This window comes from Anoplopoma fimbria, chromosome 7 (assembly GCF_027596085.1).
Source record: "Anoplopoma fimbria isolate UVic2021 breed Golden Eagle Sablefish chromosome 7, Afim_UVic_2022, whole genome shotgun sequence".
Classification (NCBI taxonomy): Eukaryota; Metazoa; Chordata; class Actinopteri; order Perciformes; family Anoplopomatidae; genus Anoplopoma; species Anoplopoma fimbria.
This window is the reverse complement of record NC_072455.1, coordinates 14,078,345-14,222,523: the sequence shown is the minus strand read 5'-3', so window position 1 is coordinate 14,222,523 and position 144,179 is coordinate 14,078,345. Positions and strand designations below refer to the sequence as shown.

At 40.7% G+C, this 144,179-nt stretch overlaps 2 protein-coding genes across 6 annotated transcripts; one reads left to right on the top strand and one right to left on the bottom strand.

Annotated features, from left to right (window-relative positions):
* The first annotated feature begins 767 nt into the window (after window positions 1–767).
* Window positions 768–9,319, top strand: si:dkey-85k7.12 (interferon-induced very large GTPase 1). The gene is made up of 6 exons (XM_054601832.1): window positions 768–884; window positions 1,151–1,228; window positions 1,371–1,452; window positions 1,547–1,612; window positions 1,902–2,159; window positions 4,437–9,319. Exons 2-6 carry the CDS (start codon window positions 1,187–1,189, stop codon window positions 9,116–9,118), a joined length of 5,130 nt encoding a protein of 1,709 aa, XP_054457807.1. The 5' UTR covers window positions 768–884; window positions 1,151–1,186; the 3' UTR covers window positions 9,119–9,319.
* Window positions 9,320–29,156: 19,837 nt separating this feature from the next.
* On the bottom strand, window positions 29,157–138,641 carry nlgn2a (neuroligin 2a). Of its 5 annotated transcripts, XM_054601838.1 has the most exons (9): window positions 138,134–138,254; window positions 122,928–122,934; window positions 92,133–92,148; window positions 90,115–90,244; window positions 37,172–37,357; window positions 33,570–33,835; window positions 32,232–32,385; window positions 30,823–31,189; window positions 29,157–30,493 (listed from the first exon to the last, which is right to left on the bottom strand). In XM_054601838.1, exons 1-9 carry the CDS (start codon window positions 138,237–138,239, stop codon window positions 29,674–29,676), a joined length of 2,052 nt encoding a protein of 683 aa, XP_054457813.1. In that variant the 5' UTR covers window positions 138,240–138,254; the 3' UTR covers window positions 29,157–29,673. The 5 variants fall into 5 exon arrangements, with proteins under 5 accessions (XP_054457813.1, XP_054457809.1, XP_054457811.1 ...); XM_054601834.1 differs by lacking the exons at window positions 92,133–92,148; window positions 122,928–122,934 and adding an exon at window positions 112,907–112,960 and having other exon boundaries at window positions 90,115–90,264; window positions 138,134–138,641; XM_054601836.1 differs by lacking the exons at window positions 92,133–92,148; window positions 122,928–122,934 and adding an exon at window positions 98,461–98,483 and having other exon boundaries at window positions 138,134–138,503.
* Window positions 138,642–144,179: the final 5,538 nt, after the last annotated feature.

Below are 144,179 nucleotides of genomic sequence, written 5' to 3'. Positions count from 1 at the left end.
TATCACTGCTGATACAGTAAACCCACAGTAAGGTTGAAGAAAAAAAAGTAGAGGCAAGAGAGTCCAAGACTACCTTGTATCAGCAGAGAATATCAAGCAACTGTACTGATAATTATTCAGTCCAATACTGCATGCAATACAGGATAAGAATCAACAGTGTGGCCTTACCAAGACTGCTCTTGCAAAGTTATTCTGAAAATGAAGATCTAGGTGTGCCGACACACCTGGCACTGTGAACTGACAAATCCAAACATTTGACCTGGTGAAAACGCTAGAGGTAAGGTCAATGACGTGAATGTCTGAACCACAAATTAATGGCAATCTGTCTAACAGTTGTTGTGACGTTTCACCCAAAAATCATGGCGCAACAGGAAAAGTCAGGAGGTCACCAAATTACTTTAGTGACCTCTTGGTGAACTCTTCATCTGGTTACCATGGATATCTGCACCAAATTTTATGACAATGCATCCTTAGTTGCTGAGATTTGTTGGCAAAAAATATACATATATAAAAACTCTTAAACATTTATATATATATATATATATATATATATATATATATATATATATATATATATATATATATACACACACACCTCCAACCCTGCTCTACCGAGCTACCTGCAGACCAGCTCCCCCTTCAGCAGAGGGAGACAATAGGTTTCACTTTACTGGAAACCAGACAATCTATTTCCCAGAAACAAAACAGAAAGTGACTTCACAAGGCACAATAAAAGGAGATGCCAGACAGGCTATGGCATTGCAGGGTGTGCTGAGCTTTATCCTCACGACGAATACTAAACCTATATTGCATATAGGCTGCAGTAGATACAACCTCCTGGATTAAAGGACAGATACAACTTTTACGATGGCCAATCTGCAAAGGTAGGCAACAATTTATTTCTAAGTGGTTGTGTTTCCCTCTTTTAAAAAGTGTTCAAATGTAAGCTTCTCATAGCCTGAAACACAAACATGACTCAGCATATTCTATCTGTCCTCATGGCTCATTCTGTGAATTGATTACAGTAATTTTGTTTTTGTTTTAGTCTATATTCTAGTCTAGCAAGTTGCAAAGTACACTTAGCTGTGTGTTTTTTGTGAAATATTAATAGTTATTGGCGGATTTAATAGTTCTCTTCTATTACTTTCAGTGAAAAGCTGTTTGAATAATCTGGATCAAGTGTGGGATGGCTGAGAGAGTACCCACGATGGATAGCTCAGATGAGGAGGTATAAATCTGATTTGCACAACTCTAAACTTAATCAACAGTACAATTACCAGCCAAATATGTGTCGTCCTTCCAGCTTTTGTGAATGGATAAGTTAATTTATTCATTACACTCTAAACTACAAATTTGTATCCATTACCAAGGAGTTCTATGATGCGCCGAATTCCATCCTGGAGCTATACTGTGAGGAAGGAGAGAAAACTTCACCAACATCAAAGTCTTGTTGTAAGTTAGACCGTCAATAACTGATCCAATTTAATGACTAAATATATACTGCAATGTGGAAAAACTGAGCTGTACCTCTCTTCTCTTATGACAGATGTTCCTCCTCCAGGAGAAGTAGCAGTTCTTAATGCTGAAAGCAAAGCCTCGCATTCTGTCACAGGTAACCTGAATAATAAATCAATTAAAAATTAAATTAAAAAAGAACATGTAGGAAAGTATTGTCTGCATGGTTCTCATTCTGAGGTATGCTCTGAATATATGTTGTAAAGGTGTGTTTCAAACTCAAGAAGTGGTAAATTGTATTCTTGCAAATCAAGTGGCATGATTATATATGGGTTTGTCTTTTACCATACCTCTTGCACTTGGAAGTCAATCAACACTTTAAAATACAGAAAAACATTGACAGCTTGCATTTCCAGCTAAGTGAAACCATTATATTGTTCCCACAGAGCCAAACCCTCCTGTGCAGATTATAATCTGTAAGGTCAGCAGTGAGTCACTCTCTCTGCGTTGGGACACCCCTGCTGGTGAAGCTGAGAGTTACATTGTAACTTGTTGCCATGAAGGAGACATTGTGCAAGAGTCAACAGACACAAACAGACTCACTCTTAGCAACCTGAAGCCAGGGGTGTGTTACTCTCTTCTGGTTTCTACACAATGTAGGAATGGAAGAACAAGCAAGCCAGCTGTGACATCTGCCACAACAAGTAAGTAAAATAGAATTATTATTGCAATTAATGTTCAAATAATGTCACTGATTTAGGGGCAATCTACAATTTTTTTTTTTAATCAGATCCCTGTAGAGGTTTCCAAAAGAATAATCAAATAAAAGAGGAATGAATCAGATGCAAGCAAATGCATCTCTATCTCATAACTATTTATTGTAGGGACTAAAAATTGTAATACTATAGAAACCATAAAACCATTACACCTTACTAAATATAGTTACTGTGCAGTTTTAGTCCCTGTATTAAAATATGTCAATGAATGTGTGAAAGCCCACTCAACGCAAATGCAAAAACTTTGGGATATCACACTCACACAAGCACACATAATGAAAGATAAAGGTTGAGAATAAGCTCAAATCAGTGAAATTTCTGTATTATGTTTGCACCCAGGCAGATTCACACATAGCACGCACAAACAGACACATTAGCGTGTGGCCATGATTATCGCGTAGTGAAAATCTGATATTGTGACAGCCCTCATGGAAAACCTGTCTTTTGAAACAATATTTTTTAGTACTTTTATCTCTCTGAAAGAAGTTGCACTTTTCCATTTTGGCTTCAATCCCTCCTGTCCAAATCTACTCAAGACTGCATCCAGACACTCTTATAGCGTGTTCACACCAAACAGGAAGTGAACTCTTCGATTACATGAAAAAGTCAATGCAAATGATGCAAAAGAGGCAATTTCATTCCGGGCCTGCCATTCAGAAAACAAGAAACTCAAAAGTTGATTGCTAGTTGCCTTGTAGTCAGACCTGAAGAAAGCATGAAAACAGACATTTACAAATTGTCATCATGATGTAGTTTGGGCACCTTTTTGATTTGTCTATTGCAATTAAATCATTGTAAAATCTGCTAGATACAGTTAATATAGCTCAGTGAAGAGCCTTGGCATGATGTTATGAACTCAGACACGATAACGTTTGGTTTTCTGACCCATGTGGGACTTCCACAACATGCACAAAGCAAGAGTGTTTATTTCAGCCATTGTTGATGAAGGCATGTCAGCCGCAGCAAGACTGAAGTTATTCCATAAAGTGTTGATTAAACAAGGTCTCAGTAACGGTAGAGACCATTGACCCTGTGTCAATAAGCTATGCTCCTGCTACACCCCCAATTTATCAGTTACCCAAACTAACAGAGGGACCTTGATTTAACTGACCTGCAGTGATCTGAGCTCTTGGGCTTCTCTCATAAGACATAGCACTTCCTGAGGAAATGGGTTGCAGCTTCTTCTGATGTCCATAGGGTAGCCTCCGTCTGTGCAGGAGCCCAGATCTGAGGGGAGATTCTCTCTTTGTCCCACTGGCTAGCAAAATGACCTGGATATTGACAGCAGAAACATTGTAGTGGTTATTGGTGTTAAAGCTGAATCACCTAGGGGATTTTATCAATGCTTATTGCAGTCTGCCAGCTGACAAGTCCCTTTTGTCTGTTTATCATTTCCTTAAACCATACTGACTTACAGATATTGAGGGTTACAGAAGAGTCTTTAGGAAGGTTGAAATGGCAAGAGGGAAGAAACAGAATAGCTTCTTGCCCAAGACGAGTCAAGTTGAGATGAGTATTCTGGTTTGCAGTACGAATTGCAAAGCTGTGGCTATTGTATGGAGGCAACACGTACCAATGTAGTTGCAGTACGAATCAAACTTGCAAAAGATTCATACATTCAGTTTTTCCCAATACTAGTACTGGTACACGAATGCCTAATGATGAATCTTAAGTCCAACACTTTCTTTTGATAGTTTGATAGATAGTTCACCTTTTGATTTCTGAATTTATAAAAATTAAATGAAATTAAAAAACAGAACACTTTAGACACCTCTTTCAAGTCCTTTAGCTGACAATTCCATGGCAGGCTGCCTATTAGATTTTAACATCTCTTGGTCAAAAATCGAAATTTAAGGCTAAGAGCAAAACTAGAGAAAATATCAGTAGGTTGGCAAAACATAAGGTTTCTCTTTCTAGCTGCTTACCAACAAACAACACAAGGCACAGATCTTCTTGGTTGGGAACCATCAAAGCAAGCCCTGCAGTATAGATGCTCTAAAAAGAGTGGCAACTAAGTTGGGTGGACAGATTACTGACTGCCTGATCAACATCAACATAGGACTTAGTTTTAGTGAGGTGTTCCTTAAAAACTGTGTTTCAGCAAAACACATTTAAATGTTACAACTTTGATCAGTGCCTAAGAATATTAAAATAACAAATAATGTTAAATAAAGTTTAACATATTCATTGTTTTTATGTCTTCAGAGACGCATCTAGAGAGCTTAATGGAAGATCTGGGGTTGGAGCAGCTCTACCCTGAGAAGCTATCCCTGAGCATAATACTTCAGATTGACCAGAAGACCATTACTGATGAACCTGCCAAGTGTAACTCAGATCTCCCATGGTACTTCCTAAAGAAACTGATGATGGTTAATGTGACAGCAAGGAATGTGAAATGTACAGCTGCATGTGAGTCAAACTTTGGTGCTGCATCAGGAAAGACAGAGTTAGATTTTGATAATCTGTTTGAAAGTCTAAATTCAGGTGACATGCTAAACCCCCTTGACATAATCACTGCTCTCTTTTTGTGTTCTGATGGTTTTGTACGGCAGGAAATGGCACTCAAAATGTCTATGTGTCAGTTTTCTGTTCCTCTGTTGCTTCCTAATTGTGACACAAAGCAGTGCACACTCATGCTTTGGGCCATGAGAGACATTGTTAAAAAGTACAGACCTCAGTCACTTTCAGAATCCAAGGGGTTTATTGAAGACAGAATTGTTCTCTCTGACCTTCCAATGATATCTTTTGTGAGACTGGGTGAGTGCTCCTTGTCCAAGTCAGAGATCCTCAATAAGCTTCTGAGCAATTCTCAGCAGTACCATGATACCTTTGTTCATCATGATATGGAGTGTGGTGACAGTCCAAGGAGAATATCCAATGGACTGGTTGAAATCACTTGGTATCTTCCTTGTGGGAACAAAAACATGGATGTCTTCAGTGAGCCAGTAGCTGTAGCTAACCTTCGTGGGGACATTGCTTCATTTGAAACACAATATTCTTTTTTGTGTCAGACATCTGCAGCAGTTTTTGTGTTCTTTGACACTTTGGACTCTGAGTGTGAGCTGCTTACCAACAAACAACACAAGGCACAGATCTTCTTGGTTGGGAACCATCAAAGCAAGCCCTGCAGTATAGATGCTCTAAAAAGAGTGGCAACTAAGTTGGGCTTGACAAACAGCAACATCCTTTTGAAGACTAAACAAATGAATGATGCAGACTTTGCCAAAAAATTGCAGAAAACAGTCATCAATGTTGTTGAGGACTCAAAGATGAAGATGGGGATTGAGCAGATGGCTGACATTGCGCATGAACTGGGAATCCGGGTTGATGAAGATTCTTCAGAGTGCCAGGCCGCCAAGCAAAATGCAGATGCCATTACTGCTGAAATTCAAGATATCCTTGAATACAAAGAAGCTCAGCTGCCCTTGCAAGGCCAAATATGGAAGGAACTGACTCGCTTAGAGAAGGAAGAATTTCGGCTTCGAAATGTTGGGTCTGAAAAAATAGAAGACTACAAAAGTGATCTTCAGATGCAGAAAACAGAACTTCGGCAAAAACAAAACTCTTATGACATATCAAATGCAATGACATATTTCATCAACGCAATATCAAGCCCAGGGATAGAGAGATGCTATTTCCTGAAATGGCTGCGAATGAACCTCGATAACGTGTCTCGAGAGAAATTGTCTGATCTCAGGGAGCAGTACAAAGAAAAATGCAAAGATTCTGAAAAAAAAGAAGAAATCAAAGACATTGACAGACAACTTTCCAACAGCTCATTGGGGACTGAACACTTCTTCCGTGAAATGGGTCAGATCTATGAAGCTTCACTATCCCTTCCAGAAACGAACCTATCACGTCAACAATTACAGCATCTGCCCAAACTATGTGCACAATTGTTACTTGATGGATTTCCCCTTGAGCTTGTAGATGGAGATGCATCCAACATACCTCTCAGATGGGTGAGTGACGTTCTTTCTCAGCTCAATGACTTGATGTCTCCTAAGAGCAAGATACTGGTTGTCACAGTTCTTGGAGTTCAGAGCACAGGGAAGTCCACTCTCCTCAACACCATGTTTGGAGTGCAGTTTGCAGTCAGCAGTGGTCGATGCACTCGAGGTGCCTTTATGTTGCTCATCAAAATCAATGAAGATGTCAAAAAAGAACTAAACTGTGATTTCATGGTGATCATTGACACTGAGGGCCTAAAGTCACCAGAACTTGCACAACTGGACAATAGCCATGAGCACGACAATGAGCTTGCAACACTTGTTGTGGGGTTGAGTGATATCACCATCATCAATGTGGCAATGGAGAATTCAACAGAAATGAAGGACATCCTACAGATAGTTGTGCATGCTTTCCTCAGGATGAAAGAGGTGGGCAAAATGCCCAAATGTCAGTTTGTTCACCAGAATGTGTCAGACGTTTCAGCCCATGAGAATAACTTACGAGACAGGAAACTGCTCTTGCAACAGTTAAACGAGATGACCCAGGCAGCAGCTAAAATGGAAAAGAAAGAGGAGAACATGAGCTTCACCGATGTGATGGAGTACAATCCAGACACTGGGAACTGGTACATTCCTGGACTCTGGAATGGAAACCCACCAATGGCACCAGTCAATGCAGGGTACAGCGAAGCTGTGTATGAGCTCAAGAAGAACATTATCCAAATTTTGGGAAGTTGTGAATCATCTGCTAATGATATATTGGAGTTTACAGAGTGGATGAAAAGTTTGTGGAATGCAGTAAAGCATGAAAACTTCATCTTCAGCTTCAGAAACAGCCTGGTGGCTGATGCATACATGAGGCTGTGCACAGAATTCAACAAATGGGAATGGGAATTCAGAAAAGAAATGTACACGTGGGTTACAAATGCAGAAACAAGGATTTACAACTTTGGTACAGTTGCTGGGAAATCTGAGATATCTGACATGTCAGAATGTCTCACACAGTTGAAAAGTGGAGCTTGCACAGTGCTGTCTAAATGGGAGACAAAGCTTCTTGAAAATCTGGCACAGTACTTCAAGCAAACCGAGGGTCATGTCTATCTAGTTGAAGGATACAGAGAGGACTTTGCAAGCAGTGCAAAGAGTCTTCGACGTGAAATGGAGAGCTCCGTGTTCAATCAGCTCACAGCAGCAGCTGACATCAGACAGGGAATGACAGAACTTGACAGAATCAAGGAGAACCACACAAAACAATTAGAAGAGAGAGTGTGTGCATTGATTGAAAAGTGTCAGAAGAAAAAAGTCCAAATGACAGAAAAAGAGCTGGATGAAGAATTTGATAAGATGTGGAAAGAAACAGTGAATGAACTCTCCTTTCAAAAACAAAAGACCACAAATATCATCACATATGTGTCCCACTGCCTGAGAGACAATCTATCACGCAAGGGAAGTCATGTATGTGAATTGTTAAGTCAAAAAGAGCTGAAAGATTGTGGACTGAGGCCTTTTAAACATACTGTGGATGGATTTGGTGTTTGGTTAAAACACCAATTTAGCAAGCTCTTGAACATTGAAGATCACTTAATGGCTTTACAAAACCTAGCCGACTGTATCATTGCAATTTGCACACAGTTTGTGACTGAAAAAATGGATAAAAAAATCAATTACCATGACACTTACATCCAGGAGATCCTTCACATGATTGACGAAAGGCTGCAAAACAATCAGAGTGTTAAGATAGAGATCGAGTTTGAAGTTTCCCTGAAACAGCACATCTGTGGAATTGCGGCCAGACAGTTTCAGAAAATGCATGAGGATTTCATACATGCAAATGATCCCTACAGATGTCTGAATCAAAACAAGAAAAAGTTTTGCACTGATTTTAAAGATGTGTTCCATGAACGAGACCAGTGTCAAAAGAAGGCAGAAGAATTCACGGATCGCTGCTTGAGGCCTGCAGTCGAAGACTTTGTCAACCGTTCCTTGGGTCCTGATATCATTGGTGAAATGCTGACAAGTGAGCAGTTCAGCACACGAATGTTCCTCCAGTATTCAATTTTACTGGAGTTGCTGGCAAAGGATGACTTTGAAAACTATCTGAGTTACTTTAGCTCTTATGAGGAGTATGTAAAGAAACGGATACTCCACCAAATAGTGGAGCGCTTCTCAAATGCGTCTACAACATTTGAGTTTGAGGAAAAACACGTTATATCAAGCATCAAGAGCATAAATGATGCTGTCAACAAAGCTAAAACAGAAAAGTGTGGCAACTTGAAGTCATTCGTTAAAAATGTCTGTCAGGAACTTGGTGGTAAACTGGTCATTTCCCAAGATGCTCTTGGTGCTTTCATGATTCTGAACAACGCCGACCAGGAACAGTTTGCTGACTGGCTCACCAAGTGCCTGAAGGACATGGCACAAGTCCTTCGAGTGAAGTTTAAAGAAACAAACATCCAAATGAAGCTAAATAAACTAAATGTAAATCCTCAGAACGAGCTTTTCACCAAACTGATTGGATGTGGTCAACAGTGTCCATTCTGCGCAGCGCCTTGTGAGGCAGGAGAAAAAGTCCACACTGAGCACTGGACTTCACTACATCGGCCACAGGCTCTGGGTAGATACAGATGTAGTCTCTCGAAAATACTTGTCACTGCCGTATGCTCTAGTGATGTGGTCAGTGAAAAGACTTTTCAATGTGATGCGACAAACTGGGAAATTCACCCTTACAAAAATTACAAAGAAATTTTCCCTGACTGGAAAATCCAACCAGATGTAAGCCTTGAGGCATCAGACTACTGGAAATATGTATTGACAAAGTTCAACAAGAAGATCGCCAAAGCGTTCAATGCAAAGCCTGCTGACATCCCTGCAACGTGGAAAATGATCAAATGCAAGCAAGCAGAGGAAAGCCTCAAAGAGTCATTTCACATCAAGTGAGAGAACTTCATGCTTTGTGGTTTTTGAGGTGCACATCCTCATATATATTCATTATCCTCTCATGGATATTTAGATCTTACTTGTTTGATATGATTCAGAGGAGAATCACAAATACGAACATGACATAACAAGATGACAAGGTTGAAGATATTGTAAGTACACAAATATATTTCACCACAATAGCTTACAATAGGAAAATATTTTTAAAAATCCCTGCAATGCTCAGAACACATTTAACATGTTTAATAAAAATGATCCGCTTCAACTTTGTTTATTTTGATCAGAAATTTTTTAAATATATATATGATATATAGGTATATTAAGTCAATATACATGTTAGGGGCACATGTTAGAAACATACTAAATGTTTTCAGTTTGATCAGACTTTGAATTAAATGTTTTGTGGAAGATGATTGTCATTATATTGTCACTATAAAGATGTCAACGTGAATTAAATGTAATACCTTTTTTATCAAGTGTTTTTTCTGTTAATTATCCAATCTCAAGTACTAACATTTCTTTTTACTTTTTTTAAAACACCACTCAGTTTTTGTGTCGTAATATCATAAAAGATAAGGTTTTTATCTGATTAAGTAGGATACACAGCTGTTTCTTTCTATGAAGTATCTGAATGAAAACATTTACATATTCAATCTATTAAAAGATCACAGGTGTAAGTTTTTTTTTTTATCTAATTGAGTATAATATGTTTTTAAGTCTTTTTTTATTTAATTTAAGAATTTGGCTCCAAATATTACATTTTAAGGTCATGTTATGTCTTTCACAACATATTTACAATGTTTCTTTTTTTGTTTGTTTCTGCCACATATTTACGTATTTGAATCATTTGGTTCTTATGTGGGGTTTTTTAACATTTATACGTGACAGAAAGATTTTCATTGATAAAGTTTTGTGTGATATGTAATTATTTTTACTCTGAATTTAAAATATCTTTGTTTTTGTAAATTATCTGTTGAAAAATGCAAACACCCGTTTAAAAAAAGCGGGTGTTTTCGTTTGGGGTCCCTTCATGTGGACAGAACATTTTTTTTTTTGTGAAGTTATGTATGATATGTAAATCTTTTACTAATTAAAAATTGCTTTGTTTACGGGTTTTTTAAGTATCTGATTGCCCATATTTACATTATAAAATAATTCAAAATATCATTCTTTCTTTCTTTCTTGTTAACATGTATACTTAATTACTCCTGTTTACTGTTTCAATAAAGAGACATAACCGTCAGACTGGCTATGAATGTCTTTAATGTTTCCCAGTTCAGAATCACAGCATACAGTGTATAATAACTTCTAACGTAAACAGAAATATCATCACCGCATTTATTTATATAGTTTTACTATACTTTTTTTTAATAATCATCTTTTTTTAAATTCCTTTATTTAACATTTTCCTACAACAAATTAAATATGCAACTTGAAAACTTCAAAAAATACAAAAAAGTCTCAGACATCACTAGTTGTGTGTCAGAATAGCCAGAAAAGCATGCTGGCTTGCATACTACGAAATGCGACCAGATGCAGTACAGCCTAGTATTTTTGCATACTGAATTTGAAATACTATGTATTGAGACATACTCAATATTTTTCAGGCATAGTAATAGAATGGTGGTATGGGTATTGCAACACACAGAATAAAAAGCTTAATTTAACCACTAAACAGATCCTGTCTTCCTGTTTTGTTTGTATTTGGGTCCGACACAGTTTTTCTTGAGAAGTGAGAGCGTCAGTGTTTTGGAAAAAATGCAACATAAATGCTTTTGTGTTGGTGGTTTTGTAGTTGACCAAAAAGTTTATTAAGAGAACCAAAGTTAAGCAAACCTTAAGGCTGCAGTTTTATCATTATGGAGGTATAAAGTAGAGGTCAAAGAGACTGTGTCATACTGATAGAGCTGATCTGATCAGGTCTATTGATTCCAATCGAGGATTACACAAAAGTTTGGCAATTGATATCATCTCATGTTTACTTAATCTCTCTCTCTCCCTCTCTCTTTCTCTCTCTCTCCCAAATGTCCAATTCGGATTTGTTGTATTAGAATGAGTATTGCAGAGACAGGTTGTGTAAAGTTTACAACTCATAGCTGAACTGAATGGAAACAAATCACGGAAAAATAAAAATAATTTAGTATAAATCAAATAAAACATATATTTGACCAATATTAGAAAATATTTAATATTTCTCTCTTTACGTTTTGCTCAAAAACACGCATTCACGCACGCGCGTCAGTAAACGCCATGGAAACAGAACGATGACCCGACCGAGGTCACCTGTGACCTGCAGAACATTCTGATCACTCACTTTGCATTTGGACATGAACACGAGCTGAAAACCTCTTGTGAACCCAAACTGTGGAGAACGAGCTCTTTGAGTTTTTAACTGCAAGACAAAATCTACTGCAACGAATCTTTTTGGAGAACAAAACTACTGGATCACTACTATCTTGGGCAACAGAAGAGCCTGAAAAAGGCCCTGAGTCATCTGACTGTCAGGAGAAGCACCTGCTGAGAGAAGTGGGCTGTGAGCTGGACGATAACCGTGCAGGTAAGAAAACTTTTTGATTTAATTTAGCATTTTTCTTCTTGATTCATCCCCTAAAATCCTTAAAAGTGTTCTCAGGTTAGAAATCAGTGAAACTTTTTGAGTTTAAAGGTGAACAGTTCACACTAAGTTATTGGGCCTGCTGGAAAAACAGGTTTGGGGCAAAGGGACACTCATTCGACGTTTTCGTCGTGTAAAATGATTATTTGAGGGACATAATGTCTTAAATATGGCGGGACATCTGTGGAATGTAATAACAACTAGTGTAGAGCTTTGAAAACACTGTTATTTTGGTTTGGAGGCATCAAAACTTCCAAATTTAACATTGAAATTTGTGAAAAAAGATGGCGCCTGGGCCATATTTCATAAAATGCTAAATATGTGCTTAAGTTGTGCACCATGGAAACCAAATGGAACGATCAGGGGCGAACGTCATGACGCACAGGTGGAATCAAACCAGGGCACGAGGCCACCCTGCGCTGGTTTGTTTTGATTGTTGAACGTTGACTTATTGTATAAACATCTGCTCCTTTGACTTTATCATATTAAATATACGATTTATTTACCATTTTACATTGAAATGCACTTTGCTCGTTGTTGAGGTATTTTGTTTTCGAGTTAAAGGAGAGCGATATGTAAAGTAACTGTATGGGGCTGCATGTGCGCGTGCTGTCCAGCATGACACCATCTCCTCCACGCGCTGTGATATGCAACTCATAAACTTTTAAAATGTAAATCCTTGAGTTATAAACTAAAGATGTAACTGTGTTCATGTTGGATTAATGTCGCCATGTTTCACTGTGCGTCATGAGGCACGTAGTGCAATGCTTATTAAATACGTTCACGCTGTTTATTGCAAACTATTGATAGTTTTTTTAACACAAACACTGGAGTCCTTACAATTGTTTGGTGCAGAATAAATGTCTTTGACTCACGAGAAACGCAACTATCTGTAAAAAAACGTGCGTAAAAGCGCGTAGCCGGCGCATCTACTCCCAGTACAACAATTATGAAGCGCTCTTTGTGTGCAACTAATGATGAAAAACTTTTTTATTCAGAACCCTACACAGTTGCTTCTGACGTATACAAATAAAAGTAGTAATACTGAAAGAATAATAATATGTATTGTGACTGTTATTGTTATTACTATCGACAACATTATTGACGTTATATTTAATCTGCAGTATGACACTCTACCAAATATTTGAATATACTTATGATATATATCGTCAAAATATCCATCTTTGTGAAATAAAATTCCCCAACATGAACAAATAATAATGATTATGTTTATCATTAAGTGTCTCATGAGAGCAAGATTAATTGATTATCATTCCCTTATCTGTTCAAACATACAGAGGCAGAACTGCACTGTGTTTTATATTACTGTTGAAAGGCCTCTTGTGTGTTGGTGACTCGTGTAGTGCAGTCATAGTTAGTTTATCAATAAGGTGTCGTTTATTTTCTTTAATCAAGCTTTAATGTAATCCAGGAATATTTAATGTTGTTAGAAATCCTTACGGTTTTTATTTTTCCCGCTCAGCTGGTGTGAACTACATCATGGAACGTCCTGCACAAGATGGCCTCCCTGAAGTCATCAGGATCCTCAACATGGATGAAGGTAATCTCCCGATCTACAACTCTTCTGATGAGGAAGAGGAAGGTGAGGTTGAGATTGTTGATGTTTTGGGTGAAGGTCAGGTCTGGCTTGGCTTGGCGTTATGGGTGGAGGTGCAGGTGAGTTGATTCCCCCGCTCTTCTCTGATGAGGAGGAGGACCTGTTGGATGACGATGAAGAGGATGAAGAGGTCTTTTCTGACTGGGAGAGCGAAGATTCCGGGTACGACTCCATGTTCTCCGATGAAGAGGTGGAAGAGGACTTTGAAGACTATGAAGATGGCTTCAGACCTCGCTCCCCTTTCACCCAGCGGTTCCCTCCTCTGAGTTTCTGGCAGGAGCTGCGATGAGGGTTTACTCCTCCTCGCCCAGCTGGCCTTCCTCTCTACCTCCCTACCTCCCTTTTGGTGTGGAATGTCCTCATGAAGCTCCGCCCCCAGTTCATCCAAGGCCCCTCCGCAAAGAAGAGCCGGGAAGAGGACTACAGATGGTCACCACCATCCACTTCAGGCCCCGGCTTCCCCACAGTCAGAAGATACTGGCAGTGGAATGAAGACAGCGACTCGGATTGAGACCGACAGCCTGTTTGCTGCAGGATTGTAAAACCTTTACGTCTGGCAGGACTGATAAAGCCCCAGACAGCTTCCCTCGCATCTGGCGAGGTTGGCAATAGGTAGCATCTTGAAGCAGAGCTTTAAATATTTCTTTTTTATGGATTATCCTTTTGAATAACAGTTGATGATGCTAGATGCAGATACCAGAGGTAAGTTTATTATGAATGGTGGTTGCTTTGTTGTGTATTTTTCTTCATAAAGTATAGATTTCTACACCAGACAAAGGTAAATCAGCACTTAATGACAGCATTAACTCAAGTCTCCTGAAAGTCTCACTGAACAGTAATTCAAAGATTGTTCATTTAACTCACTCTCTATCTTTTTTCATAGTTAGGTGTAGGTAGCTGTACCAGACAGAGGTGAAGTAATAATTACTAACATTAAGAAAAGTCTCCAAGTCTCTTTTACTTAGGTATCGACGGCTGTAACAGACCTTCAGGATTATACACACAGCACCAACCTCCTCACAAGAAGCAACATGGAAGACTCTACATCCAGGATCTCCTTAACAACAAAGAAGATGTGTTTACTCCGGACCAGATGAGAGGGATGGAGGACTACATGACCAGATGAGAAGGATGGAGGACTACAGGACCAGATGAGAAGGATGGAGGACTACAGGACCAGATGAAGAGCGGCGGACGCCTTTCTTTCAGAGGGCTAAGTAAGTAATCCCTCTCTAGGACTACAGAAGTATCAGTAATAAGATTCCATCATTGAAGGCCAGATTCAACACAACAATGTAAAGGTTGTATAGTTGAGTTCAAAGTATTCATCTCTTGTGTTTGTGTCTCACAGGGCAGGACTCAGTCCTGGAGCAGCTGAGAGTGGACGTCAACCAGCCCATCATCCTAGGAAGACCCAGACCCACTGCAGACCACTAAACCATCTCAGCACCCCAGAGAGTCTGAGACCCAGTGAGTACGGTGAGACCCCCGACACCACCCGCCCCACCCACCAGCCGAGAGGACGAGGAGCGTCCCGTCCCCACCAGCACAGAGGACCCCTCCATCTGCTTCTTCTGTGCTGGTGGGTTTGGGAAGCCCTCACTCACACTGTCAGCAGCTCTTTGCATCTGCTCAGAAATCAAGAAGGAGACAGACCGTTCAGGCTGAACGAGAAATAATAATTCTAAAAGCTTTAAAGTATTTAATTTGTCACATAGAACACAGATTATATGATATCCAATAAATATTGTGCAATTCATGAAAGGCATTACTGTTATTACTATTTAGTATTGATACTCATAATATAACATTTTGATATGAATAAAATGTGAAAAGCTTTAGATTATCATAATTCTTCCCAATTTGATCATGTGTAAACTGCATTATAAAACTTAAGCACCACCTGAGACTGCTTCAGGCACATCTTGTCTCACTGAAATCTGCATGATAAAAAAATGGTATGTGGAAAATGTGTAAACATGGTGATTCTCATGGACTCACCATTTATTTCCTTACAAAGTGTCCATTGTGCAGCAGAGCAGGGAAAACAACGATGTGCCTGAAGCAGTCTCAGGTGGTGCTTAAGTTTTATAATGCAGTTTACACATGATCATGACACTATATTTCTGGAAAAACTCAGTCAAGTTAGGCCCCACGTTGTTTTGCGGTACGCACATATACTAGGCATTACGGTAAGAGCGTGTAAAAACTGGCTTCAAAATAAGAGCAACGTTCCGGTGAAGGTGATAGGACATTTCACAGTTATTCAATTAGTCAGTCAATAAGTCTGACAATAATAATACAATTGATAGATACTTAAAAACACAAAAAATAAATACATAAATGAATGAAACAAAATGAATAGGTGAAAAAAATATACATTTAAGTTATGATAACTTAATAAAACAATAATAATTACCGCATGCAAACTGTATTTCAAGGAAAAATGTTATTCTAAGTGTGAATACTCAAACATATTAATAAAGAATACATTTATAAAGACCACTATGACTTCAAAATGACAGTACACTACATCGAACTAAGCAATTTCAAAGTTACATTTGTAATTGATAGCCTTCCAATTGAGAGAATATCAGGACATTCTTACGTAGAATTTCAGAATAAAAGCCCTTCAAAATCTCATTCATGAGCTAGTTTCAATCACATAAATGAGCCAATTTATCTCTAATTTCAAATCAAATCAATATTTACAATCTAATTTTAACTGAGAATGATATTAGACCACTTTGGAAGGAACCTTTTGCAACACCAGCACATTCTGATGTAGTTTTTCCAAATCAAAGCCCTTGAAATCTCATTAGTTAGCCAATTTACCTCTAGTGTTAGTTTAGATTTAAAAGGAAGTTGTCCATAATTACAAACTAATTTCCCTTCAGATTAATAGCATACCAACTCATAATGTCACTCAAGGAGAATCGGGACATTCTGATGCTGAATTTCAGAATTAAAGGCCTCTACAATGTCATGAATGAGCTATGTTTCATCCAAATTCTAATATGCAACTATTTTAACTTTTAAGCTTTTTTTCAGATTTATTTAACTTCAAAATTAGAGGCAGAGGAGCTGAAAGTCTAGTGCAGTTTAAATAAATTGTGCTGATTGTGCAAAAGGCAGTGGAGATCACAGTGGACTTAAGGAGGAATCCCAGCAGTAAAAGCAATGTGCCTACTGGATGAATGCTATCTATTGTTAAAAATAAAATTGCATGAGCGATGCAGACAGATTGTGTTATTTAATAATGCATAATCTTCAAATGGTTTTATTAAAAAAAACTCAACCATATATGCAAATTTCCTTTTCATTCTAGAGTTCAGAGGTTAATTAGCTCATGATTGCGTAAAAAGGGCTTTAATTTTGAAATCCTACATCAGAATGTCATAATATTCTCTGGGTGACATTCTGAGGTGGTCTGATATAGATCTGAAATGGAATCAGTCCATGACTTTGGGTGGTTTCCTTTTAAATCAAAAGGTTCAAATTAGAGGTTTTTGGCTCATGAATGAGATTTTAAAAGGGCTATAATTTTGAAATTCAACATCAGAATGTCCCGATTCTTTCTGAGGGATTCTGCTATTAATCTGAAGGGAAATCAGTTTATAACTATAGACCATTTCTTTTTAAATTACACCTGAAATTAGATGGAAGTTGGCTCATGATTGAGATTTTAAACAGCTTTATTTTTAAAAATCAAAATCAGGATGTCCTGATAGTATCTCTGTGAAACTCTGAGGTGGTCTGCTATCAATCCCAAGGAAAACTATTCACTCAGTGTAACCTTGAATTTCCTAAATTTGATGTAGTGTACTGTCATTTTCAAGTCATATTGGTCTTTGGAAAAGTATCCTTTATTAATATGTTTGAATAAGTTGTCACACAATTGGAATTACATATCTGAAAATCAGTTCGCAGGAGGTAATTATTCATCTTTTTGAGTTATCATTCATTAAATGTATTATTTTCTATTCATTAATTTTGTTTTATTTATCTATGTATTTATTTATTTATTTCTGTTTTTACCTATCTAATTATCCATTATTATTGTATTATTGAAAGATTTATTGACTGACTTACTGAATAAATGTTAAAAGCCCTATCTCATTCCCAGGATGTTTGCTCTTATTTGAAGTCACTTATTTGATGTCAGCTTTTATTATCATTATTGTAGTAATATTTTAAGTGCATATATCCACATGCCATCAACCAATAACGAGGAAGTGAGACACAAAGGATGCTTTTCATTATGCCAACGCCTCTTTTATACGTCATGGGTGCCAAAGACTTCTGCAAAGATCACGCTGGTGTAACCTCACCTATTGCTCCTCCGGTTAGCTAATAATGCAGATTAACCACTAAAGAGCCTTAAATAAAAAAATAAAGAGTTGCCATTTGAATGCATGCAGTAAAGTTAACTGCTTACTATCTCCATTCATCTCATGGTATCTGTTGTATAAACGAGAAAACAACAGCATACATCCAAGGACAATACAGTATATCAAACTATCCATAGATGAGATAGTTATGTTATCAAATGTATGGTAACAGCTTTTATCACACAATGTAGTTCACAGAAAGAGACTTACATTGTCAGTAACTCATTATGGAAGCAATCTCCACCTGTGTATACCTGAGCACACCTGGAGTCACTTACTCCAATCAGGAGGGCCATGTAAGGAATGGAATTCACAGCAGGTTTTATGATGAAGCCACACTTCTGAAGTTGCTGTAGGTTGAAAACTGCATTTGAACTCAACCTGGAGAGGCTCTCCAAACCGTCCTTTCAGAACAGACCAACACAGACAGAACACTTTGGGACACTATACAAAATATCACGGAAAACCATGAAGAAATCTCACAGCAGGAACTAACATGATCTATCCAGTTAAAAAAGGCCCAGTTGTGATTGAAAAAACTTAAAAACTACTATTTTTGACGTTATTGAAACAGTTAATTGAATAAAAAGTAAAACCAAAGAACAAGTCTTTCTGTTGTTTTGTTTTGTAATGTTTCTCTGGTGTACATGTACGCTCACATGCACTAAAAGTATGTTTGGTCGCCCAGGCTATAAAACAAAGCAAGGAGAGATCAGATTACAACACACACAGAGGGAGAGTGACTTCACTCTCTGCACAGGTAGACATTACTCCACTATATCTTTACATAGCTAATACTTTTTTTCTGCTATGTTAATGCTCTGCATATCGTATATTTCTCCTTTTATACCTGTAAAATAAATTCTGCATGACTTGGTGAGAGAGTATAGTAACCCACCCTGGATGCTTTTCTAGAGCCTAAGAACTTTTGGTGAACCGGTTCTATTTGTGACCCTTACCATCACTAGTCAGCACCATGACCACAAACAAATCCACACTGCAAGGGATTATGTAAATTACCCAACGTCGTAGTTGTCTGTACAGGGATTATTTAAAGTAGGAAGTCTTCTGGAAGTGAGAAAATATTGGGAGTTAGTAAATACTAAACTAAATGTCACCACAAACAAACATCACACACACAAAGGCAACAAACACCTGATTAACTTTTCCAATGTATTTTTCTCAAATTCCTTCATATTTACCTTACTATTCATTGGCACTGAGGAGAAATATTACAAAACAAAATAACAGAAAAAAGAATAAAGACAAAAACAAGAAATCACAGCATCAAAAAAAAAATTCATGGCCTACAAAACCAGAAAAAAAAATCGTAATTATGAAGTTTTAAAGTTTTTCAGATTTTTGTTTTCTGGATTTAATTAAATGATTGAATGATCAGACGATACATGGACCTTCTTTGTAGCCTGCGCTGACCGTCACTTTTACCAGTTAAAATATCAAACTGTCTGTCGGCAATTTTTACCAGTTTCCACTAATTTAACACAGATTCTCTGAGTAACTTAATATCAGGCCGAAAATCAACTTGGCTGATGTCCGGTTTGTGTGCGCTCCGGAGGCAAATGTTTGTATTCAGCCAACAAATGAGATGAAAGAAGCATCACTCTAAAGCACCAATGTTCAATCAACTCCAACAGAGTGATAAGTCTTCTCTCAAGAGGATCGGGACATCCGTAGTATTTTTTGCAAATTACGCAAGCTATATGTGCAATTTGATTTCGATAGATAATGGCAGGTTTTGACCTGTACATATTGCTTAAAACAAAATAAATTCTATAGTGCTGACGAAAATGAGGTGGAATGGAAATTTAAGATGATTATGGGTTGTTCAGAGTAACAGTTTGCACAACCTTTGAATAAAAACTTTTCCAACCCAATAAACTACAATGATTGGTGACATAAATGTTCATCACAACTTTTAAAAGACTGTCAAAATAGCAACGTTTCTACACAAAAAACTATTTTCTCTGAAAATCTATTTTTTTTACATCCAATAAAAAGTTCCTTTGAATGAATAGCTGTATTGACGTGATATGAAAAAAATGAAATATTGATATTTTATAAATAATCCACGTGACACAAACGTCGAAATAATCTATTGCTCCTAAAAAGTAACCAGCGTCGTCCAATAGAGTGTACAGTAACTAGTCACCATAAGCAAAATACAGCTGGAGTCAAAAAACTACAAAACACCCAATGATTAAAACTATAATCTACTAACTACTCGGTCCAGCACCAGGCAGGCAGGCCCGCTATCTGTCTTGCTTGTGGCTCGACCGCTCACATTATACTTGACTTATGTCAACATACTGAAAGGGCCACAAGGAGAATATACACTCCGGATCACTGCTACACGCCATTCAAACACGGCTACAGAGAAGCATACCTACCCGTGTTCAGGAAGAGCAACCATGTGAAGTCAAGGTCAAGGTTTTTTTCCGCATTGACCCCCAAAAATGCTGTATCAGTCAGGCTGTACTCTTAAATTACGCTTTTGCACAGTAATGGTTACTGATTCTCTTTCCAGCTCCCCACACTATTTCAAGTGCAATTAATTTGCCAAATAAAGAGCCAAAATACATAAAAGAACTAAGGTGACACCAGACACTGGGAACTGGTACATTCCTGGACTCTGGAATGGAAACTCAACAATGGCACCAGTCAATGCAGGGTACACCGAAGCTGTGTATGAGCTCAAGAAGAACATTATCCCAATGTTGGGAAGTTGTGAATCATCGGCTAATGATATCTTGGAGTTTACAGAGGGTTTGAAAAGTCTTTGGAATGCAGTAAAGCATGAAAACTTCATCTTCAGCTTCAGAAACAGCCTGGTGGCTGATGCATACATGAGGCTGTGCACAGAATTCAACAAGTGGGAATGGGAATTCAGAAAAGAAATGTACACGTAGGTTACAAATGCAGAAACAAGGATTTACCAAAGTTGTAAATCCTTGTTTCTGCATTTGTATTCCCATTCCCACTTGTACATTTGCTGTGAAATCTGAGATATCTGACATGAGAAAACTTCTCACATAGTTGAAAGGGTAAGCGTGTACAGTGTTAGGAGACAAAGCTTCTTGAAAATCTTGAAAATGACTTCGAGCAAACAGAGGGTCATGTCTTCGACGTGAAATGGAGAGCTTCTTGTTTAATCAGCTCACAGCAGCAGCTGACATCAGACAGGGAATGACAGAACTTGACAGAATGAAGGAGAACCACACAAAACAATTAGAAGAGAGTGTGTGCATTGATAGTCGAATGTCGGAAAAAAAAAAAGTCAAGATGGCAGACAAAGAACTAGACACAGAATTTGATAAGATATGGAAAAAAACAGTGAATTAACTCTCCTTTCAAAAACAAAAGACCACAAATATCATCACATACAGTGGGGCAAAAAAGTATTTAGTCAGCCACCAATTGTGCAAGTTCTCCCACTTAAAAAGATGAGAGACGCCTGTAATTTTCATCATAGGTACACCTCAACTATGAGAGACAGAATGGGGGGAAAGAATCCAGGAAATCACATTGTAGGATTTTTAATGAATTAATTGGTAAATTCCTCGGTAAAATAAGTATTTGGTCACCTACAAACAAGTAAGATTTCTGGCTCTCACAGACCTGTAACTTCTTCTTTAAGAGGCTCCTCTGTCCTCCACTCGTTACCTGTATTAATGGCACCTGTTTGAACTTGTTATCAGTATAAAAGACACCTGTCCACAACCTCAAACAGTCACACTCCAAACTCCACTATGGCCAAGACCAAAGAGCTGTCAAAGGACACCAGAAACAAAATTGTAGACCTGCACCAGGCTGGGAAGACTGAATCTGCAATAGGTAAGCAGCTTGGTGTGAAGAAATCAACTGTGGGAGCAATTATTAGAAAATGGAAGACATACAAGACCACTGATAATCTCCCTCGATCTGGGGCTCCACGCAAGATCTCACCCCGTGGGGCCAAAATGATCACAAGAACGGTGAACAAAAATCCCAGAACCACACGGGGGGACCTAGTGAATGACCTGCAGAGAGCTGGGACCAAAGTAACAAAGGCTACCATCAGTAACACACTACGCCGCCAGGGACTCAAATCCTGCAGTGCCAGACGTGTCCCCCTGCTTAAGCCAGTACATGTCCAGGCCCGTCTGAAGTTTGCTAGAGAGCATTTGGATGATCCATTTTTTTTCTTTTTTTTTCGATTTCATTTATTTATTTCAGACATATCAAAATACGAATCAAACATCGCAAATAACACCAAACAAAATAAAAAACATGACACTACAATAAACAAAAGCGATGTGCCAATTATTTCACTAAAGAAAAAAAATTACATACATTCAATTGATATGTCTGAAAAGGAGTAGGAAGAAGTGTAACACTTATTTAATCCTACCCCTTTTCCACAATTCAATAATTAATATTTATTTAATTAATATATACTTCCTGTATTCCTCATAATCTCTCTTTATACTATATTTGATATATTATTTCATATATATATTAATATTATTATTTATTTATCCAGAAGAGGATTGGGAGAATGTCATATGGTCAGATGAAACCAAAATAGAACTTTTTGGTAAAAACTCAACTCGTCGTGTTTGGAGGAGAAAGAATGCCGAGTTGCATCCAAAGAACACCATGTGAAGCATGGGGGTGGAAACATCATGCTTTGGGGCTGTTTTTCTGCAAGGGGACCAGGACGACTGATCCGTGTAAAGGAAAGAATGAATGGGGCCATGTATCGTGAGATTTTGAGTGAAAACCTCCTTCCATCAGCAAGGGCATTGAAGATGAAACGTGGCTGGGTCTTTCAGCACGACAATGATCCCAAACACACCGCCCGGGCAACGAAGGAGTGGCTTCGCAAGAAGCATTTCAAGGTCCTGGAGTGGCCTAGCCAGTCTCCAGATCTCAACCCCATAGAAAATCTGTGGAGGGAGTTGAAAGTCCGTGTTGCCCAGCGACAGCCCCAAAACATCACTGCTCTAGAGGAGATCTGCATGGAGGAATGGGCCAAAATACCAGCAACAGTGTGTGAAAAGCTTGTGAAGACTTACAGAAAACGTTTGACCTCTGTCATTGCCAACAAAGGGTATATAACAAAGTATTGAGATGAACTTTTGTTATTGACCAAATACTTATTTTCCACCATAATTTGCAAATATATTCTTTAAAAATCAGACAATGTGATTTTCAGGAATTTTCTTTTCTCATTTTGTCTCATAGTTTAGGTATACCTATGATGAAAATTACAGGCCTCTCTCATCTTTTTAAGTGGGAGAACTTGCACAATTGGTGGCTGACTAAATACTTTTTTGCCCCACTGTATGTGTCCCACTGCCTGAGAGACAATCTATCACACAAGGGAAGTCATGCATGTGAATTGTTAAATCAAAAAGAGCTGAAAGATTGTGGACTGAGGCCTTTTAAACATACTGTGGATGGATTTGGTGTTTGGTTAAAACACCAATTTAGCAAGCTCTTGAACATTGAAGATCACTTAATGGCTTTACAAAACCTAGCCGACTGTATCATTGCAATTTGCACACAGTTTGTGACTGAAAAATGGATAGAAAAAACAATTACCATGACACTTACATGCAGGAGATCCTTCACATGATTGACGATAGGCTGCAAAACAATCAGAGTGTTAAGATAGAGATCGAGTTTGAAGTCTTTCTGAAACAGCACATCTGTGGAATTGCGGCCAGACAGTTTCAGAAAATGCATGAGGATTTCATACATGCAAATGATCCCTACAGATGTCTGAATCAAAACAAGGAAAAGTTTCGCACTGATTTTAAAGATGTGTTCCATGAACGAGACCAGTGTCAAAAGAAGGCAGAAGAATTCACGAATCGCTGCCTGAGGCCTGCAGTCGAAGAGTTTGTCAACCGTTCCTTGGGTCCTGATATCATTGGTGAAATGCTGACAAGTGAGCAGTTCAGCACACGAATGTTCTTCCAGTATTCAATTTTACTGGATTTGCTATCAAATGATGACTTTGAAAACTATCTGAGTTACGTTTGCTCTTATGAGGAGTATGTAAAGAAATGGATACTCCACCAAATAGTGAAACGCTTCTCAAATGGGTCTACAACATTTGAGTTTGAGGAAAAACATGTTCTGTCAAGCATCAAGAACATAAATGATGCTGTCAACAAAGCTAAAACAGAAAAAAGCAGCAACTTGAAGTAATTTGTTAAAAATGTCTGTCAGGAACTTGGTGATAAACTGGTCATTTCCCAAGATGCTCTTGGTGCTTTCATGATCCTGAACAACGCCGACCAGGAACAGTTTGCTCACTGGCTGACTGAGTGTGTGAAGGACATGGCACAAGTCCTTCAAGTGAAGTTTAAAGAAACAAACATCCAAATGAAACTAAAAAAACTAAATGTAAATCCTCAGAACGAGCTTTTCACCAAACTGATTGGATGTGGTCAACAGTGTCCATTCTGCGCAGCGCCTTGTGAGGCAGGAGGAAAATTCCACACTCAGCACTGGACTTCACTACATAGGCCAGAGGCTCTGGGTAGATGCAGATGGGATGGGACGGAAAAACTTATCACTGACGTATGCTCTTCCTCTGTGATCAGTGACAGACGTTTTTGCTGCATTGCTACAAAAGGTGAATGGTACCCCTACAAGAGTTACACAGACATTTACCCAGACTGGAAAATTGTTCCAGATATTAGCCTTCAGGCATCAGACTACTGGAAATATGTATTGGCAAAGTTCAACAAGCATTTTGCCGAAGCATTCAATGCAAAGCCTGCTGACATTCCTGAAACGTGGGAAGATATCACATGTAAGCAAGCAGAAGAAAGCATCAAAGTCTCTTTTAACATCAAGTGAGAGAACTTCATGCTTTGTGGTTTTAGAGGTGCACATACTCATACATATTCATTATCCTCTCATGGATATTTAGATCTTACTTGTTTGATATGATTTAGAGGAGAATCACAAACACGTAGAGGACATAACAAGATGACAAGGTTGAAGATATTGTAAGTACACAAATATATTTCACCACAATAGCTTACAATAGGAAAATATAAGACACATTTAACATGTTTGATAAAAATGATCTGCTTCAATTTTAAATACTTTGTGATATATAGGTATATTAAGTCAATATACATGTTACGGACATGTTAGAAACATACTAAATGTTTTCAGTTTGATCAGACTTTGAATTAAATGTTTTTGTGGAAGATGATTGTCATTATATTGTCACTATAAAGATGTCAACGTGAATTAAATGTAATACCTTTTTTATCAAGTGTTTTTTTCTGTTAATTATCCAATCTCAAGAACTAACATTTCTTTTACTTTTTTTAAAACACCACTCAGTTTTTGTGTCGTAATATCATTAAAAAAAAGAGGTTTTATCTGATTAACATGTATACTGAATTACTCCTCTTTACTGTTTCAATAAAGAGACATAACCGTCAGACTGGCTATGAATGTCTTTAATGTTTCCCAGTTCAGAATCACAGCATACAGTGTATAATAACTTCTAAAGTAAACAGAAATATCATCACCGCATTTATTTATATAGTTTTACTATACTCTTTTTTTAATAATCATCTTTTTTTAAATTCCTTTATTTAACATTGTTCTTTGTCTCAAGTCTTGGGTTTCTGAATCCAACAAAGAATGAAAAAACAAGACAACAGGTGCAACTTGATGCAATCGAGACCAAGCTGGAGATTTATGTGAGTGTGTGTCACTGTCCTCACTATTGTGAGGTGTTAACCATGTGTGGTCCTTCCACCACTGACATGAAACAGGATCTCTCAATAATCTCAGTGATATGAAGCCATTTTGTTTGCTTGGCTAACTGCAGTTTTCAAGCATGTTGAAATCAGAATAAACCAAAATCCAACCCCATCTGTGTGAACCACAGGGCTGCAGCGAGTCACTTCAAATCACAGAAGAGGCTAAGTGTGTGTTCACATACATCCAGTCTGATCAACTGTTAAACAGACCTTCAGACTCTTAAAGTGCACTGGACTTATCAGATTTGCTTAACATTTTACCAATCTCTCAACTGTTTAGAGCATGAAGCTCTTCACTGCTACATCACATCACTGTAAGGTCAACACAACCTCCATAACCACAATGCAACACAGTGTGCGGAGGGAAAAGGTCAGACCACCTGTGTGATCTCATTTCTCTATGAGGCATGTATGGTATCAAAGCCCTCATGTCTGTCCCACATGTGATTAAGTAGCTACATGTAAACACTGCTACATGTGAGGTGGCTGAATATTTAATTGGCTGCACTTTGTTTAGTGTCTCAGTTTAGATTCCTGACCATGAATCACAGGCCGAGTCCCTACACCATTACATCAGTCAGCTGGTCAAAGCTGACTTTATCAGGGCTCCTAGCCTCTCATCCGCAGTATTGTTGGATCACAAGATATATTTCAAAAGAAAAGGGAAAAAAAGAAGGGAAAAAGAAACAGAGAAGTTGTTCCATCCACTGCAACCCCAAAACAACGAGCAATAAAGCCACAGACTTAAATTATAATATTTAAATTGTAATACCTAATATTCATTGGAAACAAGTAAAAGTTAACTCCATAATTTTAGGCTCTCTGTTGTGTGGGGTGTGCAGTGAAGACGTATTTCTGCTACAGTGACTTTCCTGGTTAGGAATCATGGTGCTACAGGATGCCCACATGATCATGGGCAATGTGAGATAAAGTAGTGAAAAACAAAGTCATTTTGTAATGGCATGAAAAATAATCAGTGGCAAGAAGTTTTTACTCACCAATCAATTTGAAACCTTGAGCTAGCGGCCATTTTTTTTTGCAAACTGCACCTGTTGTCTTTTGTTGTCACAAAATAGGCATTTCATTCATTCACTCAAAAACAAACAAAAAAACAAACAAGAAACTTAATATTTACAAATATTTTGTCTGTTTGATTCTTACACTTAAAAATGTACAGTTTTGATCCTCTTCCAGATGTTGTGTGTCTTTCTCTGTCTTGCCACCAAGTTTGGTATTTTTGTTCACACATCCAGTTTCCTCAGAGTGGGCAGACTGCAGTGAGGCAACCACAATGGCGCCCTCTAGTGTTAGCTTATAAAATAGACAGGGGAAAAAAAGAACAGACCAAACTAAATACCTTGTTTCTGTTTTCACCTCTGGTGGTTTAATTGTTGCTGTGTTGTGGCGAGGTTTACCTCACAACCCTTCACTGCCTCCTTTTCCACAGGAGTGAGTACAAAAGGGTTAATATGGGTCTGATCGGACATGTTTGATCCTCCGTAGGTCAGATAAGCAAGGTATCCTCCTGGCAAACATTGTGGGTAGAAAGACGGCCATGCCTTTGAATGTCCTCATTTGCTCGTGATTAGTTCATCCTCTCTTTTGATTCTGATTTCTACATTTAAGGCTGTGAGTCTTTTTCCATTGTCCTCCCAAAGTCTCTTTCCCACAGCGTGCACCTTTCCTCGGCATACTGTCCATCTTCTGTTCCACAGCATTTATCCTCCTGCAGAACGCCCAAATCAGTTGTTTTGTGTTTTACATTGTGCACATTTCCCTTTCAGCGGGCTTACAAAATCTCTCACAGAAGCAGCCAGGTATATTTCTCTCCCTTCTGTCTCTCCCCCTCCACCCAGTTAAGCAGTAATGAAATATTAAACAAACAAACAAACAGGCTAAAGCTAGAGCACAAGCAAAGACGGCACCAGTGACTAACTTCTCCCATACCTGACGTAGGCTATCATGTGTTACTGTGGGCTCAAACAACACCATTTCCCATGATCCATGTTTAAAATCCGTAGCAGAGAATCGCAGTGAGGAGGAGTGGGGCATTGCTGAGCTGTAGTCCTGCACATTCTCCCAGAAGGAAAAATGTTGAATCAGAAACAGCTGTTGTCAACTGTTGTGGCTTTTACCCTGTTTGGGAGATCCGAGCCCTCTTTCCATCTTGCAGCTCCGCGCCGCAGGCCGTGAAGGCCCACCGGTTACCCTCAGTGTGCTTAGAGTTTAATTTACAACTGATGAGCTCACAAAATAGTTACTAGCTTAGTGAACTAACCCTTGAATGTGAGGATAATAGCAGAGCTGAACTGAGGTCAGAAATTGTGTAGAACGCAGCTGACAATGTCAAGTCAGGTGTTTTGGAGTTTTGTGGTCACAGCAAGGAGTTGATCACCGCAATATGGGCGTCGATCTCGAATACAAAGCTAGTGTACTGACGGAGACAAGAAAAGGGAGGGAGTAAGTGAGGTTGATATGGAGGGGGGTGTTTTTGTACGCAGCCGGGAGGAGCTAATTTTGAAGTTGTTACGATGGGGGGGTGATCCTGCCTGTCTGCCTCGCTATCCCTTTGTAATCAGGGCCCACCTATGCCCATGTAAAGCGCTTCTGACGTGTCACACACACACACACACACACACACACACACACACACACACACACACACACACACACACACACACACACACACACACACACACACACACACACACCAAATAGAATATGCATGTGCTAGTAGAAATAGGGGCGCAGACAGGAGAAGGAAGGTGTATGTAAAAGACCAAAGGCTGCCCTTCTCTGCTTTGTTTCTTACCCTTACTGAAATACAAAAATAATTTTGTACAGGTAAGCTACAACAACAGATTTGGTACTTCACGTACCCTAAAAAGCAATCATCTCCTATCAAGGAAAAGTAGCTACAGTAGGATGATGGGCTTGCGATCGGTGTGATGTATCACCTGGTTGGAGAAAAAACTCTAATTAACGCCACGTACATGAGAATGAATGGAAGAATACGTTCACAGTTGATCAACATCTTCTGAGATTGATGGAAATTACTCTTTTTTTAATAAATGGGTGTTGGGAGGTAAAGAGGATTTTGGGGGATTTTCCGGTATGTTCTTGTTCTGTGAGGTATAACAAAAACCAAAATATCCAGAGCCGATATGATTTGATTAGATTTGGGAAACGTGCATTGACAGATACAGTGTCCTTTCCCCGTCATCATCTTGAAAAATAATTCATGCATAGATCCCCACTGAGAAAAACCCTTTATATACTTTCTCCTTTGTACACATTTATATATAACTATATATAATATCATTTCTCTATGTCTATATTTTCAGCAAAAGTTCTTTCCACAAAAAACAACAACTAAACAAATGCTTGAAGCGAAAATTAAACTGAAGATGAAAGAAAGAAAAAAATCACAATCGAGGGCCAGTTTGGCACTTTGTCATGAGAACACACAGCATCTGTTAATTGACAGTAAATAGGAATACTCTAAAATTTTCTTTTGCTTTTTTTCTCCCTCGATGAGAAAGCAAACACAGTAGAACATACTTGGCACCAAGAATGCTGGTAGAATGAAAGTATCAGATATCAATGATTTCCTAGCTATATGATGACTGTTGGTAATCTATGCTCCCTTCTATAGGCTCAGTAGTTTGTGAGTCCTTGGAGCAAAGGAGTGCTGGGGAAAGGGAGAGAATCCCATGAACGAGGGGAACAAAGCAGGGAAAAGACACAGATGTAGAAAAGGGAGTGATAAAAGCACGTAACACGCCAAAAAAGAAGAAGAAGATGAAAACTGCAAGGGCCAAAATGTATTTGTCCTTTTGACTAGTGTCAGGGGGCTTTAGTCTGGAAACGGCATACCTTTGAAAACAGTTTCTTCAAACAATTTGAATAACCCCCAAACTGATCATCTGCTGCCGTGCAGTTCAGTTGCTTCTCCACACGCCACCAGTTGAGCTGCTGAGTTTGACAGCATACGATGGAGGAGGTGGAGTTGTTTTTGGAGAAAGAGAATAGGAGAACAGAACAAAGGCCCACCTCCAGTGGCCTCCCTTCTATATTAGTGGCAGAGCCAGTCTTCCTGGTCCTTAGGTGGCGCTGTGTCGTGCTAGTCCCTACTATACCCTGGTGGTGGAGTGGGGATGGGGCAGGGTGTTGTTGTGGCCGGTGGACGGGAAAGTGTTGAAGGCGTGAAGAGGCTGCATGCTGGTGATGGTACTGGGGATCATGGTGATGGTGTTGGGTGTCATCAGCGGCACATCGTCAGGGGCACGGCGCAGCGCCAGTGTGTAGTCAGGCGGGCAGGCGGGCCGTAGGATGTCGTGGGGCCGGAGTGGCTCCATGTCGTGGTGAGAGTCGTGCTCCGAGTGCTTCATCTGCAGGGACATGATCTCCTCCTCTTGGCTGTGAGCCAGGTCGTTGGCAGGTCCGCCCCGTTGAGGAGACAGCCGGTGGCGTCGCATCTCGTGCCGCTTGTCACGCTTGTAGTAAAGGGCGGCAAATGCCAGGATGTTGAGGAAGAGGAGCGACGCCCCCACAGCAACTGTCACACTCAGCTCTGTGGAGTAGTCCCGGGTGTCTCCAGGAAAGAGGTTCTGGTGCGGACGCTCCGAACCCTCGAGCTCCGGATCAGAGGGGAAGGTAGGGTAAGGGTGACGAGTTGGGCGATTGCCCGGTCTGTGGATGCCGAGGCCAGGGCCTGCTGGTGAGCGGGTCGTGGTGGGGAAGAGCTCCTCATGTAGACTATGGAGGTGAGGGACTAATTCCAACCAGAAGGCCACCTTGTTGGCCCTGTAGTTGTCTCTAACACGAGGTTTTAATCCAATGTGGAGGTACTGCTTGTCCTTCGAGTTGAACTTGGTCCAGATGACCTCCTCAAAGCGGTTTGGTTTGGTGTGAATGAACTTGGTGTCTTGAGGGACTGGCAGGTTGGGGTCCCTAGTGGAGGACAGAGGGGACATCTCAGTAAAGGTTTTTATCATCTGGCTCAAAGATTTCTTCAATGCATCGACATCTAAACATTGAATACACCCTTGTGTTTTAAGTTTTATTTAGGAACTTGCAGCACATGAGACAGGACACTAAACTTTTAACAATTCTACCAAAATCCGGTTAGTGAGATCAGCCCTTCACCAAAGACAAAGAGATTTCAACTCTACTACTAAAGAGGCATTATACTAGCTAGTTTATCCTGTAGTTGCACCACAGAGCAAAAAAAACCAAAAGAACATTCATCATTATGAAGTGATATCATCAAAAAGGCTTACCCAGTCTTGGCGAAGTTGGTCCAGTAAGTCATGACGACAGCGCTCAACATCACATCATTCTTCGAGAAGTTGCATGGGAACAGATCTGTAGCACCGATCATGGGAACGCCAAACACGTACGGTATCTCATCTCCATGGGCGGCATCGGCCCATTCGGGTCGCGTCTCCGTCTGGCAGTGGTGGTAGAACGTGTAAAAGTAAACCGGCGACTGAAACTCTGCGTGGAGTTTGGCGGTGGCCACTGCCGGCGCCACCCACTGGTGGTCTGTAAACAGAGCTAGGAGGGTCTTCCTTCGCATGTCGCCATTGTCCCTGTCTGCCCAGTCTGTGTACATGAATTTAATGGTCTCCCTCAGGATGTCTTTGCCTGGAGGATAAGACCCGGGAGGGGAAAAGGGACAGGGATAAAAAGGGCAAAGGGAAAAAAAGAGAAAAATTGTGATACTTTAAGCGGAGAGTAAAGATTGAGTTTGAACATATTTGAGAGATAAGAGTGGTCAAGAGATGTGAAACAGAGGGGGGTGGAAGATGGAAGCACACATTTCTAAAATGAACAGGAATGACGGGAATAGGAAGAAAATAAAGAGGCGTCTGCGTTTGTATATACGTGTGAGAGATAAACGGATATAGCTGAGAGAGAGAAACTGAAAGAACAGACTGAGCAACACAAAGGGCAAAAGAGAGAAATATGCCCCTCAGAGTGAAGAATGAGTGACAGGCACTTGAGAGGAAGCGTGACTGCGTTATCCAAATGTGTCTGTATTTTGACTGTGGCCTGCTGTGAGAGGTTTGCAGGCTGATCTGTTAGGAACAGCAGCGCTGTGATTGGGAGCTGGCTGCCTGGGGGTTGATGAGAGACAGCATTAGTGCCCACGGAGCCTCAAAGGCCAAAGCACAGGCCCACTGTGGTGAAAGATAATCTCAATGATAGGCGTTTTCTTTAGTATGCCTGTCTTGGTTGATTCATTTGGGCTGGGCTCACATTTAAGTTTGCTCATTCTGTGCCCACGTTATGTTGCAAACACTTGCTTTTTCATTGAACTGAAGTAGACACGTTGCTGTTGATGTGTTTTTTTTCTCCAGAAAACACGATAATGACAAATAACAAAAAAAAACAATTCTGTAGTGTGCACATCTAGATCAAGTATCAGTGAACATATTTATCTTATAACATGTTTCGGCCATTATTGTATGGTAATAATGATTTATGCTGTTTATTTTTAATTTTGTATGCATCCTTTAATTTCAGTTTAATGTGTGTAGACCCCAGGAAGATTTCCCCCACTGGGACTTCTAATAAGCATAGAAAAACAATGACACTGCAAAGTTCTGTCATCTGAGAGGCGGTAGATGACATAATATGAAGGACATTAAAGCCTGAAAGGAGTATACAAGTTGACAATCCTCACCCTCAGGGTAGCCGTAGAGGTTGTCAACAAAGTTGGAGATGGTGTAGTCAAATGCTGCCGCTGAGATGCCGTCGTTGTCCTCACTATCGTCCACAAACTTCAGTCCCTCTCCTTGGTTCACTCCTATCAGGATGTCATAGTTGAGGAACTCCCCCTGGTGGCGCATTAGGGGAAAAACATGTTGAGTGCAGAATTTGTTGGTTTTCAGTCTCAAAGTCAAATCATCTTAATTTATATTTTGTATGTGGTATTTAAGCCATGAAATGTAAATCTGCATCTTTGTACTGATGTATAGCGTGTGTTGTGGGACCACCAGTACAAGCTCAGCAGGAGCAGAGACAAGAAATCTAGTTTCATACTAGTACTGCCATTTGTTAACATCAAATACATAAGATGTGATCCATCATAAGAAAACAAATAAGATAAGCTCTATGAAAACAGTGCTGAACAACCTATAAGCGGCAATCTAGTGGAGTTTAAAGTCTTCAAAGCCACAGTATTTCACATTAAAGGCTTTGGGATGTAGATACTTTTCCCCTTCTGTTGAACCTTTTGATGCTCTGATCATTTCTTACAAAATATAAATTATTTTGGGGATCTAATAGATGATAGGAAAAAGTAACACTTGTATTCTTCAGCATCTGTAATATTCAGAAAATCATTGGATAAATTGCAATTATTTTGTGATGATGTTTTTTTTAACCTACTTAACCTCTTAGGTCTTGTTTTATTTATTTTATGTGAGGCATTTAAACATACTGAAAGATAAGTGATTGAAAAGTGAAAGCAATATTAGGACAGAGATTGTCATGTGCATGTACATTATGATATTGTGACTGCAATGTGTTGTGCACAGGGATGGAAAAATAGGATTTATTATACATATATATGTATAATGATGTTTATTCTTTGGAATATTCATCATCTTTTCTTTGCTCTTATACAACACAGTGTGATTTTACCTCTTCGGGCCTCATAGGCTGACGAGAGAATATTAGTCTCTTATTAAACTGCTCGCAACCCAGACGTGCAAACTGTGCAAAAGGTTTGTATGTATGACATCAGAAGCAAAAAAACTTGTGAGCCATGGGTCCAGACTACACCACCAAGGGAATGTGTTACAGCGTTTTAGGATGTGAGTTCCCACCAGCTTTTAAATGTCACCGCCAGACCCCCACCCTGTGGAAAGGTCACACTCACACCAACTGCAACAAGTTTTTCATGTTCTCACTGTCTGGTTTGTCATCACAGCTCAGCTCACTGTACTTGCAAAACAAAGCAAAAAAAGTCTAGGCCATATCTGCAGGGCCACCTCTGATACTGGTATCCCACCCTCACCTGCTGCATGAGGATCTCAGGATCGTCAGGCACCACGTCTCCGTCCACCACGGGTCCAAAGGCGATGTGGTAGCGGGCTGGCTGGATGTCCTGGTCCACCAGTTCCCTGAAGTTCTTGCGCCTCAGACAGTCAACCAGGTCGGCCGTCTCTGTGTAGGTGCAGCCCACCTTCCGGGCCAGGATCTTGGTGTACTTGAGGGGCTGGTAGTTGACAGACCAGCTGGAGATGGCAGTACCACTCTGGGCTATGGCCCTGTGGAACAGACCTGAGAGGACAGATGGAAAATATGGGGTATTACTGAATGCGAGGGTAAATGTGACCAAACAACATGCAAAAATGTCGGGTGATCTCTCTAGTGTCTACAATTCCCCAATTTTTGCAGGCAAGAGGGAGCTCTGTGAAGTTGTCTGACTAAAGTTCAGTTTTTTTTTCTTTTAGATAGAGCGAGATTCAGAAAGACTACATGATGTGGAATTCACTTTCTCTTTTTCCACTCCTAGAATTAAAGCATGTTATGGTGCTGTTAGCTCAAACAAAAAAGAAGGAGAAGCAGGACTGGGGATAAGCTCAACTGAGAGCCAAGAGAGCCATTTTCCTCTTTCTTGTGCTGGCTGTTTCTTCTGTCAGACTCTCTCTCTAGCTGTGTTTCTCACTCCCTCTCTTCCTCTTTGTCTTTCTCTCTCCTTATTCCGCCTCTCCTGTGCTGTTTGAACCACTCAAGTGGCTCGTTAAGAAGCCGCTTGCCTCACTCGTTTCCTTTTTTTCTTTCTCTTCCCTCTCCTGGGCTGAAGATTGGTCAGTTAATTATTAAGCAGAGCCGCAGCGCCCCCCTCTCCCTGGGAAATCAATTATAGTTAAAAGTAGCTTGGAAACAGCTATACCTACATATCTGCAATGAGAGAGTCAGAGGGGGGAGAGACAGACTGAGAGGTGGGAGGTAGGTATTGTTTCATTAGTCTTCAAAATAGGTTTCTTTGTCACTCCCTTAAAGGCTCAGTACTTTCCCATTTTTAATTTAATACATCTCCTCCTGCTCCCTTAAACACGGGATATCATGGATACTGTTGTCCCCACTATATTTCCCTGCACTCCATCATATCAGTATCACTAACAACCCCCCCCCATCCATTCTACCACTTCCATCCCGCCATCCATCCCGTACGGCTCTGCTGTCGGGCTTGATTTGTGACACTGTGTTGTTGACATGATTGGTGTCCCTTAAGGGTGGGGATGACAAACTCCTTACCTGGCATCTCTGGCGGGGGAGAGGGGGGGAGCATGACAGACAGGCTGCATCTTTAGGGCTGATGTAACACCGTTAGATGCTGACGAAGACGAGGACGAGGACGATGATGACGATGGGGTGATGACAAAGCGGAGGCATGAGAATGGTCTGTTGGCAGTGTGAGGGGGTTGGTAGTGAGCAACAGGAGACAAAGGGTTAATACAGGCTTTCCCACCTGTTAGAGACCCTCTGTTGCTAAAGTGGGGGCTTCCCTGAAAAATGAACAATGACTATCAATAGTTCTGGTTGCTATTTAAAAATAAACAAACAGGCACTGGTAGCTTTTGGACAGAGAGTGGAGATAGATGGTGTACAAAAGTCTAAAACTACTGCTTCAATGTTTTAGAGAATACACTTCTTCATTTACTCTCAGAGAGTTGGATAAGAAGATTTACACCACACTCATGTCTGAACGTTAAGTACCCTGCAGCTGGGAGGGAATTAGCTTAGCTAGAAATGTTTGACGTTTATTATTCAAGAAAGCCAGGCTAGCTGTTGACTTCCTGCAGTTATGTTAAGTTAAGCTACCCAACCTCACTCTGGCTCCATACTTAAAAGGTGCTATATTTGAAATTCAGAGCATTAATTTAGCAGTAACCTACTAGTTAATTCCAACCATAAACACTGAATTTTGCTTGGAATATTTGATTTCTATGCACAATACACATAGCTTTCTTCAGAAAAAAAAACTTTTTAAAGAGGAAGCATGCTTTGTGTTTATCTCAAACACTTTGTGACCTCTGTTATCATGATATTAATATATAACAATTTGGGTTTTTCAGAGGTTTTTACTGCTAAGTGGGTCACCAACAAGGGAAAAAAGGTTGAGTGTGCCTGAGTTAATATGAAGGGTTAGCAGACATCGGTGGTAATTATAGGGGTTTGTGTTAAATGGACACAGTGACATGCAGCAGTGCACAGATGTTCACTCAATCAATGATGATACACACATTTGTTGTCTATGCACAGAATGAGTCAAAGTAAGAGACTTGTTAGACACACACACACACACACATACACACATACACAGTGGTTATTGAAACAAATGCGTGGTTGTGTGAAGACGCTCTCTCTAATCTCTTGCTTTCTCCTCACCCACCATTTCTTCCCTGTTTCTGTCCTGTGCGGTTTGTGTGTGTGAGACGGTAAATGAAGAGAGGGGAGAGATATTGAGGGAGAGTCCTTGAGCAGCGTACAGAACAGAGAAGTTAAGATTGGAGGAGGACAGCTTAAAGAACAGCATGATCAAAGGCGGCGAGTGCGTGACCATTTGGCTGCGGGTCGTCAGCCACACTGATCTCAATTCAGATCAAAGTCGATTGGTCCGGAGGCCGCTCACTCTCGGTGGTTCAATGTTAACACTTAGCCCTCGGGGTGTGTTGTTGGTAATGGGGAGCATGAGGTCAGACGGATGTAGGTTTTGGACGGAGGCAGAGCCTCTGTGCTGCAGAGCAGTGGACCGTTAACAGACCAAGCAGCGCTCGCCAAGTCAGGTAATATGGGGACATGTTGGAGCTCCAGTGTTATTTATCTTCCATAGATGTGAACAACATAACCTGGATCAAACCCTGAATCGCTCATTAGCCACATGGCTGCTTAAACTCTTCAGTTCAGAGGACGAGCAGTGTTTTCCTTTGAGGATAGAGGTGTCAAGTGAACATCACAGGACTTAACGATTTGTGGGCTGAATGCTGCTAGCTGAGTATACATCTGACCACAGGGGTAAAGAAGAGCCTCGCTGCTATGATTGCATTAACATGGGTCATCAAATAGCCGAAAGGACAAATAAAGGTAAAAATATAGTATAATAAATATACGATGCTGAGCATAACACAAGTAATTCCAGCAACAAATACAGGAACATCATTTTAGTTTTTGTTGAGTTTCAAAGGTTGATTTGGAAATGCAGGTGTGCAACGCCATTTGTTTCCATCAAGTACAATATAGAACAAATACACAGAGATGGTTTTATAAATATGCACTGTGGCTATTCAGGGATTACGAGGACTGATCTATGCTGAGGACTGAAACATTAACGGACCAGGTGATAATTCATGTAAGCAGCCGCAACCTATTCGTCAAGAAGCGTGTGGTCAATGAGCCACTCACAGGGATGGATCCAGGCGATTAGCAATCACAAGAAACACAACAACAACAAAATCAAGATATTCAAGGGATCCCATGACCAGTGTAAACATTTTGCCTGGGAGTTTTTCTGTATAAAAAGCAAGTGAATGGTGTGGTTCCAGACAAAGAAAAATGGATTCTATACCGAGAAAAACAAACAAACAACACAATGCAACAGTCTTTAATTACCCTCTGAGTGGTGCGAGAGGATGAGGAGGTTGACGCAGGACGCCCCAGCTCCGGAGCCAAAGATGGTTATCCTCTCTGGGTCACCGCCGAAGTGGCCGATGTTCTCGTTGAGCCAACGCAGGGCCTGAATCTGGTCCAGCAGGCCATAGTTCCCCTTAGCGGACTGATCCCCTGTACTGAGAAAGCCTGGGTATTGAATGGACAAAGGGGGATGTAGGAAGGAGGTAAAGGTAGGGTATTTAAGAGAGAAGGGGGATAAGCACAGATGGGAAAAGAAAAAAGAAAGGAGGATATAGAAGGAGAAGTGAATCAGGGATGGGAGGAGAAGAGAGAGAGAAGAGAGAGACAAGATGACGTTAGCATCAGTACATTAAGTATTTAATACCTGTCTGGAAAATGTTCCCTACTTTGGCCTGTAAATCAGCTTCTAAATGAGAGGGAATTACATGAAAACAAGTATGTTTGAGTGTGTGTGTGTGTGCAACACCATCATTCATCAACAAGGAGTGACAGACGGAACACAGAGAAAGCAAATGAAGTTAGACAAAATTGCATTTTCAGCTCCTCTCTTAATGGCGTTTACTCTGGCTAATGGCTTTGAACAGGGACTTTTACACAAAGCCCCTAACAGCACAGCAGCCTGCACTCCCAGAAATATAGGTGACCCTAATCTGAATCACATCCATAACTGGATTACAAGTGATTAAATATTGTGCTTGGAATTTAGGATTGTACAATTTCTTTTTTTATTTCCACAAACAACTGTCCTTTATCAAGATTGTTATGGCAAGACATTTTGAGAAGAATCAACATTTTTTTTACATTTCGACTTGTCACAGTAGAACTAAAGAAAAAAGACATACCCATGTGTAAAGGTCTGAAGTCTAGTTTCCATCAGAGTGTATACTTATTTATATATATATTAATGTACGTCATCTCGTTTCCCTTTCGCTTATATCAATACACAAACCTTTCTACCTCAATTCGGGTTATTTTTATGTGCAATTTTTTTCTCTGTGCCATTGAGATCCATTGTTGTTCAGAAACTATTTTAAAAAAGTTTTAAATAGTAAATGTTTTAAGAAATTACTGAGCCTTTGAATTTTTTTTTATTTAAAATAAAAAGATCTATATTTCAGTGGGAACACATGGACTTGCTGAGAGCCACAGACCGGGAGGGGAAATCAAAACATACTAAGAAATGTACTAACACATTGTTGGCTTTGGTCCAACAGCTGTATAATGCAGTTGCTTAATTTGCTTATGTAATGATGACTTGGACTACACCTACTCTGAACATCTGTACATGCAGCACTGGAAGCACATTCATTACTTGTTCAACACTTGGATCTTTTTGAGTTTTTTTTTTTCATTTCTCCACTGTAATCATGGTTGTTTTTTGGGTTTACCAGTGACACAAAATCCTGTTTGCAAAGTGAATTTCCCTTGTTGAAGGATAACGTTCCTCAAAGTTTCTCTAAAACAATTGCTCATTCATCTGAGCATTGTAATAATAGCTCATATTTTTTGTTGTTAGCGGACATTTGCCTCTCATTATTACTGCTGAGTATTTTCGATTGATCCACCAAAGACCTAAATCTTTTTCTATTTAAGTGGCCATTAACTGGAAGCCTCTCAGATCCTAATGGGACTCCCAATTAGAGCTTTATTAAAAGGCAGGTGCACTGGAAAGGTCATCCATTAACCCTGTACAGTAGAGGTTAAACACATACAGCTAGATGCTTGGGTCCTTCCAAACACAAACATAAACGGACTTCTGACGGACTTGTGTTGACCAAATGTATGGACCCATAATCTAGTAAACTTTGTTTAATAACTGCTCATTTAAAGTACATGTGCTGTCTGTGTGGGAGAGACAGAGGTAGACCTGCAGTGTTGTAACTAAGCTTGAAAAATAAAACTTCTAAAAACTTCCACGAAATGTGTCTGTTTGAGTTTATGGAGGAAGATTTTAGAGGAAGTTCTTAAGTATCAAGCACGACGAGTATCAAGAGTAGTGTAATCGTATCATCTGTAACCAAGCAACCAATGCACTTCCTGTTTACACCGGCATGCGCATGCCCAGTGTACGTGAATAGTCACCTGATAATCGTTTTCAGGGGAGCAAGTCTGGAGCACATGAAACGCATGTGTGGACGGAGATGATTAAAACCCCGTTTTCATGTGAAAACGAGTGAAAACGGGTTAATGTGGACATGGCCACAGTCTGCTGCTCTGACAATTAGTGTTATCAAGATCTTTTCACCATATATCTATTCCTTTGTGCTAATCACATTATAAAATAGGTTTATGTAGCTAGTTTGAAAGTTGCCACAGTCTGTCAGGTTTTGGTTCAGGACATGGGAGTCAGGTACTCTTTTCAGGACATGTATTCAGGATCCAGGTGTAGTGGTGGGTTTAAGGACATGAGCTGCAAGTCTTTGTCTGTGTGGGAATACATGTGAAACAGCAAATGAAATGTGTAAGGTAGAATATAAATAAGCAATTGTTAATGATGTATTAATACATTTTCCTTGCTAACATAGGAAAATGTATAAATAAATCATTACCTCCTTAATGGCAAAGTTAATCAAGAGCAGGATTTACAGAAATTACAATATTAGGAATAGGATTATTTAGTATATACATGGAAATAAGCTGCGGTGACAGGCATGGCCTGGCTAGACCTCACTAAACCAAAATGACATCACCTCTTAACAAGATACAACCTACTCTAATAGATGTGAACACAGTGTCACCTTGTGGTGAAACCATGATACAGAACAATAAAGTACACAATAGCGAATGTCTCTTCTTCTTTTGCATGATCTCCCTTTTACACCTACATTTATACTGAATTTACAATTCTATTTGACCATGAATGCCTGCCAATGTTGCCTGTAACTACTGAAGTTCAAAATATTACCATATGATTTCTCTCTCCAACCTGCCAGTACAACCTAAATTAATGAATATTCATCATCTCAGGTGATCCATAAAAACAAAAGTATCACCATCAACATATCAGTAAGCACATCATGCATTTACTGGTTTAGTGCTGCTCTTTAAACTCCACAAACGCACAGAAATAAGCTGCATGCCTGAGTGCATTAATTAAGCCGAGCACAAACACGAGGCAAATAAGCTGCCTAATGCCCTGCTGTAATCGCCATGATATATTAAACATAACCAAATGTGCTCATGAGGTCATCAATTAAGCTAATTAATGCAATACATAGCAATACTTTTATGTCATGTTTCTTGCACACATTACGGGAGTAGCGTCCAGATTGTAACATAAGGGAACGTTTTCATCGTTATTGTGCAAAGTCGTGAAGCAAGATCATCTTTTGCTATGTTTTGCTCTAGAGTTACCATTCTTAAAAAAATGTTTACTGCACTTATGGGACATCGAAATACAGAAGCGACTGATCTGAACCACACAGAGCCGTCAGACAGCAAAGATCCTTTAACGATATCTTGTTACAACCAAAGCCGCTGTCTTTTCCTGCGCCTTCACGCTGCGTCCATCTGACTGTGAGTCAGTGTACAACAGCGGGCCACTTCACCCGTCCTCCTCTTCCTCTGTAATCTGATAAAAGGCTTGGAAAGAAAACAAAAACAAGAGGAGCTGGTTAAAACGTCGCAATGCGAGATGAAAGCACGGCTCTACATGAATAGCCTTTAAAATGGCTGTGGTAAGGAATGGTGGTTAGAGGGGGGGTTAGGGGGGAGAGAGTAAAGGAGAGGGAGAGAAGGATAGTGGGTGTTCTGTGAGTCCCGGATAGAGGCACAGTGTTTCATCTGCCTCCAAGACACCAGGGGTTGGCTCTCACTCTCACACTCACACTCACACACACACACACACACACACACACACACACACAGATCAAAGGCTGACACTACAGAGAAGACTGCCTCCTCCTCTCTCCACCTCCCTCTCTCTCTTCCACACACACACAGAGAGACACACACACACAACACGTATACATGTGAGCACACAAAGACGGGAATAATGCAAATACAAACCTTCATCTTTTCCGTCTCTATCGTACATATAAACAGGGCACACATACACACACACACACACACACACACACACACACACACACACACACACACACACACACACACACACACACACACAAAGCCTATGTATAATCATTCAAGCGTGCTTGCAGTCTATTTTTCCGTTGCATTTTGACCGACCATTTTTTAAAGCGTCTATCCTGCAGTCACAGTGAAGCAGCAATGAGTCCTTTATGTGCCATCAGAGAGCCATGACATTAGGCTTGTAGCACCAATCTTGTACAGGTTTCCCGTGTGTATTCAGCCGTACCCGTCATAATGATTTGTGTGTGTGTGCGCAGAGGTGCATGCATCTGTGACTTTGGGTGCAGCCATACATGTGATTATGATTTACATGAGAACGGTGTGGCTGCTGGATGACAAACGGTGCTCCTAAAGCACTGTATCCCATGTGAATTCATTGTTTGAGGGCGACATGGGAGCCAGGGCTCTCCGCGTGAGTGTGTGTGTTCTTGGCAGCATAGCAATTATTGTCTATCAGAGGAGAGTGTGTGTCGTCCAGAGAAATGAACAGATGTGGGCGGCTCAAAGCATCTGAATAATGGATAAGACACACACATTTTCGACAGGACACACACACACACACACACACACACACACACACACACACACACACACACACACACACACACACACACACACACACACACACACACACACACACACACACCTCAGATTTTGCCTGGTTGTTTTGAAGGTGATGAAAGCCGCCTGCCTGTTAGATAGGCTGTACGTTTGCAAATTATGTCTAAGTGTATTATTGCAATTACAGCAGCGAACCACACTGTTTATGGCACCCACAAAGTCGGACGGTCCCCTTATTTCAGTGAGCTTATAAAGAGGCTTCTTTTCCACAAATACCAATCTGGCTTAGACACAGCGATTGGCCTTGGGTGATTCGCTCCGCTCTTCTCCCTCTTTCTTATTGTGCTCGTTCTCTCTCTTAAGTTGTTATTACTATTGCCTGGCTGTGACAACCAAATTATCTGTGAAATTATTCTGAGTTGATGCCCTCACATTGGGCAAGACCCTTCTAAGCGTGTCTGTGTGTGTGTGGATATGTCTAATGTGCTATACCCTTAACAGAGCAGAAAAACAATAGCATTTTGAGATGTGAACAATCAGCCGTTTGAAGGGGAGACCTGTTCGGTGCCAGTAGCAGTCAGCACTTCTCCATAATCTCTTCCTCTCTTGCCATTTCCCATTTGACTGTTCTTTTCCTTCTGTCTTCCACTTTTTCTTTTCATCCATTTCTTTCTGCAAAAGTCACCTCTGACTTAGAAAAACAACAGCAACATGATCCAACAATTGGTATAGTGGCACCACTTCCTATCAGTTTAAAAAGGTCTGTTGAACTAAACTCCAATTTTTAAACTATTCATGGTATGCATGTTTTTACCTCCTTTTAGTAGTTTTCATTGTGAGTGGCGGAAATAAATATTCGCTGTGCACGAGTAAATTATTGGATGTATGAAATCCAGCATTACTGTTTGTAGTTTTATCACATTGATATAAGCCCAACTGTATTACTGTATACCTGTATTAATTTAATTTTAACTCTAAGTTTTCCTACTGCCTCTGCTTCTCATAAAGTAAATCAAATCTTGAGCAATACCACTGTAGGGAAAATGCTTTGGTGTGTCAAATTTTCTTCAGCTTTCTAGACTATTTCCTCCCTTTCTCTTTCACTGGTTTTCCTTTTCATTGGATGCACCTTCGCTAGCTCTTCCCTCTTCTTTCTTTCTTTCATCTCCCCAGTCCCCTGTAGCTCAGTCCCCCCTCTCTCAGGGTTTAGACTGGGGCTAAGGCTACTAGCTTCTGAAGGCCTGTCATTTGTGTGTGTGTGTGTGTGTGTGTGTGTGTGTGTGTGTGTGTGTGTGTGTGTGTGTGTGTGTGTGTGTGTGTGTGTGTGTGTGTGTGTGTGTGGTTGGTTGGGGTTAGCGTGTGTGTGTTGTCAGTGACGAGGCTTCTTTCAAGCCTTGTCACTCTCTCGCTCCCCTTTAATGAAGTTGCGGGCAGTGTGTGTGTGTGCGTGTGTGTGGGAGTGTGTGTTTGCATCAATGTGTTTTTATGTCGTCTCAAGCTGTGTGTTGTCATACTGTTTGCTCCGTGTTTGTGTGGTACAACAACACAGAGATTGCGCAGCAGCAAGAGAGAAAATATGTGTGTGGACGCTGGTGAAACAGAAACCAGGCCAGCTCCCAGCAGAGTACGCCCGTGTGCCCACAAGTGTTTCTCAAAGCTTCAATCTGCACATGCATGTTTATGTATTAGTGTGTGTGTGTGTGTGTGTGTGTGTGTGTGTGTGTGTGTGTGTGTGTGTGTGTGTGTGTGTGTGTGTGTGTGTGTGTGTGTGTGTGTGTCTGTTTAGCACCGAGGAGTGTGATTACTCTTGTTTTTGTCACGGGCCGGTCCAAGTGTGTCAGAGGGATGAAGAGGAACACACATACACTCACACACAGAGGAAGGATGACAGGGAGGGAGAAGGATGAGAGCCTCTGACAGAGACAGAATGAGTCACAAAGGGACAAACGCAGTCAGAGGAAGTGAGATGATACATTGTAAGGTGTGTGTGTGTGTGTGTGTTTGTCCACAGGGAGAAGAAGAAGGGCTGCTATCTATTTCACTATCCTGCTTTAACTAGAGTCTTTACAGAGTGGCGGTGTGTGTCTATCGATCAGGTTTTGTTGCCCTGTGAACACTTTTACAACTCCATGGAACAACAGCTCACCTGCCTGATCACACACTCCCACCATGATCCCTATCCCTTGTGTGTGCTCAGAATCGCAAAGCCTTCATCTCCCCTGTCTCATCTATTCTGTATTATTTCCCTCATCTCTTCCTTCCCTGCACTCCTGTTGATCCATCATTTGGCTCCCTTGGGTGTGTTGCTGTCCCTGAGGACTTCCATCCAGTCAGAGGGTAATGGCGGGTGAAATAGGGGTGCCATGGGCCAGATCCGACACAATGTATGGCATAATGTGTGTGGGTGCATGGACAGCATCTGTACAAAGCTACAGTAATTGTTTTTAGTCGCTGCTGTGATGGACACCAGCTGAAAATAGTTTTTTATGGGGAGTTTAGAGTCATTGTTGCTGTATGTGTGATTTGTATCTTACCTTTGAGACTCATGGTGTCACAAGTGAGAGGTGTTGACCTATATAATATCCTAATTTAAGTCCACATACAAAAAAAATGATATATAAATATATATATAAATATATATATACACAGTGGGTACGGAAAGTATTCAGACCCCTTTAAATCTTTCACCCTTTGTTTCATTGCAGCCATTTGCTAAAATCGAAAAAGTTCATTGTTTTTCGCATTAATAATAATAATAATAATAATAATCAATCCTTTATTAGTCCCACAATGGGGAAATTATTTCTCTGCATTTAACCCATCCCGGAGGAGCAGTGGGCTGCAATGAAGCGCCCGGGGAGCAACTTGGGGTTAGGTGTCTTGCTCAAGGACACCTCGGCATGTTGCCGGTAGAGGGGTTTGAACCACCAACCTTGTGGTTACGGGACAAGCGGTCTACCTCATGTGCCACAGCCGCCCCAAACGTTGTCAGAAGTGGGATTAATGTACACTCAGCAACCCATCTTGACAGAAAAAAACAGAAATGTAGAAATTTTTGCTAATTTATAAAAAAAGAAAAACTGAAATATCACATGGTCATAAGTATTCAGACCCGTTGCTCAGTATTGAGTAGAAGCACCCTTTTGAGCTAGTACAGCCATGAGTCTTCTTGGGAATGATGCAACAAGTTTCTCACACCTGGATTTGGGGATCCTCTGCCATTCTTCCTTGCAGATCCTCTCCAGTTCTGTCAGGTTGGATGGTGAACATTGGTGGACAGCCATTTTCAGGTCTCTCCAGAGATGCTCAATTGGGTTTAGGTCAGGGCTCTGGCTGGGCCAGTCAAGAATGGTCACAGACTTGTTCCGAAGCCACTCCTTTGTTATTTTAGCTGTGTGCTTCGGGTCATTGTCTTGTTGGAAGGTGAACCTTCGGCCCAGTCTGAGGTCCTGAGCACTCTGGAGGAGGTTTTCTTCCAGGATATCTCTGTACTTGGCCGCATTCATCTTTCCTTCAATTGCAACCAGTCGTCCTGTCCCTGCAGCTGAAAAACACCCCCATAGCATGATGCTGCCACCACCATGTTTCACTGTTGGGATTGTATTGGGCAGGTGATGAGCAGTGCCTGGTTTTCTCCACATACCGCTTAGAATTAACGCCAAAAAGTTCAATCTTGGTCTCATCAGACCAGAGAATCTTATTTCTCATAGTTTGGGAGTCCTCCATGTGCTTTTTGGCAAACTCTATGCGGGCTTTCATATGTCTTGCACTGAGGAGAGGCTTCCGTCGGGCCACTCTGCCATAAAGCCCCGACTGGTGGAGGGCTGCAGTGATAGTTGACTTTGTGGAACTTTCTCCCATCTCCCTACTGCATCTCTGGAGCTCAGCCACAGTGATCTTTGGGTTCTTCTTTACCTCTCTCACCAAGGCTCTTCTCCCACGATTGCTCAGTTTGGCTGGACGGCCAGGTCTAGGAAGAGTTCTGGTCATCCCATACTTCTTCCATTTAAGGATTATGGAGGCCACTGTGCTCTTAGGAACCTTGAGTGCTGCAGAAATTCTTTTGTAACCTTGGCCAGATCTGTGCCTTGCCACAATTCTGTCTCTGAGCTCCTTGGGCAGTTCCTTCGACCTCATGATTCTCATTTGTTCTGACATGCACTGTGAGCTGTAAGGTCTTATATAGACAGGTGTGTGCCTTTCCTAATCAAGTCCAATCAGTTTAATTAAACACAGCTGGACTCCAATGAAGGAGTAGAACCATCTCAAGGAGGATCAGAAGAAATGGACAGCATGTGAGTTAAATATGAGTGTCACAGCAAAGGGTCTGAATACTTATGACCATGTGATATTTCAGTTTTTCTTTTTTAATAAATTTGCAAAAATTTCTACATTTCTGTTTTTTTCTGTCAAGATGGGTTGCTGAGTGTACATTAATGTGAACTTTTTCGATTTTAGCAAATGGCTGCAATGAAACAAAGGGTGAAAAATTTAAAGGGGTCTGAATACTTTCCGTACCCACTGTATATATATATATATTAATTTGATTTGATTACTGAGCTCTGCAGGTGCCTGTTCAGTACTCTGCCACAAGCTGCTAGTTTCTGATTTTATGGTTCTGTATTTTAATAATTTTCAGGCCAAACTATATATTTTATATATATACTGCAGTTGTTTGGTTGAAGGAGGTTCTGAACTCAGTATGAATCATAATGTGAAACGTTACCAGATATCAGAAGTCTAAATAATAAAAGCATGTTCAGTAGCTTCAAGGGAAAATTTGCAACCTTTTATATGGAAGTCCAATCAGTGTTTAAGTTAATTGAGTTATCCTGCTCGTGGAGTTGTGATGTACCAGGATGCATCAAGCTTCTGAGGCCTGCTGGGTTCATGTCAGTCATTCCATCCACTTGCACAGCTAATCCCCGCTACATTTCTTCAGCCACATACTCGGGTTTGAATACCACAAAACATATTCTACTCATACTCTTCTCATACTTTGGGAACACAAGTGAAGAGAACAAAGACGTTCCGTTTTTAGAGGCATCAGGAACACGCCCCCTGGCTGCTCAGAGGTGTGGACTACAAATCCAAGCTGAAGTAGCCTGTAGTTCTTTCTTTCTCCAACGACATAACCGTCACGTCAAATGACAGCGCTGGATGCCGAGAGAACAACAGATTTTGCAGCTGTGAACTAAGCTTTTTGGGTCAACAAAGCACACACAGAGATTTATTGCTTAAATTTAGTACATTTTTTAATCTACACTGATATGACAAAGATAGCAAATACATTTTCAATTTTGATCCTCATTTCATTTGCCATGACTAGCCAATATCTAACTTTTTAAGTCCCTGAGCATCTATTTTCTCAAAGACTTTCTTAACATCACCGATGAGGTCTTAAATAATCACACAGTTTTCTGCCAAAGAACAGTTTTGGTTATTTCAATTGACATAATCTGTTTGTTTAGTCTGAGCTGTTTCACTGGTGTAAAGCTGACGGGGCTCAGTTGCCATGAACTTCCATTTATCAATCGCGAATCAGCTTTATTTTACTGACAGAGAGTCCTGATTTTTGAGTTTTAAACTTGGCAAATAATACCTAAGGATGATAATACTTCTCTAAAGTTATGACACTTTTGTGTGACAGATGTAATAAAGATTGGTAAAAATTGACTAAGAAATGGATATTCAGACCCTTATTCATAGAATGTGTCAAGCTCCAAAAACACTGGATCCTACATTTCCCATGATCTAACAGAACATAATTTTTTGGTCAACGCACGCAGATTTAAAACTCCATGCTACCAGTTTGCAACGCAAGACTTCTGTTAAAAACCTGCAGCATCCAATTACAAGTCAAAGCTGAGATAATCCTGACCTTGGGTCATTTAGCAAGCTCCTCCAGAGAAGCACAGTAGTAGTATTCATCATGATGAGTAAACTGACTTTGACATGTAGTTGGTGTTGTGGAAAAAACTTTAAAATCTCAAAAAAGAAGATAATAAAAATAATTTAGCATTAATGAAAAAAAGAAATCCCAAAAGTGCAGGAATCAGCTCCACATAAATAGTATCCGGTTCCAATCCTACAAAAATCTGTTTATACAATGCTCCTGACCAGGAATGGAGGGTGGATAAAAAGAGATGGAGGGGGGGGGGGGGGGCAAGAGCTAATGAATCCCCAAACTGCTGTCCATGCCTGATTCAGCAGCAGCAGCAGCAGCTGTGCGGTGGTTAGGATTTACCGAGCAAAACAAACAAACAGCAAAAATAAATGGATGAACACTCATTGTGCGTCTGCAGGAGTGTGCCAATGTGTGTGCATCTCTGAGCATCGGAGTGTGCTTGTGTGCATGCAGGTCTTTTTTTTTTGGTATATTTACGTGCATATGCTGGGGTGTGTGTGTGTGTGTGTGTGTGTGTGTAGATCTGTCTGTATACGTTTGCGTGCCCCATTCCCCTTCTCTTCATGTTTTTCGCCTTCCACGGCTGCGAGTGGAGTGAATGGCTGTTGTGTCTGTGCATCGGTGAAGCTAAAAGTAGACCTCTGCTATTCCACTACGCGCTGGCAAAATGCTGCAATACTTCAAACGGAGCTCATGCTGGGTTGGCCTAGATACTGTAACACCTCCTCACGCGGCACTCCGTTTGCATGGCGCTGAATAAAGCCGGCACGGTGCATTTTAGCTGAGCATGGCTTTTGTTCAGCTGGCAACGCTCATGGTTTTATGGAATCATTTCATTTGAAATTTTTTCCATCGCTTATTAATATAATGATCAGTTTAATGTTTAATACAATGTAAAAAAAAAAATGATAATGAAGAGTGGATGTATTTTGGTTAACCGTCCTCTGTTGTGGTTCCCTTATAAAATCAATATTCTAGGTTAAGTTATTCTATGTTCTGCAGTGACAGCTCTGGCTAAACAGGGACTCAATTTGAACGGGGAGCACTCGCATTACATGTTTCACGTCAAAACATGTTCAATGACAGAGGCTCCTTTGGAAAAGTGTTTGGATTCATTATTCATCGGATAACCTCCTTCTCAACTCATAGGGTCGGCCCCGCGCTTGGGGGAGTGTCGGCGCTCCTCACCCTGCTGCATGATTGATACCAAACCTCAACACCGCTAACTCACCACCTCAGTATATGTATCACACACACACACACACACAGAGCTGTTCACAATCAACCCATCCATCAAAGGTGAAACAACATAACAGACATTCATCAGGTTGTCTTATGTTTCCCCCCTTTCGTGGCAGTGTAATTAAAATATGCAAATGATATTATAAAATGCATATTCACTCTGATGGTGACATTGTCAGTTATGCCGAATGCCTTCAGTATTGGAAGGTAATTGCCAGATAAGGCCTGTCATCAACAGTGTGGATGACACAGGCCTGTGTGTGTGTTTGTGTGTGACAAAGAGAGCTTTATCTCCAGCGCATAAAGAAACCAATCTGACTCCTGCCTCAGAAGTGTGTGGACAACAACTTCTGAAATTACTCATACACACACACACACACACACACACACACACACACACACACACACACACACACACACACACACACACACACACACACACACACACACACACACACACACACACACACACACAGAGCAAGGCTTTCAATACCTTGACCTTACACTTGCATATGTATTGGGTAAACCATTTAGATGAACAATGTTCTCACATGGGACAGATGAGCTAAAGGGGAAACACAGCAGAGTAGACTCGATGACAGTGTCCAAAGAAAACCGTGTATCTCAAATTTTGGAGAATTTATCAGATGAATTTAAAGGGTAACTTTGGCATTCTTCAACCTGGACCCTATTTTACCATGTGTTGGTGTTTAAGTGACTAATGGGCACAACAATAATGTTGTCAGACACTTAAAATAATAATCTGACAGGCTCAGATGTTAGAGGTTATAACATCAGCCTATTGTTAATGTTTTTGTGTAACTTTTGTCTAACGTTTTGACCATCAGCTGTGGTGTGTAAGCAGACCAGGGCTTTGCATGCATTTACGAATCCTCAATGTAGCTTTGAAAATGATCAGACACACTGCTTATGAATATTTCAATTCATGCATTATGTTGATAAATTACGTCACTATTGTCTATTGTACATATGAGAAAGCCATATGAGAAAGCCATATGATGAAGCCATATGATGCTGTATGATAACAGTTATCACAAGAACTGGGAAGTTGCCAGGGGCAGCAATGGTCATGGACCGACAGAAACTAAACTCATCAGCAGAAGGAAAAACTAATAAAAGGGTCTTCCTGTCCTCACCGCCGACAGACAACATTGAAAAGAACTGAACGATCAGCAGGGCGAACAGGCACAAAGAGAAAGCACCTGTCAGGTAGCGGTACGCAGTGTACCCTGATAGGCAGTGCGGATCTATTCCTGCAATTTTCCACCACTGTTATCAAGTGAATCTGTCCCTCGCTGCCTTTCTTCTCTCCAATTCAGCCAGCTGTGCTCGGACAAGCCCGTGCATTAATGGAGCTTAGTGTGCGTGTGTCCCAGTACTGTATACTGTGTACTGGTATTTCAGAGACTGGCGCTGAGCTGCTAACATCATAACAAGACTGGGGAATACATTTGTGTCCCCTCTCCTCTTTTTTTTTTTATCTCGCTGTCCATTGTCCCCATCTTCTGATCTGTGAGGCAGACCACACTGTAAGGCTGCCTATACACACACAAGTACTCGCTCTATAAATTAAGTGTTGTGTTGTGTTCGGTGTCAAGGAAATGCAATTTCATGATGCAGAAAGAATGCTTTCACTAAAAATGAAGATGCCTTTGTAGAAACAAACTCTCAAATAATTGAAAAGCATGAAATACAGCAGGAAAACAAAACCAGGTAGCTCTAATTGGTGATATATCTGGGATGCTTTCACATTGTGTTAGACTCATACCTACAGTACGGATGTATTAAAAGAACTTGGATATTGTGTTACAAGATGGCTCCCTCTAGATTATATTTAAAGCTGCTAACAGACCCATATGCCAAAAGAGTTCCAGCACTTTCACTTTTTTTGTTACATTTCATATAATTGTAGTTTTCATTTTTCCTCATTGTTTTGTAATGGTTTGTGAGAGTTGGTATTATTGTTATTATTTTCCGTTATGCCACCCATGTATTGTCCTGACCAAAGTTATTAAGGTATTTGAGCCAGGGACCTGACAACAAGCACAAAGGCTGCACACATACACTCCTATTTTTTAGCATCTCAGGTGAGAAAAAGCAACTCCAGTTTAGTTATTCTAATCTGCAATATAAGGTCTGTTTTTTAATAGGCAAAACAAGAAAATGTCTGTGTAGAAATAAAGGCAAATAACATCAGAACTTTCCATTTCAAGTTATCAATACTTTTGTCTAAGATGATTTCAGTTCTTAATAGAAAAAAATGTAACACAATTTAGTTCATCAAACCACCTGCTATTCAAAAACAATGACTGTATAAGAAGTGGAAGTAGTCCTGGCAGCACCCATTGGTGTATGGACTATGAAGCCTCAAGTTTGTCAATTTGATCATCGCCAACTTCGTTTTTTTTGCAACCAGAAGTGAAACAGCAGGGTGGAGCTAAGTACAACTAAATGCTGAATAAGACATTTTTAAAAGCAGCCAGAATGTGAAAGGGTTAAAGTTTTAAGACGAAAACACGGACAAATCCCAGACTGGACAATGCTTTGTTTTCTAGCTGTCAATCACATTGTAGCCACGCTCTGAAGCACACCCTGCTTTATTGTCTATTTTAATCTAAATGGGATCATAATTTACTAAACAGACATGTCACATCATGCTGTATTGAAAAAGACTTAAAAACTAGAGATTGAGACCATTAACTCATGTTAACAATGTTTACTGAGGTAATAAATCAAGAGAGAAGTAGAGTCATTTTCTCATAAACATCAATACAATCAGACTTATTTTTGCAGAGGAGTCACCCCCCTGATAGCCATCAGAAATAATTCAAGATCAAGACACTGCCGCATTGGCTTCACTTTTCAGAACCGGATGCTTCCGCCTGCTCAAAAACAGAGTTTTATTACTTAAAGTGTGTAGATGGCAACAGGCTCACAACCAGTAGGTCAGTGTCAATGTGTGGGAAAAGTCCTGCAGAGCATGCCATGTGACCTTCAATTATGACGCCAAAATCACACAGTGCAGCCGTCGCTATCAGAGATTATATCTCTGTAAACTCTAAAATGCCTCCATCATGTTCATGCTTCTTTAACTCCTGTAATCTTATTGAATATGCATGAAAAGTCAGGAGCAAACAGGGTTCAGGTTCATACTTTGAACTAAAACCTGAGTGGCAAGTACCTCTACTGTGTCAGTAAAAGGCCCACAGTATATCTGCGATGGAGAGAGCTGATGGAGTGGAGAAATGTCAAAAATAAGATGGATGGTCAAAGAAATGTGTATAGTGTGTTGTCAAAAAACGAGAGAGAGAGAGAGAAAGAGAGAGTATGAGTCAGTAGTCAAAGTTGATACGTAAGTGTTTACTGTGAATCTACAGAAGGACAGATATGAAAGAAGTCCAAAGCCTTGATGAATAATTCATACAACAATATAAACAGATGCAAGGCAACTTGGAAAACCTTCAATTCTCCACATTTGTTTCATAACACATTTTATGGTTCTGAAAACCCAAAGGCCTTTATTCAGATGATTTTAAATCACCATCAAAAACCAAGCTATGAAGTCTTTAAGTTTAGCACCCTATAAAAGAACCAAATAAAAAAAAATGCACTTACAGATTCCACTCGGCTGCACAGGAGGTTTTTGACAATTATTTACACTTGAGCACAGAGCAGAGGGATTAAATCTTCTGACCCATCCAAAGTCACAGTTTGGCCGATCAATTTGCTTTTTTGTGCCCGGTGGAAGTTTTGCCAGCAGAGATTGGCAGTGACATTGCTTCTGCTGGACTACCACATGAATGAAGATTGTAAATAGGCATCATATTTTCTGCTGGCAGAGAACACTGCTCCACTTTGAATGTGCACTGACTTTCAGCCAACGTGCTATTAGTGCGTGGATACTTCCTGCATCAGGGTTGGGCCAAGAAACGCGGCACATGTGCAGAGTCAAGTCTCACTGGGTAAACTAGTAAAAGAAGCTCACAGTTCTTCTTTTTTCCTCACAACCTTTAGCTTTCTTCTTCTTAACCCCCACCCGCAGCTCCAACCAACGCCATCAGTTTTTTAGGCGAGCCGCAGTCTATCACCCTCCCACAGCATAAGACTATTAGACTTATCTTAGCCAGGAGTTGCTCCTAATTTGGCAGCCTCGCAGCAGTGGGTGTAGAGTGTTGAAAGTTATCAGAGTGAGGCCAGCTCCCTATTTGGCAGGCGGAGGGGCAGCGCCACCACTGTCTGTCTGCCAGGTTGATTAATAAGTAGTGGCAGAGCGGCTACGCTAACAGACCGGCCTGCCTGGGCGCTTCCACAGCTCTGCTAAATTAATGCCACACAAACACACACACAAACACACACACACACACACACACACACACACACACACACACACACACACACACACACACACACACACACACACACACACACACACACACACACACACACACTATATGTGTTTACCTACACAACTACACACACTGATACTCCTTCCGTTTCTCTCACAACTTGTTTTCTGCACACACTCAAAACCGAAAGCAATATAACAGCACACTACAGGTTTGCTGATAGCACAGAACAGACATACCAAGTTGTAAATTAGCATAAGTAGGAGGGGATAAAACACACACGCTCACACTATATAACTGCCACTCGCCTGTCATCTTTTTTCAGCAGCGAGGTGTTTGAGTGACACCTCATCAGAGCGGCATTATCGCATTTTTGATAACGCAGCATTTCTCTTAAGCAGAGCAGGCAGCCAGAAAAAGAGTGCTTCATGTTTCTACTGCCATTAGATACTGACATGACCACATGACACAGGAGCAGGTTCATGTGTGTGTGTGTGTGTGTGTGTGTGTGCGGGGGGTAACATGTGACAGCAGACCCAACACAGGAGCACGTACGTGAAATAAAGCAGCTGTAAACATTTAGTTTGGTTTAGTTTGCTCTTGTTTTTGTCCCCTTTGATTAAAGAGGTTGGCCTGTTTGTTTGTCTGTTGGGTTATCCATTCATCTCTCACATAGCTCAGACTGCACTGAATGAATGGACCTTGTGGAAAAAATGAAGCATTTCAGCACTGCGTTCCAGCATTAAAAATATATATAAATAAAAAAAACACCGGTCAGAGAAATTTGACACATTCGTAAATGACTTTGAACTGCAGAGGAGCAGACATAACGACACCTCACTGTTGCCTGTGTGCATTTTCCTTTTAGGTAGCTATATACAAGAAAGGGAAATAGGTGAGAAGCAGAATTAAAATATATTTAGTATTCTCCACATGATCTCAAGCCCCGATCCAGTCTCTCATTGTGCAGAGTTTGACAACAGAAGACTGTTTTCACAAGCATCCGCTGAAGGAGGAAAGTGTCTCTGCGCTCGCCTTAAACCTCAGTTTTACACATCTACTGATGAGCAGGATTGTATGACATCACAGCCATTCATTCATTAATTTTCTCTTCTGCTTATCCTGTGAAGGGTCCGGAGGGGGCTGGAGCCGATCTCAGCTGTCATTGGGCGAAGGCATGGTACACCCTGGACAGGTAACCAGTCTATCACAGGGCTGACACATAGAGACAGACAACCATTCACGCTCACATCCACACCTACGGGCAATTTTAGAGTCATCAATTAAGCTAAGCAGCATGTCTTTGGACTGTGGGAGGAAGCCGGAGAACCCGACGAGAACCCACACTGACACGGGAAGAACATGCAAACTCCACAAAGAAGGCCGTCTAGCCCGGGGATTAAACCCGGGCCCCTCTTGCTGTGAGGCGACAGTGCTAGCCACTATACCATCGTGCAGCCCACATCACAGCCAATCGTGGTGAAATATGGAGGACATTTCTTATGTGTTAAAACTGCTGCAAACCACACATCGTGTGACATAAGGCTTAGAGTAAATGTTTAACTATATAGGCTATTTAGACAGAAAATGTATATGTAGAAGAAGGCTGGCACAATTCTTCATTTATCCTCTTTAAAAGACCAAAACTGATAATGTGATTGTTTCCAGCACCTTCTGTTTTAAAAGGGTAAGTATTTTTCCAAAACAGCCTGGCACTGCAGTTTTTTTTACACAAATTTGATGGTGACTATTTTCAGCAGTGGAGTAATAAACATTTGGTGCACTAAAGAGAAAAACCACAAAAAACATCAATAGTAAATTGATTTGCAGTGTAACATTAAATTAATTAGTTATTCAATTTAACTGAACTCCTCATGAAGGACTGACATATGCCAGCGTTTCCTTAACTCTAACCCTCATCTTGCTGCAACTGGAGGTCTCTTTTCTCCACCCACACTGTGGATGTTCAGTGTGTGTATATGCGTGTATCAATGGTAGCATTACCATGAGCTGCAGGTGTAAACAGTGGTGGGTCTCTATCAAGGTGTTTGCTTGGGGAGTGGGAGGGAGCAGAACGCGGGCAGGTGGGCTCACACACGGCGGGATGCACAGACTTTCACTTATTCAAGCCCACAGCATGAGACGGTGGGGAGGAGTACAAACACATGCATATACACAAACACACACATAGAAGTGCCAAATACTAACTCACTGTCTGACCTTAATGCCCACTTTCTGGGGCTTGGCTTCATGGAGTGTGTGTGCATGTCTGCCAAAGTCAGTGTGCACCTCGAATCCACGACACGAAGATCTTCAAGTCAAGCCGAAGATCTTAGTGTAGTCGTTGACTTGGACTTAAAAATCAGGCCCCCACCACCTTAAAACCCTCGCAACAGTTTTTGTCTAGTAAAGAAAGGAATTCATTTGTGCGTTTAACTTCAGCAGGCTAGACTAATGCAATGGTGCCTTCACAAGCCTTATTAAAAAAAGGAAGCTGCAGCTCATCCATGCTGCTGCTGCTAGAGTCTTTACAAAACACCAAGACATTACACCAACCCTTAAACCACTGTATTGGATTCCTATGTGTCAAAGAAAATATTTTAAAATTATAATACTCGTCTTTAAAGCACTCAATGGTCTCTGACTGACCGTCATCTGGGACAGGTAAACTCGGTAAAAACCAGGCGAGGTGAAGCATCTTTTAGCTTCTATGTTCCCCACCTGTCCAACTAGCTCCCTGAATATCTGAGATCTGCTGAAACGGTCAGCTCATTTAAATCAGGCTTGAAACATTATTGTTCACTGCGGTTTTCCAATAAACTAGATACACAACTAATTTTATTATCAGGAAGTATTTATTTGCTTTATTTCGCTTTTATTTTTTTACTGTTTTTAAATGCAATTTGAATGTATTCTTAACCTCATTTCTATGCCCTTGCAAAGCAATTTGAATTGCCTTATATCTGAATGGTGTGTGTGCCTGTGTGTGTGCTCCAGTGGGTCAGTGGGTGTGTATCACTGTTATTCTTGAAACCCACACCAAAAGACTATGCCACGCTGTTTTCTCTGTTCTCCCATTGGTAAAAGATGAGTGCCCTCTTATTGACCTTGTGTGTGTGTGTGTGTGTGTGTGTGTGTGTGTGTGTGTGTGTGTGTGTGTGTGTGTGTGTGTGTGTGTGTGTGTGTGTGTGTGTGTGTGTGTGTGTGTGTGTGTGTGTGTGTGTGTGTGTTTGACATTGGCTACCCCCGATTCCTCGCTGTGACCGGAGAGCGATATATCTCATCCCCGGCTGTTGTCAAGCACACTGTTGCCTGGCAACTGGCCGAAAGAAGTGCATGGCTGGAGATGACGAGAGAGACGACGGCCTGTCTGTCTGTCTTCTCACTATTTGTCTTTTCTTTCCCTTCACACTCGTTGCTGTTCTTCTATTCTTTCTATCAGAATCTCCTCTTCAACCTGTTTACAAGTGCGGTCCATTGCTCTTTGTACCAATCTCTTCTTCTGTCTCTTTTCATTTAAGTGTCAGCACAGTGCCATCAACTTTAACCAAATCAGAGCGTTAAGTTTCACTTCACTATGTGGTAGGAGCAGTTTGGCCCTGAAGCATTGGAATGGGAGTGTCATATGCTGATGTTCTACCTCAACCAGTTAAAAGAAATTGAAGACAATCACAACTGTAATAGTGTCATATGCTGACTCTCACCAGTAAACAGAGGATACTTCATTTTAGACTCTTGAAACTAAATTGAGAAGTTAAAACTTTTTATATAACTTAGAGAAATCTAAAACTAAACTCAAACATACGAATAAGCCAGAGGAGGGAACAAGACTTTCTCTCTTATAATCGTTTACTGCTCTCTTATTATGCATCCTCACTCCCACTTTTTGTCATTCGTCTTTTCTTTCTCCCCCTTTCAAACACAAACACCTGTTCCACTCTCTATTTCCCTTCCCCTCTCCTCCCCAAACCCTGGCACTCTTGATGACAGTCCACTGAAGCTGGGTTTGCATTTAAGTACTCTTACAAGAGTGAGGACATTAAAAGATTTAATATCAAAGACTAATCAAAAAACATTCCAATAATGCATTGATGCAAGTAATAATGCAAGAATGCAGGTAATCATACTTGAGTATTTCACTTTCATTCTACACACTCTGGACTTTGAATAATTTACAAGATACCGGAAGAATGTTGTTATTTATGTGAATGGAGCATACAGCAAAGAGCACATAGCAATTCATATAACATTTTTCTATCTCTTGTCATGGAGATAATGTAACACAAAAAATAAAGATAAAATAAAATAAAGTGAGCGTTACTACACTTGTCTTTATGCTTTGTGATAGAAGCATTCTATTTTTTTTGCAATATTTTTTAATTTATACCACAGCTGTATGATTAAAGTAATTAATCATACAGCTGTATTAGTAATTACAATTTTTTTTGTGTTCGTAACTTTACATTCATTAAAAGTAGCAAAAACATGGAAACCCTGTCTACATTTATGAAAACAACACAAAGTGTAAAGTAACATCACATTCAACTTCCACCTGTCTCAACTATATCCTTTACTGTTTCCTTGCTTCCTTTCCCACCCCTCTCTCCTCTCCCAGTGCTGAGGGCAGCACTTTGTCACGTCCCTAATACATATGCAACACACTCTCCAGGTAAGACAGAGAGAGTGAGGGAGGGAGGGAGAGAGAGAGAGAGAGAGAGAGAGAGAGAGAGACATTGGGAGGGGGTAGAAAAAAAGACTGAAGTGAGGTAATGAGGAGATGGAAAGGTAATGGAGGAAACAAATGGAGAAATGGAAAGGAAAGGCACAGAAGGGGAGGAGGATATAGGGGGTGGAGAAGACTGAGAGATTAAGATGGAGAGCGCAAACATTTGATTAGAACAAAGAAATGACGGAGAGAGAGCAGGAGACAGAGAGAGATGGAGTGGACAGGAGTCAAAGCCATTAACCTGCAGGCTTGGTGGTGCAGCTGTATGTGTGTGTGTGTGTGTGTGTGTGTGTGTGTGTGTGTGTGTGTGTGTGTGTGTGTGTGTGTGTGTGTGTGTGTGTGTCTGTGGTTGGTAGGTGGATGGAGACATAGTCGTATCCCGCGGCCAGGCCAGCCAGGTCTGTTGTCAACCTAACCCCTCTCGTCCTCTCCACCACTCAAGATGGATGGTCGACAGTGGTGGCTAATCACGCGCTCCGCTGGCCAGCACCAAACACCTGAGGCCAACGGACACATGCGACTGTAACAGGTGCTATAAGACCCCCAGGAATAGTGTCCACCACTCTAGATAATTGTAGGTCGAACCTATAGTGCCCAATAGTTGGTCCTGTGCTTTGTTTTTGTTTTTGCGTGTAGCACTAACTTAACTGGAAAGTTAACAGCTTTGCGTTTCCTGCAAAACATACTTGGCAGAACAAATTAGTTGCATTTCAACCTAATTTCTAGGACTTGGTGGTCATTATAACGTCTGACCCCAGCTTTATTTTGCAGAAACTCCACAAGAAGCAGAATTAATGCATACACTCACAAACTTCCTTCTGTTCTACAAATATATCCACTCACACTTACACACTCGTCCCTTCCTCCCACTATCACAAAATAATATTGGGCTTGCGACTAATGTATCTGCTCTGAGAGCTTTCAGAAGAGGCCGATTACCCTCCTCCTCCTCCCTCTTCCTCTCGTCCGTGCAGATGAGAGATTCAAAGTCTCACCATCCGTCTCTTATTTCAGCATGTCAGAACTTGGAGTTATTAGTCTGCTAATTACCTCTCAGAATCCCTCATTTACCCCCAGAATCCAATCACTCTCTGATTATAATGAGAAAATTATGATAGAGCGCATTAAAGATAGAATATGGGATTGATTGGTCCGCAACGAGACCGGGAGGCGAGACGAGAGCGGGACAAGTGGAAGGGATGGAAACAGAGGCAGGGACAGAACATTTGAGACGGAAGGAGAAAAGGAAGATAAAGATGAGACTGGGGATGCTCAACGACAAAAGAAAAAGAAGCTAGACCGGCCGAAGTATCAAACAAAAGAACACATCAGAAGATGAGGAAATATTCAAGCAACCAATCACCATTATCGTTATTAGGAACATGCCCATGTAAAACGTGTTAAACCAAGAGACAATACAGAGAACTGTATATACAGTAGGAGTGGGTACTAAAGCCTTGGGACTGAATGGCGGCAGATTGGTTGCGGTGATTTAATCACAGCTCGTAATTATGGAAAGTTTATTCACACATGGCCCTTTATCCTGGCCATTGGCTGGGCTTACACATTTACCATATCCATGAGGAGGGGGGCTAGATGTATGAATACACACACTTACACACACAACCTGTCTTTATCTGATGGTCTGAGGCTAATGTTTCAGCTGAATAACATTCATAACCACACATACCTTTCTTCCTGATGGTATAGGTTTCCCATATAGTAATGAGAGATCGCTATCTCTAAATTCTATAACTCATGGTGTAAATGTGTCCGCATGTATGTGAGGCTGGATTGATATTAGCATGGTGCGTTTCTACAATGGTGGAAGATTACTATTTGTAATAGCCGCTCCAAGGGAAATTAATCATGTTTAAATGACGGCGTCCACGTTAGGGAAGGTGGAGATGGACGGTGGAAACCGACGATGCTGGTGCTTGAGGCGATGGTAGCGGTAATGAGAAAGTAGGCTTACCAGGTGTGTGTGTGTGTGTGCGTATGGGAGATACCATTACGTTGCATATTTGTATGTTATTTTAGTCCTCAAAAGCAAAATAAGTGTGACGACATTATTAAGCTACGTGCACGTCGGCTTACACAGTGGAGACAATACATATAATCAGCACATCCATCTCCCTCTCCCCATCCAAGTCACCATGTTAACAGCAGCTGATAATGATGAGCAGATTGCGCAGCCCTCCCCTGCTCTGTCTCCCGCTACACACCTTCTTTCCTCCCTCTCAAGGCCTCTATCACTCCCCCCCACCCAGCCTCCCCATCTTATGATAAGGGAAATCTTGAGCACATCTTGAACGTGTTGAAAAAAATAAAATAAAAGCTGCTGCCGTGGACATGCTACCAAATGCAGTTTTGGGCAGGCTGGTAATGGAGGGGGTGTGGAATTGAAGAGGGACAACACTAAGATGACATTGGGGAGGCGTGAATGCAGCGTGGGTAGATTTGTTTGGGAACGGGCGAGCGCTGGAGGTGGAAATGCTGGATACTGGTCCTAACAAAAGGCTTTGTGCTCTCATTGTTTTCCTTACAGGGCAAACAGGGTGTCTGTGGAAAGGCCGATAAGAGCAGAAAAAGATGATTCCATTAAATAATATCCCTCTCCGACCGGAACTGGAGGTGGTACATGTGTGTGTCTGCGTATGCATGTTTGGCAGAGAGAGACGAGAGCATTAAGCCATCCTAATAGTGCTATTTAGCGCTAAGCTGTGGAAATTGGCCCCACACGGCGATGGCTACCCACCGCCGATAGCCGCGATGATAAAGATGCTAATGTTAGCCCACAGCCCATGCCCTGTGACAACATCTGTTAAGCTTGTGCACCGCCAGATGAGTGGGCCTTATCCACAACAGGTCAGGATCAACCACTTCCTCATGAGCCGCCTGACACTGCAGCAAGAGTGATGACCTCACTGCATGGATTGCTTCAACAGGGTTTCTTGTGATGTTGATCAGAGCATGCTAAAAGCAGGGAGAGGATGCTGAGCAAACAAAAAGGAGGCAGAGGCAGTCGATGCTCCATTAGACTTGCTAATTGTTATTGTATCCAGGCTTGAGTTATATATCACAGCAGAACAGCCGAGAAGATCAAACTTTAAACAATGTGAATGTATATTTGTGTGTGAGTGGTTGTTCTGTGTCGAGCTAGGGCGATGGAAAAAACATCTCTAAACCAGTGGTGGAAATACAGCACTTATTTAATGACACTGATAAACAGGACCCAAGTGGCAAAGTGAAAATCTCTACAAAGGGATCTAAATTAATAACAAACAAATACGAGATACTTGTTGGCATTAAATATTAAACACCCTCTAAGTCTCCTATTTAGTGGATGCATCTACACAGAATGTTACTTTATCTTCATGTTGTAGGTTTTGATACAATACTGACTCAACAGAAGCCGGACCGTCCATGTGTACTGATACTACAATCAACTTTAAGCCCCCCTTCATCAAACTAATCATGTGACTTTGAAAACAAACAGGCTGCACCAGTGACGATTTAGTCGTGCTGTATTAAAGGGAGCGAACGCTTCTGCAGACATGAATTTTCATATGTGTAATTAATTAAGATCACATTGAGATAAGTTTTCACTTTAACATTAAAAGGGTAGTTTTTTTGTTAATCAGTGACATTAAAGCCAGTTTTAAACATTATCACCAAAACATGAAAACTTCAGAAAGCTTTGAAAATGAACATTAAACCCAACATTTTCGGCTTTTGACGCCTCGCTTAAAGTCTAGTTGGGGCTTCTTGTCACGTTTCAGATGTCTACGAGTCGTTTGGAAGTTCCACTAAAACGACGTTTCCCCTTTAAACCTCTCACATCGTTCCATTTAATAATTGTTAGAGGCCTTAAAGGGATACATTTATATAATACTGTGAGGCAATTACTAGAGAAAAAGAAAACTATTTTGTGTAACAGAACTTTGCTTTTTCTTTTTTCTACCCCATCAATCATCTTATGACCTTTCAGATATATTTTGTGACCCCGACCCTCTCTCAAGAACCACTAGACTAAACTACAGAACTGCCTCCACCTCCAGCAGCTACAACTTAAGCTGATCATATTTTAATTTACTTTTATTTGTTCCTTATGTTTTTTTTCATGTGAACATTCAAATTTTGGTTGAAGTATGTATGTGTGAAAATGCTGTTTTATTGCTCTGTTTAAATGCACACGATTCCATTGACAAAGAAAGAGATTTTACCCTGCCGAGCAATAATTTCCAAACATTGACTCAGCTAGCATTAACGTTAACAATTTTCCCAACTTTATTGATTAGCTTACTTACTAATAATCCAATCACTCCTTTTGTAAACATCTAAGTAGATGCTGCTATTTAAAAGATCCAGCAAAGAAGGCAGATGGACCTGCCCTTTGTGTAGGATTCTTATCCAGGAATGTTACTTGTTATACCTTTTTTGAATTGTTATATTTGTACATTGACTTAAGTAAAGGATCAGGGTCCTTCTACCTATTATACTGTGAACCCTACAAGTCAAGAATCCTCAACAAGGCTCATGGCAATTTGTGACGAAAAAAAATTGAAAAACTCATTAGCTTTTAGAGTAGATACGTGCAAACATACTTCTTAAAAGACAAATGACCCTTCGGTCCTTGCAGATGGAGCTCCAACTAGATAACCAAAGTGACATGAGCCCCTCAATGTGCCAATTGCTTTCGTTGTCTCCACTTGTCTACTCATTTCCAGCATCTGATCTGTCAGTGGAGGCCAGTTGGGATTACAAGGATTCTTAGGTGTCGTTTCATCAACAACAACAACAACAACAACAACGAGTAAGAACATGTTTGGCCTCAGGGCCGGATATAAACAAGCAAAGTGAAATAACGAGAGCATGACGGTTGACCAGAGGACATGCCATGACGGGGGGAAATAAGCTTTCAGTAAGAGGAAGCAAGAAGCACAGACATAGTGGTGTCTCATTAGGAGACGCTTCGTCAGGTTCACAACAAACAGAACAAGACGGCCCTGCGCTGAACACCGTCACCTCCACACTCACTCGGGATTAGAGAGTTTGGTCGGCGAAACAAAGTGTTTCAGACGCGGTACAACAAAGGGAAAAACATCTCCCTTTCTGAGTCTAACAGAGTTAAACTGGACTGGGACTTAATTAGGGAAACATTTTGACCTGAAAATGCTCCTTCTGTCATCAACTCGGGAAAACATTAATGCATAAGTTTGTTGTAGAACATCTTCTCTTTTCAGCGCTCCAAAATCAACATAATCTGGGACTTGCATGAGAGCAACTTTTGGAGGCCCGGTGGAACTTTTGTGATAGACATTAACTTCTCTGTGATAAACATCTCTAAAAAGACTCTCTCTCTCTATTTGTCGAGTCACGCAGCACTGCTTAGGGTGACTTGAGGTGATCTAGTGTCGGCGTATAGTGATGAAATTTTGACAGATAGTGCAGGGCGTTTCCCAGCCCGACCTGTCTGCACTCTCTGCGCTGATTATGAAGCAGTCACCTTGTCGAGGAACACACGCACACACACGCACGCACTCACGCACGCACGCACACAATGAACACACCGAAGACACGCATGCATGCACACACACACACACTCACACACACCGAACACACACGCAAAATGTCAGAATGCACACTGCTCGTCATTGGTGAATTGAAGTGGACAAAGTACAGCGCTTTGCCTCAATTTAGTTGATTACACCTCTTTTCCTATTTTCACTCCCCTGAAAGTGGGTCTCTATAATGCTATTTTGCCAGTGAACGAGTGAGCCAGCCACCTGGAGAAATATGGAGAGGAAGTAGTGAGAGAATGGCAAATGCCACTCAACCAGCCCGTCAGTGTAAAGTTTTTTATTAATTCATCACTCCCTATCCGAAATGAAGCAGTGGGCAAGGCTGAGGGGCAAACAAATTCCACTCTCTCAGCAATATTATTATCATTACTAATAATGTGGGATAATTATAGCTATATGCCTCGGTCCACCCCTTCTCCATCCCTCCAGCACCCCCCTCCCTCCCTCCCTCCCTCTACTCCTCGCTCCTACCAGTAGCGAGCTGAATTAATAAATGGAAAAATTTTAAACGCAGTGCTACCGTAGGCAACGTCAACAGCTCAGGAGTTTGCCAGGTCTCTCTGCCGCCTGGCTGGAACGACAGTTGCAGTGGCTTCGCCCCGTTCATCCGGGGCCTGATTCATAATTAATGGAGGTTATAATTGCAAAGCGAGAGCTACAGACTCAGACAGTGGGCGAGCGAGAGCGACAGCTAGAGAGAGAGAGAGAGAGAGAGAGAGAGAGACGGGTGCAATAATGAAAATTAAAAAACACACACACACACGTTCACAGTTGACATTTCACACAGCTTTCATTTAGCCATCCCTCTATTTCTTATATCATTTACACACGCACACAAACATGCACACACACCACTCACCGAATGTGTAATGAAATCACTGTCCTCTGCTCCTCAGTTTGAAGGTCTCTTATGCAGAGAGTGAAGAGGTCAGCCGCCAATGACAATATCACTTCACTGTATTTGGTCAGAGAAGTTTGTATTCCTTTTATTCATTTATTCTACGATTCTTCTCAATTAGCCGTTTGTGAAAAGGATTTGATTATGTACATGCAAATTATATACATTTTCCTAATGATGTTGAATGTTTCAATGTGAATCTACATGATGTCATGTAAGCCAGACTAAACTGCATGAATCAACATATGACACCAGCTTGAAAGTGTCTTATTTTGTCACGACATAGGCCTCCGCCAACCTGTCAAGTGTCCGTTTACACCTATGTCTGTCCAAAATGTCATCACTTTAACATTCTATCCTATTAGACATCTGTCAGAAATTGTCAATATTAGCATAATATGAATTCTTAAGGTCACATTGACCTTTAACCAACATAACCTAATCAGTTCATCCTTCAGTCCAAGTGGATGTTTGTGCCAAATTTGAAGAAATCTCTCCAGGCGTTCCTGAGATATTGTGTTCATGAGATCGGGACGGATGGACGGACTGACAACTGATTACCCATGGTCACGGCTATCACCCGCAACGATGCATAAAACCCCACAAAAACACGTTATTCACAAAAGCAGAAGTCATTGCAGTAAAAACTTGTTAAGACAAGAACAGCGGTTAATTATCACCACTAGCAAAGGTGTTATGAAGATGTGAACATCCTGTTTAATCTTACATAATAATGCTCATAAATGTGAGAAACTGCATAATGAAACCCTGAGTCTTTTCTGAAATTTAACAAACACAGCCTTTTCAAGGCCAACATGCTCCATTCAGATTTCTCAGTGACTTCCTCTATAACCTGCATCTGTATTTACTAAATGCCAGCAGGGAGAAAACAAAACTCGAAAGTAACCTTTGATTTCTCTGACTTCGCCGCCTTCACTCTCAATGGTATCGAGGCGAGCGGCTGTGTGCTATTGAAGCTTGCTGAGGATATGAATTAGGGCGACTTATAATTCATTTGCAACCTTGAAAAAGGGAGATGGAGAGGATGGGAGGGTTGGAGAAAGGAAGTCAGAGTGAGGATGGAGGTATTCAAAGGACACTGATTTCCCCATGTTAGGGTCAGCTAAACGTGGCCATGGCTGGTTTAGTTCACATCACAGCCTCGTCTTTGTGATTAGCAGTCATGAGTGGAACAATGAGCCAGAGGTAGGGATGTAGACAGGATGTGTGTGGGAGATCTAGTTTGAGCGCTCTGTGCAGGACATAGATTGAGTGCCTCTCTGGGATTCCAAGACAAGGTAATCAGCAGGTACACATAATTGGGTCAATCTTTCCTCTTTATTGCACCCACTCATAGTATGGATGACTGAACTTTGATTAAGAAACACTTGGAGGCATGTCTGTGTCCTTTGAATAAGAGAGGCATAGTCAAACTCTGAGCTGTTAGATCCTTTTAGATTCCACAGCATTAAGGCCTTTACAAACCGCTGGAGATTTTTTGTGCGAGTAATTTGTCATTATTTATTTTCAAATTGTTGCTATGACTACTTTCACACAGTACCGTGAATATTAGGGGGGTGAAAGGGACAATTTTTTATAACAAAGTTGATTTTTCTGAGCTTTCGCACATTTAATAAAAGGCATCAACTAATCACATTGTGCAGAGCAGACATATTCAAAACCTACACTACAGTGTTCAACAAGCACAACAACACAGAGGCTCCAGCGTCCAAACCAAGACAGCAAACTTTATTACTCTTTTCAAACTTGACAAATGCAGCTCATACCCGACCCCAACGTTTTGTTTTTACTTTTTACAATAAAAGCCCTTAGACATATACACTGTGTAACTGTTTACCAGAGGCACATTTTGTGTGCAGCGGCTCTGAGACCTTTTAGTTTAAAATCTCTGAACTTTTCATAGAAGCGCTGGTGAAGTCACTGTATTTAATGGAGGAGCTTGTTTTGTCTGTCTGTCCTGAGCTTTATATGTCCGACAGACCCTATCATAACAAAAGACCAAAAAGAGCATTTTTGGGAGCAGATCGGCCAGGTGGACACTGAATGTTGCTGGTGAGTGTTGTGCTTTTATCGCAGCATGCGTTGTCCCCGACGGATCGTCCTCTTGCTCTAAAGTTACGGCTGTCAGATGGAGTGATACCTCATCCATACAAAGTACAAGAGCAAACATCCTGCTCTGCTCATGGTGAAAAAACTATGTCAAACAAAAAGAGAGTAGCACAAATAGATAATAAAAAAACAGGGGCAATGCTATGCTATCATACAACATTGGTGTATAGACCGGTGATATGTTGTCAAAATGTTTTTATCAAAGAAACATTTTAAAAAGCGCTTGGAGTGCCTTTTCGATGAAATGCTGGGATGAAACGTTCTAAAGGAGCTTAGCCGTTACAAAACTACCATCTATTTTTGCAGTTTTGTTGTAATGGTTTTGTAAGTAAGTGTAAATGATGTTGCCCCGCAAATAAGTAAAAAAAACTGTTTCCCTCAGAGAGAAAAGCTACTACCTCTCGATTCCCATAAGGAAAAGCCTCTGTCTTTGTCACGCTGGCAAATATGTGATCATTCTCCCATGCTTCCAGTTTACTGCTCTGAATTGTATTTGGTTTAGGTAATGAGTAACATACACAAAAGTTGAGTGATTGATGGCTGGACAGATTGGCTAGCACATGCATTTGGGAAAGGAGTGTCTGAAGCATTCATATTGTCAAGTCAACAACAATTGAACCGAGCTGAACATCAAGCTCCCCACGCCATCTCGGCTCATTCCGCTGAGTGGCCCGCAGAGAGACGGCTGAAGATATGACACTCCTTTGTGTTCTTTGATGAGTGTCTGGAGTGGTTATCTTTCTGTCCTCCTACCCCTCTTCCCCACGGATCGATCTTTCCCCTGGGACACCTGAGGCAATCAGGAGGTGTTGATTGGTGTCCCTTTCGCTTGCCTGATCTGTCCTATCCATTCTCGTCAACTCTGATACTTCGCATATACTCTCTTGCTCTCCAGCTCTCCTCCTCTCATTGCTGTCCCTCATCAACCCTCTTTCCTCTTTCCCAATCACTCTCACTGATAACTCACTCCGATGCCCTATTCTCTCTCCGTCTTTCTCTCCACCCTAGATTTCTTCATCCCTTTGCTGTGTGGTCTCTAACGTCTTGCAACGCTCAAGGACCATTGAGCAGCATTGACTCATGCTTCTTAAAAAGGTGCTGCTGTTCATCCAAATCAATGCATTTCTAGGTTCTGGGATTACAGGAAACATGCCTTTTTGTCAAAGCTTATGATTATTTGGGCTCTGATGCGAGACAGACTTCAGACAACTAATGAATCACTGTGATAACAGTTTGGGGTGATGAAAGGAACACAACTGTGTCTCCTTGTATCTATAATAAGTGAATCTGAAATACGACTAAAAGTAAGACTGTAAGAAGTCTAAATCGGTTGCCACAGCTCAACAGCAAGTAATTTGTAAAATTAAAGAAATTCTGCCTCGCAATGGGTACTTACAAGCATTTAAAACACAATATATTTGAAGAGCCTCAGTGGAGTTCAGAGTCATAGGCACACACCACACGGAGAAGAAGAAAAAGTTCCACTATTACAAGTTTGAACCAAATGGAATACTAAACTAGATTTCATATCGGTCTTGGTTAAGAGTCTGTTTGATATAAGAAGATACTATTAATCATCTATTGAGCATAGAGTATATTACGTCTTATTGTAGGTGAAAGATACTCATGAAGACAACAGAACAATCTCAATAAGATGTTGGATTGTAGAATCAATACAGTATTGGATTTGCTTTCTCAGAACATCTTAAAAGACATTGATCACGAGTTAAATAATTTGTAGGGTAATGGTTCAGACGTATTATTGTATCGAGCATGTAGGGTGTGAATTTCATTTTAGCTGCAGTAAAACAGAAGCACAAAAACAAGCACAACGTGAAAAAAAAATCAATCAAAATCCTGAACAAGATAGCAATGAAATGAAGTCATGAGGGCACTCAATCTGGCAGCCACTAGATCAGGATATGAAGACCAGATCCATGACCCGGAAATACTGGGTAAAACATACTCTCCTGTCTCCTGGTGGCCATTGATCCTGTGTGTGCGTCATTGTGTGCGCACGTATGCGTCTTCCTGTTTGTAGTAGCTGTGAAGAACAGCATGAGACTTACTGTGTACTCTATATGTCATTAGCCAGATATTTTGCCTGAGTATGTGTTTATCAGCGGCTTGGTGTTTGTGTGAGTGTGTGTTGGATGCATAGGCAGAGTGAAATGTGTGTCGTCCTCTGAGAACGTGGTTCTCCTCCACCCGGCTGCACTGTCAGTCACAGTAATGGGAAGGGATAGCAGGGGCTAAACAGCTGCTAATGGGAGATGACTAGGGAAACCTTAGCAATGTCCTCACTAACTACTAATGCAAACCAATGAAGAGGGAAAATCCAGAACTGTCCAGACTGATGCTAGCTGCTAATTCAAAGTAATGAAGAGGGAAAACTCTGATAATGCTAACACCAGATAGAAAAATTAACACTGTCAGCGCTTATGTTAGCTATTAATTTAAACAAGGGGAAATGTGACATTTGCTAATGCTGGTGTGTGTAAACTAATGCAACTGGAATGATAACAGCAGCACTGGCCTCGATAATGTCTGCTGATGACGCCAATTAGCATGATAACAATCATAATGTGATGTGTTATCGATTTATCTTCTCTTTTTCTTGCCCCATCCAACAAGAGATCAGAGGTCAGGGTCAGGTAACAGTGCAACCTCTTCATGTTTATCACTTTAAAGGGAAAGGGCAAAGCAGTAATGAGGTGGGTTTATTTGGACTTGCAAGGTTCAGGAAATAAAAGTTATTTTACGTTTGCTGAATAGACAATGATAGGTCACTAGCAGCTGAAGCACTTTTGAAAAAAGAATGAACCTGAAATATCTTGTCTCTGATAAATCATAAAAACTAAAGAGGAAATCTTTAATTTAACTTCCAAGTTGCATTTTGGTAAAAAAAAACATCCAAAGAGTCTCAAATGCTGCTGTGTGCACACCATACAAGAAGCAAAAGATTTTAACCTGATAAAACACTAAATCATTCTTGGTCAATTTTGAATGAATAAGGGGTTCTCGTTTGCAAAGATGAAGCATTTTGATTTGGCTCTGATTTGTATCAAGGAGTGACTTATTTTCCAACACTCATAGATAAAGGTGAATAAATAAAATTAATCGTTTGATATCATTGGGAAATACACTTATTTGCTTTCTTGCCAAGAGTTAGATAAGATCGATACCACTCACAAATCTGTTCAATAAATATCAAACTGAAGCCAGGAAACAGGTAACTTAGCTTAGCATTAAGACTGGAAAGCTAACATAGCTCTGTCAAACAGAAGAAACATCAGATGTTTCTCAAATGTGAATACTTTGAAGTACTGCAGGGGGTATGCAAGATTTTTTCATAAATGTGAATTAAAAAATATATAAATAATGCATAAATCCTAAATAATTAAACTCTAATAAGTTAAATAAAACATTTAAAATGTAAGTTATATAAACACATTTTCTATTCAATATCCCTATCTCCAATGCAATCTTTAACTGCCATAATTAGCCGCAACAAACGCAATTTTTTTAAATGATGCAGTGGGTGGAGTTAGGCTCAGACCTGCGGGTGCAGTAACGCTTTAAGGGAGGGACATGAGAGTGATATTGATCATTCAATCTCAGAAAGCGAACAAGGTTAATGGTCATAGCATACGTCTATAGTACTGTTTAATTTCCAAGGAGTCACTTTCATTTTCAAGGCATCAGTGATTTCATTATATCATCAAAAGGAGAAAGAAAGTAAACTTTAAAAATGTGAATTCACACTGAGGAAAACTTAACCAGTGGCTTCCACCACCACACACACCTCTGTTGTCATTGTCATAATAAGAAACATAGTTATTACAGTGTGTTCACTGCTGTTGGCTGTATTAAAAGTTCAGTGAGTAAAACTAAACATCTCCAATGGGAATATGTTGCAAGGTTATATTGTAAAGTGTATTGACTTAAGCTCAAAAGTGATTCCATTCCATGTAGAAGCATTCTTTTTATTGGATGTAACTATATGTGGGCTGATGCAGAATGAAGCTGCTTTTTTTATGAGGGTTTAACCTGTCTAATCATTAACTGCTGAAGTCTAAGTACTTGTAGAAAACATTAGTGCTCTGTACCTCCAAATAAACACGTACAGGATTAGCTAAATATATTACAGAGTGGAATGAGTCTCATGTGAGAAAGAGTGGTTTGAAGTTTGGACGAGCTACATATAGAGGCAGATAGATGATAGATTAGAGGGAGAAAGACAGGGGGAGAGCTAGAGATTAATGAACAGACGGACCGCTTGTAACGCAAGAAAATTAAGATGAACGATCCCCAGGTTCAGAACGAACAGATCTTTTCATTAGGGAAAAGTACAAAAACAGAGAAGAAATAGAGAAAAAATATAAAGATGAAGTGAGTGACGGATGAGGGACAGAGTATGGGTGATGGTGTGTGTGGTGTGGTGTGATGCAAGAGGAGAGAAAAGGGAGGAGACAGATGAACTGATAGAGACAGAGACAAAAGGACAGCTATTAGGGTTTGAGACATATGCACGGCAATGAGAGAGAACAGGGAGAGCCGGTGATGGATGGGAGGGCCGACGCGGGGTTACAGGGAAAGGAAGAGGAGATGACAACGGCAGGATGGGAGCACGAGATAGAAGAGGAAGAGGATGGCAAAGAGGGCAGGAGGGCGACCACAGTGTGAGAGTGAGGCTGGATCAGCAAGGACTGAGAGTTGAGGGGAGCTGCCTCATAGAGAGACGGAGAGGGAGATGAGTAGGAGGAGCAGGAGAGGAGAGGAGAGGAAGGTGTATTCGCTTGGACAGGCTGTCATAACGGGAGCTGACTGCTCATCCTGACGCTCTGAACTGGCCTGACCCGCACTGCTGAGGACGCATGGGGGGTGGAATGAAAGGAGGGCATGGAGTGATGGAAGAGGAGATGAGGACGGGGAAGAAGGAAAGGCTGGGATGGAGGAGGGATGGCAAACTGTGAGAGAAAAGTAGGAGGCTTCACTTTGAGCTCCTCTGACCCGCCTGGCTTTGGATACCACAGAGATAGAGAGACGTATAGAAGGGTGGATGGATGAAGAAGTTGGGTGGGCTTGTCTCAACTGATCTACTTACTTTGTGGCAGGGAGGAACATGCAGAGATGCAAAGGACGGAAGAAAAGGTTGGAGGGACGTTGGAGAGAGTAGTAAGCGGTCCATCACTAGCTCTTCCTGATCTAAAACAACTAATTTCATTCAGTGTTTTAGATCTCTACTAAAACAATAGTCCTATTTTACGGACATTTAAAAAAAGGTAGAATATGTAACTTTTCCGCATTAAAACGTCTAAAATCTACTAGATCCATGTTAAATGTTTTGTTAAGTTGGGGACTTACTTTATGTTTAACCAGATGAAGGATTTTAGTAATTGGAGGTCTGATTATTAAGTTATCAGAGAAACAAGCTGAACAAACGTTAGCAGCAGCTCGACTAGCAGCCCCTACAGAACGTCCTGTGTTCGCCCAACAGCGTCGGAGAAACTCTGATTTGTAACCGGAAACTACTTTATTCAGTATCATTACCGGTTTTAGTCAGCGGGTCCGTTTGTTTAGGAGGAGACCTCTGCGGTAAAAACCTCCTGAACAATTAACACTGAAGGAATCCTAACCGGGAGAAGCTGACTGCAATGATGACAATGGTGCTGTCGAAAACACCTCCCATGATCCCACGCTATTACTACCTCAGCAAACTCTTCACTCTAAACTCAGCGCAACTTGGAATAAGTTAACTTTTCTTACTTTTTGTGGCAGTGACACAGCTGAGTGCTTCATCAACTGAGAGTGTGAGGACTCATTATTATAAGGAGAAGGAAATTAGAAAATGATCGTGGGTTATGCTTTTTTGAATATTTCAACTTTAATCTGGTATCTACGGGGGCAGATAACAAGAGTAAGAACTTATTTTTTTCTAAATTATAACTCATGACTGAAGTGGTAATTTAATTTTCTCTTTTCTCAGACAAACCACTTATCTGGAAAATGTGTTTTATTTATTCAAGAGAAGAGAAAGATGAGGGGAAAATGGAAAGGGATAGGGGCTGATTGAGAAGAACAGACATAGCAAGGATGCACAGGGAAGAGTTGGTAAAAGAGAGAAAGGTGTGAAGTCACACTAAGGAATAAAAAAAGAAAAAGCATTGGGGGGGATCGGGAGCTTGGCTGCTGAAATACAAGGTGGGGTTGGGCTGACTGAAGCTTGGAATGGAAGAAGTAGTCCTGGTGGAGCTCTGTGCACCTTTCCTCACAAAAGAGGTAAGGGAAGGTAGAACCTTTTCCTTCTCTATTCTTCCTCTCATGAATATCAATGCTGCCAGGAAAACCGTCACAAGGCAATATTGTGTAAGTGTGTGAACAGAGAGCGCTACATAATCATACTCTTAGCCCGCACCCCCCACAGCTGTAACCATCTTCGCTGGGAGATGTAGCGCCAAGAGCTGAGGGGGACGATCCACAACCCCCCTGCTAGGAAATCATTTTGGGAGTCAAGATGTTCTTAGAGCATGAATGTGAATGCACAGACACACACACACACACACACACACACACACACACACACACACACACACACACACACACACACACACACACACACACACACACACACACACACACACACACACACACACACACACACACACACACACACACGGCCCACACAGTATATGAGTAATGTTGGAGGTGTAGGGGCTCCTTGGTGTATTTCACATCAGCTGCATTGAAGTCATGCATTATCCATGGTATATCAAATGCATTATTAAACAGTGTGTAGTGAGCAGCAAGTGTAAGGAAGCAAAATGTGCTCCACATGACACATAAATGGTTTACGTCATGTTAGTTTTGAATGTGTCATGTACTTGTTTACTGGTACAGCCTTTTGTGTGAACGGACTTGCAGTTAAAGCTATTTTGAAATGAAGGCAGGCAGTAAAACGCCTCGTCTCCTATTAGTTGGCAAAACAAATGTCCTCAACTCCAAAAGGTAGCAGTATTTTGATGATCTACTGACATCTACAAACCTGCAAGCAAGCCAAAAAGGAGGATTAAAAAAAACAAAAACTGAGAAATAAATAAACTTATCCCCTCATCTTATTCCCATATTGGGCTGTAGTCAATTTACCACACTCATATTGAGGACAGGCGGTAAGAACACTGCCAAGTTGTCAGATCAGGTGCCAATTCCAATTTGCTTTTTCCACCACTCACATCTGCTCAAAGCACACTTGGAGCCAGCTAATTTCCGCAAAGTCACCCAGACATCTCCTGTTTACATGTGTAAGGCAGCAGCCGCCATTTGATCCTATTCTATTTTGTAAAAAAATACTAAGTCTCAACTTTGTCTTCTGCACATGCCCATATATGTAAAAAGGGGAGATCCTTGTATATGAACAAAGTTTCAGTAGAACTGATTTTACCCTTCCTGTATTCTTTCAAGCCATAGTCGTCCAATGAAGCATATTTATTTATTTCTAATTAAAAAAAATGTACAAGCAGGCGGGGAGGCGTGCTAGTTGAAGAGGGAGGTCAGAGGGAGTGAAGTAGGTAAAAGCTTTGAGCAGACACAAAGACACGCTTTGTGAGCAAGAATAACGATTAAGAGATTTTGGGGGCCATTATGTATTCTGCAAACATAATTATACTCTCACCCTAAACCACAGATGATAGCAATTGTCCTGCATTGTAGTAAGAGACTAGAGGCACTAGAGAGCTAACCCGCCTGTAGGCAAAGATCACAGACTGGGCATGGTTAAGATCATGTATCAAACACTCATGATCGGAATCCGGTTCAAGTATCGCGCTGTTTTGATGTCACATGACATTATAAAGCACCGAAGAGGAAATTAATTTCTTCTCACTTAAAAAGGTGGTGCTCCGATTCCAAATGTCTCACAAACTAGTCCTTTAATCAGTGAAATTCCTCCGGAGAGGAAATGCCGCTGCTGTTTCTTTGCTGCATGGCGTGGGAGTCACTGGATCATACATCACACAGTCTTCTTGTGGGTGAGACCCCAGGGTGCCATAGCACTAATGCTTCAGACAGCGCTGTGTATGGATGGTCACATAGCTGCAGGCTAGAATACATTACAGACAACTTTCTGCTGTGTCTCAGTGGACGGCTGTGAATGTCGAGACAAGCATATATATATATATATATATATATATATATATATATATATATATATATGCACATATTCACTTAAATATGGCTTGAATTTTTTTAGAAAACATTCGTCAAGTTATTGGCCATGAGAGCCACTGTTTCTGTCACACTGAAAGTCAGTATACTGTTGCTAAGTAATACTGACGCTATAACTCAACGGGTCGCCTGAAAACTGTTTCCAGCTGGCTCCTGTACGAGGGGTCCTTAAGGACGGGGTCCATTATTTGTATTTTTTTAGGTTTTCATATAATTCTGTAGCTCCTCAGTTGTATTCCTTATACAATCTGAACATTAAAAATGTGATTGAAGTAAGTATGTTTTAGCGTCAAAATGCTATTTTCCCTAACTATTATTTTCCCATGTGAACTGATGTAGGTTTCTACATGATGTTGCTACATATGTATACATATATTTTCATAGTCAGTATTTATTACATACAGTAATTTTGACAACGGTAGGCAAACTCCCAGTTTGAAGAAGACTGGAGAACAGGTCTGGCATGAAAGCTAAGCACTTTACTGCTGCATAGGTCAGATTCAAAAGTCCCACAATTATACAAACAAACTAACCGATCAAAGCATGTTTTCTGTGTTCTGCAATGTAAAATTACTGTTTTTACAAGGTCTGGTGGCTTTGAATAGATTGATATTACGCCTTAAGTTCCCTGTTGAAAAAAGGAATGTCTGATGGCCACGTAAACAGGAGAATATTCCAAATATACAGTGTACACCTAAACTGATATGGATTATTTTAGGTTGGTCTTTTTAGGTTTTTCTGCTGCTGCTGTTCATATCCGCTTATATCGCTCTCTTCACAGCTACCAGACCCTATTGACAAAAACAGGTTGTTCCTGGCAGAACACAGGAGTATACATACAATACCACTTCAAACCCAGGAAAAGAGCCAAGATAGAGTCAACCTTTAAATATGCACTTTAAGGCTACATACATGATTTAGGGCATCAAAACTAAGGCCACATATCCCAGTACGATAGTGCAGATAAATGAGAATGTTTCTAGCCTAACAAAGGGTGAGGATGAAAACGGTTTCATCCAATCCTTTGCACTTTTCTACTTGTATTTTTGGTTCTGGAGACACAGAGTAATGATTTTTATTGGAGCACTATCCTTACTGTTTTTGCACTGAAAAAATCCAAAGCTTAACAGGCCTGCTGTGCCTAGTTACGGTTTCTAAGCTATGATTAGACAATCACTGTTCGGGAGATGGGGTTGAAGCGAGCGGTCAATTTATTGTTGCAGGGTTTTGTCTGGTGCTTTTTCATGCTTTGTGCATAAACACACACTCAGAAGTGGCTTTATAACTGTGTTCATTACTAATTCAACAGTCAACTGTTACGGGCTGCCCGTTGGATGTACAACAATGGACAAAATGCAAGCAGGCGGCACAAGACAGGCCATAAGTTTGCTGAAGAGAGACATGCATGCAGCGTGCTAATGCATGTGCATGGATCACAAACACATCCATTCAATCTTGTCTCACTCAGACCCGGTGCTGCCAGTGTGGGCATGTTCAGTGAAATTAAAAACCTAAGTTACCTAAATCTATGTAATTAAAATGAAAGCTTGTAATAATTTTTGTTTGTCATTGATGTTTCAAAGATTATAGTGATTGCACGGCCGCTAGGCTTTGTGCAACAGTTTCAAGCAGTCATTCATTTGGTGCGCTTTGAAATGTTCCAGAATTTTTCAGGAAATAGCCTCACTCAGGAAAAAAAAAAAGGTATGTTGTTTTTTTTTAACACAGGAGCTCAAGCTTGTTGTGGCAACACTTTAGAGGTACCATCTGCCTCATCCAAAGCTCAACAGATTACAGAGCTTTCCGTATGAAAACATGAACTACATTCAGCATGTCCATGTGTTCGCCCAAGTGCATTCTGCCATGAGACAGCACCGTTTATCAAAAAAACTTTCATCACCATCAGCATGCCTTTGTTTCCACCGTGCCGAGTGTGAGCAGGTGTGTGAGTGCAGATTGTAAACGCATAGAGTGGAAGAAAGATGCACAGCAGAGCGCAACCTTCCCTTTAGGTTAGTGAACTCGTTCAGGCCCGCTTATTGGCAAAGGGATGGTTCCCCGGCCGGCAAAGGCTGGTTAATTAGATAATTAGCTCCAGCAACTTCCTAATGAGATGCCTACGCTGCTCCATCCGTGATCAGAGGAGGAGAGCTGGAGTAGCACAGGTGGATAACACACACACACACACACACACACACACACACACACTACTCCCACCTTGTAAATATTCATGTCCCATATCATCACCATCCCATAAACCAACACATATGCATATATCACTTAATATGCTGAGTTGTGCAAATGCACTTTCACACACATTAGCAACCTTAGAGAACCATGTTGAAGATTTTCAATTAATAGGCCAGGTGTTGTAACAGGTTGAAAATGAAAGTGTGTGTAGGTGCTCTAAAGTTTACCAAAATTAGGATTCACAGCTTGTCTTTAAGTAAATCAACAGGAACTTATTAACATGCATGGATCATTTTGTGAAGAGATAAATAAATAAAACCTGTTTATCTATATCTGCAATGGACAGTCTTTCACTGTGTGGCTGTGTGTGGGTTAACGACAGTAAAGCCAGCTCTTTGCGTGGAGGAAACCAGGTGGAGAAAATAGGTGGAGTGGGACATGGCTCGGAAAGTGGCCAGGCCGATGGGTGGCCTTTTTTGGGGGGGAGTGGGGGGGACTGGCTCTCTGTGTATGGACGTGGGGCTGTGGACCAAATAGGGAGGTGGAGCAGCAGAGGAGAGCAGGTGTAGACTGGCTCTCACACTGCTCGCAGCATCTGTTACCGGGCCAGTGAGTTACTACGGCCAGCCTGTATTTGGCATGTGTGTGTTTGTGCATGTGTGTGTGTGTGGAGAAGAGTGAACTGTTCGGATGAATGAACTCTATTTCACACACTACTCCTCTCGCTATTCCTTTGTCCAACTCCCTCTCCCTGGGCCCTCTGCTGTCTAATTGTATTATGCGTGTGTACATGCAACAGTGCATGTGTGTGTATGCGTGTGTGTGTGCCCGTGTCAGATGTCCTATCGTCTCTGACATTACCATACTTTCCCTCCTGTCAATCACAGGTGCCCTGGCAAACCATGTGGTCGACACCAGGCAGTCCCGTCCTTGACCTCACCTCCACTATAATGCAAATTACTACTATTATCATTCACATTGCTTGTGTGTGTTGTTCTGTGTGTGTTAAACATCTGACATGATGAAGTGTACACACAATCACACACACACACACACACACACCCCTGGCCCCAGGTGCTGCGTTAGCCAGGCTTGATGGGTCAATGCTGTGGTGAAGATAGTGGAGCTCCATGAGGGCATTCGGTTTGGCACGGGCACAGGTTGGAGTAATGGGTGGAGGAAGTGTGGGGCGTTGAAACAATGAGGAAATGCTGCAAATATGAGCAGATATATTTTTTTCCACATTGTGGTGGAAACTTCCAGCTATACTTCCGAATGCGGTATCCATACAATTGTCGTCATGACATTGCATCTTTGACTTTGACCTCCTAAAAACGGAGGTCAACCCGGAGAGGTCTACAGTCGTTACTTAGCAAATTGTTTTAACTTTAAAGCTGCAACTGCATACACTGCAGTTTTGAACGTGCAGTATTATATTCAGGACGGTCAAATTACGTATGCATTTCTCTGTCATTGTTATTTTCGTAGTTATGTCATTTTGCTGTTATTGGTTTATTTTTATGATTATTTCATTCCTTCTGTGAATGAGCTGCGATCAGGCTGTCATCTGTCTCTGATCTCTCCGGGGCTCAGTCTATGTGATGTATTTTCAGTCAGATGCAACAAAAGAACACTGGCTTGCATACTGCAAAATCAGACCGGATGCAGTAGGACATCTAGGTATTTTTGGCTACAGTGTACCTCATTAAACGATACAATATAGGAGATTTTACTTGGAATCAAATGCTTCAGAAGCAATGACACATGTCGTCTTATCATATAGCTGCCTTGATAGTAGTAATAATAAAGAAACAAACATGTACTAATGCACATCACAACCACACATTAAACACATAGCACATATTTTCTGGTTTTTTAAATTGTGTGGTAGAACGGCTATTGGAATGCACCATTAACTAGTTATTTGCTTATTACAATACTTTTGTCTGTTGCAGGTTTTATATTGACCTGAACAAAATAAATAAATAAATACATATAAACTTATTGGCCACGACTATTCAATTTATATGCCTTCTCGATAGTTTTTCTTTGGGGATTCAATAGTTGTCTGGCAGCTTTTCATTAAATCAATAGGAGAAAATGGCATCACTGTATGAATTTCCAAATAGTTTCCCCACTCAGACCAGCTCAAGATGGCTTATGGCTACACTTTTTTTGTATTTCCTACACTTAGATGGTCGTGATATTCAGAAATAGAAGGTAGAAATCTGCTGCAGCAGATGCAAACACACTGACAGTAGCCTCAGCAGACTCAGTAGGAAGTAATGACGCCACACATGAGGTGAGATTGTCGAGGGGGGAGGGAAATGGAGGAGCTCTCAATTTACTCAACTGGCAAACAGCTTGCCAGTCGCTCCTTTCTCCCTAACACATAACCAACAGGTGCCAGTGTCATCTTCACACCCGTTCTCTCAGGATTATTAGGAACTGCTTGGGGAGACGTAGTTAATCACTAAAGAAAGCTGACGTTAAAGAATAACCACGAAGGCACACATTTAACTTGAAATACTTCCAGGTAAAATAACTCCTCTTAATATAATCCAATAATTGATGACATCTGACTGTAAGGAAGTGTGTAGCCGGGGGTTCATCTTTTACACCTGAACATGTTTATGTGAGCTTTTATGTGTTTGCATAAATACATAGCACTGTTGCATCCTGATGCCAAATGTTGCTTATACATGTGCGTTGGCTGCATGCAAATAGAGCTCAAAGGCTGGGTTAGTTTGGCAGAGACACAGATGCTTCACATCATAAATACTGACTGTTTTTCTTTGTATGAACACTCACTAACAGTCTGTCTTCGTGACTGTCACTCTGAATGTTAAGGTGTATGGGATGCTATTCTGGCTCCCAAAACAACTCTGCCATCCTCCAAGGGAGAAGTGACTCTCCCTTTTAGCCCTGTGGCGCCGCGTGATGACTCAAACGTCTGTCATCCCTCGGTAATGATGATCCATCCCTGGCTATTACCAGCCCATGGTTCCTCACTTACAAAGCTGATTGTTTGACATGTGAAACATACATCAGCATAATCTGCATCATAACTCAGTGCTTAAAGAGTGCCCACAGGATATTGTATGTGTGTGTTTGTGTGTTTAGATTTTTCTTCATCTACAAACTGCACACATAATGTAAAACAAACAAGATACTTTGGGATTGTAAGACTTCGGTTCCATGAAGCATGTGCCTTGTGAAACAAGATTAAGGTAACACAAGTACATTGAGGCAAATGGTGTAATGCAAGCCTCCTAAAGCTTTTTCAATTGTTTGGTTGTCCGTCAAGTTGCCCCTTAGTAGATCCCTAATATATATATATATATATATATATATATATATATATATATATATATATATATACACAGACAATAGATAATACTTCCGACTCAAAGCATTTGGAATGATTCATGTAAAACTAAAGTATTTGCCTTAGGATGCTTTTCGCAGAATGTTAACACTTGTTCATGTTTCCCCAGATCTGTACAACAGAGAGCCAGCGTGAAAGATGCCAGAACTTTACTTTAATATTGCATTGTTAAAGAGGCAGCTCATTTCCAGTGCTGCTGGGCTGAAAACTAACTGATGCAATCAATGTGTTGAACCACTAGTGAAATAAATACTGGATGTATAGATAGAGGTTCAGAGGGTTTATTACACTGTTGGACTGCCAGACTTCTTTAAAAGGAGAGCCCCATATTTTTCACTTGGATAGTCTCATCTACCAGTACATATAATACATGATTGTATTCATCCATACTGGGAATACTCTTCTTTTAAGAATTAGACCAATACTGATAGCAGTGTTGCACAATACATAGCTGTACTCCACATGGTTCCTGAAGGTGTGAATATATAGGAGGAAAGAGGAGAGGTGTGGGGAAATAGAGGGGGGAGATAAAAGAGGAAGGCAGGAAAGTATAGGCATGTCAGGTGAGAGTGTGTGAGGGCCACGGACGGACAGAGGAGAAATGACGTCTGGGGAGTGCTGAGAGGGAAGCTGTGAGAGCTGTCTGAACACATGTCTGTGACTGTGTTAATGTGTGTGTCGGTGCGGGAGGGCGTCTGTGTGCGTCTCACCTGCCCATGGGAATGTGTGTCAGTCGGTGATTGTGAGTGTGTATGTGTGTATGTGTGATGTTGGCCAGCTGAGGTGCTAATCCCCGCTCAGATAATACTGAACCAGCCTGTGCCTCTCTTTTAAAGTCACACACACTATACCGCCCAGCACACACACACTTAAGACACCATAGTCCCCCTTTTTTTCTCCCCTCACATAGAGTCAAGAGGACTTTGCTCATCAATTCCGCCGGAGGTTGCTATGGAGACTGAGAACAGTGTGTGTGTATGTGTGCAAGCGTTTGGGAGAGGTGTGTGTCCTAATATCTTCTCTGGTTGTGTCAGGTCACATTTCACATCACTGTCTAGGTGTGGGACCGCACACACACATACAAACACGCACGCACACGCACACACACACACACACACACAGGAACCCCTGCCAGATTGTTGAGCAGGCATTTTTCACTCCTTAATCCCAGAATACCAAAGTTTTTACACAGTAACAAAAGAGTGAGGCAGAACCATTTTAAGGAGGACTTTAAAATGCACACAACGCATTCACATGTGTGTTCAGTCTATGCACTGTTAATGTCACCATATCCGCTGCATGCATGTGAGCACACAGCATTGCACAGCATATATAATTGTCTGCTCTAGTGCACGCTCAAAAGTGGCTCTGCAGGTTTTATTTTTAGCATCACAGGCAAATGCAGTCCCTCCATCTCCCCTCCCCCTCCCCCTGCTCTCTGCCCCCTCTCTCTCATCTCTCTCCCACTGTCACACTACTCACACTACTCACGCTACTCACACACACACACACACACACACAGCTCATGATGCATGCAGTATGTCGACGCGAAAGTGTTGCAGCTCCAGAAAAATGCTTTAAGCTTTGTACTCTAGCCTCACTTTCATCTCTCTCTCCTGCTCTCATTCACCCTCCCCGACTCTCGCATTGGCGAGGGAGGATATGAAAAGCTCATTGGGGTGGAGGTGACGTATGTACTGTAAGCATGTCTGTCGCTAAGGCAGCCGAGGCAAGGTCAAGCGCTCAGTGGCCGGGTGAAGCTTTTCATTACATATTGAACTCCGCAGAATTCCCCGCAGAGATGTCGCTGGAGACCGCCTGCTGCTTCCTCCCTGAGCCAGGTCTGCAGCTGGAGAAACATGTCTGCCTGGGTGTAGACAGGTACATTTCCATATTAGCATATGGATAGAGCCGGGCATGTTCCTCTATGTGAATGATTCCATGATGGTTAGCATTTGCTTAGCGCTGGCAGGGCTGGAGAGGTGGCTGTCAAATAACGGTGTCAGTGGAGACGGAGAGAGAAAAGATCACGTCTCTCAATCGGCCAGATGGAAAGAAAGATTGAAAAGGTTGATTTCCTGGTGGTTCACTGGTTAGACCAATTTCCTCCAAAGTAAAAGGTCTGCTGTTCAAACCCCGCTTCAGCCTTAGTACTGCGTTTAGTTCATTATTAGATTCTATTGGCTTCTGTCAGTGTGTACATAAACCGACTCACTGTTTTAACCATACCCTCGACCTTGTTCTGATATATGGTATTGAAATAGAAAATGTAATTGTCTCTCAACAGAACTCTCTTTTATCGGACCATTTTCTAATAACCTTTGAATTTGTTCTACCAGAGTGTACGCCATTAGGCAAAAGTTTCTACACTAGATGTCTATCTGATAATGCTGTAGCTAAATTTAAAGAAGCGATTTCTTCAGGGTTTTATTCAGTACCATTGCTCAATATAACAGAGGACTCCTACGCTAGCTTTAGTCCGTCTCAGATTGACCATCTTGTTGATAGTGCTGCATGCTCACTGCGAATGACACTAGACTCTATAGCTCCTCTAAAAAAGAAGCTAATAAAAGAAAGGAGGTTTGCTCCATGGTATAATCCTCAAACCCGCGAATTAAAGCAAATATTGCGAAAACTTGAAAGGATATGGCGTTCCATCAATGTGGATGAAGTGCGGTTAGTCTGGCGAGTCTTAAAATATATAAGAAGGCACTCCGTAATGCTAGAGCAGCCTATTATTCAGCATTAATAGAGAAAAATAAGAACAACCCTAGGGTTCTCTTCAGCACTGTAGCCAGGCTGACAGAGAGTCACAGCTCTGTTGAGCCGTGTATTCCTATAAACCTTAGTAGTAGTGACTTCATGAACTTCTTTAATGATAAGATTTATAATCTACTGCCCTCAACCAGTACCGATCGATCCACAGCTGTAGAACCTGAAATATATATAGATGGCTTTTCGCCCATCGACCTTCAACAATTGACTTTAACTATTTCTAAGTCTAAACCTTCCACCTGTCTCTTAGACCCGATTCCAACTAGGGTAATTATCAATCTGTCTTTACAAACGGACCATGTACCACAGGCCTTCAAACTAGCTGTAATTAAACCTCTTCTTAAGAAACCTACTCTTGATCCAGAGGTGTTGGCTAACTATGGACCTATATCTAACCTTCCGTTCCTCTCTAAGATCCTTGAGAAAGCAGTAGCAAATCAGCTGTGTGACTTTATGCATACCAATAGTTTATTTGAGGATTTTCAGTCAGGATTTAGAGTGAATCATAGCACAGAGACGACACTGGTGAAAATTACCAATGACCTTCTAATAGCTTCAGACAAAGGACTTGTCTCTGTACTTCTATTGCTAGACCTTAGTGCTGCATTTGATACCATTGATCATCAAATCCTATTACAGAGATTGGAGCATCTAATAGGCATTAAAGGAACCGCACTTAGCTGGTTTAAGTCGTATTTATCAGACCGATCTCAGTTTGTATATGTAAACAATGAAAGCTCGATGAAAACCAGGGTCAGTCACGGAGTTCCACAGGGGTCTGTTCTTGGACCTATTTTATTTACCTTATGCTTCCCTTGGGGAATATTATCAGAAAACACTCAGTAAACTTTCATTGTTATGCAGATGATACCCAGTTATATCTATCAATTAAGCCAGACGAAACTAACCAGTTCTCTAAACTTCAAGCATGTCTTACGGACATAAAAACCTGGATGACCTGTAACTTCTTAATGTTAAACTCCGAAAAAACTGAAGTTATCCTACTAGGCCCAGATCACCTTCGAAATCAATTATCTAACGATATAGTTTCTCTAGATGGCATTGCTCTAGCATCCAGCACTACCGTTAAGAACCTTGGAGTTATCTTTGATCAGGATCTGTCTTTTAACTCTTATATAAAACAGATCTCAAAGACAGCCTTTTTTCATTTACGTAACATTGCGAAAATCAGGCAAATCCTGTCTCAAAGTGATGCAGAAAAACTAGTTCATGCATTTGTTACCTCTAGACTAGATTACTGTAACTCCTTATTATCAGGCTGCTCTAATAGGTCTCTTAGATCTTTACAGTTGATCCAGAATGCTGCAGCACGTGTTCTAACAAAAACTAAGAAAAGAGATCATATTACTCCAGTATTAGCTTCTCTGCACTGGCTCCCTGTTAAATCAAGAATAGAATTTAAAATTCTTTTACTTACCTACAAAGCTCTAACTGGCCAGGCACCGTCTTATCTTAAGGAACTTATAGTTCCATATTACCCAACTAGAAAGCTGCGCTCAAATCAATGCAGGGTTACTTGTGGTTCCTAGAGTATATAAAAGTAGGATGGGAGCCAGAGCCTTCAGTTATCAGGCTCCTCTTCTGTGGAACCAGGTTCCAGTTTCAGTCCGGGGGGCAGACACACTCACCACTTTTAAGAGCAGGCTTAAGACCTTCCTTTTTGAAAGCGCTTATAGTTAGGGCTGGTTCAGGTTCGCCTTGGTCCAGCCCCTAGATATGCTGCTATATGCCTAGACAGCCGGGGGACTACCTAGGATACACTGAGCTCCTCTCTCCTCTTCTCTCACTCCCTCTTTATGTATTAATCTCCTATTTATGCACATTACTGATTTTACTTCTTCCCCGGAGTTCTTGTGCTTTCTCGCCTCGCAGGTTCCCAGGAATCAGGGTTCTATTTGGACTGTCATCGTGCCATCTGCTGAGGCACTATCATTATTAGTCACATTACTATTATTATTGCCTGTACTATTACGCTTATTGACTTGCTTCTACCCTGGAGTCTTTGTGCTTTCTCGCTTCGCAGGCTTCTATAAATCATGGCTGTACCTGGACTGTGGTCGTGCATCCTGCTATGGCCCTGCTGACACCGACTGCTACCACCATTATTATTACTAGTCACATTACTCTTACTATTACCTGTACCATTAAGCATTTTAGCTTTACTTCCACCCTGAAGCCCTTTTTGCTTTCTCGCTCTGCAGGTTTCCATGAATCGTTGTGGTACCTGGACTGTAGTCGTGCCTCCTGCTGTGAGCCGACTGACACCCACTGCTACTTCGATTATTATTATTAATCACATTACTATCCCTATTTTCATAATTATAATTCTACTATAATAATTGCTGCTGTTATTATAAGTAGTCTTATTATATGAATCATTATATACATTGAATGTGTTGTCTCTCTGTTATGCTGTTCATTCTGTACACATGACATCTATTGCATTCTGTCCATCCTGGGAGAAGGATCCCTCCTCTGTCGTTCTCCCAGAGGTTTTTTCCTTTTTTCTCCCTGTTAAAGGGTTTTTTTAGGGGAGTTTTTCCTGTGCCGATGTGAGGGAAGGACAGAGGATGTCGCATGTGTACAGATTGTAAAGCCCTCTGAGGCAAATTTGTAATTTGTGATTCTGGGCTATACAAAATAAACTGAATTGAACCAACATGCTCCATGACGATACTCCTACCACTGCCTATGGCTAGGTAAACTACTTGTTACCTTTAAAAGGTATCAACCAAAATAACCCAGGCCTATGTAGTTTTGAAACTTTCCCAAACGTATACGGTTTTGCACGCAGCTAATCACAGCAAGCATTTGATTAATGAGTGTTGTGATTGGCCCACTACCGCAGAAGCCACAACCCACACGGTTGAACTAGGAACTGGAACCATGGTGTATTTGATGGAGCGACAGTTCAGCGTGCCGAGATGACACCAAAACATTTTAACATTGGTGTTGGTGGTGTTTTATTCAATTGAATGCTTCCATTCACATGATGGGTATGGATTGAAGTATTCTGCTAGTATCGGTATCCCTTTAAGGGTGTTGGTATCTTCATTTTTCAAACGATACCCAGCCCTGCCCTTCATAAATACACTGTTCTTGTATTTCAAACTGGCTGATTTCAGTCTGCCGAGCACACTCAAATGTTCTTCACTAACGTCTTCCTCTGTAGCTTAACTAGTATTTCGGCATTTATAGCCTCACTTGCGGGAAGAGTATGTGATTACAATACAAGAAATAGTTTTGACGACCAGATTTTAAGTCCAGTGGCAGAGAACTTCTTCCAATTTACAATGTTAATAGACCAGCATTAAGTTTTAATAAGCAGCAGTGCATTTAAACTACCTCCAGCTGCAATCATCAGGATTATTAAATACCATACTAAATTGAAAACATGCAGCAATGCAAACATTTGAAACTTTCAGAGTAACTTGTGGTAGGCTTGGTTAACTTTTGGACTGCTGACCCAAGCTGAAGCCAAAGACCGCAACAATCAACTTACAAAACCTTTGTAAAACCCAGTATGTGCTGGAGAGATGGAAGATAACCGTTTCTGTCTGGCAGGCACGCGGCATTGAATTTGCATTTCACATGACCACATCTAGCTCCTGTATCAATAATTCCTGCGTTGCCCTTCCAAATCAGCGTGTCGGATTGCTGAAGCAAGAACACAAACACAGTGGGAACCCTCACAGTGTATCCACAGAGCAGACATTGATATGCATGAATGCATGCAGCTACACGTACTTGACACACACCATCTCTAAAAAACACACAAATGCGCATTTCTAACCCCCCATACTGGCTTCTCTGTCATTCTCTCTCTCTCTCTCTCTCTCTGGCTGTCAAAGTAAAAAATGCCATCCATCACATAGGTAACATGGTGCGAAAGATTACTCACATTTCTCCTAATCATGGCCAAATTGCACTGGATGGCTCTCATATTTGGGAGGGAGCTGCGGTGTTCACTCTGCATACAAATGACAAAAGTCTCCCTCTCAATTTGTTTTCTCCTTGATGCAAGAGATGCCACCAGACTGGCGAAGAGAGAGACGTGTAAAGATACTGCGAGAGGAGATGAATAAACTCCAGTCCTACCTAATGCACATCCAGTGACATAGTAATAATCTGAGAGAAAGTAGTACTTCACCGCTATCTCCTTTCTTAGTTTAATCAAATTCAGTAAAAACCTTTGGCGTAGCTGCTGTTATTTCCGACTCTCTTTATCATTCTTGAAAACTAAATGTCTTTTATTAATCCACCCACTGGAATTCCCTCTGATCCGGATTATTTTTGGCAATCTAAAAGTCTAAAAGACAAACAAGTGTAAATAATTAATGATTTGTTTAATAAGTCCCGTCTTATTATGAAGCCCATTTTTTTATCAATTAAGAACTGTCAACCGGATTAGATCATCAACAGATCTGATAATAAACCAAACATATTCACAAAAACAATTAAGTTTAACCGCATCAAAGGAAACTTTGTTTCATTTTTGTCATGATAACACTGTTATCAATAATATAATTCCTACATATGGGAACTCGATATCTCCATAACTCCCCATCACTATGACAACATCACACAGGCAAGAAACTCAGGTCGTCTGAGCTAACAGGGTAGAAGGAATATTGAAACCAATTGGAGGTCGAAAAATGGCGATAACAATTCCCTGATTCCATTGGAAAACTGTGTGTGTGTGTGTGTGTGTATTCTATTCCAAATAAATCTGGCTAACCTGTGACATTGTTTAAAGCTTGGGTAGGTAACAATAGAAAAACCAGCAACAGATCACCCAATTGAAAAAAACTAGCCCAGTGTAGCCAATGAAAATAACTAGAGGCACTAGCTCTCAAAGTCACTGAATCTAGAGTGTGACACTGACAGCCTGTCCCTTCAGGTCTCCCTCCAAAGTAACTCCCCCATTATCAATATGAAGGAAAACAAAGAACATGGCTTTTGTTGGTACTCATAACTGTCATGCAAGAAGTTTATGGAAGACTCCAGTGACGAGCAATGAGTGCAAGGCTTTCTTTTGAGAAATGCTGCTGTGTTCCCTGAACTCAGACGTCAACATGCTGAGAACAATGTTATTTCTACAGACAGGAATAATAAAAAATAAAATAATAAAAATAAAAAAGATCCTTTTAACTCCTTATCACTGCACAGTACTGGAAAATAAAAGCAAAGAAACACGCCCCTGTCACACACTGGTTTCCTGGCAGCTTCAACGATCTTTGATAATAATCACATTTTAGATTGAATTTCAGAATTGAAAACACTTAAGGTAATTGCAGGCAAAAAAAAAAAAAAAAAAAGTCTGTCATCTTTGTAAAAACTGTGTAAGTGCTCAGAAGAACAACACACAAACGTCCTTTAAAAAAAAGGAACTAAACAAATGCGAAGCAGCCGATTTTAAACAGCTTCCAGCAGCCCACTCTCTCTTTGGCTAATGAAATATCTAAAGCACTTAGACTCCTTTAGTTAGCACCTGCCTCCTTAGAGGCATGTTCCTCCTCTCCGAGCTAAATTACTTGGTCTCAATAGAGCGAGACAGAGCGCGGTGAGTAACAAAGAGGAGAAGTCAAGAGTATTTTCAGGAAAAGGATGACGAGCTCGTGCCGGAGAGCCGAGGCGACAGATGATTTTTTTTTTTAAACAAAACTGACTGGCAGAACCTAATGCGACCTGAGCAGACAGGTAACAGTATACTGACTGCACTCAGTCTGTAAAGCCACATTAACTACTTTCCAAATCCCTCACCTTCAATGTCTCTGGCAGCAACAGCTCAAAAGTGCATCATATCAATGGCTTCTCCTTTTTACAATCCTCTGTCTTTATGGAATGAATTATACAGCTGCAAAAAAGACGTCCAGAGGTTGCAGGCGCCAGGCAAGGGCACGCAGTAAAAAAAAGAAGAATTGTGAGGTGCATTTCTGTGTCAGTAAAAAATGCCAGATCTGTGTCTGATTTGCATGCTTGTTCCTGTCTCCAAATTCTCCCAATCATAAAAGGCCTTTCCAAGAGAGTTACTAACTAACTCTCTTACAGACAGACAATAAATAATAGAGTGAGTGGTCACATTGTGAGAAAGTCAAAGGTGTTGCAACTCCATAAATCTATTTCAAGCATAAGGTTAAGAATATTTGCCTGTTGAACTCACTGCTAAAACAGAAAGAAACACAGAGCTATTATATTTCTTGCATTGGTACTTGAAGAATTGCTTATCAGAACAATGACAAATCAATGTGGAGTTTTTGCTTTCACTCATACAAATGTATCTGTAATCTATCACCTTATCTGTTTATTCACAAGCACAGGAATCCGATCAGATCTTATAAAACGCTGTGACAATACTTATCGTAAGATAAGCATAAGATGCACCTTTAAACTAAATTTAAGATTTACGGTTGTTTCGTTTGAGTAAAAATATTAGTGACAAATGGATGCCATGCTTTTTTTGCTGGAGGGGGTTTAAATGGTTTGCGGGCCTTTCATAAAACCCTGGCATTCAAACAAAGTGTAAACAGATAATCAGTGTTTAGACTGAAATAATCCACAAAGGGAATCCATAACAAAGTGAGCGTTCATGATGCGTTCACACCTACAGTCGTTGTCATGATATTGATGAAATGTATTGAAGTCATCAATCACCGACTTAATCAACAAGAGTGCTGAGAGAAATCGACCTGCACGTGTGCGCATATGATTGTTTTTTTATTGTTGTGATGGCGTTGAGTGAGTAACATGAATGTCTTTTGGGGGCATGTGCCAATGATGTGCTGTTAACCCAGTTAAGATATCCAAGTCACTTACCGAGCACACCAAGCCGGTAGTTCATGGTCACCACGATCACGTTGCCGTAGGCGGCCAGGACGCTGGCATCAAACATGTTTCCGGTGCCCTCCATGTAGGAGCCTCCATGAATAAACAGCATCACCGGCTTCTTCCTGCGGTCCCGGATATCTACACACACACACAAAGAGGAGAAAAGAGAGCAAGAAAACAAAACAAAAGAAGTCACTAGCTGTATTTACACCTCTCATATTATCTTTGATCACATATTGTGTTGAACAAATTGTTGGGCTAGATGACAATACAGTTTTTATCAGAGCTTCATAACTGCTATGTTCCCTGCAACTGAATCTCTGCTCTTAAAGTGGCCCTATTATGCTTTTCCACTTTTTCCCTCTTCTTTAGTGTGTTATATGGTTTTTTTTTTACATGTAAAAGGTCCGTAGAGTGTAAAACCTGAAGTCCAGGCCTAAAAGGAGTTACCCTCCCCCTCAGAAGCTCCTGAAACGGCTCCATTGAATTCTCTCCTTCACTTCTGTAACTTTATGAGGTCATAATGTTACAGAAGTGACGTAAAACTCCTTCCGGCTAGTTTTGCCCTTAAACAACAAAAGAGAGAGACGGATCTAGAGCTCCAGGAGGTAGAGTTTTTTGAAATGTGAAACATTGACCAATCACAACAGAGCGGGCTAGCTGACCAATCAGAGCAGACTTTGCTTTCTGGAGGGAGGAGCAAGCGCTACAACAGAGAGTTTCAGAGAGAGGGTGAGAAGAGGTGCTGCAGGACAGCCAGGATGAAAAAAACAAGGAGGATTATGAGCATTAACGCATGTAAACATGTTGTAACTGTAACTTGAGATAAAAATATGCACCTGGAAAATAGCATAATAGAGCCTGTTTAAACGTGAACTTGAGGTAATTTAGATTTCACAGATTTGCTCAGATTGACCAACACTGATGCAATCCGAAGCACAGTGCACAAGAGTTGAGTGTAATTGGTTGGCAGAAAGAGGTAATTAGTTAAAACTGAGAATCTACAAATGTGTGGACAAAACAAAAACATTTATTTTGCTGAGACAAGTGAACTCTCTGCTGCGAAGAAAATATGTTTTAACAATGTGTAAAAAGTCGCTCTGGGACGACAAACACACTGAAAGCAACTGGGCAGCACAAGGGTAATTTACTGGTTAGAAAAAAGGCCCCAGTTTGACATGAGGAGTTACTATATATTAAAGCCAAGCCTGCAAAGAGAATAGCTGATGTCTGAAGAACATCCTGTGTGCAACCAACAGATAATAAATGGCCACTGGCTCTTAATATATCATGTCTGTTATGAATTTCCATAATTTCCTCATTTTATTTTGCACATTGGAACTTGGAACTCCCATAAATGCAAATCGCAACTCGCCCTGAGCTGCAGGGACAGCTATATCAACCTATTTCTGGGTCGATTACCCTGTGGGGGATCTCTAGAAAAACACTGCTTTCTTTGATGCCATCATTTCTTTTTGCACTGGCACAAATTGTTAGTGGATACTGCCTTGAGGTCAAAGAAATGGAAAGATAACTGAAAAGTTCCATGGGAAAATATAATTTCTATCATTGGTATACATGACACAAAGTTTAGGTTTGTTTTTTGTGTAACACAGACTAGAAAGTACTTTAATCCAAAAGAGTATTGTGAGTCTTAGATTGTTATTTTTCTTTACACATGAAAAAGTGCTTTCCCTTTTCTTAATTGAATGGAGTTATTCTGCTTTTTAGATACAATGAAGTTATGCATTATTCCCGATTATGATTGAAAGGAGTCAAAGTACTTTGGAATTCCACTTCAACAACTGTTACTTAATATCATATCAACAGTAAATAGGAATAGTTTGGGGGAGCTGAGAGTAAAATCGAATAGGCATCCATTAAAACTAGGATGATACATTCAAGCACATTTCAGAGTCAATGTCAGATGCTCTAACATATGGCTGCTAGCACAGAGCTGTGTGCATGCAGCATGGTCCCTGATGGGCCCTCGTTGGCCTTTGAACCAGTCCTCCATGCTGACTGAGAACAATGATACTTTATGGTACGGTAGCATATGGCACACAGGACTTAGAACTGTGGCACAGTGACAGCCCCTGTTGGCTTCTGTGTGTGTGTGTGTGTGTGTGTGTGTGTGTGTGTGTGTGTGTGTGTGTGTGTGTGTGTGTGTGTGTGTGTGTGTGTGTGTGTGTGTGTGTGTGTGTGTGTGTGTAGTGTAGGCCTGGGGATATGAAAGAGTAGTAGTGCAGAACAACAACATAAATAACCACCACAGCATCTGTTAGAAGGAAAGAGAGATGAAGGGTGTCTGGCTTCCTGCAGAAACCTGCTTTTATATTTATATACAAACACACACACAGAAAAAATAAATGTGAAATACCTGCTGAGCCATGCATCAAAGGTTTCAGCACAGAACATACCTCCTAAAACACCAGTCATATACTAGGGTACCACACACAGTCATACTTAAAACATAGGCAAAGCTAAAGTCAGGCAGACTCACTCACACTGGGTGGAGAGAAATTTACAGGCAGCTGCAATGGAGAGTCGCTATGGCAACTGCTTCCCTTCAACTTGTTTCCGCCTCTCCTCTCTCACTCCCCCTACGTGAGCCACTCTCACGTGGACAAAGTCTCATTGACTGTTGCTGTGGCAACATATTGCTCTTGTGCATCTCTAACCCTGTGGTGCCCTTCACCACGTCTCTACCTGATCTCATTTCATTAGCGGCGAATGATCACGTACACACACACACACACACACACACACACACACACACACACACACACACACACACACACACACACACACACACACACACACACACACACACACACACATCTCTGCATTCTGGATCAGGAGATGACAGAAGGGTGACAGCCACTGGCATCATGGGAGACAGACTGCAGATGCACTGATGTACCCACCCGCACCTACATAAGACACAAACGTGCACACCAGGCAGGCTGTCACAGTTGACCTGTAGACTCTGTGTCCATGGATCAGTTACAGGGCGACTCGTTCTGGCACAGTGACAGATAGGACTGAGGCCTTCAGGGGCTGCAAGCCTTCCCACTCTGTCATTCTCTCTTTCTCTCTCTCTGCCTCTGGCTTTGTGGTGTTTCTACCACAACACAAGTTTAGCATGCAATGCCCACAGAAGGGCGGGTGGTTTGTTTCCCGGCCTCAGGATTCACATGTGATCCCAATGTGGGATGAACTGCTGTTTAAAGTTTACACCAAACAGCTAGCCACCCCCATAAATTATCCCTTCAAAATATGCAAATGTTATGCTGCAAGGCCCTTATAACATTTTTTTTTTAATAATCCCATCATCAGCTCTACTGGGAGAACATGTGGTATATGTATAATAATTCCTTCATTAGTTTTTCCGGAGTAATTTTTTTCACCACCCGTCTACAGACAAATAGAAGAGGCGCTGAATGACAACATAATGTCTTGTATTCCGTGTATTGTTCTGTGTCCAGAATATACATCCAAAAGCCTCAACAAATCCTTGACATCCTATGCGAGATTATGGACAGATGGCAAATGCTTCCACTCAGACACAGGCTGACGCTGTGAAGGCAGAGGCTTACTCATGGTGGCATGGCAGAGCACTGATTTGTGTTGGTTATTTTACTTTTAAAGTCATTTTGCTTTGTGCATTTACATCTGGGTGTGCTGTGAAATCAGACAACCCAGTCATTTTTTTTTGTGGGCTAGAACAGAACACATGTGATTTAACAAGACATTCAGATTTGGCCCCCCTTTATATGTCACATGCAGGCTCGTTAGAATATACCGCCCACGGCTTGAGACCTACCTTTGCTAAGGCTTAATGAGACAGGCGCTACAACGGGGAGGGTGAATACAGATAAATTCACTCAGACAGTAGGAGGAAATTAATTTGTTTTTTGGAACATAAAAGAATATAAACATGTTCTAGTAGAAACCCGAGATACAAGCATGAACCTTGCAATGAGCATGATCAGCCTCTTTAAGTTACTGCCACTGGCCACCACTGCTGCTCCTTCACATTAAAAGCCTGTAATGTGTAACAGAGTATTTTATTATAGTGGCATAATGTTAACTTGCGTGAATTACTACTGACAAGAAATACTGACAGGCTAGTCAAGACTGTGCTCATTTCTCATAACAGCACCCCAGGAACAACAGAGAACACTAAAGACAAAGAAGAAACAATGACTAATAAAAAACAAAATTGAAAGGTGAACAAAATAAAATAACCAACAAAGCCACTGAAATAAATTGGCTCTGCTCAGCAATCACAAACAACAACAACAAAGCAAGATGGCAGAGAGCAGCTGAGGGCTGGTACCCTGAGGAGCTTAGCATGGCTGCTGATCCTCTCAAGCAGAACGGAGACAATGAGACGATTAGGCCCTGAACTTGTGTCGAGTGTTCCAGTTTAGCACGCCGCCCACCGCCGCCCTCGGAGTCGCCACCCCTCTGGTCTCCTGATGAGACGCTGGCCTTCCCTTCCACTGCATTATCAACCGACTGATTAGTCACAGGGGATGGAGCGTGGGTCCGCCGTGCCGCGCGTCACTGTCTGCTGTTGATGTTATGGGAAATGATGTGTGCCGTCAGTAAACACTGATAAGGGGTTGACGCACTTAAGTGGCACAGCTGAACTTCAGGGTGTAACAGGAAGGATAACTCCATTATTAAGTCTACATATATATTTTCGTGGTTGATTTTCAAAGGCAGATGATAAACCAAGGATTGACCTCAACATAACTTGGCTCTCCTGGCAGTTGCAACAGCAGAGAGACGGCTTGCTGTAGAGGACACAGTGTTTAAAGAGCATATATTACTTCTTAACAGGAGCCTGCTGCGATATCATCTTCCCATACGTTAAACCGAGCATGGAGAGATGGAGGCGGAGGGCCCTCTCCTTACAGAGAGCCATAATTAAAAAAAGATAATGGATCGCGTTGGGGTGAAACGACAACTCAAGGTGGAATAACACGGCATGCAGAATTTCATACCTTTTCCAATTTAGAATTTTCTTTTCTCCCATATAGGCTCCACTTAGTGTATTTTTCAACCATTTCTATTTTCATTAGTATGGATAGGCCAGGGATTGTGTGTGCACAAGCACGTGTGGGTGTGAGGTGGAGATAAATATTGACCTTTTACGCCGAGGCTCCAAGCTGTAATAATAGGGAAATTGCTCAGAGCAAATGATGAACTGTCATCTGTGTGCAAATACACAGAGGCTCTTTGTACTAGTGGTCCAATTAACACAAAGGTTACAGAGTGGTGAAAATATTGTAACAGTGTAATGGAAGGAATACTTTTCTCTATATTTTTTTCATATTTCTGATGGACTGGAATTGTTACTAATCTTCTATGAGCAAGTCAAGAGGTTTAAGAAATGCATAGCTATACATCCCCAATTTGTATGGTAAAATATACTCTGGAATGAGGCTTTCAGTTTTTTTCATTTATTGAAAAACTGATGAAATATTTATTTTCTTTTGAGATCTTGACCAAGCTACAACCATCCGTGTAAATCATATGTGCTCCATATTCCGAAAAAAAGTCTCAAAAGAGTTTGAGTAGTACAAAGAAAACAAGGTTTTAAACATTTTTGATGCGTTAGAACTGCAATTCTTGTTGGGATCGTGTGCAAAAACAGTAAAACACACATATCTGTCATATATATATTATTGATGGATCTGTAGGAATGGCTGATTCTAATAGAACGTTGGCACCAAAGATCTCATGTTGCAAACAGGGAGTTGTGAGCAACATGAACAGAACTGCAAAAAAGCTAAAATAGTAAACTGTACTATCAACCAACTGTATGGCTGTGTGTTTGAAATGAGTGTGTGTGTGTGTGTGTGTGTGTGTGTGTGTGTGTGTGTGTGTGTGTGTGTGTGTGTGTGTGTGTGTGTGTGTGTGTGTGTGTGTGTGTGTGTGTGTGTGTGTGTGTGTGTGTGGGTCAATAGTAGGTCAATGGTAGTCTGATGTGATAGAGGACTGGAGGTGGAGACAGACACAGTGTGATAAATGGGATGTGATGAGATGCACAGCAGCAGAGCTGGCCTATAGGCCACCGAGCAGGGCTAAGGCTTAATCGTTAGAGCACAATGGATCATGTCAAAGGCCCCACTGATTGCATCTGGGACATCTGGGACATGTGTGTGTGTGTGTGTGTGTGTGTGTGTGTGTGTGTGTGTGTGTGTGTGTGTGTGTGTGTGTGTGTGTGTGTGTGTGTGTGTGTGTGTGTGTGTGTGTGTGTGTGTGTGTGTGTGTGTGTGTGTGTGTGTGTGTGTTTTTGCCATGGTATTATAATATTTTTGAGAATCAGCTGGGTTACTGGATTTGAGGAATGAGTTTTTTCAAAGAAAGTAAAGAAAGAAAAAGAAAGACATTTCACTTTCTTTTTCAGCAATAGAAACATGCAAAATATCTGCGCTTTTGCATGTTTCTATTAATTACCACACAGACGGTGTTGATGAGTGAATACATATCCAAACAATACAACCTATTTCTTGCATTCTAAGGTGTCTCTCAAGTGTCAGTACCAGTGTAGAGTGAGCCTCTTAACACGCTGATTAAAGTATCCATAACTTTATAAAGATGATTAACAGTGATATTGCCTTTAAGTTTATTACTTTTTAAAGCTTTTTGCATCAAACAGGTCTATTGTCACACTATCAAAACCTTACAAAATACCTGTTTTGATGCATTTTTGGACACTATTCGATCTACATAAACCACTGGCTGCATTTGTCCACTGCTTTCCATTTTGCACATGAACATGTGGCATGTGCTTGCCTGTCGAGGGTTTATGGGATAATCATTAGGTGGAATGGATACATTAGGTGGAATGGATACACTGACAGAAAAGCTGTGCATAGTGTGTATTCTTGTAGATATCCGTGTGTGTGTGTGTGTGTGTGTGTGTGTGTGTGTGTGTGTGTGTGTGTGTGTGTGTGTGTGTGTGTGTGTATTTGTGTGTGAGTGTGCTCAGCTAATTGGATAGTGGTAGATAAAATTTGGTTTTGGAATAAAGTAATTTTTTACCATGGTCATTTAAATAAGACCACCGTCTTTGTCCAAGTTTGTTTCTGGCCTTCAGTGTTAACCTTAGTAAACATGGCTAACTCTAGCCATGATAACGCGGTCCTGGCTTCCTTGTAGCACCTGGGTTATTTCCTGCTGCTAGCATTAGCAACACGCTACCACCAGCTGCCTGGCTACCGTCCCAAAAAAATAAATAAAACGTAATCCAATCTAAATGCCTAAGGCAACATTATTCTAAAACGATAACATTTACTTAATCATTTTAAAGCAAGAAAGTTGGCTATAGCTGCTTTAAAATGTGATGATCCAGGTCCATAAATTAAGAGAAATACATAAAGATCATAGAGAGTCTAAAGGCTCCACCACTTCCCCACTGGTTGGTGCACAGACCGGGGAAACACATTCACACACACAGTCAGCACACCAAGTGCTCCTTCTGTTGCCTCTGTTCTCGCTGTCTGCCTGAGCGTACAACACTTGGGCTGTGGGGACCAGCATGAAGTTAGGATGATCCTCGCTGCTGTATTGTTTGTACTCTGTCTACACCAACTTCACTTCCTGCGACAGCGAGCAAACACCCACCCGACAGCTCAATATGCTTCCAAAGATCAGACCAGCAACCCCTCCAGCTGAAAAATAAACAAACAGCTTCTTCTCGAAGCCATCAGATGTGTCTACACTATATCTAGAACTGTGTAATTGCTATATTGCTATATACAAAAATATTGCTGACACGAATTGTCACAGTTTAATGACATTTCCAAATCCAGAAACGCCCCAAAAAATGTGTCAATGCAATTAGATGAGGCGGGGTAGTTATTATTATTTGGGTTGTTGCAACGAGCGGAGCACCTGCACCCTGAACTCCTTTGATTTCTTTGCTCAACACCTCCTGTACCGACTTTCCTTTCCTCAAATTAGACAGCAATGCTTCTTGTGTCCTTTAGCAGATTAAGTGTGGGCGACTTAAAATAAAAAAAAGGAGCAGAGCGTGGGAGAGAAAAAAGACCAGTTTGACCACTGGGAATAAGACTATCCGCCCTGACCCGTCTTACAACTACATGCTCTTATTCGACTCAATAACATCTCCAAAAACACAAGTGCTCCTCTCTAATTTCTCTTGCTGTCCATCAATCGCTCCTTCGCGCTCTACTACCTCTCACTGTTGCCACCAGCAAGTGCTCTCACCTCTTCCTATCTCCCTTCCTTTTGCTCTCAATCTATCTTGTATTCTTCTTTGTTCACTCTTCACGCTCGTCCTCCAGCAGCCACCAGCCTGGCCTCTCTCTCATCCTCTCCACTTGTTAGTTTTCTTATCTCCATTTTTTCTTTTCTCTTCATCTCTCGCTCTTTCTCCCTCTGTCTCAGTCCAACACTGGCTAGCTTCTCGCTGTTAGTCTGTAACCTCTCTCATGCCTCCTTTCAGTGGCAATGAGGAGTCTTGCTTTTTTCCCCCTTTCTTTGTTCCCCTCTCTCTCTCTCCATTTGTCTTCATCTATCTTTTTCTCATCTCTCTGTCATAGGATTTTGTAGCACTCCTACTGTTGAATTATATCTCTCACCCCCTCCTCTCTCCCATCTGTGTTATAAATAGAGGTTGGATTAGGCTGACTTTTTGTTTTGCTCACTATTAGGGAGCGGATCAATTCCACAAATTGAGTGGATGGGGACGAATACACACACACACACACACACACACACACACACACACACACACACACACACACACACACACACACACACACACACACACACACACACACACACACACACACACACACACACACACACACACAGCCCTGCTGTCCTCCAAAATGCCACAGTGACAAAGACGATACAATCACAGGCATTGTCCTTGTTTTCCCACTGCTGCCTCTCTCTTCTCCCTCCATAACAGTCTTCTTTTCTTCCATTTTCCACATCCCTTTCTTTGAGCCTCAAGCCTTTTGGACTTCCGTTGAACCTTCTCCTCTTCCTTCCTTCCTCCCTTCCGTTCCTTTCCTTTTGCATGTATTTATCGCCACATTCTTCATGTTTGACTGTTAACAAAATACCCTGGTTTGTATGTGATTTTCAGGGTTTGTTTCACTGCGTAAGTCTTAACACGTACTGCCTTGTTTGAAGTAATATGTAAAAACATAAACACACAATAGCTCATAAGAATATAGATACAAGATATATAATAGTTTCACAATAGTAATAATGATTAATAAATCAATACCAGGAGTGACACCATGGTCCACGTAATACCATGTTTTAAAAACTGGTATTACAACTGGTCAATTTGGTGCCATTTTGCATCAGTTCTGTGTCACACATTATAAAACCTTTTTTTTTTGCAATAGTTCATAATGCTTAAGCCTATCCTAACTTCTCATTGCTCTAATACCATCCTAACTCCTTATTCCTCTAATACCATCCTAACTCCTTATTCCTCTATCCCTTATTCCTCTAACTCCTTATTCCTCTAATACTATCCTAACTCCTTATTCCTCTAATACTATCCTAACTCCTTATTCCTCTAATACTATCATATCACCTTATTCCTCAAATACTATCCTAAAACCTTATTCCTCTAATACTATCCTAACTCCTTATTCCTCTAATACTATCCTAACACCTTATTCCTCAGATACTATCCTAACACCTTATTCCTCAGATACTATCCTAACACCTTATTCCTCAAATAATATCCTCAAAACTTATTCCTCAAATACTATCCTCAAAACTTATTCCTCAAATACTATCCTAACTCCTTATTCCTCAGATACTATCCTAACACCTTGTTCCTGAAATACTGTCCCAACCCCTTCCTTCAAATATTATCCTAACTCCCTATTTCTTAAAGCCTATCCTCACTCTGTATTGCTTAAATACTATCCAAACTCCTTGTTGATAAAATACTACCCTGACTCTGCTTAAAGTCTAACTCCTTATTTAAATAGAACCTAATTCCTTATTACTTAAATACTATCCTCAAAGGCCATGCTAACTCCTCTTCCTCAAAGGGCATCCTAACTCCTAATTCCTCAAAGACCATCCTCACTCTATTTATTTATTGAAGGAATATACGCTTACTGGCAGGTACAGATAGGCAGGCAGGTTCAGAAAAGCAGGCGTGACAGGCTGGTAGGCAGTCAGGCACATATCAAGGTAAAGGGGCTGAGTAACAGAAGCTCCAAAGCAACGAAAAAAAACAAACACGTGGCAAGAATACCATGAAACACTATGACGGGCTGGCAGGCAGTGAATGGAACTGGGCTACCTGGTGTACTGAGAGGCTGATGAGGGGATGAGTTGCAGGTGAGCAGGTGGAGGGAACTGCAGAGCAGATGAGGGAAGTGGGAACAGGTGTGCAGATGGGTGGGGCCCTAAGGTGATGGGGGAAGGAGGGAAAGTCAGAGGGCACCTGGTGGATGGATGGAAAATGACAATGAAGGGGAATAGGAGACGGGTCTGGAGAGGAGGGAGAGTGAGACAAACATGGCTGTGACGGCTTGGATACAACATGTTTTTCTGTGTGTGTAACAATGTGGAAACAATCACAAATTGGCTCTTGGTTTAACACTTTTGTGCTGAATTACTTGTATCACCAATAGAATGTAGCAATATGGATTTTTATATACTGCATATGCTGCAGGATATAACTCTAAGGAAGTGCAAGGAGTGAATGAATGTCAATGAAAGGCTCCCAAGCAATACTTTGTGCTCTGTATAGAAAAGTCCATGCATTTCTTTCCTTTTGCATTTACACATTTTTGTATGTCTATAGCATAATCAACCCCCGGTCCAGCGCTCCTCCTCTTCTCCCTCCTCGTCTGTCCCCATGTAACCTCTCATTATCCCCAATCCACCTCCCTCCTCCCCTCTCTCGGCCTCTCTGCCCTCGCTACTTCCCTCTCTCCTACTCTATAACGATCTGGCCATTACAGAGGCTGCCGTTCCAGCCCTGGTTTCACAGGGTGTCCGAGGTCTAATTGGGACTGAATGAGTGTGTGTGCACGCGTGTGTGTGTGTGTGTGTGTGTGTGTGTGTGTGTGTGTGTGTGTGTGTGTGTGTGTGTGTGTGTGTGTGTGTGTGTGTGTGTGTGTGTGTGTGTGTGTGTGTGAGGCCTCATTGACACAGGCTGAGATCCAGGGGCTGGCTTGTCCATCCCCCTGTAGAGATGTACTCTGAGTCCTGACAGACAAACACACTCAAGATTATTAGACCCACACTTCACATGTCCCCATTTCAGCATACAGTACTTGCACATAAGTGTTATACACATGCAAACATATGCATATTAGAGATTTTTTTGATCTATATTGACACTGTGCTTTCTTTGTTTTACTTTTACTTTTGACCATTGTAGTTTTTATTCAGATTTTCTAATGGTTTTCAACTCCACTGCTTTTCTGGGACTTTTGGTCCGTACAGATTCATGGTTTATTTTATGGCTTTTTATATCTGTTTGCCATCCTTTAAGAGTTTCTTTATTTTTAAGCTGGTTTTGTGGATTGGAAAAAGATACAAGTTTCTCAAACATTAGCAGCGTACATTAGCACTTCTATGCTACGCTAGTTACTGAGGGTAGACTGAATGTCTACTCATGCTGCGTTTACAATAATAACAATGAATAAAGACCTACCCGGCTTTACAGGAACAGTGTCTCAAACAACTCTGTCTTGATGGCCAGGTGATATGGCGTTTGACTTTCACATTGTGGTCTTTATGTTTCTAACCTGTTTTAACTGCTGAATCCATTTGACATCCTGGATATATGACTCAAACACATCTTGTAGACCCTTCTGTCTGTTCTGTTAATTCTTTTTTTTTTTTTACAAAAGTTAGATAATATAGTAACTCTGACAGCTTGACGGAGTAGCAGCGGAGGGCGGAGCTTAGTGAAGGGTCAATTGACGTCCTTCCTGCCACATTAACACAGTGAGGATGTGAGCTTAAAGGGAGGGGTTGTACTTGATAACTTTAGATGTTAGGAGGCCTGAATCCTGTTTTTAGGATAATACACCCTCTGAACACAATGTGCATTGGCAGAGTGACGCTGTCCGTATTCTGCTCGTGGACTCCACAGGAAGTGAAGCAACCTTAAAAGCAACGTTTAAGTTCAAGTTTATGACTTATAGTTACTTCGCAAAAAGTTAAGTCTAAGGACTGCAGAGAACAATGTTTCAGTCTTGGCTATATATGTGGAACATTTGCATAAAGAATGTAACAAAAACAATGTATTTTACCGGTGAACAGATAAATACAAACTGCATTCTGCACATTTGCATGGTTGTTCATACATAGCATAAGAGGATGTGAGACACAGGAGAGACACTTTTTATGTTTTACCATCTGTGGAGTACATTATCTGGTGTTTGAAGAGTATTTGTTTCTATTTGTGAGCGTATGAGTTCAAGCAGGAGGAGCAGAGGAACAATAAATTGAGTGTAGAGAACTCAGCTGTCTTATCCATTCAGACACCAGTGTTCCCATGAGGTAATGCTGTCAGCTCTGCCACTACCCCTGCCCTCCATCTCATACATAACAATACATCCTTAATTGGAACGCCACTCTGACAGCTACAAAACAGTACAGGTGAATACACGGCGAGCACAAATAGAGAAAAAGACAACACGCCTGTTGAAGTCCATGTAACTTAACAAAGCAACTTTGGTAAACATGTGACGGCAAAACGGCATGTGTGTGCAGAGAAATGACTGTTCTTTCCTGCTGTGTATGTCGATGCAGTATGTTAGCGTGTGTTTCCTCAGCAGACATCCAGTTTGAAATGGGATCTCTGGCCATACAGCGGCTTTGCTAGGAGCCTGGCTTCCTTTCACCACGGGGTATGTGTGTGTGCAGTGGTCCATCTGTAATCAAACATTTTCACATGCACTGAGATCTTCCTGTTTGTGCTCCATGTCACCCCAGGGGGGATATGGATTATCAGCAGCCACTTATCTCGTCTTGTCTGTCCTGACAGTTAATCTGATGGTTGAGCAGCGGATTCTGCTTCTGCTACAGAGCTGTCAGACCTCCAGCTCTGATTGGTTTTGGCAACTCAGATTCACCAAAGCCACATTTAGCCTGTATCTGTGCAACTAAACCAATACGACCGCTGGCAAACAGAGACATCTTGGTGTTTACAATCATCTTGAAATATGACTGATGAAAGTCCCACTTGATCACATCTCTCCCCTGCGACAAACCAGAAAATAAATGTACCTGCAAAGAACATTTCCACTGGCTAAACTATTTATACATCACAGAATCACATCACTTCATGTTTTCAGTTTGTTTGAGTTTGGCATAGTTTCGTTAGTCATCGCTTAATGCTGGTTTAGTGATTTTAACATTCATACGGCGTAACATAATTTTAGACACTACTACTGTTTTGCATTGTTTTTCTTTAATTATATCAACCACAAGAGTATGGGTGAGTTTGATCATGGGCAAAGATAAATTAATTTGCATAATCAAGGAATTCAGACATCATCAAATATCACATTACTTTAGCTGGATACGTTTTAAATTAAATTAATTTGATGCATGGATTATGTTCACTATCAATGTTTCTTTTTAATCAAGGAGGAGCTACCTTCTTGTACCACACAGACATCCTAGGAGGGAGGTTGGGATGGATTGTGGGTAAGTGTAGGACTTTGACACTACTGACAAGATGGTGGTTTGGATCAAATACTGTGAAGTAAGACCAAAATCTTTCCCTAACCTTATCTAAATGCTGTGGGCGCGGAAACATAACCAATAAATATCACCATAAAACTTCCCCAGTTGATTACTGACAATTAGATTTAAATTTGCATGCCTGTCCAGAACAGAAATGTGAACATTGGATAAAGTTCAAAATTCTTGTTCCATTTTGTTGACAAATTAGAGTCAAAGGTTTTTGCAGGGGGAATTTTGGATATTTCATTTTATCACTCCATAAATAGAAAAGACTCTCAACAGCCATGAAAAAATACATTTTCGCCATTTTTTTAGGAATAAAATGTTCTCTAAATCAGGCTATAAATTATATATGAACAAATCCCTTGGTAAAAAACCTTTTGGAAATAAATAGGAATGGAACTGAGAGTTTGGTGTATGTGAGTGCTACTCAAGTGCAGATTTCTTGCTCAGAGCCAGAGAAAAAACTAATTTAGAGAAAACAACATCTAAAGATGTATTTTAAAGTGATATACATTTTGCAAGACACTACGGGTTTAAAGGCTAAAATAATAAACTAAAGATATCCCCATGAAACTTCCCCAGTGTATTCCCTATTAAGACAATTTTTTTATATTAAATGTTTTCTGAAACATTGTGATTAAATGTACTTAGGATGTATTTTATAATGGTAACTTTGGGTGAATTTAGGAGAAAACTGCAGAAGAAATTATATTACATAACCTATCCTCCACTGGTAGGGCAGCAGAGCCCTTCTTTCTAAAGCACTGATGTAGGTAGAACTACACTGTAAGTGTTGGTGAGAGTTACATATTTGAATGCTCCCCTTCTTCTATCATAATGCAGCATGTTTAAATGTACATTTTAACTTTCAAGACCATGCACCATCCAAACCTAGAGTATAATTACGTGACTGATCTCTCCAGAGCCTGCTGGGAGGTCTTCTCTGCAATACAATTTGACAAACTTCATTTGTTTCAGTGAGCGCTTTAAAGTTTATTGATTTGGATTAAATAGACCCCTAGTAGCTCTCGGCTAGGTCAAAGCAAGCATTTGGGTATTCACTGAGTTCCAGGAGTGGGAGAGGAGCTGAGCCAGCTTTCACTGTTGCTTCCCTCGGTCCCTTATAGCTATTACACATGGCAATAAACTCAGCCAAGTGCAAAAAAAAAAACTGTGTTGAGCTTTTTCCCAAAAGCTAAGCTAGCTGACAGGTGAGACTGCGTCAACTAGCTCTCTCTCTCGCCCGCTCTATCTCCTGGTACCTTCCAATCCTTTTCATCTCCCTCCTTTCCCTCAGTCTCCTTCCTTTCCCTCCTCCTCGCTTTCTTTGTTTTGTCAAAGGGTTTCGAGCTCAATAAAATACTATCCGTTAGCAAGTGATGGAGTAGGTGTATTCGACAGGATATTGACACAACCTTGACATGACGTGGGCCGAGCATTGAGGTAATGGTAGAGCGCTGGGAGCTCCAGCAGCAAATAACCGATAGGCCCACCTAGAGACAGAGTGATAGAAAGAGACGAGAGACTGAGTCTCTGAAGTATGTATGTTAAAATAAAGTTGGTTTGACAGTACTGTTGATCCTTTTACTGCAGAAGATTCTTTTCTGTTCTGTGTTGGGGTTTTTGTACTATGCTAAAGCGAGCTGTGCTTTTCTTTCTCACGCTAGCGTGTGTGGTTGTCTACTGTCCTGTTTTCTTGTTTTATTTTGCATTTTCACAGTTCAGGTCTGCTCTGCCTTTCCTCTTTTTACTGCTTCCTGTTGTTTCTCACCATTCTCATTTCATCAATTCTCTATATACTACCCAATCTTGTCCCCGTGCCACCTCATTCCATCCAAAATCCTCTTATAAAGTAATTTGTACTCGGCACATAAGCATGTAAAAATGGTGAAATGAATAATAGAATGGACGCCGGCCTCCACATTTCTCACTGCTGATTGCTCACGGCCTCCTTGTCCTTTTGTATTTCACTATGTTCGAATGTGTATTGTACAGTGTGTCCTTGGTAAAAAGCCTAAAGGAAACGGAGAGATTTAGCAGGAGAGCATCTCCCTGGATGCTCCTAATTATATGAAAAAGATGAAACTCGGCAAGCCTCCGTCCTGTTCATGGTGCTGTTCTCCAAAACGGGCGAGCACTGTAGTAGTAGGGGGAAGTGTTTTAGAGCAAATGTGTCTGTCTGAGGGCATGAACAGAGAGGACGATGTGGAGAGATGCTGCATAGCCCACAGGCCAGCGTCTGTTAACAGAGTTATAACCACAGTGGATGCACCACATAATACAGAGAGACAGCGAGAGGAGGAGGGGGAGACAGATACAGGCAAAAAAGGGGAGGGAATTGAGAGAAATTTGTTGTTGGAGACAAAAGCTTGTATCTGTCTGGCTATAGACCATCTCTTATTATTCCTCCATACCATCTTGCCATCCAGGAGAAGGCATTGTGTCTCTGTGATAAAGCCCACTCTAGCTTTACGGCGTCTTTCATCTAGCTCGCCATCAACACATCGCATCAAGACGCAACTTTCTCTGGGGCCGCCATCGCTCTAACCAACGCCCCTTCATGTCTCTTTGTCCATTTTCTCGTTCTTCGCTCCTCAGACTTCAACCACTTAATAAAACATCTCAGCAGCCACAATTACATATTATTTTTCTTGGGAATACTGTATGACCATCCGAGCCACTTTCAGCCGTTCTGAGTCATATTCAATTAAAAGACGAAGCTGATTCAGTAAACCGTGCTCACTCATCCAGTTGTTGGAAAACCACTTTGTGCAGAGCCAGTGTTCCAGGCAGTTAATCAACAGCCTGTTTGATACGGAGCCATTGTTTTTGCTTTGAACATACAGTGGTCAGCAGGGACTGACTTTTAGAGATAAAGTTTAACAAGGCTTCTGTGCTTGGTCAGGATTAATTTCAGACCCAGCATGCTGTTTCAGAGTTTTATCAAATCCTGGATGAGATAAATAATTATAAGAAACACAAGTATGAATGCTGACATTGGTCTTCTCAGCTGTAAACATTAAATCCTGGCCATTGTTGTTTTATTTGTGTCTAATAATTAAAGTCAATGCTGTTTGTATATACAGTGATATTTACTGGAGCACCACGATACAAGCATCTACAATGTATATCCAGGAAATGTGTTACTGTTCAGATTAGTATGTAAAATAAACACACGCCTTTTTATGAGTAAATCATATATCATATCATATCATATATCAGCCTGTGAGTGTTAAGAAACTATCATGTCAATGGCTCTGTGTTCATTCTTCCACATAATTCAGAGTTGAGTAACATTGATGCACTTATTCTCTTTTTGGACTAGTACTTAACTCTTTTACACAGACTGCATTGTGCTGCATTGAACTCATTTGACCTAAAGCACTGTGTTTCCAACTATACTACTGTATATTGTGCTGTGTGTAGACCAAAATAAACGGTCACGTAATAATACAATATAAAATGTGCAACCAAGTCCTTGAATTAAATTTTTTTAGAAGTATTCCAATTAGAAGTATATAGGTCTTAGATAATGACCTGAGTTCAGTAAACAATGTTTATCTGCAGCAGTAAAGTTTAAAACAAAAAGGAGGAATATGTGCAGCTGCAATTTGGACTGATATAATTGATGACTTTTTAATAATGATTGAAGAATCTTATTAAAAAATGTAACATTTCAATTTGTTTGCTTTTGCACTGATAATAATTGAAAATATAGGTATTGTGTGATGTAAACAAACCTTTAAAGCTGTACCGATCAATATTTTCTCTATGAATAATGGATCAAATGATGTAAATGTGTAATGTGAAAGTGACGCTTGTAGAAACCCCTTTTTCTGCTGCCCCCTAGTGGTCAAAATGTTTTGACGCTTGGTGACACTTTTCCTTACATTTCGATAAAGGTCTATTCTTATTCTTTAACATTATTGATCTGTTGTTGATTATCTGTTTTGTGAAATATAAATTAATATAAAACTTACTTAGTTCTCCGCAGCCATTTTTGGTATAGCGGTGTCCCGATATAAAATAATTATCTTTTACCTGAGTGTATCCTCCTAGAAATCCCCATAATTCCCCTGTAAGACTGGGTAATAAATAAGGAAGGGTTTCTCCTACAAGTTCAATTTATGTTATTGTAAAACAAATCTAATTTCCTAGCGCATAGGAAATTACAAGAAGCCTTGAAATCCATTACAGATTATTATTTTTCTGCTAAAGGAATTGTGAGGAACCTTGATAGTCTATTTTCCTTTATTTGTATTTGACATCTAGAAACTAAAAGAAGCTTAATTTGATCAATAAACATGTACCCTACTAATTCTGTTGAAGTGTTGTAAAAATTCTAGTTCTGCAGTCTACCTTATTGTCAGAAATAGCATTGTCAAAGAGATTTGTTGAAGTTAAATGGAAACCTTTCACTGCTTTGTTCGAATAATGATACTCAATATAATACTCTAATTAAATACCCAGCTGGATGGTTCATATTGTTATCATCACTAGTCATGAGGAATATTGACTGCATTATTGGGAAAAAGCCAGAGCCTCATATGATCCATCATATCATTTATAACACGTTGCCTTGAACGGATGATTGAACATTTAAATCAGGCTCATGAAAGAAATAGTTTTTCCATTCTTCTTTCTATTTCTATTTCATTATTCCCCTCATTTATCTCTATTTTACTTTACTGGCCAGGAAACATTTCATCGGAGTACAGGATCTAGAGGCTGTACTTTGATGTCATTTGTTGGAGGCTAATCTCAATGTATTTCAGCATTTTAGGCAGCTGTGAGGAGTCTGAAGTGACTGGCTGCAGATTGCAGATCACCAGAATCTAATGAAGCACTGCATTATGCCTGCTTTCAAATAACATCAAGCTCCTTTATTCCTCTTTTTGGAATACAAATAATGAAGCAGTAGAGAGTTGAAGAGACAGAAGAACAGTTGGTATTATTTTTATGTCAACTGACATAAATCCTTAAACATGTCTGCCACTATAAACAATGGGAGTTCAGGGATAAACTACAGTAGCAACACTTGCTATTGTAGTTTATCCCTGAACTACACGGCTTTATCGAGGCTCAACACGAAGAGCTGCCAAACATTTTGAGAATTTGGGAACCAATTCAGAGAATATTAAGCTTTTATTATTTCATGTTACAATTCAGTTTAGGTGACATAAAACTGCATAGTAAGTGAATTACTCAAACTTTAAGAGGACTAAAAATGGCAACCATATGGTCAGTTTCAGCAACCAACGGCTGGCAACCACTTTTAAGAGATAGTGTTGGGTCCTGGCTTTAAACAATGTGATGCATTGTACTGCTATAAACAGTACTTCATCTGTGTCTGTCAGTTTGGTTTTGTGTGTGCATTGTGTGGCCCTGTTTATATTATTCTCTGTGTGTGTGTGTGTGTGTGTGTGTGTGTGTGTGTGTGTGTGTGTGTGTGTGTGTGTGTGTGTGTGTGTGTGTGTGTGTGTGTGTGTGTGTGTGTGTGTGTGTGTGTGTGTGTGTGACCGAGTCAGAGGGAGGTGACATGGTTCCTGGCAGAAATATGTCCCAGGTTTGGGGCTCAGGTGTCTCTGCTTTGTCTCTGATCAGAGCTGACACACAGGATGGCATAGTAGCACACTCTCTGTCTCTTTCTTGATTTAACTCAATCTCGCTCTGGTTTGTAATCCTCTCCTCTCCTCTCCACACACACACACACACCTATACACAGAGCTGTGCTGTAAGCTCTATAAATCTCTTTGAACATCATCATTGAGCAGCACTGCGGCCCAATAGCCTTTGCTCTCTCACATCTGACGCAGAGCAGAGAGCAAGTCCCACTGCTGCTGAATGGAGTCATCTCTCTGGGTGGAGGATGCTGCCTTAAGTCCTCTCTGCTCCTCTTGAGTTTAGAGTATGCACTTTTTTTTGTGTGAATAGAATAGCTCATGAATAGGTTTTTAGGCTTCAGGCTTGAAAGCATGCTAAATTTGAAAAAAGGCTGTTGATATACGTAGATGAAAGAACGAGGACAAAAAGGGTGAACTGATTGTTCGGCCGCTACCATTAACAGATACAAGCTGACCATGTGTGTTCATTCATTGGAAATTGTCCGGCAAGTTAAAGAATAATTATGGAACCGATATGTAAGATTATAACCGTTTTGTGCACTCTGATTTTTTGGTTTCTTACTCTGTAATTTAATTTGTGCAATGACTCAAACCATTGCAGTTCTTTGACAGTTAACAGTGCTTTGCCTTAGGGCGGAAGATCGCGCAGGTCAAGCTTAGGAGCGGCTTGGAACAATGTGTCACAGCCTTGAGTATGTGCATGAATCATTTCCACCAGGCAGGAAGTAGCCAAAATGTCATCCTGCAAACAACTGCCCCATTGTGCCGTTTCACTCTATATTTGACACAATGCAGACATTGTACAAAAGCAGTCCCACTTTAGCTGTGTTTCTAGAATAAAATGCACCTTCTGTGCATCCCAATGAGCAAAAAATCTGCTCTTCATTCATTTAATGTTGCAAGTTACATGTTGGGGTGCTTAGATTGACATTGGTAATTTCCTGGCAATCTGCGTGTATATCATAATACACTTTTTCAGCGATTACTAGCAAGTTCATAGCTATCAATGGGGTCAGTTCATGCCCTCTGTAAATAGTTTCTGGAAATGTTTGCTACCTGAAGAGCAGTTTCATTTAATATGCAGTTACACAAGGCTGGTTCTAATATAATTATTTTGACTAAATGTATTTAAAGTTCCCCTCCAGACATGTTTTGAGACATATAAAAATACTCTGCTTGGAATAATCATTTGTATAAGTATTGATTTTCCATAAACAAGTCTGACTTCCTTAAAATCAAATCTAGTTATTCTCCCTCGCTGAAAAACCCAGAATCTATAAATATGCTAATATTGTTTGTTTTAAAAGTTTAACTACTGGACACAAGATTGTCTCCTACTTCACTGAAAAGCGTATGTGCGCTGGAGGCCTCAACTTTGCACATCACTCTGGTGAATAGTGAGTTACATATTTGATCAAGATTGTCTTCCAGACTTGTTGTGATGTCACAAAATGCTGCTCATATGTCCATGTGTTAGTCTCAGAGAAAACGTTCCCCCTTCAGCTGATTCATGTGAAAACAGCCCTCTAGTGTCTCTGCACATAAATCATTAAGCAAAGTGGTAAACATCCAAATGGAAAAAAGCAAAAAAGAAGTTTGAGTGAAGGAGAACTTTAAATTTGACTCCTTTTATGCTAAATATATTAAAATATATAGAATGACGATGGAGGGATTGAGCATTTCTCCACCCATTTCTATCCTGGGTGTGTGGGGAAGGCTTTGATAGAATTGATACCATAACGTATGGAGATGCATTTAAAATAGAAACAAGTAGTTTAGCTATTTGCAGCCCTGATTAATGGTTAATACACAAACACTACCTGATTCCAGGTATCAAGTTACAGCATTAAACATATGATTTATACAGTATTACCTTGAAACAAAAGAGGGATGTTTGGATCATAAGGCAGGGTGAACTTTAGCATTATAATATGGAAATTAAGAATTTTGAAGGTATAACGCTGATAGTAACCTATAATATTGTGAAAACATCAATATTTATTACCTGATTATTGATCATTATCCTATTAATGTCACCATACAAACATTTTTCAAACCAAATATTGGCTCCAAGATTGTTGTTTGGACTCGTTGGTATCTTATATAATTATTTATGTAAGATGTACATCATTTATTATAGCAACATCAATTTCAGTTGAATACACACATTGTTAATACCAAGATATTACCTGGTTAAACATCCTGGTTACCTGTATTCTTCCAACCTATCTGAAGTCTTATGCAGAGATTATCTTCCTTTTTCTTGACAGTGCATGTCAAGCATGTTTTTTATGCAATCTGTTTGAATATTGTCATGCAAGACATATATTATTAAGTATCTGTAAATGACTCATTTTAGTCTCTTTCAGTGAGTGACTCCAGTTTTCCACTTCGAGCTCAGATGAAATCTAGCTTGGCATTTTGTTGCCGAGTTAGCGAATTGGTATCAACAGTTCCCAATCAAATGCTGTTAATTGTGCGTCGTGATGAAGGATGAAATGAATATTTAGAGGAAGGTGGAAAGCCTCTTCACTGGGCTAGGCTGTTTTTTCTACATGCTTGCTGACTGCGGCAGTGGGAAAAAGTTGCGTCTGTGCCGGCGCGTTTGATCACCAAGAAAATCCTCTTGTGTCAAACTTCCTCCGACTCCCAACTTCAAAAAATACCCCAAATCAAAGAGCATCACGGAGCAAGAAAAAAAAAAAAAGATTCAACCGCACAACCCCCTCAAAATAGCATGAAGAGAAATATGTATCAAAATATCATCAGTCATCTTTTTCTCCAAGAAACAAGTCCAAAAGAACAAGGAGGGACGGGGGAGGGTGAGAGTGCACATAAAATCACCTCCACAGTGTAATCTTCCAAAGTAGGGCACAAGTGTCCTTGGACGACCCAATTTTTTTTGTTCCTTCCTTGATTTGATGTTATCATCATTGACTTGGAATGAGGCTAGCTTAATATTTGTGTAGGTCCTTACTCAATGGCAATTTCATCCTTGAGCTGAGGCTTGAGGTGCTATAATAACACCTCATTCTGTAAGCTCATCTCAATAGGTGCTTTGTGGCGCTGGGACAATGCTGTTAGGTGGCCAATGTATTTTCAAGGACACAGTGGAGATGATGATGTCTGAGGCTCTATAATGTTTGAGAGCCAGATGAGGACCTCTGGAAAACACACACATCTTTATAATAAAGGGTTTCTGGGTTCCGTTAGCCAGGCCTTATATAAGGCTAATGACTTCAGCACCGGTCAGCACATACACTTACACCAACACATCGGTATGCATCTCATATCCAAAGTCCCACCCAAGAGATGTTTGACTTTTGTGTGTGTGTTTTCCACGTTATGTGTACACCCCCCCTACCCCCAAAAAGACTTCAAAACAAGAAAAAAGGAAAAACATGCAACAAAAATACCTTCGTCTCGAGGCTTGTTCATTGAAGAATCATCATGTTTTTTTGTGAGCGGACCTAGGGTTAAGAAAAAAAGGGGGGAAAAAGAGAAAAGAGAAAATTCAAAAAAGATTACTGGCAAAAACGGAAAAAAAAAGAATATCAAAAAAGAAAAGAAGAAAGAGCAAAAAGGACAAATCAGCAAGAGTTCATGGTTGCCTATTGTTTCGTGATGTTTCTTTTTTTTTCTTTAAAAAGAGTACAAAAGCAAAAACAAAAGGCATCACAGACACAGTTTTATCACAAGAAAAGACACAAGATCAAAGAAAACTGTTTTTTTTGGATTTTCTTCTCTCCCCCCTGCAAAAGAAAACAGCTGCCATTGTTCATGGTCCGTCTTTCCCTTTCCCCTTTAAACCTTGTTTGTTCTCTGAGCCTAACTTTTTTCGTGAGCGTAGGGTGGGTGGCGGGTGGGGTTGGTGAAGGGGGGGGAAAAAGAGAATGTGGCGTAATAAGGCCTCTGTGATTTGAAGAACAGGACCCAGCCCTTCCCTCCCTCCATATGACCAGAAAAACGACAGATTTTTAAAAAAGGCAAAGAGGACACCTCTAGGAAGAACAGCAGGGTTCGGATCCTGATGCTCAAACCCCAAAATCTTAACACCAACCTTTCAGCAGTAAAAGTACACAGAAAATGTAAAGGGCAGTTGCACAACAATTAGACCTGTTTGGATTGACACTAAACACAGAGACACCTTTGATTAGACAAACACAGAGTGACCCTGTAATGATAAACGGCATGTTAAACATGTTGCAGATAAAACAGGGCACAGGTGCTTTTGTGTTTCGGAGTGTCTGTGTGTGTGTGTGTCTTTTTTGTCATTATTTAGTGGGTATACCAGAGAGCTTTTCCCCAGGCGGGTAAATAATTACATAGCACAACAGCAGTGTGTCAATTTGAAATGACAAGTTAGCGTGACGCTAATTGCGCGGAGGAGTGCAGGTAAAAAGGTGAACGTAATTTGATCCCCATCTGCCCACTGGCTGCTTTTTGGTAAATTAAAAGAGTAGTGGAGAGAAAGAAGAGAAGACAGACAGTCAGAGAGAGCAGGAGAGAGAAAAATAACCTCCTCTCCTCTTCTCTTCCTTCCATCATCTTCATCTCTCCTGTTTTTTATTTGTTGATGAACTGCTCGTGTTATATTCAGGGAACCTGACTGTGAGAAAGAGGTTTCTGTGTCATCAACCCTCCTACTCCTTCTTCTCTTAGAGTCATTATGAGGAAGAGAGGTGTCTAATGAAAAATACAATATCAGCTTTTTGTTCTTGTTTTATCATCCTTGCAGTTGTCATTGTGCATGTACAGAACGCTTCATTCATGTGCAGATGTCTCAGAAAAGAGAAAAACAAAGACCATATATGTAAAATGTTCACCTCAGCTTTCACAAAGGAAGTACTACTACAAAATACTTTTCACCTTTCATCGCTTTTGTTTTCATATTATGACTCCACTTTGGGAACCGTGCTGTTTGGCAAGGAAACTGGATTTTATTCAGCTGAATCTGTGGAAAAAATAAGTTCTGTAACACTAAGTGACTTACTGGAAGAGTCTTCTCCTCATCGGGGTGTTGCAAAAACTTGTTAAAAGCATAGACGACAAGATGGCTGAATATTTGTCACACCTCCATAGAATTACACACATGTACGTCCAGCAGCCTGGATGCAGCATTTCAATCCCGGAAATATCAAAATAAAAAGTACACAACAAAATGTGACATCAAATCCCAAAGTATAATTGGGATTTCATTTAAGACATGAGGAACACAACCCAAGAAGGGCTTGGCAATTATTCAATTATGATCATTTAGCATCGAAATGGAATCATGATGAGATGAAATCATATATCAAAATATCATGATACACAATTACGTTGTCTTTTCGCACTAAAGTTCTTAATTAAATGAGAACAAAAATTCTGATTTTACACAGTCATTTCATTTGTGAAGTAATTAATTCACACAAGAGTATCAAAAACCATGTGGTTATTGCATACACACTATTTATCTATTGAATTACTAGGAAAAAAAACATGTTATATAGTGATTGAAGATTTGGGTCATCACCCAGCACTAAACCCAGGTTGAAAGCTCTGGACAAAGCTAGGAAGCAGACCTTGAGTTTGAAGATTTGGTGTCTTCAAGTAGGAATCATGAATAGCTGATAAGTCCATTAGTGTTTCAAGGTATTTATTTTTTCCATGTGGTCCTTTGTCATTGGAGCAAATAGTTAACTGGTGCTAACCTGTCCCCTCCAATGTTTGAACGGCTAAATGGTTATTCCAAATATTATTAGTCTAAGTATGAACACTGGAAAGACTTTCCAAACCAGGATGTGTTTTATTCCTGGTTGGGGTAAATGGTAGGAGTAAAGAACATAACACTGCCAGAGACTGAGGTTTGCATCCCAGATGTAGTTAACATGTTAACATATTTTCACCGTCTTTGTTTAGAATGAGGAAATTTGCTAATAAGCACTAAACACAAAGTACAGCTGAGCCTGATGGGTATTTCGTTTAGTTTTGTCAACTTGCTGGTGGCCCTTTGGGAAAAGTCAGGGCATTACGGTATGGATTCATTGTCTGGGAATGGAGAATGTTGAGGTAGATGTTGCACTGCTGTAGTGATACATTTGACCTTTTCACCCCTTTGAAAACTCAGGGGATCATCGACTTCATTAGGCATCATCATCTGGAGACCATGAATGTCTGTTCAAAATTTCATGGAAATCCGGCTAAAAGCTAATGAGACATTTCAGTCTGGACCACAGTGGTGGTACAATATTTTCTTTTCAACCTGTAAGCTGAAGTTTAGAATATATGTTTTTTGGTAATTAAAAACCTGAAAGCAGACATTAATAATATTTGTGGCTACAGCTTGAGAGTCGAGGTTTATGGTATTTTTCAGTAGCATTTACCACCTGAATATTAGGGAAATCAATTGAGCAGCTGAGTTTATTCCTGTCCTTGGAAACAGTCGTTTTCTGAGCTCAGGGTCCTCTTATTGGCTTTTCATGGAACTTTTTCCTTCAGCGATGAAGACCTGAACAAACTCATTCCACTGAGGAAGGTGAGATGTAGCTGAAAGCCAAGACTGAGCGAGTGGGTGGACCTTAAGTTGTGATTTTTCTCTCAAACAGGTAAATAGAAATAGGGATTAATACTGTCTTTCTCTGTTAAGATAATGCAATTTTTGCTGAAACTAATGGGAGTAAAAACTACATCAACTGCAGCTAATTGATTATTACATAAGATTTCTATAACACTTGCGAAACACAGCACAATGTCAAAACTTTTGACCAAAAGTTTTTAAAGTGATGAAGAGGTTTAAAATAGTCAGATGCCCATCAAAGAAACGAGACATCACCACACTTTCTTTCGGAGGAAAATGACAAAATGGGGATAGTCTGAAATCAAGCAACCATTACCAACCTGGCAACATGCGGCGAAAAAGAGTAAAAACGGAGCTTGATTGACATCTTTTTGCAATGAGTGGGTGAGAAGCCCAGCAGTGTGAATCAAGCACAGAGAGAAAAAAACAGCAGCTTTTTCCGGATATTTCACTTCTCCCAATCAAAGGTGCTGAGGACGGCAGGAGCATTTTGCGATTGAACTCCCTTCACACACACACACACACACACACACACACACACACACACACACACACACACACACACACACACACACACACACACACACACCACACACACACACACACGCATACACACACACACACACACACACACACCTGTCTTTTGATGACAAAAATAACAGCAAATACAGTTATAATGCACCCAGAATAGACATTAGTAGTACATTTCAGCAAACGTCTAACAAAAGGACAACCACAAAAATGGTTTATAGAAGAAAAAAAGGCTAATTAGACTAAAGCAGTTGTATGACGCATGTTCTTTTCTGGATGTTGTGACCAATCACCTGTGCTTCATGCATAAGAGAAGCTGCAAAAGAGTATTTTCCGCCTAACATTGTTCATCCTCCTCTCTGTGAAGCTGCTTACTTCCCTCTCTCTCTCTCTCTCTCTCTCTTTTTGCGCTTTGCCGTGTCTGTATTGCCGGCCGACTGCAGCTCACTTTTAAGCTGGTTATATAAGGCTTCACTTTGGCTCCACTTCTCCCGAAGGCCACACACAGACACACACGCGCATTGTCACACTAACACATCCTTATACAGTGCACATGCAAAACAGACATCCAGAGTGTGTGAGAGGCGTGTGGAGACACACATTCATATGCAATGTTCAGCGAAAACAATAGACAACAGAGAGACTAAGGAGAATCGATACTTGTCGTGTTTTGTGTTAATGCGCATATTGAACGGTATTCGTGCAGCTGTGTCTGACATCAAGGGAAAGACAGACAGTATTTTTTTTTCCTTTTCACTGCTGTGTTCTCACATGTACTGTCAATGTTCAATCAGAACAGGGTGCTCTCCGGCTCAACTAGTTTCTCATTCAATATCTCTATTTCGCCTGACAATATGAAGTATTGTTTGAGTGGTTTTCATCAGACACATTTCCCTCTGTGGGATAATAAAGATGAATCAGATTATTATGAGTAGTGATTTTTTTTTAATACAATGATATTTTTAGGCAAAATTGTCTTGTTTTCAAAGAAAATGTTTCACTTATACTAATAAGTTAGCATTCACGATAGATTTTTTGCAAAATTTTCTGTTGTTTACTGGCCTCATTTTTTTTTACATAATGTGCTTAAATACATTAAATGCTTTACATTTTTATTTTCGTAGGGATTGACATTTTCATTGGATGATATAAAGCTACTTGGGTTATCCGTTGGCATGTTCGTTTACAACCGAAGGAACAAATTTACCATAATTTGTATGAATGATGAGAGTCCAATGGTGTGACGGTGGGTGGATATATACGTACATAGTGCGTAAAGAAATATTCTGCTATAATATTCTTCACCTGCCAAAAAAGCTTGATTTGTTACAGTTAGATGGCTGAGAGGACTTTATTTGAATTAATCTCTCATGCTTTTAGGTTGCAGAAAATGCTCTTTACAAATAGATGGTATTTTGTATGAAAGGTTTGCAAAGAAGTCATGTATTGTACATGGAGAACATAACGCTATACCATGAGTCAACCAGACTGAAAGGGCAGAAGGAGACAAAGACACCGTTTCGGTGTCAAGTGCGAAATAATGCAGCCAATAACAAACTGGAAATAAAAGGTGTGTTGCTAAAGCAAAGCTTTTATTAAAATGTCACAATAAAATAGAGGGTTATTCTAGGGTTAGCACTACTGGAAGATCAGCTGAACACAATATGGGCTAACCAATTTGTTGTAACCACTGAGTAGACTCCAGAGGGCCCACAGAAAAACAACTACACTAAATATTTAGAGCACAAATGCACCGTTATGGTTCAATATGATCAAGGGTCACTTGTGCTATTTTGGACTGGAGAACAAATTACAAATAGTAGTAATACAAATAGTGGTAATAGCATTTTGTGCAGTGTTCTCCCATGTCATGTAAAACTATTACTGGAGCATCAACTACACTTAAGTTGTAATCATTTAATTATTATTATTTTGGTCCCAGAACTATTTAAAATGTAAATCATAAATTTGGTGTCTCTCTTAAACAGCAGTGTATATGTATATACATATATTATCTATATTATCCCTTAATGTGCGATGAGGGACATTTGATTGCTAAAATTGAGATTGATCTGAAACCATATCATCCAGCCCTATTCAATACATCCTAGACTCAGAGAACATAGCAATATACAATAAACCAATACTTTTTTTTTAACATCTAAATCAGCATTTCAATCCCTATCATTTGGTACTATTGTGATAATCGAGGCAGACAGTAGCCCGTACAAAGAAAGAGGCTCATTACTTTGTGTTTACGGATACGCGCGTGTGTGTGTTTGTGGGCAGGCATAAGAGTAAGTAGGTGTTGAGTAGCTCATTTAGGCAATGTGTGCCAGTCCGACATGATGTACGAGGAAATGGAACTGAGTCTGACAGCTTGTGAGTGAGAGTCGGCCGTAAATGATGGACGCTTGTATACGGGACTGTGTGTGTGTGTGTGTGTGTGTGTGTGTGTGTGTGTGTGTGTGTGTGTGTGTGTGTGTGTGTGTGTGTGTGTGTGTAAGTGAGAGAGAAGAGATGGGGACATTGTCCTAGAGCGAAGATATGGCAGCCGAATGACTCAATACGATTTTGTGCACGTGTGTGTGTGTTTGTGTGTGTGTGTGCACGTGAGAGCAGGCTGAAGATGAGTAACCAGGATAAGTGAGATGTGACTACCGAGAGTTGCTCACCCACACGCATTCTCTATTTCACGCATTGTAAGTAGAAGTTCTGCTGAGATACAATAGTTAGACTGCCAATCTCCTGCTTCATTAGCGCACGCCACTGCCTCTCTCAGTCCACAAAACTGTGCATGTGTGTGTGTGTGTGTGTGTGCACGCATAGGTGTGTGGGCAGGTCACACATGAGTAAACTGTGACTACACTACAAACAACAGTGAGGTCCATTTTCACATGAATGGCAGTAAAACAGAATGCTGTGTGAGCCGGCGGAGCTTCTGTCCTGTCAGGTGATGTTCTACACTCGCCCTTCAGAAATACTCTAAAAGGATTTATACAGTCGTCATTAGTCACCCTGTCACAATCTGCTGCTCTTGTATCATTAACTCTCAATTCAGTTCCCTCAATTAAATGACGTGATTTGCTTGGCTGTTTAACAGACAGTATTACAGAATACAGAATGTGAAAAGAGGCATTATAAATAGCACATGACTGCCTTTATCTTTCATGTTATAGAACTGTAAATTATTCAATTTAAAGATAGAAATTGCAGCATATGCCTTTGTGTATGTAGTATGTATGTAGCCCTCTGTTCCTTCCAATCTAATGATACTTTATTCTTTATGTTCCTTTTGAGTCACAAGACTTTGTACGTGGAATTTGGTGGTCTTCTTCTAGCTTGTCCATCTCACTCAATACACAGTAACCTCGCCTGTCGCAGCATTATGTGAATAATTATGGTACAAAGACAAATTATACAGTCATGATGGCGTCCCAGCTTGTTCTAACAGTCTACAAGAGGGTATCAAAGGCATGATGGGGCATAAATAGCTTTACATTTTGATTTTCTGTCTTGTCTTGTGTAGCCTGACTGCAGTTTTGGCTTTAGTTTTGCCATTTTTGTGGCTTAAAAGGGGAAAAATAAGGAAAATAATTGTATTTAAAAAGTTGGTTACATCTATATTTTCCACATACTTGATAACTTTATTATTCTGCACCAATTTAAAATATTGTTTCCATCCTCGTATTTGAGCTATGAGAATTAGATGTGTTGTGGTTGAGCAGGCGTTGGCGTGCTTTAATCTCATTCTACATTCTTCTCTGGAGAGTATGCACATAAAAAAAGGTAACATTTAATATGCGTGGAAGCTTCTGAAAATGTATTAGATGTATTAATATACCACAAGGGTTCCTTTTGAGACATAAACTATGTTGGATTAAATAACAGCTACAGAGAATTATTGTGACTGTGGCTTTACTGTCATTTGAAAGTGTTTTAGGAGAGGCAATACTAAAACAAAAAGGAGAAAATGTCTTTAGATAGGAGTCGTGTTGATGAATATATTTATAAGGTGTTGTGTGTTGGGGTCCTGTAAATGAAACGCCAAAGTGCACCGGGTATAGCAGCGCTGCTTTCCTGCTCTGTCAGATCTGCTGGAGATGATCTGCTTATTGATAGTGTGCCCGTCTTAAGTTGCAGTTTACATCCACGTCTGTCCAAAATATCATCACTTCATCATTTGATCTTATTTGATATGTGCAAGAAATCTTCATTATTATCATTTGAATTCTGAGTTATGGCCAAAAAAAAATGACCTAATTAATAAAAATAACCCTAACCTTAACCCATGACTCATGATGACTCATGATAAAGTTGGCTGTTTTATGTAACGCTACATTTTCAATCCAGTGTTTCTCACTACAATGTGTGAAACCTTAAAAATCTAACAAATATGTTGAGTGTATTTCCTTCCCCTCAGCAAGTCTTAAAATACAGTATTATTCCACTTACGGTCATGTTTATTTTAACGAGCAACTGAAGGACTCTTTAGTAATACAGCCAACTGTGAGCTGTAGTTCATGTGTGTACATAGTGAATGTGCTGACTTTTTCTACACAAAATGTAAAGCTGGCTGGCTCTGACTGGCACTGCCTCATATTGAGTAATGTAAGCTGTGTGTTTCATTGAAACACTATCTTCAGCAGATGTGAGACTCATACAGATCTTCACAGCCAATGTGTCTGACTAAATCAGAATTGTTTGGTACACGTATTACTTCCACAATGATTCAGTTGTGATTCTCACTTCTCTTTCTTTACAATGTATTTTTTATTCCCTTCTCTTGTTTCCCTTTGTCCACTTCTCTCCCCCTCTCCCTTTTTGGTCTGCCATTTTTTTCTCTCTATGGCAACTCTCCCAATTTTCATTCTCCTGGTGCCTCATTCTCAAGCCTCTCACTGAGAGCCTGAGAAATATCCTTGTGAGAAAGAGGGGGAGGAGAAGTGTGGCTCCGGGGTATTTCTAATGGCACAGGAATAGGAAGTGAAAACAAGGTGGGAGAAAGAGTTTAAAGCTACAGTTGGTAACTTTAACAAAAATGACATTATCATATCTGCTCAAACTGTCACTATATTCTGACAGCAGTACATGAGACGGATTATCTGTGAAAAGATTAGGGCTCCTCTACCTCCTTTTAGTGCTCCTAATGGCATGTTTTCAACATGGCGGCCAGGTCACAAAGTTTTTTATTTAATATTTAAACAGCACACTAAGATATGTTTACTTAAAACCTTTGAGGAAAGAAATAGGCAACAAAGTAATAGACAGTTTGATCGGAGTTCACAAACTTCACAGGCAGCTCCTCGACCCAGATTGTTGTTTTTTTTCTTCGGGCGCAGCGGAATCTAGCAAATGCCTTTAGGAGTGCTAAAAGGAGGCAGAAGACCCTGCTTTTTTCACAGATTGTCTGTCAAGATATAGTGACACTTAATATGATAAAATCTATTCATTAATAAGCAACACTAGCTTTAAAAGAGGAAAAACATAAGGAGAAAATGGAGAAAAAACGACATGGGACGTAAGGAGAGAAAGAAAAAGACTGGAAGATGGAGTAAAAAATTAGAAAGCAGAGATGGGAAATAAAAGGTTAAAGGTGTTGCATTGCAGGAGATAGAAAATAGAGAGCTTTACAGGGGGAAAAAAACCTAAAGATAAAGAGATTACAGCTAGAAAGAGATAGAGAGAAAGAGGTAAACATAGATGTAGAGAGCGCCGGCGAGGCATTTACGGAGTGGTGATGATCGAGTAGGCATGAAGGTTAAAGCCATTTGCTCCCCATGTAGCCACACACACACACTAACACACACGCGGGCTTAACTGCTCATGCATTCATGCATACACTATGTCTACAAATGTGTGCTTTAGAGTTTAGATTCCAGATGAATCTGGATTTATATGGGCTTACTATAGAATTATTGCGAGACAATACTGTCATTTTAAAATGATCATAGGATTACCAACAATCTCTCAGACCTCTATTCTTCCTGATCTTTTCCATCTTGAATAATGTTCAGAACTGGAGATTGTGAGCTCCATTAACTTTTCATAAGATGGCTAAATAAAGAAAAGAAATCCAATAGTTACACTACGGCATATGTCACGCGTCATCACTGCACAACTTTTAATGGAAACACCCCCTTTTCAACACATCGATTTATACACTTGGTCGGGTAAAGATCTAAGTGTAAGCAGTGATCTGCATTTGTGTTGATAACCCTTGACAACGTCAGGTAAATGTACATCTACTATTTCTTCCACTGAACATGGTTGGTGGAATGAGAGCATGTTTTTTTCTCACTGACTGGTTTGAATCCTGAGACTCCAACAAGCAACTAGGGCTTTACTGAATATCTGGATCTGTAAAGCTTTATTCATAATGTAGACATTCAAATGTGATCATTGTGTTTAAACCCAGTATTTATGCACAGATTCAAATAAAGATTAGACTACACTAATGTTAGTATTTTACAGTTTGCTGGATTAGATTCCAGTGGTGGCTGCATATTCTTTGATCGTTTCTGACTTGTGCGATCCATTTCCAATAAGTCTAAATTTACTATAATTATATACAACATGTTGTTATCTAACGAAATAGTATGCGTAAATGAATATTTGTTGCAGTCCAAAAACAGACATTTTCTCTCATTCTATTTATTTAGAAACTAAATCAATTGATAATAATTATAAGTACAAACGTTTATACTGTATTAACCACAAATACAGTTTCTAAGTTAAAAGATAATCAAAGTTGAAAACAAAATAGTTACATTTTCTTTTTCTGTCAAATTGTACAGACACTCATACACATATATGAGCCAGTCAATTCAAAATCCCTATAGCGTGATTCTCTCTGCTCAAGAGGTGATAGATTACTGGAGACATTCACTCCGTCTCCCATGATACCCTTTGCCTGTCAGAACAGCGCCTGCTGTTTGTCTCCTCATGTAAAAGATAACTGGTAAGTTCACCATTTTGACATTTGCAGTTTTGTCAGCAGAGCTGCGTGTGCTCTTTATTGGGCTAACCTTTGAAAAGCGAAGAATCTTTATGTTGTCTTGACGTACGGGGGAAGGAGGAAAAGGTAAAGGGAAACAGGAAAAATATGGCGGGAGGTTATGTTATCAAAATGCCAACAGGCTCAGCTGCTCTGTTGCCATTTCATGTAGTATTTCATCTGTGAGGTAATCTCTGCGGTCTGTTGGTTTTCCTTAGCTTTGTCCATGAAAAACACAAAGAAACCAATCTGTGTTTGTGTGTTTGAAGAGTCATTCAACCCCTGGGCTATTTCTGCCTTAAACAAAGGCTCGTTGGTGATCTGTGCAATACCCTTCCAGTATGATCCAAGATCACCACACTGTGTATCTGTCCATGAGGGCTTTGAACTCCTCTTGCTGCTTTAACACCAAAGCAGTTTCCATTACATGTAACACAGAGGTGTTCTCAGCTCCCCCCTTCTCCTCTCCCTCCCCCTGTCCACTTCTTTTCTCAGTTTAAGGCCCAGTGTGCAGCATTTAAGGGGATTCTATTGGCAGAAATGGAATATAATATTAACAAATATGTTCGCTTTAGTGTATAATCACCAGAAAATAATAATAATTGTGTTTTTGTTGGCTTAGATTGAGTCCTTCATGTCTACATACGGAGCTGGTCACAGAGTGAAGCTGTGTTGCACCGCCATGTTTATACAGTAGCCCAGAACGTGAGACGCAGATTGCAAAACCATGGCACCGCCAGCCGCCGTCTGGCCTCTGTTGTTTCAGGTAGCGTAATTGTGGCGAGGATGGCCTGTGAGCTAGACATACGGCGTTACCACGGTTATGCACTCAGCTGCTCACGTTACCACCATCTTGGAAAGGTAGGAGTGAGGGAAGGGGTATTCAGCTGGTTGCAATCTGCAGCCAAACCATTAGATGCCACCAAATCCTACACACTGTCCTTTTAAATTGGTGCACTAAAAATGTTTCTGTTGCAGAGTGTAAGGTGTAGACGTGTATTTGACCCTGTCAGCTAAATATCTAAAAGGTAAACATAAATGCTAGTTGGAAACACTTTAAAGCTTACAATGGGCACAGTCAGTGGAAACAGCAGCATCAGCATATCTTTATATAAGAGCTGAACGTGTTTGGAGGACTGGACTGGGAGCATGGACACAAAGAGTTGAAGCACAAAGCTTGTTTGGAGTTGACCCTTTGCCATTTTTCCTCCCTGCCTCCATCTAAATCCATCTCCTTCTCACAGGCCGTCCTTGTAAGAGCTTATTCCACCGCGGGCCGCAGCACTGGGACATTACTAACCAGAGAGTGGATGAGGCACAGCTCCTAATACTGACAGAGTGGAACACTGAGGGAGTGGCAAGATGGAGCACAGAGACTAATTTAGGTCAAAGGCCCAGGAGGGACACCAAGATGCAGACACATGCCTGTTTTTTCCACTTTCTTTGTGTAATGTGACTCTTCAACTGTCCCTGTCCTTATGTCTGCCAGCTGTGCATATTCTATTAAAGGAACAGTCCTCTGAATTCTGCCTGCAATCACTGAGTTAGGAAATCATGTGAGATTTCCCATTTATACCAATTTGTCCCACTAAGTTCTTCTAAAATGGTATGGAAATCCTGTTAAACTTGAGCGCAAAAATATATCAGACTCTTGGGAAATAAGGCAGAGCTGACTATAAGGATATAACAGAAAACATGATATTTTAATGCGTTTGGACAGTTCAATTGCCATGTCTCTTTCAAGCTACCCTATCTCCCCCAGCTACATCATACTAAAACAGCAACAGTGTAATCTGTTGTATCACCTAGAGACTAAACCTGGAGCTGTTGAATTAACTGTAAAAGCAAAAAGGGGCCAGCTCTGTGTACCTCTGATTGGAGATTTCAATAGAAAACGGCTTGATTAACAAAAAAAACTTTTAATAGATCTAGTAGCTTATGGAAAGATTGCTCATATCCCTGTAGAATCCACTGACTTACTGATGAGGTGCTCCGAAAATATGGCTTATTTTTTGTCTGGTGGACTAGGAGCAGCGAGGGAATTCCTTTTTTAACTTTACTGGACACTTTTTAAAGCTTTTAAACTGAACCAATTACTTTAGGTTTAGATAACACACTTAATCTGCCTAATTTGTTTGCCTTGTTATTTTCACTGCTTCTTACATTCTGTTATTATATTTTATGTTATATTTGTTTATATTTACAATCTAATTTATGTTTTGCAGAGCTTCTCCCATCGGAAGCATTTCACTTTATTGTACTCGTATAACTGGAGTGTCAATAAACATCTTTACTCTTGAACATCTTCAATCAAATGGACGAGTATTTGATTTATATTCACCAGATGAATTTACGTTTGACTGCATATATGAACTTTTGATCCCATTTTTATTAATTTGCTTTCCTTACTTTTTGTAGTGTTGTCTAAATGTCTAGTGAGAATTATTATACTTTGGCTGTGGCTAATAACATTATTGTCTTCTGCACTTAAATGTTCACTTACAACACCTTGTCACTGATTGAAAAGGGAAGTCTACCGGTTGTGACAGATTAAAGTAAAAAAGGGCTGCATTTGAATCCAGTAGAGATAAAATCTTCCAGTAAATCGCAAAAAAATCAGAAAAATAAAGGAAAGTAGGAGAAACACACTTAATCGTCTTGTGCAGCCTAGAAAAGTACTGTTCAAAGTACTGTACCACTGATGCAAGGTGAATTTAAGCCACTGCTAAATGAGTAATTAGCTAGTCTGAGTGGTTTTCAAAATGATTTATTTTCTCATAGGATTTCCTAAAAAGTGAGTAGTGAATAATGAGTGACTAAATGGACACAGCCATGAGTGGGAGAAACGGAGAATACTGCTGTAAATGTGATTTGATTGTGTGCACATGTGTCAGGACTGGCTCCTCTGGCGCTGTCCATGGTGCTGAAATGTGAGCTGACATCAGTGTGGAGTGCATCCTGCTGTTCCTTTTTCTGCCTCATGTGAAAGCACAGCACAGGCCAAATGAACCCTGGATTGCCCGACTGACTGGACAATACTTTATGGTAGTAAGTTCTTGGTTAGTGACCATTGAGTGTACCCTACTTTGACTTTGCACTGCAGAATAGTTTTTTACAAATTCGATAAAAAAACAAAAACTGATTAGTTTAATGTTCTATGACACGCACGTCTTTAATACATTATAAACATACTTATCATGCTTTATAATCTGCTAGCAGCACTGTATAATTATAATTTTAAGAACTCGTAAATATTCATAATGCTTTATTACAGTAATCAAAACAAATGATACATGGTCTTGCTTTTTTTAAGCGAAGTAAACATGTATTTTATGTTTTGTGTCATGTGTCACTTAGAGTAAATTCTAATCACATTGCTTGTAAATCATTATAACAGTGATTATAATGCATTATATAAAAAAGATTATGAAGTAAAACAACAATGGGAATAATACTAAATGTCAGTGAAAGCCATTCACAAAGAATTATGATTCTTGACCTTATGCTATAATAAAATGCTTTATAATTTGTTTTTATTATTGTTATAAAGCATTATGAATCGGTATGATTGGGTTTAATCATAATTAGTGCTATGAGCAGATTATAATGCATAAGGTGTACGTTTATAATGCATGATAGACATGGGCGTCATAGAAAGTGTTACCAACAGATTTCAGTAAAAGCAGAGAATCAATCGAACAATCTTGAAGATGGTCAGAAACCATTACAATTCAGAAATTCAGAAAGTGTTAAAAAATAATGTAATATCTTAATACAAAATATATTAACAACCTCATTTATTATCACCCTGGACTTGCTATTGTGATGTCCCATGTGTGCACATCAGCATATATGTATCTGTGTGCTAAATCAAGTTTGTTCTCACACGTGTGTGTTGCAGTGACCCAGGTGTTTCACAGATGATGAAATCACGACTCCATGGATTATACTGAGCGTACAGTCATTAATACTCGACGTCAGCTTGAACCCGCCAGCGACTCCTGCTAACTAGTGATGAATTGCGTGGCAACATTGCATCGACGTTTCTCCTACGTGAACATATCGGCAGACTTGTTCCACCAGAGGAGGAGGCCTTACCTTTGGATAACCTCCTGCTCTCTGTGTCTATTCATTCCTCCCTCCTGTTTTTTTATCTCTCCCTTTTTCGCTTTCCTTCTCCCTGCCCTTACCATTCAGTGTTGTGGGAGGCAGCAGGGCCTGGCGGAGGGAGCTGTGTGTGTGTGTGTGTGTGTGTGTGTGTGTGTGTGTGTGTGTGTGTGTGTGTGTGTGTGTGTGTGTGTGTGTGTGCAGGAGGGCTAATTTGCATTCACTGCCACGGGCCACCTCGGCTTCAGAAGCCCTGAAGAGATGGCCCTTTGAGCTGTATTGAAAGAGATGGAGTGTGTATGTATGAGGCGGATGGGAGAGTGAGAAAAGGCAATATAACTCATAATGCAGAATAAGCAGTTCATGTGGATGTGTCCCTGCACCAACAACTGTGATTCTTGTTTTTGTGTGTGACTAACTGTGCACATGTACCAGCAAGTGTTTGCCTGTGTGTGTGTTTGCATATATGTGTGCCTTCAGTAATTTAGCCTTGGGGCGTTCTGGAGCCATTATTAATCCCCAGACAGCTGAATTCTGCCTTTTGCGATGCGCTCCATAGGTTTGTGGGCTCTATGATCTTCCTATATGTTCTTTTTTCAAGGTTACTTTAATAACACTACCAGTCTGAGAACCCGATCTGTTTCCAATTTCCATGGACAGAGGCAATAGAGGTTTATGATCCTGTTAAAGGTCCAGTCTGCGCTGTAATCCTTCCTAAACCATCATAATTATTTGATTCTCTTCTTTCTCAAAGTGGTTCTTCTATTCAATTGAAAAGAGTTTCTATTCAAGAAAAAAAGTGGTTCCTATTTAAACATAAACTATCAATTCCACTCAGTTCAATAACACAATTCAATACAATCTTGCAACACAGCACTACCCTGTTTCTATACTCGAGCTTATCTATATTGCTCAGCATTGCTCAGTCATTTTTCAAATGCGTTTGGTCTCATCAAGAACATGGATACCAGGATAGCTGACCACGCTGGCCTTAAAAGGGCCGACTCAGCAGTTCAGCATGTGAACTGTATCAATAAACTGGAGGATTAATTATAAAAAGGCAAACACACTGAGGGCTGAGGACAATTTATGACTGTCCATGTCCCGCTATACTTTATATGACAAAGCTGAATCCTGTTTATCCTGATTGTTCAAGTTCAGAGTTAAAGTGAGATGAGATACTAACAAATATAACAATATATAATAAGATAATATAAAAGTACTACTTAGCAAAAAAATCTAAAAAAAAATTAATAAACAACCACACTATCCCTCCAATTTACAAGTAAATATCCAGCTATCTAACAGGAGAATGCAGTACAAGGAGATGTGCCTTGAGGCTTAAGTCTAATTCTTCATGTTCAAACTAAAGCACAGATAACTGAGAATTAGCTATCATCACATATGTTATATATATATGTATAGCGACGTAGTGTTATTGTCACTGTAATATGAAGAGAAAAGACATATTAATTATATTAAATATTGATTTGAGCAGCTTTAAAGTTTGAGGTAGAACACAACATATCATGCTCATTTTCCCATTTGTACCTGGGTTTCTAGAACATGTTTAAATGGTTAACCTGCTGAAACGCTCCATTTTAGCCCCTATCTCTTTAAGATGTCCTCTCGAGAAAAAACTGCTCTGCTCTGATGGGCTTGGGAGAAAAATATGGTGTACTTTTGCAAAGGTAGTTCTCAAGCTTTGGGAGGTATACTATACTAATGAGTCTGCATGTGACATACGAAGGGGAGACAAATCCAAATGGCTTGTTGAATCACTTATTTTCTGATCTCAACAGCTCAAAAAAACTGACTAGGTTGTCTTATTTCACAGTTTGTTGGTTGGTAGGGACTCCAGATATCCAAATGTATCTACACAAGCACTGAGAAGTCATTTTTTAATGAGACAGTTTAACGGGTCGTAACAGAGCCTCCTGAGACATTCAAAGTGAGACTAGAAAAGAGAGTTTGTGTCAGACACCTGGTCTAGAAGTCTTCTATGTTCCTCAGTGTGAATCTTAACCGCTGCCCCACCTGAGCTTATTTTTATTAGATTGTTTATCTGATATCAGAGGGCAGATCAGACTTCATCAAATACCATTAGATGTACTTGATCAATCCCGAAGTTAAACTAGATGATATCCCAGATTGTGCTGTGAACGGCTACAGAGGCAAAGCCAAAAAAACATGGTTATTCAAAGCCTGAGAGCTTATTATTTAAGTACTGTTGTAAAGTCAATTCACTCTCCTGAGGCTAAAACGATCATTTAAATGGACTGTCTACAGCTAAATCCTATTTCTTCCTTCATTGCTCATCCAAAGCATATGGTGATGACGACTGGGAAGCTGTGAGAATTTCAGGCGGGAGGCGGGGAACGCGCTTAAGAGAAATGGAGGGGAGGAAAGAAGTAAAATGGTGTGGAATATAAAGGGAAGAGACGTTGGGTGAAAAGGTAGGCAATCCACGAAAAGAGATAATATGAGCTGAGTGAGAGGAATAGAGAGGAAGATGGGGGGGAGGACAGGAGAGTCGATCAAACCGATGCCCCACATGAACACGACAAAACGGTGACAAACACACCGCTGAGATTATTAGGATCATGTGATGTGCATGCACATGCATACACATGCGAAACCCACCCAGCCATGCATGCATGATCTACACACACATGCCCTCTTTCTTTCCATCTCTCTGGCTTACAGGCTATAAATAGCTGGAACTGAGCCTCTGCTAATTCCTTCATTCAAAGTCTAGTGGAAAGGCAAAATGCATGCAGCTTTTGATGTGCGCCCTAACAGGAGGATACAGGAAGTGGTGGATGGTTGCCATCACAACCCCACTTCCCCCTTTCTCGTGCCCTGGATCTAAATTCTGCACTGCTTCAACCTCCATTTATCCATTCATCCAACCATCCCTGGTTCTTTTCCTTTCAGTGTCTCTCACTAACTATACTGCTGCTCCTCTCCACTGAAATCTTCAAAATGTGATCAATATCATAATCTGGCAGTGTTCTCCGTCTCAGTGATGTTATTCCATTAAGAAACCGCTGCATTTGCCTACATCCACAGTAAGTAAAGATACTGAGTAAATTATGCAAATCATTTCTCCGATTACAGTCATTATCGATATCTGAAGAGATTATTTCAACACATTTACACTTGAAATGGTTCAGTTTAAGCAGCAAAAGTACTTGGTTGGATTTAAGCTACAGAAGTACTTGGTTAGGTTTAGGCAACAAAAGTATTTGGTTAGGTTTAGGCAACAAAAGTATTTGGTTAGGTTTAGGCAACAAAAGTACATAGTTAAACTTTGGCAACAAAAGTACTTGGTTAAACTGGGGGAACAAAAGTTCTTGGTTCGATTTAGGCAGCAAAAATACCTGGTTAGGTTTAGGCAACAAAAGTACTTGGCTAGGTCTAGGCAGGATTAGGGTTAAGGGGTTTGGGTTAGTCTTAGAGGGTTAGGGTTAGTAAAGTAAAGTTCAGAAGATATGTTACAAAACTAAGGACAAATATTAGTGTTGACTTGGTTTCACACTAGACGCAAACAGAGGTCTCCTGGATGAAAGTCGTGTGTTTGTTTGACTCATTCACCCTTCCATCTTTATTGGAGTTAGTCAAAAGCCGGGTGTGTCTCATACAGACAGTAGAAGTAGCCCGGTACATCGGTATCAGACGCTGAAGGGTACTGACCAAGCTGTGGTATTTGACCAGTTTTTGGTAAGAACGGGTCGGCTTTTTCAACTACTTGATTTTTGACAATCTAGTAAGAGTGTCTTATTGAAAGTGTTTCTCGCTTTTAAAAGTTTTGATATTTGTTGACTGTGGCATCAAAAAGATGTAGGACATGTTGTGACAATATGCTTGATATACCTTGCCTGTTGTTATATTATCAAAATGTTGTGCGTTTGATTCAAACACATTTTGACAGCTTCAGTACAATCCAGTACGCAGATACTCTATACTCTATTCGCCCTGATGGTGCATTATACTTGCAGATTCAGCTATGCAGGATTGCTGACCATCTTAAATGACGCAAGAAGTGGACTTTCATGAAGTCAAATGTAAGTCCAGTTAGACTTTTAAAACCACAAACAATTATAAAATGTGTTTGCATCCCACAAGGAGGAATTTCACAGATAATCTCTCAAATCCAAACACACCATGTATGATTTGAAAATAAGTCCATCCCACACTACACAATAATAAGAGCTTATTCTCTTTCCTTCACACCCACAGACACACAATCGCTCCCTTTCCCACACTTGATCCAGGTTCTCCCCGATTCTTCTCTTTGTCATGTGAAACACGTCAGCCTGACACATTTCTAATAACCTCTCCCCCATTTCAACAGTCCGTCAAACCCACAGAATAAACCATTTTAGCAGGCTGCAATTTAAAAATCCTCCTCCTCAGCTCATGTTTCACATTGGATATTTTAGGTCTGTGCTGAAAGGACTGGTGTTACTGTCCAGATTTTTGCTAATATGAACAGAAATAGAGGTTTTTTTGTCATCCCTGGGAAACCGTCTTGGTATCTTCACTTGCATGTAGATTGCTTTCCGTCTTGAAGTAAAACTCCACTATCCTCTGGTTCTTAGAAAACAACCAATAGTAGGCTAGGAGAATGATATCCCCATTCTTAACCCCACCTACAAAGCCCCTCCCCACCTTAAACCTATTTCAATCCAAACAAATAAAAAACAGCAACACAGCATCTAGATCAAGATCACTTACCGTTTTAAGGCCTACAACTTTTCTTAATTTAAGTCCTTCTCAGAGTTTTAAACAATCTCATACACCTAGTATACTATGGCTGCGGGTGGCTGAATCTGAATCTGCCCTAGATGAATGGAAAAGTTCAAAGCGAGTGACCGACCCTGGCTGATTTGATTCTCTCTTCCCCACCACTACCTCCCGGAGTAAGACAAAGCCTTTGACCGAGCGGGCCAGTTGCTGTCTGCTCCACTGTGCCTCAGGATGGAGGAGAGAGGAACAGAGAAGAGGGAGAGGAGGGACGTGGAACATGAGAGGAGGCGAGAAAAAGAAAAGAAGATGGACTCTGTCAGAATTGGTTTGTAGGGGTTGGACCAGAGGATGGATGAAGCCCTCTGCTCTGACCTCTATCCTCTCTAAAATGACAACCACCTAGAGATGCCTGACTTCAAATCTGACACTCTGCTACTCAATCCGTCCTTGTCTTTTTATTAAGGGCTGTGTTTTGTCTCCTTCAGTTCTGGCAGGCGTGCTCACATCAAAGAGAACTTTTGGTTTAGTCATAAAGGGTGTGTGTGTGTGTGTGTGTGTGTGTGTGTGTGTGTGTGTGTGTGTGTGTGTGTGTGTGTGTGTGTGTGTGTGTGTGTGTGTGTGTGTGAGAGCAAGGGGGTGCCTGTCCCTTGGGAGCTACATGCCCATACAGTATGTAACAGCACTTGTTCATTCTCAGGGAAGTGTATTCTGCCTGCAGAAAGATGGTGATCTATTTTTCCCCATCTTCCCTTTTTTTATCTCATTTCTGTTCTTTAGAGGGTATCATCTGGGCCTGGCAGGAGAAAGAGACGACATAAAGAAAGAGATGGAGCAGAATAATAAAGGTTGGTTTTTTTCTGGCATCAGAAGCAATGTATTTCATGCTGGCATCTCTCTCTCTCTCTCCATTATGTATTTGTTTGTTTTACCTCTTTTATTTATTCATTCATCTCTAGCCCTTTGGCGAAGCCGATGCTGAAGCGCAGCCCTTGGCCACTGTTATTGTGTTAGTATCGAACCCTTCTTGATGAATCTCCTCAGAAAATTGAAATATTGCAGAATGGGGAGATGTGGGAGTTTGAGTTTGATGCATGGAGATAGATGAAGTATCGGATGGAATAATTTATGAGGCCCCAAGCTTGCACCCTGCTGCTCAGCCCAAGAAGCACGGAGCTGACAACGCTGAGGTTAGCGGTTCAAATCCCAGAGGGTGATCTGGCAAAACTGATGTATATTCTCCTCCAACAAGACTAATTGAATAGAACTAGCAGCTTAAAAGGCACTTTGTAACAGCTTATCAGGGTTAAACCTCAGCCTACCACCAATAAAGTCCTTCAAAGTGTGGTGGCGTCTGTGTCTATTTGTTAAGATCCATACTTGTCTGTTTTATTTCAGAAATAAATCCTTATATTTAGGATTTATTGATCTTAAAATGTTGTTTACACCAGTCACACATTCAGATGACTCAGAGAGGCCCAAATGAAAGGCTTGTCTTGGGTTGTGGGACAGGCCAGAAGGAACAGATGAATACAAAAGGCTAGACTTCCTTTTAGAAAAATGGTGCATCTGAAGTTTACTGACCATCGCAAAGTAGTACAATGCCTGTTTGAGGGGTTTTAGATTAAGCATTATTGAGGAAAAAGTCACTCCACAATGTTAAGCGCTGAAGCACCAGCGGACTCTACACAGTAAAGACGCTAGTGTGGAGGCAACGCAGCCAGTGCAGATGCTTCAGCAGGTGTTGTTGTTCAACTAACGAGATTAGCCTTCTTCACAAACATCCCCCCAAAAAAAGGACTGCTGAGTCCATCTTATACAACCTATTTACCATGAAGTCTTGTTCTGTGTTAATGGTTGCTGACTGCTGAGAGAAGCATGCGGTTTGTCTGTGAGCCTGAGGCATCAGCAGCAGCAGACGGCCTTTCCCTCCCTTCCCCTCGTCCATCGATCCACCGTGACTCTGCAGGAGCCAGATGAAAACCTCTCGTTATGATTTATGGGATGTCATCTCCAGGGGAACCGTTGGAGCCCCTCCCTCCCAGCATTCGTTGAGGGAGCGACCTACCAGAGGGCAAAACCAGTTCTCCTGGGTCCTAAGCTCTGATACTCTACCACAGGGACGAGAAGACTAGCTGGGTTTATAGTTAACACTTTACATAATAATAATAATAATAATAATAATTAAGCCTTTATTAGTCCCACAATGGGGAAATTATTTCTCTGCATTTAACCCATCCCGGAGGAGCAGTGGGCTGCAATGAAGTGCCCGGGGAGCAACTTGGGGTACATTATAGTGGTATTCCAATGACCATTGATGTATTCTTATAGAGTATTGTCTAATATGTATTTCCTTATAGATGGTACCATAATTTGTCCTTTTAATAAAGAATGTACAAAGAATTATCCATTAGGTGCGTTGAGAACAATGTTAAACCTTAAGATTGATGAAGTAAGAACAAAGAATTATGGTTCCAGGCTCCAAAATATTCATGATGTAAATCTTCATTTGCATATTTGATTAGATTTCTGTAATTCAAATAGTGTAATTTTGTATCATTTCTGTAACATGATTAGTTATGTCCCCTTTCTTGTTTTTTTTTTAAGTATTACAAATTTAGAAAACATATTTCTTCATGAGTGCCATGGAATTAGTGGAAAAAATGACAACACATGGCTAGCTTAGCAACTTATTAAGTACTCAAGTATTAATTAAGGAGCCATGAGTAACCACCAAATGTTTGTGTATGTGTTTATCTATGAACAAACACACACATTCTTGTCAGTGTCCCACTTTCCTCCATTTGCACTGATGGCAGCATTAAGCAGTAATTCTGCAGACTTAATCCAATTAAAATGAGAGGAGGTTTTGAAGGATTCTGTCTTAAAGGGTGCCCTATAAAAGGGATACACATAATAGGCCTCAGGAGACTCTGAGATGCAGCATTCATTATTTAAAAAGTAAGGAGAATAGAAGGGGAATCCGCAGCAAGAGAAGATGGGAAAGTGTCATCATGTGGGCAGTCATCAACCTCGTGTGATTTTGTGTGTCCTTGTGGACAGAGAATTGTTTTTGATCTACTGGCTGAAAAGCTTTCTCCTCCTCTCTGCTTTTCATGCTTCCTCTTTGCCTCCCCTTCCTTCACCAAGCAGCACAGTCAAAAAAACAAAAAACTTTAAAATCAATCCGGGAGGAGAAGCAAAAAAAAAGGAAAGGAGGAGCAAAGAGAAAGACAACCCTGGAGCTTTTGGAAAAGTGCTGAGGCCAGCAATGTCTTGCCTGAATCATGAATCTAACAGCGCCGATTAGGACGGATGAAGCAAGTTCATATGTTGCCACTACATGTTTTTCATACTAATGTTACTCACATTTGCTCTAATAATTAATTCTAATTCATTAAACATCCACCTCACTGATGCGGTGAAGTATTATGCTGACAATGTAACGCTGCTGTTCCGTGTTGATGAACGAAGGTCACTATTTCACACCTGTGTGACATTTCCAGAGAATGCACTGTACACCTATGGGAAAGTGTGTAAGCGTGGGCCGAGTGTATATCTTTGTGTATTATATATCAAGTCAAACATCTCACATAACAGGAAAAAAAACCTGTGCAACACTGTGAAATGACTCAGGACCTGATGTATAGTGTTGTATATGTGCCTGAGGAGCTGTAAGTGGCAATGACAGGGTGTTGGGGCTGAGGCTGCAGAAGGAAGGAAGGAAGGAAGGAAGGAAGGAAGGAAGGAAGGAAGGAAGGAAGGAAGGAAGGAAGGAAGGAAGGAAGGAAGGAAGGAAGGAAGGAAGTGTGTTGCGCTGTGAGGGGCAAAAAAAAAAAAAGTCCAGTCGAATGATGGAACTGCTGACAGGGTAACTGAAATGTGTTAGAGTGAAGAACATTTTCGATTGGAAATCACTGCCCCATCACTACACTGATGCACACATATAGACAGTAAGAGAGACATAGATGAATACAAACATCAAGGTTAACACTTGTTGATTTTGATACTCTCAAAGCAGGATGGAGGATTCTTTTCTAGTTTAATGTTTAGGTTTAAACTTGTGTGTATGTGCTTATCAAGAAAAACAAAAAACACATTGTGTTAGTACAGTACGATGCTTTCTGAAGACCTCCAGTTGTTTGAGGTCAAACCAAGAGACAGTTTCTGGATGGGAGACCCGCCAACATGATTCTTACAGCCTTCTCTCTGTGAGAGGGGCTGGCTTTGTGCAGCTTAGAACAGAGATATAGAAATGAAAAGACAAACGTGACACACGTTTTACAATATCCTAGGCGAGGAGAGAAAGAGAGAGCTGATGGAGGTCTCTTCTCTTCATAGCACATCTGCCAACAAAATGGAAATATTTTTTTCTTTTATTGCTTGCACACCTAAGAGTGCCCGGGCAGACAAAAAATGTCTGCAGAAAGATCTGAGTTGAGAGAAGAGGCTTCTTGATGATAAAAAAAAATAAGAAAAGTCAAATGTCACCTAATCTTTTTCTCATAAAGCACCTGGAAACTGCTTCAGTCCTGGCCTTTGTTCTCTTGATTTATAACACCTTGAATGGGAAGTACTGTAAAACCAGGGTAGGGTAATTGAAAAATTATGCATGGAATATTTTGTATATTGTTTCTTTTTTTTCTTTTTTTTATATAAGCCCCCGCACAAACACAAACCATATGCATATGCAATAATTACGTTTTTTAAGATAGGGCATGTCCATGTAAAATAATTAAAACATTAATAATTAAAAAAACATTTTTTCATATTCAGTGAACTTCCCTAGGCTCCTCTCTCTTATGAGTGGTACTAATTGACCGTTCCCTACACCCCTTCACTGAACAGTGATTGTCCAATCATAGCGTAGCAACCGTAACTAGGCACAGCTGGCCTGTCAAGCTTTGGATTTCTCTGCATGCTGAAGTGGTGTACATTGGGTTGTAATAAGATCTGTAATTAAGGATGATGGTTTCTACATGAATCACCAGCTGGTGACAATGAAGATTTTGTGCCTGGGATATGTAGCTTTGGCCGGACTCTCACACATGCTATATTTTGCGTAGCCATCAAGTAAATATTTTAGACCCCTTTACAGGGTTCTTGTTTTAAATGAGTCAACTGGTTTCCAATCATTTCATGAAGGTAAAGTAAAATATGCCAGCGTCAGTTCACTCAAAGATGACAAAAAATGTCCAACAATGAATCGTCACCATTATCATTACATATTGAGCCTGGGTATCGTCAGGACGGCATTGACGAGTAATGCCCATCAAATACCCCAAAAGCTAACAATTGTTAGCTTTCTCAGCACTGCTGCTGTTGTTAGCGCTGTTAGCTTATAGATGCCAGCCAAGGCTTATCTGTGCGTTACATTTAATGGAAGAATGCTTGCTGTGATTGGCTGCGAGCAAAACCATACAAATAGTATTTTTCGACATCGATCAACTACAGTTCTTGTTTGACTGGAGAATCTTGGTACTGGGTTATTTCAGTTGATCCATTAAAAATATTGTGTAACAAAAACCCAGCCCTACTACATATGTACTGGGTGAGTATAGAAAGCTTGACAGGCATAGCAAGAGTACCTAAGGGGTCGGGGCTTAGCGAACAGTCAATTTATTCCTTCTTCCCCCTTTTACTCACTAAATCCCTCATCTCCCAGCCTCCCGAACCCTTCATTTAGTACAGCCCACTCACCATCCTCAGTGGGCACGTAGATATTGAGGTAGAGGCAGTCCTCACTCTGGTTCTGGATGTAACCGGCCGCCACGTCCAGATTGTCAGTGAACCACACAGGCAGCATAATCTCCGGGAGCACGCCGTGGACATTCTGAGGGCACACAGGGGCAAACTGGGTGGCGTTGCGGATCTCCTGCCAGGATCCAGGGGCTTCGGGCGGCTGAAAGCGACGGTCGCCGATGGGTGCTGTGGCATAGGGGACGCCAAGGTACTGCTCTACCGGGCCCAAGATCTCATTGTTCAAGTCCTTCTTGATGCCTCTGATCTTACCATAATTGGTGGTGACTATTGGGTGCTTGGAAGGGTCCATTTTCTGGCTCGAGGCCAGGCTGAAGAGCACAATGAGGCCTAGCAAACCCATTAGGCACCAGTCCGTAATGAGACTATGGGGGTGCCCTCTGGACAACAAAGCCTGCCGCCTTTGTTTACTTAGAGCACGTGGAAGGGGGTTCATGACTGGATTCATGGTGATCAGCCACCTGCTTTTAGTCTGTTTTGGAGTACTTCAGTCTTTTTATGACAGAATGTGGATTATAACCAACAGTCTGGAAGGTAAAGCATAAGAGGGGATTTAAAAACCAAAGCAGACAGACCCTGAAAGAATAAAAATAGCTTTTTTGTGAAGGTCTGATCAAGGCCAGGAGCTCTGAGTGAAGGTGAGATGGAGGGCAAAGCAGTCGCCGGGGGAAAGAAGGGTCCTTGGGGTGCTGGAGAAGGAGGCCGGACTTCGATGTGGGTGCCAGGTCAGTGTTGATTCTGAGCAACAAGGATCCGAAACGCTTCCCCAGTCATGGTTCTGTTGCGTTCCATCCCTATTGGTCCTTTATTATCCAGATCATTTGATTGATGTGTTTTTTTACAGCCACAGAATTCTGCAGAATGAGGCAGAGAAGGGAGGAGGAGGGAGATTTAAAGAATAGTGATACACAGAGAGAAAAACAGAAAGACAGAGAAGGTGGCAAAGGGGGGAGCAGGGTTGGGGAGAGAGAAAGATAAGAGAGATTATAGTTTATCTGAAGCAGAAATATATATTCCATTAAAGGTTGTCAGTGCAACATTCACCCTTCAACTGTTGCCAAGTGAAAAACATTTCCTGAAATGAAAGCAGTTAAAGTAAAACGACAGAAGCATTGTTGAGATCAAGTCATAAAGGCCAGCTTTGGGAGCTTTTTATGTGGTGATCAACGTGTTTGGCTTTACATGATTACAGACTGATTTCTTCAGCATGTCTTCAATCTATCCTGGTCCGACCTGTATGAAGACAAGCACCGAACCCATCCTAGTGAACTATGTTGCGCTTCTGAAGTCCCACCACTACACCAAGACTTCCTCTAACAACACTGCTACTGATTCCTCATTATTTATGATAATTCATTTCTTAAAGGCTTCAGTACTGGTTCTTGAGACAAAAATGATTGTATACGGATGCAGCTAACAATTATTTTAGTGATTGAGTATTCTATTGATTAACCAATCTGATAAAAAATAATATTGCTTTATTAAGGAGCAATAGTAAATATGCAAAAGAAAAAAACTATTCTAACTAACTATCTTCTTTTTTCTTTTTAAATTGCATACAAAAATATTATCTAAATACGTATTACTTTCTGGGTTGAAATCAGTTTAAGCTGTCAACAATTCTAAATGTATTTTTTTTTTAGTTGGTTAGTGCCATCTATAGTGGTTATTTGCATAAAAACACAAATAACAATTTTTTTAAATTTATAATTAAATATTTTCTTTGATAAAAACTAATTCCCTCTCTAATATCTTGTTTTTTTTATTGCTGTTAAAACATGTACATCAAACTGTATTTATTCAAGTATTTTACTTAAAACTACATTTGAACACAGTATGATGGCATCATAATTGACCTTCTCCAAATACAAATTTTTACTGAACAGAGCTTGAACACATCATAATATAACTCAATGGAACCTCCTTTCACCATTTGCTGCTATCTCAGCTATTTAGTCTAGCAGGACTGGCCACCAGCTGCCGTCAACTAGCTCTCCTCTCTTTGCAGCCATGATTTTTATAAATTTTAAGAGCGTCTTGAGTTTCTCGAGGAAATGTTTCAGCCCAAGTACAGTAGACAGCGTAGACGAAGACTAGAGTTCTTGGGATAACGGTGAGCCTTTCACTGCCCAGTTAGGTCAAGGGTCAACAATGTGCGCCTGTAAGCAGCTTATAACTGCCCGGGCATTTTCGGGCTACATGCAGAGCACAAAGACACACACACATGCACACAGTAAGCCTTAATTGACCCACACATGAATGAGTTCCCACACACTGTACGCTCATTCATGTAATCTACTGCGGAAATGTGCAAATCCTCATGTAACAGACCCAGTCAGAAATGCACGAGGCATGGAGGAGATTACAGCGTCATAACATTGTTGGGTGGTGTTATGTAACGGTAGGGGGCAAACAACCCATAGCAGTAATGAAGACTGTGCAGGAAAAACAGAGAAATCTCTTTTATGTTCACAAGGACACTCTATTTGCGTCTTATCAGATTTTTTACAATTCACCATTACCTCTTTCTCTCTTTCACGCTCCTCTCTTGCTTTATCGCCATGCCTTAATTGTCCCATTAACCGAGTCATCATTAACCGTATTATTGGATCGCCTGCACCCACTGAAGCGCCTCTGTGTTGTTGTTGTCTTCTCCTCCCCCCCCCCCCACTCCCACTGCCATTTCAAATTGGAAGTATGGGAGTTTAGTGTCCTGAGGCAAGACGAGAGTATATAGGCTGATGAGCAGGCGAGCATTCTCACTCTCATCGAGACACATATAAGGAAGCACCTTCATGTACTAATAGTTTCTTATGTACAACAAGCTCTTTGAGGGGGGGGGAGCACATTTGTGTTCTTTCAGAGAGCGGTAATTACAAGCGAATCCGTTGCCATCTGTAATTGTTCATTGTCCTCTTTTGATACAGTGCGTTCCACCTAAATGTATTGGTGCCTGCCTTTGTTCCTCTCATTGTGCACTCTACCCATGCGTCCATGTGTGTGTCTGGGAGTGTACTCGCTTACGGAGAAGCAGGCAGCACGATGCGAGCTCTAATTAAACCACAGAGAGTCTAGAGGAGGGCCTGCTGCGTAATGCGCGCAGGGACGACCCCTCCACCCACACACACACACACGCACCAACAATTTACCATTACACTTTCATCCTCCGGGAAAAAAAAAAACATAAAAGGGAATGGGAGATGGAGAGAAGCGATAATGAGAAGTGAGAATGTAGATGGAGAGGAAACAGGTCCTGGTGTTAATGAAAAAGCCTCTCTCTGGTCAGTGGAGACTCTTCAGAGTTCTTGAGTCAAAGCCACATGAGGTGCTGCTTCACTGACCCTGGAGTCTCTCAGAGAAGTGGACATCTAAAAGACACACATCCAAAAGGCCCGAGGAGGGGGCAGACTGGACTCCTCTTAGCCACGCAAGCTAGAATCCTGGGTTCAATTCCAAGGTCCTGGCAGGCGATAGTGTGCCTAGAGGGACCTCCAGAATTTCAGGGTGCATCTGAGTGTTTAATTGCTAATTGGCTCAATTAGAAGGCCTAATTTGTCCGGCTTTGCTGTGAGCAGTGGGAGAGCTTAAGTGATTGATGAAGCAGAGAGGGAGAGACTGGTGGGAGGAGAGCTGAGCGTGGACACGGAGCCATATAAAGAGATGGTATTAAGAATGCAGGTATGGCACGTGCTTACCGACGCACATTTAAAGGAACAGGCTCTCCAGAACACACTGTATCTTGGTGCATTCACGCAGCACTCTCACACAGGTACACACTGATACACGCTCAACCATGATTCATGTCATCAGGAGAATGTTCTTTCCTCAACCCCCCGAGGGAAAGAGAGAAGGAGGGGGACCACACAGGGCTTTTAGTATAAAACCTCCATCTTTCTCTGCACCCGCCCCTCGCTCACTTGGTATTTCTCATCTAAATGTGTTCCACAGAAAAAAACCTCTGGAGAACAACGCAACACAAAGGATTCTATTTTCAATTCTTGACCAGCCTGTTCACTGCCGGCTGTGTTGCAACAGGGCCGTGTGTGGCGCTGTATCATTGACGATGAGCAAAAAAGATGCAAAACAATGGTTTTCCAAGATTAAACATTATTCAGATTGGGTACAAAGTGGGCCTTTAGCAGAGACTTTTTGTGTTTGGCATCATTCTTCAAGACTTGGACACTTATTATGGTCCCACCACTCAAACCTGCAACTTCTTGCTCTCATAGCGGCTGAGTCCCAGCCTGAATCTGACCCATAAATCTGTAAAACAGTTCAGTTGCTTAATTTGTTGACCTGAAATGTCTCCTGCCCGTTAAGAAAGTAAATAAGACAGAACAGTCATTTTCTTCATATTAGGCCCACAGCTAGGCTTGAAAAGTTTGACCATTTTTCAGCACAGTCGACATCCCCTCTGCTGCAAAACAAAAAATAAATGCTGTGAAAAGAGATAAAGTCGACAGTGAATGCTTAGAAGCAGAATTGACAGCTAAATACTTCTCACTAAGGTGGAGAAGAAAGCAGAATGAAGGATCTGTGTAAGAGTGTAACACCATCAGAAGCATTTTCCCAGCATCTACACTTAGAGGTAAAATAAAGCAGCTTCATGTCGGGCATGTGTTTGAATACTTCTTTTTTTCTATTGCTTTGGATATACTTAAGGGAAGAGTTTGACCTTTTAAGGAATATCTTTTTTACTTTCTTGCAGAGAGTGAGCAGGGCGCCAGAGTGCAACCAAAGATCTGTCAAGTGCAACTCAACATTTTCACTGAAAAATGTTGAGGTGCCTGCTACTCCTGTCTCCGGCCCTGAAAGGCCACACTAAGACCTGACATCATCAGCGGAGAAGTACTACCTAGTTCCAAATTGAAACGTTAAAAAAGTAATTTAAAAAAAAGAAAAACAAGTCCTGTGTAGTGACCCTGATAAGATGAGTAGATTGGGTAGTGTTTATGCTAAGCTAAGCTAAATGTCTCATGGTTGTAGCTTCATATTAAAACCTGCAATATCCGATTGATTTTTTGTCACTAGGGCAGTGGAAACAATCTTAGGACCACAACACTGACATATTAGCACCGTTGTTAACAAACAGGTGCCTGATTACACTTCCACATAGACGGGTATGAAAGCGGTATCAATCGGCGAGAAAAGCAAATAAGCACATTCAACAAACTATTTCTTTAAGCAAAGAAACATGAAGCACACTGCTCAACGTGATACTCATTTGACTCTGCCTGTAACAGAGGAACTCTTTGCCTAGAGGTAATTATGCAGGGTTGTAGTCATTTGACACAGTTTGGAAGAAGTGAATCCACTGTGGGCTTGTGTCACAACAAACGGGTCACCGAACCCATTACAGGGATATCGCCTCTTGGTGAAATTACAAGACAGAGAAAAACATGTAAAAGCTGAATATAGAGAAAGTAGCACTGATCAGGAAGCATGGAGGCTTTGCCAAGCTGTGAATGTGTTTGTGAAACCTATTAAATAAACTGATTTAAAGTTGTACAACCCAATACAAGCCAAAAGACTAAGACTTGAAAGATGTAATTATAAATAGACTACGGCATGATTAGGTAATAGATAATTAGATTGCGTTCCATGTTGCAGGTGCCTTTCTTATGCGTTTGTGAGAAAATGTTCTCCCTCATTAATGACAACAGGCCTCAACAGAGATCAGATTCCACAAATTATTACTTGTCCTTTATTCTGCGGATCTGTACTTCAAAACTGACACAAGGCTTTGATGTTGTTGCCATGAGGGGGAGAGAACCGCTTCACCGCTCATATTAAGACAAGAATTACATAAAGTGCTCGTGATTCTATGTTTTTTAACAGCAGGCCTACTTTGTTATCTTTAATTGCTGCGAGGAGCCACTTTTATGTGCTGTGACAGAGGCTTCCTAGCAATTAACCTGCCGTTAATCTTCCATGTGAAGGTCGTGTCTCTGCTCATGGTGACTGCAGTGTGATCAGTGAGCATGAT

Bases quoted from the DNA above. Each gene is read 5' to 3' on its own strand.
- nlgn2a (XM_054601834.1), bottom strand. From the start codon at position 138,641: ATGAATCCAGTCATGAACCCCCTTCCACGTGCTCTAAGTAAACAAAGG. The intron at 37,358-90,114 runs GTAAGTGACTTG...TTCAATACCCAG, and splicing joins CTACCGGCTTGGTGTGCTCG to GCTTTCTCAGTACAGGGGAT. The intron at 33,836-37,171 runs GTAATTAAAGAC...CTGTCCTCTCAG, and splicing joins CCTCTCGCACCACTCAGAGG to GTCTGTTCCACAGGGCCATA.
- si:dkey-85k7.12 (XM_054601832.1), top strand. From the start codon at position 1,187: ATGGCTGAGAGAGTACCCACGATGGATAGCTCAGATGAGGAG. The intron at 1,613-1,901 runs GTAACCTGAATA...TTGTTCCCACAG, and splicing joins AGCCTCGCATTCTGTCACAG to AGCCAAACCCTCCTGTGCAG. The intron at 2,160-4,436 runs GTAAGTAAAATA...TTATGTCTTCAG, and splicing joins TGTGACATCTGCCACAACAA to AGACGCATCTAGAGAGCTTA.